Source organism: Schistocerca serialis, chromosome 4 (assembly GCF_023864345.2).
Source record: "Schistocerca serialis cubense isolate TAMUIC-IGC-003099 chromosome 4, iqSchSeri2.2, whole genome shotgun sequence".
NCBI classification, from domain to species: Eukaryota; Metazoa; Arthropoda; class Insecta; order Orthoptera; family Acrididae; genus Schistocerca; species Schistocerca serialis.
In genome coordinates this window covers 875,057,935-875,202,113 of record NC_064641.1, presented here as the reverse complement: position 1 = coordinate 875,202,113, position 144,179 = coordinate 875,057,935, and the positions used below count along the sequence as shown (strand labels likewise).

The window sequence follows — 144,179 nt, the reverse complement described above, 5'->3', positions numbered from 1 at the left end:
CGCTCCGCACTGGATTTCTTTCTCTGTGGTTTCATTAGAGATCGTGTGTATCTTCATCCCCTACTAGAGAATTTAGCCGACCAGAAAAATCGAATCTACGCTTCCATTGCACACGTCACGCGCGATTCGCTGCAACGAGTGTGAGGAGAAAGTGAATACCGATGGAATGTTTTGGCCGAGCGGTTGTAGGCGCTTCAGTCCGGAACCGCGCGACTGCTACGGTCGCAGGTTCGAATCCTGCCTCGGGCATGGATGTGTGTGATGTCCTTAGGTTAGTTAGGTTTAAGTAGTTCTAAGTTCTAGGGGACTGATGACCACAGCAGTTGAGTCCCATAGTGCTCAGAGCCATTTGAACCATTTTTTTTGACATACCTTGTTGATGCAGTGCGCCGTGTTTTCCTAACTATTCTGTAGCGAATTCAAATAATTCAAAGCAGTTTCAGTGAGAACCTTGGCCTTGTCCATAATCAAGACCGCTTCAGTCCATCCAGTAGACGAAACACAGAGTGAACGTCCAATACAAGATTTTTTTATCTGTTTCTCGTTCATCAACAACCGGCGCTCCTGAGTTCTACGGCTGTCGCCTGCTGTTATTCCTCGCGCAGACAGGAGCCGGGTTTATTTATTCGACAAAGAAATATGATGAAATATTCGTCAAATTTCTAAGACATAGATCTTTGACGTGGCATTGAAAAGGCATATTATACTTCCATCATATTTTTCGTCAAAGTTAAAGATGGCGGACTTCAACAACTTGCAGTTGCTTGAACCACAAATGCATTGTGTGTGCATTTGGAAGAGAAGCGGGGCAAAAAAAAGGAAACACACATGGATGAAGCCGTGGGTTTTACGTCGAGATAATAAAAGCATGCAGCGAAATTTAAGAGAGCTGCAGTGGAGGCAGTCAAATCTTATATAAATTACTTACTAATGGAAGAGAGTGCATTTCAGTATTTGCTCAGTGAAGCGGCCTCTCATATTACAAAGCAGGATACTCACATGAGAAATTCTGTTTGTGCAGAAGACAGGCGAACAGTGACACTGCAATTTCTTGTTACAGGAGAGAGCTACTCTATGTTGTAATAAAACAGCCGAATACCACAGTGCACATCAACCAAAAGAATTCCAGATACGTGTGAAGCGATTTATAAAGCACTGGAGGAGGAGTATATAAAGATAAATAACTGCTTCGTAGACTATACGAGCATTAAAAATTTTTATTTTTGAATAATTTAATTAATGAAAAGTACGAAACAGAGAACTTTTTAGCTTGTGGCTTCCAGAGTTCAAAAATAGACAAAGTAGAATCGAGAGCTAAAAATGGTTTTTATTTTAGATTGTGCCGCCCTCTACTCCAGCTTGCCAAAAAGCTGTCTGGATGTTTGTAGATGTAGAGGAGGATGGCCGTTGCTGTGATTATGGATTTGAAGTCACCTGCAGTACATGCCACATGCCAATCATCACATGACTAGTAGCATGTATTGTGACCCTTTCTCGACTCGTACTCCAGTCGAAGCAAGGCTGTTATAAAGAGCTGAAGGAACGAACCAATTAAACTTTGAAGCCATGTTTACGCACTACTGACATCAAATAGCTGTAGGGATGCCAGCGGTCCAGGCGGGTACATTTCACATTGCAGTCGATAGAAGACGAGCGACTTTTATGATCAAATCTACGGCGAGGCTCTAGATTCTATCATATTTCTTTGACGAAAGGCGAGTCTTGATAAAGTTCCGGAGTTCCCTATTAACTATCAAATTTCTTTGACACACAATTTTCGCATATCAACTTTCACAAAAAAATGTGGTAGTGTAACACTGGCTTTATGTAAGATGCAATCAAAAAGTTTGTTGTTAAAGGCGTCGCTGCAGATTATATTCACTGCAGTGCGACTCCGATGTAGATATACGAGGGGCCTTTCAAAAGTCCGTGCAAAGTCAGAGAGATGGCACCACCGGCGCGTATCGAGGTCGTTTAGTTAGTAGCATCTTCGGAAAGAACGCACACAAAGTTTCAGCCATATTGATCTACTTCTTTCTGTTTGGCATTCGTGTGAATCAAGGAAGTCGAGTGATTGTCAAAAATGGACGAAGAAGAATTTAGAATTTCGTGTGGTGATTAAACATTACTTTATGAAAGGCAGAACACCTCAGGAGACTAAAGAGAAGCTTGATAAATATTACAATGCCTCTGCATCTTCGATTAGAACAGTTTATAAGTGGTTTCAAAATTTTCGCAATGGCCATATGGGCACAAGTGATTCTGAACGTTCTAGACGCCCTGTGGAAGTAACTACTCCAAAAATCATTGATAAAATCCATGATATGGTGATGGTTGACAGAAGAGTTAAGGTGTGTGATTGCTAGTGCTGTGGGCATCTCGAATGAATGGGTGCATAACATTTTCTATAAACATTTGGACATGAGAAAGCTATCTGCAAGATGGGTTTTGCGATTGCTCACACTTGCCCTAAAATGGAATCGTGTGAAGTGTTGCAAGGATGGTTTGCAGCTGTTCAGGAAGAATCTGCAGGGCTTCAAGCGTCGTTTCGTCACTGTGAATGAAACATGGATACATTACTATACTCCTGAGACCAAACAGCAATCTAAACAATGGGTTACCAAGGGAAAAATCTGCACAAAAAAGGCGAATACCAACCCTTCGGCTGGAAAGGTTATGGCGACTGTCTTTTGGGATTCGCAAGGGATAATCCTCATCGACTGTCTGGTAAAGGGTAAAACTATTACAGGTGCATATTATTCATCGTTATTGGACGGTTTGAAAACAGAGCTGAAAAAAAAAAAAAAAAAAAAAAAAAAACGCCGTCGATTGGACCGCAAGAAAAGTCCTTTTCCATAATAATACACTAGCACACACCTCAGCAGTTTTGGCAGCAAAATTATTGGAAATAGGATTCCAACTCGTTTCACATCATCCCCCCCCCCCTATTCTCCAGACTTGGCTCCCTCGGACTATTATTTGTTCCCCAATTTGAAGAAATGGCTGGTGGGACCAAGATTTTATTCGAATGAGGTGGTGATTGCAGCAACTAATAGCTATTTTCCAGACCTGGACAATTCCTATTATTCGGAAGGGATCAACAAATTGGAACAGCGTTGGACGAAGTGTATAAGTCTAAAAGGGGACTATGTCAAAAAATAAAAAAGGTTGACCCCAAACATGTAAGTAGTTTGTTTTTGCACAGTCTTTTCAAATGCCCCTTGTACAAGCACTGACATCTAGTTGGATTAGTGTGGCAACCATGTTCTTTCAGTGTGCATGCGGTAAATACAGAAACGTGAACAATGGCGATGTTATTACCAAATGCATCCAAATAGGAAACAGGACCCATATGCTGCTGCTTTTTCTTCTTCTCCTCCTCCTCCTCCTCCTCCTCCTCCTCCTTTTCTTGGCTGATGATGGACAAACATGGGTAGACATTCATCGGAGGACAATTAATGTATATCGGCATGATGTCTGTCCGAAACCAGACTTGGGGAATGTTGCGCCAAGTTCCGTGCTGGTCGCGGTTCGACACAACATCTGAGAAAAACATCGATCTGAGAAACCAAGCTTCTGAAGTGGGAACACCCTCCCTATAGCCCTGATATCTCCCCATGCGATTACAACCCCTTTGGCGCCTTAAAAAGGAGTCGACGATTCCTGTTTCCTGTTGGACGAGGATGGACGTCTTCACTCAGAAGTGTATGGTGCTTCACTAAATGATTATCTTTAACCTGGTGCATCGGTGGGATGATTGCTTCAACGCTCACGGCGATTTTGTCTGATGGGCTTACCGATTCTGGACTGTACAGTATTCGAATGGAAACTTTTGATCTCCTCTTATATGATGGTGAGTCAAATGAAAACTTGAAGTATTTTTTAAAATATTTATTGTGCAGAAGTGGTACAAAGCTGCCGGCCGAAGTGGCCGCGCGGTTCTGGCGCTGCAGTCTGGAACCGCGAGACCGCTACGGTCGCAGGTTCGAATCCTGCCGCGGGCATGGATGTGTGTGATGTCCTTAGGTTTGTTAGGTTTAACTAGTCCTAAGTTCTAGGGGACTAATGACCTCAGCAGTTGAGTCCCATAGTGCTCAGAGCCATTTGACCCATTTTTTGGTACAAAGCTGTATCACTTTTCAACATCATCTCCCCCACGCTCAATGCAAGTCCTCCAGCACTAACAAAGTGCATAAATTCCTTTAGAAAAAAATTGTTTTAGTAGTCCGCACAACCACTCCTGCACCGCGTGGCATACCTCTTCATCAGAACGGAACTTCTTTCCTCCCATTGCGTCTTTGAGTGGTCCAAACATACGAAAATCACTTGGGACAAGGTCTGGTGAGTATGGTGGATGAGGCAGACACTCAAAATGCAGGTCTGTGATTGTTGTAACTGTTGTACGGGCAGTGTGGGGCCTTGCATAGTCATGTTGCAAATCGACACCTGCTGACGGCAAACCATGTGCCTTTGATTTGATTGCAGGCCGCAGACGATTTGTTGGATCTGTGTATGATACACTGGTGACAGTGGTCCCTCTGGGTATGTAATGCTCCAAAATGACGCCTTTTTCGTCCCAAGAGTCAGCATAACCTTCCATGCTGATAGTTCTGTTCGAAACTTCTTTGGTTTTGGTGATGAGGAATGGAGCCTATCCTTGCTCGCTCTCTTAGTTTCCGGTTGGTGGAAGTGAACCCAGGTTTCGTCCCCAGTAACGATTCTTGCAAGGAAACCATCACCTTCTCGTTCAAAGCGCCAAATAAGTTCTTCACAAGCATCAACATGTCGTTCTCTCATTTCAGGAGTCAGATGCCGTGGAATCCATCTTGCAGACACTGAGAAACTGGAGCACATCATGCACAATGTGGTGCGCTGACCCATGACTTATCTGTAAACATGCTGCAATGTCATTCAGTGTCACTCGGTTGTTTTCCTTCACTATGACTTCAACTGCTGCAATGTTCTTTGGAGTCACAACTCGTTGTGCCTGACCTGAACGAGGAGCACTTCCACTGAAGTCACACCATTTGCGAACTTCCTACTCCATCCGTAGACTTGCTGCTGTGACAAACATGCATCACCGTACTGAACCTTCATCCGTCGATGAATTTCAGTAGGTTTCACACCTTCACTACGCAGAAACCGAATAATAGAACGCTGTTCTTCCCTGCTGCAAGTTGCAAGTCGGGTGGCCATCTTTATATTGATACTGCGACGGTATGTGTGCATCTGCATTATACTGCCACCTACAAGCCATTCTGCACGCTTACCAACTTACAGGACAACGGGCCGAAATTTCGATTTGTTATTACAAATTTAAGGTTTTCATTGGACTCATCCTCGTAGTTTGCTTGTCCGCTCAGCAGTATTGTGTGATAACATCTCCTATCTTCATGACGTGTACGAGGATAGATAGATAAGTCATAACTAGCACATCTAAGAACTAGTTCCGCCAAACTGGGACTTGTGTTAATTTTAATATTCAGTTACAAAGCAGTCAACAGTATACTGTAGTTTCAAAAAACGAATATCAACAGAAAGTTGGAGGCAGCAGGGCGGCATAAGCATAAGTTGAGAACTGTATGTATGTTCCTTAATATAATAAAAGTATTTCTTTGTGAGGATCATGCTTCACCTTTGTCTACGTTAGTCATATCAAATAGTCTGTAACACTGAATATCGTTATTTTTTTTAAGGAATGGAAGACTTCTGCCGGCCGGTGTGGGCGAGCCGTTTCAGGCCCTTCAGTCTGGAGCAGCGCGACCGCTACGGTCGCAGGTTCGAATCCTGTCTCTGGTGTAGATGTGTGTGATGTCCTTAGTTAGGTTTAAATAGTTCCAAATTCTAGGGGACTGATGACCTCAGATGTTAAATCCTATAGTGCTCAGAGCCATTTAAACCATTTTTTGGAAGCCTTTTTAGAATATAAAGTTCCGGCTCACTAGTCACAGAACAATTGTAACGACATAGAAAAACATACCAGAAAGCTTTAGGATTTTGTGGGTATTCTGCAGTTTGTGCCTGTTTTGTAGCAGGTTTTCATAAAAAAGAAAAGTGATAAAGCTTTCGCGTTGAAAGGTGAGGGATCGTGGAAATTTTTCTGCTACTGTAGAAAAGAGCTCTGAGGTTCTGAACGTGATGCCAAGAAAATGTTTACTCTGTTTAACTTAAAATCTTCGATTTATCTGAAGTTGTTGTTGTGGTTTTCAGTCCTGGGACTGGTTTGATTCAGCTCTCCATGCTACTCTATCCTGTGAAAGTTTCATCATCTCCCAGTACCTACTGCAGCCTACATCCTTCTGAATCTGATCAGTGCATTCATCTCTTGGTCTCCCTCTACGATTTTTACCCTCGACGCTGCCCTCCAGTACCAAATTGGTGATCCCTTGATGCCTCAGAACATGTCCTGCCAACCGATCCCTTCTTCTAGTCAAGTTATGCCACAATCTCCTCTTCTCCCCAATTCTGTTCAATACTTCCTCATTAGTTATGTGATCTACCCATCTAATCTTCAGCATTCTTCTGTAGCACCACATTTCGAAAGCTTCTATTCTCTTCTTGTCTGAACTATTTATCGTCCATGCTTCACTTCCATACATGGCTACACTCCATACAAATACTTTCAGAAACGACTTCCTGACACTTAAATCAATACTCAATGTTAACAAATTTCTCTTCTTCAGAAACACTTTCCTTGCCATTGCCAGTCTACATTTTATATCCTCTCTACTTCGACCATCATCAGTTATTTTGCTCCCCAAATAGCAAAACTCCTTTACTATGTCTCATTTCCTAATCTAATTCCCTCAGCATCACCCGACTTAATTCGACCACATTCCATTATCCTCGTTTTGCTTTTGTTAATGTTCATCTTATACCCTCCTTTCAAGATACTGTCTATTCCGTTCAACTGCTCTTCCAAGTCCTTTGATGTCTGACAGAATTACAATGTCATCGACAAACCTCAAAGTTTTTATTTCTTCTCCATGGATTTTAATACCTACTCCGAATTTTTCTTTTGTTTCCTTTACTGCTTGCTCAATATACAGATTTAATAACATCGGGGAGAGGCTGCAACTCTCTCACTTCCTTCCTAATCACTGCTTCCCTTTCATGTCCCTCGACTCTTATAACTGCCATCTGGTTTCTGTACAAATTGTAAATAGCCTTTCGCTCCCTGTATTCTATCCCTGCCACCTTCAGAATTTGAAAGAGAGTATTCCAGCCAACATTATCAAACGCTTTCTCTAAGTCTACAAATGCTAGGAACGTAGGTTTGCCTTTCCTTAATCTAGCTTCTAAGATAAGTCGTAGGGTCAGTATTGCCTCACGTGTTCCAACATTTCTACGGAATCCAAACTGATCTTCCCGAGGCCAGCTTATACCAGTTTTTCTATTCGTCTGTAAAGAATTCGTGGTAGTATTTTGCAGCTGTGACTTATTAAACGGATAGTTCGGTAATTTTCACATCTGTCAACACCTGCTTTCATTGGGATTGGAATTATTACATTCTTCTTGAAATCTGAGGGAATTTCGCCTGTCTCATACATCTTACTCACCAGATGGTAGAGTTTTGTCAGGACTAGCTCTCCCAAGGCCGTCAGTAGTTCCAATGGAATGTTGTCTACTCCGGGGGCCTTGTTCCGACTAAGGTCTTTCAGTGCTCTGTCAAACTCTTCACGCAGTATCGTATCTCCCATTTCATCTTCATGTACATCCTCTTCCATTTCCATAATATTGTCCTCAAGCACATCGCCCTTGTATAGACCCTCTATATACTCCTCCCACCTTTCTGCTTTCCCTTCTTTGCTTAGAACTGGGTATCCATCTGAGCTCTTGATATTCATGCTAGGTGTTCTCTTTTCTCCAAAGGTCGCATTAATTTTCCTGTAGGCAGTATCTATCTTATCCCTCTTGAGATAAGCCTCTACATCCTTAAATTTGCCCTCTAGCCATTCGTGCTTAGCCATTTTGCACTTCCTGTCGATATCATTTTTGAGACGTTTGTATTCCTTTTTGCCTGCTTCACTTACTGCCTTTTTTCTATTTTCTCCTTTCATCAAGTAAATTCAGTATCTCTTATGTTACCCAAAGATTTCGACTAGCCCTCGTCTTTTTATCTACTTGATCCTCTGCTGCCTTCACTATTTCATTCCTCAAAGCTACCCATTCTTCTTCTACTGTATTTGTTTCCTTCATTCTTGTCAATCGTTCCCTAATGCTCTCCCTGATGCTCTCTACAACCTCTGGTTCTTTCAGTTTATCCATGTTCCATCTCCTCAAATTCCCACCTTTTTGCAGTTTCTTCAGTTTTAATCTACAGTTCATAACCAATAGATTGTGGTCAGAGACCACATCTGCCCCTGGAAATGTCTTACAATTTAAAATCTGGTTCCTAAATCTGTCTTACCATTATATAATCTATCTGAAACCTTTTAGAATCTCCAGGGTTCTTCCATGTATACAACCTTCTTTAATGATTCTTGAACCAAGTGTTAGCTATGATTAAGTTATGCTCTGTGCAAAATTCTACCAGGCGGCTTCCTCTTTCATTTCTTAGCCCCAATCCATATTCACCTGCTACGTTTCCTTCTCATCCTTTTCCTACTGTCGAATTCCAGTCACCCAAGACCATTAAATTTTCGTCTCCCGTCACTACCTGGATAATTTCTTTTATCTCATGATACATTTCCTCAATTTCTTCATCTGCAGAGCTACTTGGCATATAAACTTGTACTACTGTAGTTGGCGTAGGCTTCGTGTCTATCTTGGCCACAATAATGCTGTGATCTTAAAGTAGTAAGATGTCGGTTCTTTGTTTTACGGAAGTAATAGAAACGCTAAGCACTTTTTTCGAATCAGTTAAGCGACAGTTTCAACTCCAAGAGTCAGGAGTTGAACTTCTGCAGTATGAATCTTTCACTCCGCTGTTTTAAAGGGTGATGGATAAAAACTGAGTATCGCACTGGGATCCGAACGCAGCGGTTCTTCAGTGTACTTGATTCTGCGTCAGACAAGTGAGTCTTTGCTTTTCATCGATTACATAACTTGATACAATATTTTTCTTCGTTTTTGTTATAGCGAATTTGACAAACCTGTCTGGTAAAACTAGAGTGTAAAAGTTTTTCAGGCTTGCCTATACGAATAAAACTTTTGAGCTGGCAACCCCTGAGAAGTTAATATTAAATATTTCGCACAACTCTGGCGGATCGTTAAAGTTTCGTACTTCAAAGGACGATACGTAAAATATCGAGCATCCAGCTTCTACCTTCGAACTTATTTTTTATTTATCACTGTCAAGTGAGAGCGATAGAATACTTCAACGATACATTAAAGTCTTTCACAAAAGACCCTATGAACGTAAAAGAAAGGAAGAAAAATTTTGTCTTTGCGTAGTCGAACAATAAACGTAATTATGAGAACATTTGTATCCCAGCACAGGAAAACAGCGGGTGGAAGTGACAGGTGCGTTAAAGAGGTATAGAACGTGGTAATACCGAGGATATTGATCTGTAAGCGACACACTTATTTTGTTGTTACAGTGTGCATGCTGTAATTGTACTTCTTTTCATAGGCATCACCCTAAAAAACTAGCCGTTCTTCATTGCATATCTAGAAATATAGCAAGCTAATCACTTTTTCAGTAATCAATTAAATTTCTCAACGGAAGTTCTGGACACAATCGTTGAAACTTCGTGTGATTCTTTTTATAGTATCCAGAGCCTCAAGGTAAAGGATAAACTCGAACAATCGTCTCATCCTGTGCATTATAAACGGCAACAGTTTTCCTCTGTAGAGGTAACCTGTAGCTGTGTGAATTGAATGATTTGCAGTAGTGCAGGGAACCTTCCACCACGCGCCGTTCGGTGGCTTGCGGGGTATCTATGAAGATGTAGTTTCTAAAGTTGCTAAAAGAAATACGAAGACGTCTCGATTTCATTATCGTTCCTGCGAAGTTAAATCAACACACAATTCTCGGGATTTCAGCCGGATAAGTCCGCCGAAACGACACAGATACAAACCAGAGGGGTTCAGGACGTAAGTTAAACATGTCGTCCCACGCCAAGACCATTGCGCAACAAGAGTGGAGCATTTTCAGGAAAGAGCGCATATTCTGGATTTCCTGCAGACGGCTCTGATGCCGTACGCAAAACAGGTACATCACAAGGCGCGAGTGAAACTGCGCGGTAATTCGAAACGTGCTCCAAAGTACGCGGGACAGTAAGACTGTTGTGGGCAAAATGTCTAAAACTCACACAGATTCACCGTTTAATTATGACTAATATGTGGACCAAATGCAATGTCGCGTGCAGCCGCAGTGAAATGGTGGCAGCAATTTGACCAATAAGAACGCACAGGCGTCAGTGGTGGCGATCGGAAAGGAAGGACATCGATCACGACGACAATGTCTATGCAATCATTTCGGTAAAATGAAAAGAGGGCGGGGAAAGATTTTCCAGCGGTAAGGCTGGTATTACACTACGATATTTCTTTGTTAACGTTGACGTCAAATATTTGTCAAAGAAATTTCACAGTCCAGTAGGGGACTTGGTCAAATACTGCCTTTCGTCAAAGAAATATCAAATCTAGAGCCTCACCGTAGAATTGATCAAAAAAGTCGCTCGTCTTCTGTTCACTGCAATGCAAAATGTAACCATGTAACGGCCTGGAACGCTGGCATAGCTACAGCTATTTGATCTCTCTCTGTAGTGTGTTTGTTTCAGTTTAGTTGGTGTTTTCATTCGTCTCTCTACTAATCGTGTGCTGATGGGCAAGTAGAATATGCTGCAGGCGACTTCATATTCGCGGGTATAGCTACAGCCGTCCAACACTACATCAGGCAACATCCAGGCAGCTTTTCAGCAATCCGTGATAGAGGAGGTGATCACATTCTAAAATTTAAAAAAATTCTTAGCTTTCGAATTATTTTGTCTATTTTTTAACTCTGGATGCCTCAAGTTAAAAAGTGCTTCATCTGTTTCGTACTTTTTATTAACTTTGTTGTTGGAGCACCAAATCTATTAATTCAATTATTCGAAAAAGAAAATAGTGCACTAAGCATTTATTTACCTTCAGATATTCTTCCTTGAGTGTTTCATAAGTCGTGTCACTGGAATTGTGTTGGTTAATGTGCACTGTGGTATTTGACTGCTTTACTCGTAGAGTAGGTCTTTTCTGTATCAAGAAAGCGCAGTATTTTAGTGTGCCCGTCTTGTGCAAATATACCATTTTGCAAGCGAGTATTCTATTTTGTAAAATTAGAAGCCACTTTACAAGGCAAATACGGAACTGCACTCTCATCCATTCGTAAGTAATTTATATGTCAGACTTGACGTCGTCCCATTGGAGCTATCGTAACAAATTTTGCTGAATGCCTTTATTATCTCGACGCAAAACTCACGGTTTCACCTAATTATGTTTAAATAAAAGTTACTTGCTTGCGGAAATAACGTGTAACTTAATTTTTGAAGTCCCCAAAGAAATGTTACATTGTTTTTCTTACAATTAGTCGATGGCACATTTTTGACGTGGGTCAGAGTTACCGGAATAGTTTTCCAAACGCGCACATAGCAAGATACAAGCTACCGAATCCCGGCAGTAAGAACGTCTTGTGTGCCTTAGCGCTGTTTCCACGTGTGCACATGGCTTCTCAATATTCGCTGTAAACAATTCACCACCATTACGCAACGTTATGTTTACACGCTGATAATTCTGAAATATTTACCATTCACGGTCCGACTGGGTTATCTTTGACTAGGGGAACAATATGTTCAAAAGCGGCGACACGTATATCTGGATTTTTTAACTACGTGCTTTTCGTTTCCATCAAATTCTGTCCTATATTAACTCACAAATTATCTCCCTATAAACATCTGAGCAAACTTGTTCGCGAATTGCCCCACCCAATTGTGTATAGACGTACTCTTTCAGTACTGGAAAAACCTCCTGGTTTGTATTCTGTCTGATAGCCGACCCAACCTTGACACTGAGCGCAACTTCCTCAGCCGCAGCTTAACTGCTGAGAGCGTAATACATTGGACGAAATGTCATTAACTTCACAGTCTACACAGTGTTTTACAGAAAAGTGTCCCATATTGTTACAGGAGACAGCACTGGCAAAAATTAAAAAAAAATTTCTCTCTATAACAGTATGACCGGGAACAAACAGACGCCGTCCAACATTAACGTACACACTTTTTGAAGCTGAATACCTCTTTCATTACAGCAGATAGAAGTGAAGATTTTTTGTTGTAGGCTACATTAAGGTTTAACTGAGTGTGATATATGCACAAATGACCATATTCCTGCGCAATCCACCGTCAACGACGACGTAGTTGTTTCATAACTGATGAAAGTGTTTCCGGGGTCACGTTCAGAATTTTTTGCGCAATGCGTGCCTTCAATGCAGCTCAGTTTGCAATCGCAACACTGAACACATTTTTCAGATAGCCCCACAGCCAGAAGTCACACGGATTAAGATCACGTGATCGGGATGGACAGGCTGTAGGGAATTGTCGGCTGATAATTCTAGCATTTCTGAAATGGCGCTTCAGTAGCTGCTTAACTGGATTTTGATGTGCGGAGGTGCACCATCTTGATTAAAAATGATCCCACACATCCGCGCTGTTGGAGAGCTGGAATGTGGTTGCGCAAAAGACACTCATAGCGCTTTCCAGTGACGGTACAGGTAACAGGACCGGAAGCACCTGTCTCTTCGAATAAATATGGCCCTGTAATAAATGATGCCGTAAACCCGCACCTCACAGTGAACTTTTCACGATGAAGTGGTACTGGTTGATTTACGTTTGGATTTTGCGTTGCCCATACTAGACAATTGTGTATCGACATCTCCTGTCAGATGGAAGTGGGCTTCCGCTGTCCACAAAATCTTCCACGGCCAATCATTGTCCTCTGCCATGCGAGCAACAAATTCTAAAGCTAAAGTCTCTCTCGCTGGCAGGTCAGCAGGAAGCAACTCGTGCACATGGCTAATTTTGGACGGATGGCAAAGAAAGATGTTTTGTAGGATTTTGCGAACCGTGCTCGCAGGTATGTCCAATGTCTGGGCGATTCTCCGTGCAGTATACATTTGCACACCACCACTCGTCTCCTCCTGCATTGCTGTGGCCACTGCTTCCATTGACGTCGAATCAATTTGTTTCCTCCCTCTACCTGGTTGCACACCAAGAGAACACGTCTTTTCGAATTTCCGAATCATTTTCTCCAGAGCCACGGCAGTAATCGGACCAACGCCTTTTTTCGAACCCTTAAGTGACCGGAACTTATGCAGAGCGACGTCTGCACAGCCATCATTCTTTAATGCAGCTTTACAAACAGAGCGCGATTCTACATTGAGAGAGTCATGGCGAACGTCGCAGACGCGAAAGGAGGAAAAGCCGTGTACCCGGCGTGTTTATACCAACTTCAGTGGGTCGTGCGCATGACAGCTGTTTTCATTTACATACTCTGAAACATACAGCGCCATCTATTGATCAATTTTCACACTATTTTTTCTTCTGCCATAAGTTTTCCCCATTCTACGGTAATATTCCGTTGCAATTTGACGTCATTCTGGTCAGTGGTGTTACTTCCACAGCGTTTTGAAACTTTAATTATAATCACCCAGTATATAGGCGACTAAACCATTTTTAGTTAAATAGTTCACAAAGAATAAAAGAAATGCAGTTGTTCCTATTTTCAGTCGAAGACTGTTTTCATGCAGCACTCCATGCTACTCTATCCCGTACAAGCCTCTTATCTCATCACAACTATTGGAACACAAATCTATATGAACCTGCTTACCATAGTCATCTTTTGGTCTGGCACTACAGTTGTTACCCTCTACATCTCTCTCCTTCAGCAAATTAACTATTCCTGGATGTTTTGGGATTCCTCCTTTTATTCCATTTGTGCCACAAACTTGTCCCCACAAATTCATCCAGTAGGGGTGTGTGCTGTACCTAGTAACACACAATGTTTTTGATCCCTATTTCAGTGTAGTGACTGATTTTAGCATCTCACGAAAGAACGCGCACCACAGACCGTCATAAGCAGTTTCCTGCATTTTCTGTAGTCTTCTTTGTCGTTATTAGACATGAGGTTGTTTTTTGTGAAGCATTTGCAAATATTTTAAGTTACAGGCACCTCAGTGCTGTGTGATACATTAATACCATTTGAAAAATCGGTACGCATGCAACAGCGTGCGCTACCAATATGTTCCAAGGCGCCGCCCATAAAATAGAGACTTTTGCGGTGCTTATAACTCTGGTTCTGTTGGTGTTAGAAATGTAGGTTCAAAGTTACCGTACTTGTACACATCAAATACGCTCGTAAAATAAAGTTTGAGACGAAATCTAAATAATAAATAATCGCAGCAGATTGCTCAAATTTCTTCCCGTCTTCAAAAATATTTATCCATAATCGAGCAACACCCAAAAAACATGGTTTTTGGGCACCAAAACAGAGCCACGGATTCCAAGACGGCTGTATACAGAAAAGGGCTGTAATTTTTATGGTATATTCCTAAGAACCAGATCCCGAACAACTTGAAAATTTTCGTGGTATTTGTATCCCTTTCCGAGATACAATGTTACCCTATTTGTACACGTAAAATACGCACCTAAAATCCGGTGAGGCTAAAACGTAGTTTATAAAGTGACGTATCATGGAGAAATACGCTGTAAAGTGTGTCTGTTATCACCAGGTTTCTGGGAACCTCATATTGTAGTACTGAAGTGCCTGCAAAATTTTTGTGCACATAAATTCCGGTCTGAGGTGTAAAATTAATTTTGTGTTATTTCTATGAGTGACAGGATAAGAAAGGCGAATATGCTACTGTTTAAATGACTGACTAAAAAGCGAGGTACCAGCTGATCATTCTACCTTCCTCAGCACCTTTAAAAAATTTCTTAAGAAAGTTTCGCATGCGAACATATTCGTGCTTTTTTTACGCTGAGTGAGGAGGCAGTGGTGGTGGGAAAGAGACCTGACAGAAAGAGAGGGGCACAAAAGCAGTGTGACATCGTTGACAGTGAGAGAATAGTGTTGGGAAAAGAGTGAAGCAAACAGTGTCAGTGGGAGAGGAATAAAGAGAATGAGAATGTGGAAGTGGGTGCGACCGAGCGATAATGAAAGATGTTACGACAGTGACGGTGATAAGAGACAGCAGCAGTGGAATGAAATGAATAAGAGTAAGTGTAAGAGAGAGCAAGAGGCAGTATTAGGAAGAGACATAGAACGAAGGAGACTGTGGTTGTGAGACACAGAGATAATGACAGAGTTAGTAAGAATGAGTGAGATGGTTTAGTGAGAGGATGGGTTGAGAAGTGAACTGCTTGTTAAAAACAGCGCCAAAACTTTTCGGGAAAATTCTAACGATGCTGAGAAAAATAGAATGAGGCAGCTGGTACCCCACTATTCAGTCTTTTAAACAGGAGCATATGCGTCTTTTGCTGCTTAGATAAGAGCATTTTTCTGTTAGTAGACTTAATTCTTCAGTTATACCATTTTATGGTGAATAAAATGCTATATATTTTAGAACTATTTACGTAACATTTGGACAGATAATCCTTACTTAGTCGGTCGTGGTCCATCGTGCATCTTCAAACACAAGGTCATTCTCAATGGAGAGAAGTCTTCCGAAGTAAGAGTGATTTCAGGTGTGCTGCAGGGGAGTGTGGTAGGAGCGTTGCTATTCACTAATATATATATATATATAATGTGCAGATCCTCCTGCATTTCAGTACAATTTTCCATCTTTACAACCTCTCGATATACTACAGCATCATCCGCAAAAAGCCTCAGTGAACTTCCGATGTTATCCACAACATCGGAAGTTCACTGAGGCTTTTTGCGGATGATGCTGTGCTATATCGAGAGGTTGTAAAGATGGAAAATTGTACTGAAATGCAGGAGAATCTGCAACGAATTGACGCATGGTGCGGGGAATGCCAATTGAATCTCAATGTAGACAAGTGTAATGTGCTGCGAATACATAGAAAGAAAGATAATTTATCATTTAGCTACAATATAGCAGGTCAGCAACTGGAAACAGTTAATTCCATAAATCATCTGGGAATAGGCATTAGGAGTCATTTAAAATGGAATGATCATATAAATTTGGTCGTCGGTAAAGCAGATGCCAGACAGAGACCATTGGAAGAATCCTAAGGAAATGCAATCCGAAAACAAAGGAAGTAGGTTACAGTGCACTTGTTCGCCCAATTGCTTGAATACTGCTCACCGGTGTGGAATCCGTACCAGATAGGGTTGATAGAAGAGATAGAGAAGATCCAACGGAGAGCAGCGCGCTTCGTTACAGGATCATTTAGTAATCGCGAAAGCGTTACGGAGATGATAAACTCCAGTGGAAGACTCTGCAAGAGAGACACTCAGTAGCTCGGTATGGGCTTTTGTTGATGTTTCGAGAGCATACCTTCACCGAGGTGTCAACCAGTATATTGATCCCTCCTACGTATATCTCGCGAAGAGACCATGAGGATAAAATCAGAGAGATTAGAGCCCACACAGAGGCATACCGACAATCTTTCTTTCCACGAACAATACGAGACTGGAATAGAAGGAAGAACCGATAGAGGTACTCAAGGTACCCTCCGCCACACACCGTGAGGTGGCTTGTGGAGAATGGATGTAGATGTAGATGGTGATGGTGGTCTTTTACCATGGAACATATGACACTTAGAAATGAACTGAGTTTTTCTTAATGTCCTGATAACTTTATCAGTCTCGAAAATGGAAATTTGTATCAGTTCCGAATAGCTTGTTTCAAAATGTATTTAACTTGAATTTGTTTAATTACACTTCTGCTTAATTTGATTACATTTACTGATTCCTGGTATGTAGTAAAGTAACAATATAACAGACGATTACACAAAATAGTGACAAGATTTTCTCGATTGTTATGCTTTTAATTTTTAGAACAATATTTGTTCCTGATTACGTGACGTTGGTGTACCTTGGAACATGTTTTGACATTGGGAAAACTGGCGTCTTTTTTGTTATTTCAGAAAAAGACTACAGCGTACAAAAATTGAAAAAAACTGAATGCGCTCATTCTGTTACAGGGGTGGATTGAGGCAGAAGTCTGAGAAGTGTACCAACGTCCAGCACTCTCCCCTTCCTTCTCATTAGTTATCCAGCGACCCAGCTAATCTTCAGCGTTATTCTGTAATACCACATTTCAAAAGCTTACATTCTCTTCTTATCTGAACTACTTATGACCCATGTTTCACTTCTATACGAGGTTACACTCCAAGCAAATACCCTGAGAAAATACTTTATATCAATTAAGTTTATATTCAATGTTAACAAATGTCTCTTTAGAAATTCTTTTTTATTATTGCCATTCTGCATTTCATATTTTCTCTATTTCGGCTATCATCAGCTATTTTACTGCCCAGTAGTGATGTTTATCCACTAAATTTAATGCCTGCTTACATAATCTAATTTCCTCAGCGTCGTCATCTTTAATTCGACCATTACACTAGGTTTACATAGGTCAATGTTCATCTGATAACCTCTTTCCAAGATGCTGTTCAATCTGTTCACTGGTCTTCAAATTTCTTTGCTGTCTCTGACAAAACGTTCACAAACTAACCACAAAGTTTGTTCCCCCTGAACTTCAGTATTGTTTCCTAATTTCTCCTTGCTTTCCTTCACAGCTCCCTCAATGTACATATTAGTAACCTATGGGATAGGCCGTACAACCCTGCCTGACTCTGCGCTGCCTCAACTACTGGTTTCCTTTCATGGCCTTCGACCCTTAAACTGCAGTCTCTTTCGGTACAATTTACTCATGATACCTTTAGATTTTCGAAGCGAGTATTCCAGTCAACATTATCAAAAGTTCTTGCTGTCTGTACAGATTCATAAACGCAGATTTTCTCCTCTTACGTCGATCTTCTAGGCTAAGTCGTAGGGTTAATATTGCCTCGTGCGTTCCCTGGGACCCAAACTGATCTTCGCTGAGGTCACCTGCACCCAGTTTTTCGTGCTTCTGTAAATAATAGTGTCAGTATTTGCAGTCATGGCTTATTGAACTGATGGGTAGTACCTATCCTCTTTGGAATTTCAACTAGTTCACTCTATCTGGAGTCTAGGCGTATTTCGTCTTCCTCGTGTATCTTGCACACAACGTGGAAAAGTTTCGTCATGGTATGTTCTCCAAGGAGCTCAGTAATTCAGAGGGAATGTCGCCAGCCCCATGTGTCTTCTTTCGACCTAGATTTTCAATATTCTGTCAAATTCCTCTTACTGTACCGTATGTCCCCTTTTTTCTTCGCCTGCTTCCTTTTCCCATTTCCATAACATCGCCTTCAAGCAAGTTTCTCGTGGCACCAAAGAACGTCAAAATTATACTGTTAAACAATACTTTTGTGTTTTACTGTAACTTTACTCCAAGCAGGTCTTCTCCCACATGTGGTTACGGCCGAGCTTTTTGCTCTCCATCAGGCCGTTCAGTATGCCCGCCGCCACCGCCACTCATCGTATGTACTCTGCTCTGATTCACTCAGTGCTCTTCAGAGCCTTGGAGCTCCTTATCCGGTCCATCCCTTGGTGCAACGGATCCAGCAGTCCCTCCATTCTTCTGCTGCTGATGGCTCTCCTGTCAGCTTTCTGTGGGTTCCCGGCCATGTAGGAGTGCCTGGGAATGAGGCTGCTGATGATGCTCCAGCCAAGGCTGCAGTCCTCCTGCCTCGGCCAGCCTTCCATTGTGTCCCGTCATCTGACATTAGTGGGGTTGTTTGTAGGAGGCTTGTGCCTTGGTGGTGGGATACTTGGTCATCACTTCAAGGAAACAAGCTCTGGGCAGTAAAACCGTTCCCAACTGCTTGGACAACCTACTCCCGACCATCTCGGCGAGAAGAGGTCCTTCTGACCAGGTTGCGGATTGGGCATTGCCGGTTTAGCCACCGCTACCTCCTCTCCGGTGACCCAGCCCCGCAGTGCCCTTGTGGTCAGGCATTAACAGTGCGCCATGTTTTATTGTCGTGTCCCCGTTTTAGTCAATCTCGTGTTGTCCTGTCTCTGCCATCTACTTTACAGGATATTTAAGCTGATGACGCTCGAGCAACTGCTCGTGTTCTTCGTTTCCTTACTTTGACTGGCTTGTCCAAAGACATCTAACTCCTTCACTTATTTTATCTGCATCTTTGTAAGAACTTTCTGGTGTCCCTCCCTCCCCCCCCCCCCCTTGAGTTTTACTAGATTCTATGTGCTCTAACAATTGTGACTGGGCGCTAATGACCTCAGTAGTTGAGCGCCCTTAAACCCCAAACAAACCCACATGTGGTGCAGAATTACATTGGAAGGTAGAATTGTCAACTAAGTCTGTGAAGTTTTGTTTAACAGACTTCATCCTGCCTAAATGTTACACACGCTGTAAGGGTCGTGAGTGTGTTACCTTTGAGATTAGACGTGGTGAGTTTGTTAGTCAAGGATGCCTTTATGGCCACAAAGACGCCATTACCGACATCTCACTGAAATTGAACGAGGTCGTGTAATAAATGTACGAGAAGCTGGATGTCCCTTCTGCGATATTGCAGAGAGACTTGGCAGGAATGTAACCGCTGTGGTCACGAGAACGTACGGCCGCAAGCAGATCGGTCTCTTAAGGCCTCGTGACACTACCGAGAGGGAGGACATCGTGTTCGGCGTATGGCTCTGGGGGCAGCACAAGAAGTCGTATCACCACACTGACGCACAAATTTATTGTCATGGTGCTTGGGGCAACCACGAGTGTGTTGCAGCTGTCATACGAAATCGTACCCCCAGACCATAACTTCAGGTGTAGGCCCAGTGCGTCTAACACGCAGACAGGTTGGTTGCAGGCTCTCAAATGACCTCCTCCCAACCACCACACGACCATCACTGGCACCGAGGGAGAACCAGGTTTCGTCAGAAAACACAAGATCTCCACCTGGCCTTCCAATGAGCTCTCACTTGACAGCACTGATATCTCAAATGGCGATGGTTTGGGGTTAGCTTCTGGCTAGGGTCTGTCCTTGAAGCAACCAATTTGAAGCAGTTCTTAGTCACTGTGGTGCCAAACGCAGCACCATTGCTGCTGCAGATGCAGTACGATGTGCCAGAGCCATACGCCGAACACGATGGTGTTCGCTCTCTGCAGTCTGGACCCCAGTATTCCTGCGGCCGTACATTCTTCTGGCCACCGCTGCCAGCAGTCACGCACAGTGGCTACATTCCTGTCAAGTGTTTCTGCAGTATCGCAGAAGGAACATCCAACTTCTTGTAGCTTTTACACGACCTCCTTCAAGCTCAGTGAGGAACTGATAATGGCGTTTTTGGCGCGTTTAACGTATTCCTGACTATATTAGAACAAATAGGCCCTCGGTCACAAATATTGATTCGACGCTACTATGAGCGTCGTCTTCAGAATTAAACTAACTGTTCTAAAACATAATAGGTATATGAGACTTCAATAAACTAAAGTGTGTCCTGACTGGAAAGAGATGCAGTACTTACAAGTCACATTCTAAAAAAAATCTAAGCCGGAAAGGCGACGTCATGAAAAGTTTTGTTGCAACCCTTGTTCACTCAGGGACGAGCAGCCCTTAGCGGCTCGCCCTCTTATCTTATTTACAACTTTTCATGACGTCGCCTTTCCGGCTTAGATTTTTTAGAATGTGACTTGTAAGTACTGCATCTCTTTCCAGTCAGGACACACTTTAGTTTATTAATGTCTTATGTACCTATTATGTTTTAGAACAGTTAGATTAATTCCCAGGAGGATTTCCGGGAAACTCGGCTAACTACCTGTCACGGCATTGCTGCATCAGGGATGTCTCCTCACGGCGCCGAGAGACATTGCCCAGACACTGGCCATGCATTTTGCGGAATCTACCGCCACTATTAACTGTGATCCAGATTTCTGCCGCTACCGCACTACCATCGAGAGGGGTCACTTGGATTTCCGGTCTCCAAATTCTGAACCCTACAACTGCCCCTTCACAATGTGGGAACTGGATTCGGCGCTGTCTGTGGCTCATGATACTGCGTCTGGTCATGATCAAATCCGGTACAGCATGCTGCAGCACTTGTTGCTGCCATCCAAGGAAGTTCTCCTGAATTGTTTTAATATGGTATGGTTATCCGGCACATAACCTGACTCGTGGAGGAAGGCGATTTTGATTCCTCTCCTCAAACTGGGGAAGGACCGAACTCATCCCAGTAGTTATCGAGGTATTTCTTTGACGAGCTGTGTCGGGAAGACGTTGGAACGTATGGTCAACCGTCGCCTGGTTTGGCTGCTCGAGACCAGGTAGCTCCTTAGCCCTTCTCAGCGTGGCTTTCGGAGATGTCGTTCAACTATAGACAACTTGACCCTGCTTGAGGCGGCCATCCAGCAGGCCTTCCTGCGTAACCAGCATTGTCTAGGTGTATTCTTTGACATTCATAAGGCGTATGACAGTACTTGGCGCCGCCATATCCTCAATCATTGAGTTGATTGGCTTTCGTGGCCGTCTCCCCATCTTCATTCGGTCCTTTCTTTCCCCACCGCCTCTTTCGATATAGAGTTGGTAATATGCTATCTGATTTGTATGTGCAGGAGAATGGTGTTCGTCAGGGAAGCGTTTTAAGTGTCACCCTCTTTGCCGTCGCCATTAACAGTATCACGTCCACTATCCGGAGTCCTGCCCAATGCTCCTTGTTTGTGGACGATTTTGCTGTTTTCTGTTCTTCCTCCAGTCTTGCCACTGCTAGTCGGCAGTTGCAGCTTACGATACAGTGATTAGAGGCATGGACTGCGAAGACGGGTTTTACCTTTTCTGCAGACAAATGTGTGTGTGTTCATTTTAATCGTTCTCGACGTCTTTTTACCTCCCCTGAATTGCGTCTGAGGGACACTGTGCGGTTCCTGGGCCTCACTTTTGATTCCAAGTTGTCGTGGTTGCCTCACCTTAAAGACCTCAAGATGCGGGCCCTGAAGGCACTGAATATTTTGAAGTGTCTGAGCCAACGGTCCTGGGGAGCAAATCGGGTGCGTCTGCTGCAGTTTTATAGGGCTTTCGTCCGATCGCGTCTTGACTATGGTTGCACCGTGTATGGGTCAGCAAGGCCTTCGTATCTGAAGATTCTTGACGCAGTACACCATGAGGGTATCAGGCTGGCCACTGGTGTCTTCCGTACCAGTCCCATCCCCAGCCTGTGTGCTGAGGCAGGGGAACCGCCGCTCGCCATCCGGCGGAAACTCCTCATGGTGCGACGGGTGTGTCAATTCCTTGCCTGTCCTACCTCCCCTGCGTACCCTACCGTTGCCCGACCGCCTATCGAACGTCTCTTTTCCAGTGGTCCCAGGGTAACGAGACCATTTGGGATTCGTGCCAAGCATTTGCTTGAGTCCCTTGGTGTGGAGCGTGTTGCCCCCCAACGACAAGGTTTTACCCGCCGCCTCCCTGGTTGCTCCAGAGGCCCAGCGTCCTTTTAGACTTGTCGGAGTACCGGAGGAGCTGCACTCCTGCGTTTGTTTTTACCTCCTTATTTTATGATATTTGAAACCAGCATCCCGACCATGTACCAATATTTACGGATGGCTCTAAACAGGGGGACTCTGTTGGTTGTGCTGTTGTTTTCCCTGATCGAGTCGTCAAGTTACGGCTTCCTGCGGCGTTTACCATCTTTGATGCCGAATTGTTTGCGATCTTGCGGGCCTTGGAGCGGATGAGATGTGTGCCCAGTCTTAAGTTCCTCATCTGTTCTGACTCCCTGAGTGCCCTTCAGACCATGCAACACTTGTACCCAGCGGATACGGTCGTCCAGAACATCCATGATGCCCTACTCCACCTGCAACGGCAGGGGAAGGAGGTTTCCTTCTGATGGGTGCCGGGGAATGTGGGTATTAGGGGAAACGAACCGGCGGATGTGGTTGCCAAAGATGCATGTTCCCTCCCTCACGTTGTTGCATGTGCCGTCCCCCTCCATGCTGTTACCTCCCTCCTGCGTTTTAGCGTTATGCGTCAGTGGGAAGAGGAGTGGCTGGCAGTCGGTGAATATAAGCTGCGTCTGGTCAAGGCCACCACGCGGCCATGGCGTACGTCCTACCAGTCATGCAGGCGGGATGAGGTTCTCCTCACTCGCCTCCGCATCGGGCACAGTCCCTTAACGCATGGTTTTTTACTCCGGCGGGAGGACCCCCCAATCTGCAGTGCTTGTGTCGTCCAGATTACTGTCCGCCACATTTTACTTGACTTTCTTTTATTCTCTGACCAGAGGGCGGTGGTTTCTTTGCCTCCGGATTTGCCCTCTATTTTGCAAGACGACGCAACGACTGTAGTTAAGGTCTTACGGTTTTGTGTCCTGTTCAATTTGCTGCCTCGGATTTTAGGGAGAGGGTTTTAATGTGCTGCTGGGTGACTGGCTCACCCAGGTTTTAGGTAAGAGGTCAGCCAGTCACGATTACCTCCTTGTTTCCCTTCGGTTTCTGTTCTCTTTCCTTGTTTCCCTTCCTTTTTAGTGTGTTCCTTCTCCACTTGTTTTGCCTCTGTATGTGAGGATTTGGAACTGCGTCAGGTCTGTGTCTTTTGGCCGTTCTCCTTGTTCGCTGTTCGTCTTAGTCCCTTCACTGCATGTGTTCCTGTTTTTATGCTGATGACCATGCTGTTTAGCGCCCGTAAACCTCAAACACACACACAGTTCAATTCTGAAGACGACGCTCATAGTAGCGTCGAAACCTGGTCAATTTTGACTTAATACTTGTGACCGAGGGCTCATTTGTTCTAATATAATTCTGACACGGTCACGGTTAGCAGCTATGTTCAAAGTTTTAAGTATTCTGGACACTTATCAACGCACCACGTCCATTCTCAAAGGTAACCAACGCTCACGACCTTTACAGCGTGTGTTTAGAGCAAACCTGATTTACATCCTCGTTGTAGTGCTACCAGCCCCCCTCTTATAAGACAGGCGCGAAGTTTGAATAGACATCATCATTAAAGTATAGAAACGCTCCTAACCAACTTTCGATTATGTCGCACAACTCCTCCTCGGTGTTGCGACTTTTTTAGGCAGTGGATATAACGCTCGTCCAAAATATTGCGAGACTGATTTTATTCCTCGCACATAAGCGACGCCAGCACAGTAACTATCTGGGCAGCTCGAACTAACGATGGTAAACAACAGATGTCCATTCCACCACTCAGTTGTGAGCAGGCGGTGTTAAGTAGTGGTTGCGTGGCTGTAGTGTGCCAAAGATGTTGTTGCCACAGGACGCAATGGGGCTACAACTCCAAATAATCAACTCTAAATCAAATGAAACTTCCTGGCAGATTTAAACTGTATGCCGGACCGAGACTCGAACTCGGCACCTTTGCCTTTCGCGGGCAAATGCTCTACCAACTGAGCTACCCATGCATGACTCAGCTTTAATTCCGCCGGTACCTCGTCTCTTACCTTCCAAAAACTTCACAGAAGCTCTCCTGCGAACCTTGCAGAACTAGCACTCCTGGGAGTTGTTTCTAGGAGTGCTAGTTCTGCAAGGTTCGCAGGAGAGCTTCTGTGAAGTTTGGAAGGTAGGAGACGAGGTACTGGCGGAATTAAAGCTGTGAGGACGGGGCGTGAGTAGTGCTTGGGTAGCTCAGTTGGTAGAGGACTTGTCCCGAGAGGCAAAGGTGCCGAGTTCGAGTCTCGGTCCGGCATACAGTTTTAATCTGTCGGGAAGTTTCATATTAGCGCACACTCCGCTGTAGAGTGAAAATTTCATTCTAAATCAAATGTTCAGGACGTTCGCCAGAATGTTTTGAAGAAGAGTATACAAAGTCTGGCCCGCAGACCGTCACTCCGGAACAAAAACGACGCGTGGACGCTTACCGCGACGTCCCCCCTGCGGGTCTGGGGGTTAGAATAGGCCCGGGGTCTTCCTGCCTGTCGTAAGAGGCGACTAAAAGGAGTCCATCCCCCTCAAGGGGGTAGTTAGCGCCTGTGTCCGGAGACGGACGGTCCCACGACCTATATTAGTGGTCTTCTTGGTTTTTCACTTCTCATTTCTTCCTTCTTTGGTTGGTTCCTTTTTGTTCTTCTCCATCTCACTGTCTTCCTTACTCTTTCCCTTGCCTTCTTCTCCTTGCCTTCTTCTCCTTGCCTTCTTCTCCTTGCCTTCTTCTCCTTGCCTTCTTCTCCTTGCCTTCTTCTCCTTGCCTTCTTCTCCTTGCCTTCTTCTCCTTGCCTTCTTCTCCTTGCCTTCTTCTCCTTGCCTTCTTCTCCTTGCCTTCTTCTCCTTGCCTTCTTCTCCTTGCCTTCTTCTCCTTGCCTTCTTCTCCTTGCCTTCTTCTCCTTGCCTTCTTCTCCTTGCCTTCTTCTCCTTGCCTTCTTCTCCTTGCCTTCTTCTCCTTGCCTTCTTCTCCTTGCCTTCTTCTCCTTGCCTTCTTCTCCTTGCCTTCTTCTCCTTGCCTTCTTCTCCTTGCCTTCTTCTCCTTGCCTTCTTCTCCTTGCCTTCTTCTCCTTGCCTTCTTCTCCTTGCCTTCTTCTCCTTGCCTTCTTCTCCTTGCCTTCTTCTCCTTGCCTTCTTCTCCTTGCCTTCTTCTCCTTGCCTTCTTCTCCTTGCCTTCTTCTCCTTGCCTTCTTCTCCTTGCCTTCTTCTCCTTGCCTTCTTCTCCTTGCCTTCTTCTCCTTGCCTTCTTCTCCTTGCCTTCTTCTCCTTGCCTTCTTCTCCTTGCCTTCTTCTCCTTGCCTTCTTCTCCTTGCCTTCTTCTCCTTGCCTTCTTCTCCTTGCCTTCTTCTCCTTGCCTTCTTCTCCTTGCCTTCTTCTCCTTGCCTTCTTCTCCTTGCCTTCTTCTCCTTGCCTTCTTCTCCTTGCCTTCTTCTCCTTGCCTTCTTCTCCTTGCCTTCTTCTCCTTGCCTTCTTCTCCTTGCCTTCTTCTCCTTGCCTTCTTCTCCTTGCCTTCTTCTCCTTGCCTTCTCTGGTCTCTGCCTCGGCGATTGAGACAGTCTGTCCTCTCTCTCTCTTCTTTTTCTTCTTCTTCCTACCTCCCTGTGCGCGCCTGAAGGCCGACCCACGCGTTCGCACGCGTAGCCGGTGACGGGGTAACGCGTAATTCCCTGCCCTGGGTAGACAAGTAAGGCACGCACATACCCCCTGGTAAAGGCCAGGCCCAGGGAGGGGTGATTGCCTGAGCTGATACCTTCTGACCATGCCGATTGGTCCCTCCGTCTGTTTCTCGGAAGGTGTGACCTGAGGTGTAAATATTCACCTAAGGCGGGAGTGCCATCTGAGAGGGTCCCCATAAGGAAGGAGCGCGCCATCGGAGACGCTGGCAATCATGGGGGGATTCCTCCGCAATGGATTTCACTCCATCTCTCTCGACTTCTGCCCAAAAACGGAAACTTGACCAGCCACCAGTGACAAAAGTACTACCGCCTGCCCCACAGTTCCTCGTCGTTTCTCGATCTGAGGACAGAAAGGATTTTTCCTCTGTCAACCCTTCCGTTATCCAGAAGGGCGTAGATGCCATAGCCGGTACTGTTAAGTCTTGTACGAGGTTGCGTAATGGTACCTTGTTACTAGAAACTGAGAGCGCCTTTCAGGCACAGAAACTGCTTTGAGCCACACTCCTGTACACGTTCCCTGTGCGGGTGGAGGCTCACCGAACTCTGAATTCGTCTCGTGGTGTGGTCTATACTAGATCCCTCGACGGATTGACTGACGAGGAGATTCAATCTTTCCTCGCTGAGCAGGGCGTGACGGCTGTCCATAGGATCATGAAAAAGGTCAACAATGACCTTGTACCGACCCGGACACTTCTCTTGACCTTTGATAGTGTTAAGCTGCCATCGCGCATCAAAGCGGGCTACGAGGTTATTTCTGTTCGCCCCTATGTTCCGACACCTACGCGCTGCTACCAGTGTCAGCGTTTCAATCACACTCGACAGTCTTGTTCCAATGCGGCTAAATGTGTCGCTTGTGGCAGGGATGCCCATGAGGGTGACTGTCCACCTCCGTCTCCTCGTTGTGTGAACTGTCAGGGTGACCATGCAGCATCCTCCCGCGACTGTCCCGTCTATAAGGAAGAACGCTGTATCCAAGAAATTCGGGTCAAAGAGAAAGTGTCCACATCGGCTGCACGCAAGCTATTGGCTAGTAGGAAGCCCACGCTGCTCCCAGCAGGGAAATACAGTACTGTCCTCGCCTCTCCTCGGACTACCAGGGAGGTGGCAACCCAGACATGCGATCTGACCTTCAGCACCACGGTCGTCCGTTCAGCCAGTGCTAAGATCGCGCGGTCGACGTCTCCTCTTCCTCCCATCACCCCACAGACACCAGCCTCTTCATCAGCTTCTGCTAAGACGAAGACCCAGAAGTCAGATGCACGGGCCTTCAAGAAGGAACCGTCCCGTGCAGACTTCCTACGTACCTAGACCCCCCAGCTATCGACCGGTACTTCCACCAAACGACCTTCCAAGAAGGCTCATAGGAAGCACAGTTCTCCTTCTCCGCCACGGCGCATTTCTTCTGCGCCACCCAGCGGTTGCCGCCCCAGGCCGTCATCCGTTTCGCCTGGCCCCACCGCTGGTAGCCGAACATCTGGCCGTTCACCGGCGGAGGAAGCTCCCCCTCCCGGCCATCTTACCAAGATGGCCGATGAACCTATAGAACCAATGGACGATGACTGTCCGCCTACTGATAGCGGCGGCAGTGCTCGCTCGAAGCCAGGCCCTCAGCGGCGTTCGAGGTGACCCCTTCTTTCATCTTCCTTTTCTTCTTACGATGGCACTTATTCACTGGAATATTCGCAGCATTCGCTCCAACCAAGAGGACTTGAAGTTGCTGCTCCGCTTGCACCGTCCGCTCGTCGTAGCCCTCCAGGAAACGAAGCTACGCCCATGCGATCAAATTGCCTTGGCACACTACACCTCTGTGCGTTTTGACCTACCACCTGTGGTAGGTATCCCGGCTCATGGAGGGGTTATGTTACTGGTCCAGGATGATATTTACTACGATCCCATCACGTTGCACACCGGCCTGCAGGCAGTTGCCATCCGCATTACTCTCCCCACTTTTACGTTTTCCTTTTGTACCGTTTACACTCCATGCAGACATGATGCAACTTATTGCTCAGCTACCTGCACCATTTTTGTTAACTGGTGACTTCAATGCCCACCATCCCCTTTGGGGCTCTCCAGCATCCTGCCCGAGGGGCTCCCTGTTAGCAGACCTTTTCAACCAGCTCAATCTTGTCTGCCTCAATACTGGCCACCCTACTTTTCTTTCGGACACATCTCACACCTATTCCCATTTAGACCTCTCTATATGCACTCCCCAACTTGCACGCCGGTTTGAGTGGTATGCACTTTCTGATACATATTCGAGCGACCACTTCCCGTGTGTTATCCATCTCCTGCAGCATACCCCCTCTCTGTGCTCATCTACTTGGACCATCTCCAAAGCAGACTGGGGGCTCTTCTCTTCCAGGGCGACCTTTCAGGATCAAACCTTCACAAGCTGCGATCGTCAGGTCGCACACCTCACGGAAGTCATTCTCACTGCTGCTGAATATTCCATCCCTCACCCTACTTCTTCTCCACGTCGCGTACCGGTCCCCTGGTGGACCGCAGCATGTAGAGACGCTTTACGTGCTCGTCGACGTGCTTTACGCACCTCTAAACGCCACCCTACAGTGGCGAATTGTATCAATTATAAACGATTACGAGCGCAGTGCCGTCGTATTATTAAAGAAAGCAAGAAAGCCAGCTGGGCTGCTTTCACAAGCACCTTCAACAGTTTTACTCCTTCTGTTACCTGGGGTAGCCTGCGCCGTCTATCTGGCACTAAGGTCCACTCACCAGTTTCTGGCTTGACGGTCGCGAATGACGTCCTTGTGGCCCCTGAGGCTGTCTCCAATGCCTTCGGCCGCTTTTTCGCAGAGGTTTCGAGCTCCGCTCATTACCACCCTGCCTTCCTCCCCCGCAAACAGGCAGAGGAGGCTAGGCCACCTAACTTCCGCTCCTCGAATCGTGAAAGTTATAATGCCCCATTCACCATGAGGGAACTCGAAAACGCACTTGGCCGATCACGGTCCTCCGCTCCAGGGCCTGATTCTATTCATATTCAGATGCTGAAGAACCTTTCTCCTGCGGGTAAAGGTTTTCTTCTTCGTACTTACAATCGCATCTGGATTGAGGGACATGTTCCCGCATGCTGGCGCGAGTCTATTGTTGTCCCGATCCCTAAGCCGGGAAAGGACAAGCACTTGCCTTCCAGTTATCGACCCATCTCGCTTACCAGCTGTGTCTGTAAGGTGATGGAGCGAATGGTTAACTCTCGTTTGGTTTGGCTGCTCGAGTCTCGACGCCTACTTACCAATGTACAATGTGGATTTCGTAGGCGCTGCTCTGCTGTTGACAATCTGGTTACCTTGTCGACCTTCATTATGAATAACTTCTTGCGGAAGCGCCCGACCGCGGCTGTGTTCTTTGATTTGGAGAAGGCTTACGACACCTGTTGGAGGGCGGGCATTCTCCGCACCATGCATACATGGGGCCTTCGCGGTCGCCTCCCTCTTTTTATTCGTTCCTTTTTAATGGATCGACAGCTCAGGGTACGTGTGGGTTCTGTCCTGTCAGACACCTTTCGCCAGGAGAATGGGGTGCCACAGGGCTCAGTTCTGAGCGTCGCTCTCTTCGCCATAGCGATCAATCCAATAATGGATTGCCTCCCAGCTGATGTATCAGGCTCCCTTTTCGTGGACGATTTTACCATCTATTGCAGCGCGCAGCGTACGTGTTTCCTGGAGCGCTGTCTTCAGCGTTCTCTTGACCGTCTTTATTCCAGGAGTGTCGCCAAATGCTTCCGTTTTTCTGCCGAGAAGACGGTCTGTATTAACTTCTGGCGCTACAAAGTGTTTCTCCCACCGTCCTTACGACTCGGTCCCGTTGCTCTCCCATTCGTGGAGACAACAAAATTTTTAGGTCTTACATTTGACAGGAAACATAGCTGGTCTCCACATGTCTTATTTGGCTGCCCGTTGTACCCGTTCTCTAAATGTCCTCCGTGTTCTCAGTGGTATGTCGTGGGGAGCGGATCGAACCGTCCTACTTCGCCTGTATCGGTCGATCGTCCGCTCCAAGCTGGATTATGGGAGCTTCGTATACTCCTCTGCACGGCCATCCATCTTACGCCGCCTCAACTCCATACAACATCGGGGTTTACGCCTTGCGATCGGAGCGTTTTATACTAGTCCCGTCGAGAGTCTTCATGCTGACGCTGGTGAATTGCCACTCACCTACCGGCGCGATATACTGCTTTGTCGGTATGCCTGTCGGCTACTGGCAATGCCAGATCACCCGTCTTATCGTTCCTCTTTTGACGACTCTCTCGACCGTCAATACGGGTTGTATGTCTCTGCCCTGCTACCCTCTGGAGTTCGCTTTCGTCGCCTCCTTCAACACCTTAATTTTTCACTCCCTGCAACCTTTAGAGTGGGCGAGAGCCACACGCCACCTTGGATGCTGGCTCAGGTTCGCGTTCACCTTGCCCTCAGCTCGCTCCCAAAGGTTACCCCCGTTTCAGTCTACCACTCCCGTTTTGTCGAACTTCGTTCGAAGTTCATTAATATGACCTTCATTTATACAGATGGCTCTACGACCAATGACGGGGTCGGGTGTTCTTTTATTGTCGGGGCACAAAGTTTCAAATACCGGCTCCATGGCCATTGTTCGGTCTTCACAGCTGAGCTCTTTGCCCTCTACCAGGCTGTTCTTTACATCTGCCGCCACCGACATTCTGCATATGTCATCTGCTCCGATTCCCTGAGCGCCATCCAGAGCCTCAGTGATCCGTACCCGGTTCACCCTTTCGTGCACCGGATCAAACGCTCTCTTCAGCAGCTGGTTGACGTCGGTTCTCCGGTTAGCTTTATGTGGGTTCCTGGCCATGTCGGCATCCCTGGGAACGAAGCTGCAGATGCCGCGGCCAAGGCTGCGGTCCTCCAGCCTCGGACAGCTTCCTGTTGTGTCCCTTCATCAGATTGTAGCAGGGTCATTTGTCGGCGCATTTTATCGCAGTGGCATGCCGATTGGGCTGCACTTACAGACAACAAGCTTCGGGCCTTGAAACCTCTTCCCGCGGCGTGGACGTCCTCCTCACGCCCTTCTCGGCGGGAGGAGGTAGTTTTGGCCCGGTTACGAATTGGACACTGCCGGTTCAGCCATCGCCATCTGCTGACGGCTGCGCCGGGGCCGTTCTGCCCATGTGGGCAATTGCTGACGGTGCGCCACATTTTAACGTCCTGTCCGGATTTTAACACACTGCGTCTTGATCTTGGCCTGCCATGTACTCTAGATGCCATTTTAGCGGATGACCCACGAGCAGCTGCTCGCGTTCTTCATTTTATCAACTTGACAACCCTCTCTAAGGACATTTGATTATGCTGTTTTTTTTTTTAATCCTATGCCTGTCAGTCTGTCTTTTATCGTGTTTTCCGTTTCGTTGCTGTTTTAAACTTGTGACTCGCGGTGCATTCCTAACGTAGTCTGGGCGCTAATGACCGTTGAAGTTGTGCGCCCTAGAACCACAAAAGAAAAAATACCGTGACGTGATTGAAATCTAGTATATGAACAGCTCTTCTGGAAAAAAAAATCATCACGGGTGACTACACTTAGTGTTACCAATAAGATCGCCCGCATCTCGTGGTCGTGCGGTAGCGTTCTCGCTTCCCACGCCCGGGTTCCCGGGTTCGATTCCCGGCGGGGTCAGGGATTTTCTCTGCCTCGTGATGGCTGGGTGTTGTGTGCTGTCCTTAGGTTAGTTAGGTTTAAGTAGTTCTAAGTTCTAGGGGACTGATGACCATAGCTGTTAAGTCCCATAGTGCTCAGAGCCATTTGAACCATTTGAACCAATAAGATCCTACTAGCAAATGACGAAAGTTCAGAAATTCACATCAGGGACCACCGCTTCGACGCCATTAAGACATTCTAGCCATCGTGACCCGTGGGTTGAAGAACATCCCACAGAAGGGCTTTGCTGACAGTGCTACGTGGTTGTATGAATGTTCTCTGCGTCGTACTCAAGTGGAAGGAAACTAAGTACAACACATTATGCATTAAAACCAACATCTTAACTTTTCTGTTATTTATGAACCCAGCCTCTAAACTTTTTGGACTGACAAGGTATTTGCCTTGGGTGATGACAGAGGACAGTAAAGGACGTGATTCGAAGCAAGTTGTTGTGGACGCACCTGGAACCATGTGAGGCCGTTTAGGTCGTGGCAAGTGTGTCTGGAACAGAGCTGCGACAGTGGCGCAGACACATCCTACGCTCAGGCCCCAAAGTCACGCTAAATCCCTGCCGAGTAATCGTTATCCCCACCTGGACTGGGAATGCATAAGTGAGAGGCCTGCAAGCACATCCATTCTACCAGAATTGAACAGACCACAGTAGAAAACGCTACGGACTTGCTTGGCACATCTTTCACTATATTCACAGCGCCTCAAACCGACTAATCTCCTCTTATGCCGCCGGTATGGCCGAGCGGTTCTAGGAGCTTCAGTCTGGAACTGCGCTACTGCTACGTTCGCAGGTTCGAATCCTGGCTCGGGCATAGATGTGTGCGTGATGTCCTTAGGTTAGTTAGGTTTAAGTACTAAGTGCTAGGGGACTGATAACCTCAGATGTTAAGTCCCATAGTGCTCAGACCAATTTCCACTACACCAAAATTATACCACCCCCACCGAATCCTCAAAAGTTATGCACTCCTCGCCTTCCACATTTATCTTCCCCCATCAGGATCCTGTGTGATCACATTAATCTCCCACTCTTCTCCCCCACACTTAACACCTTCGAATTTCTTATCCTTATGACAAACTTGACACCAACCAACACACGTTTCATTCCTCAATATTAATTCCTGGACTCACCACCGCGCTTGTACTAACATGTCCCCTCCCCCTACCCCCCCCCCCTCTAACCTTACACACACGCACACACACACACACACACACACACACACACACACTCACACACGTGTACTACTTGGCTGCACGCTGCACCCGGTCCCTCGATGTCCTTCGTGTATTGAGTGGTACCATTTGGAGACAAGGCTGAACTCTGTGGAAAGCCACTGAGTGTGGGATCTGTTACTGGCATATTGTGCATTAATCGGGAATAATCTATTACCCCACATTCTCCCATTCAATTGCAGCCAATGAATCGGACTGTTTCTTTCTTTGCTGTTATTGACCAGTGTGGTAATCTACTTCTTACATTATAGTTTCACAATACCAGACTGAACAATCCACATTCATGACCACAGCATGTCTCGAATCTGTTAGTGGCGATTCGCCTTGTGATCATGTCTTTCGGAGCCGGCGTGAACGCCATTCACTGCCCCATACCAGTTAAGCGAAGCTGTCTTCCACTTTTAGATATAGTGCTGAATAACAGATTCAAAAGAGACTAAATAAAAAATGTAGTTTTCTAAATATTTTGATAAAATAAATCTCATCGCTCGATTCTGAATTGTGTAATGTTGCTTCATTCGGAGGGCAATGAGAGCATGAAACCTACGCCATGTTAGGCAACACAAAAGAGATTCAGCCATAAAATTATCGCTTAACAAGTGATAATTTTCACCATCAGTACAACCAACCAAGGAAGGAAGGACCGAAGGACAATCTCAGCAGAAAAAAAGTTTATCTGCCGAACTATTTGATTAGTAGGCAATAAGAACATAAACACTGTAGCTTCTTCTCATAGCCGGGCGATAGCGCCTCCTATATCAGAGCCAGGAATGCGCAATATCTACGGCGTAGACATAGGGATCCGTAAATTCCGAAATACATAAGCGATAATATGAAAATGAGAGATGATTTTGTGATTGTTACGTAGAAGAAATATACTTGTCCCACAAGCGAAGATCGCTTAAGGCTGAAAGAGACTGCTTCACTCACATCGGAAATTAGTCCGCAGCTTGTACGCAGTTTACATTGCCTTACAAAATCAACTAGCATCGCGCCCGCTGCTTGGTTCGCGTAGTCTATATGGTATGCACAAATTTGTTTTTTTCTTCAATAAAATTTTTACATAATTAACAAACTGCAACACCTTCTAAAGTTTTCACACTAATGTCCCAGGAGCTTAGTCTTTTCCGAACGTACTTCTGACCAAAAAGAGATTGTGGTAGCTAGAAACATGTATTTCTTTATACCTAACCGAGAAGTGAAATACCAATTTCCATAGCTTTAATTTAAGATATTTAAAAATAAGGAAATATGTTATGAAAAATTTTTATTCTACATTTCACACCCTTAGGCTTTGAATTGCCAAAAACAGTGAAACACGAAATTTTTAATTTCTAATCGAAAAGTCAAATACTAATTTTCATGGACATAGCTTCAAAAATGCTTTATTAATTCTTTAACAAGGAGTTATTTCCAAAAAAAGGTATCACCCATTGTTTTGCCCCCCTATAGATCGACTTCCCAAAAACAATGAAACACATATTTTTTCGTTTCTAACAGATTGATTTTCAAAGATTTAGTTTTCAAAATGCTTTCATAATGAAATGTTTCATAAAACCCTTCATGCACTATTTCACCCCTTAGAGGGTTGAATTACCAAAAACACTGAAATACCTGCTTTTTAATTTCCAACAGAGAACTCAAATACCAATTTTCATAGATGTAGCTTTAAAAATAGTTTAGTAGTACTTTAATAACGATTAATTTTCAAATACTCCCGTATTTCATTCCCAAAGAGATTAAATTTCCAAAAATGGTGAAACACACATTTCTTTATTTCTGACCGAGAAGCCAAATACTGATTTTTCGTAGGTCTAACTTCAAAACTGCCTTAATAGCGACATATTCTCAAAAAATCTTTAATTCCCTATTTCACCCATTTAGGGGTTGAACTTCGAAAATTTTCTTCTTAAACACCAGCTACAATATAAGATCAACACCCTCTGCAAATTTGGGCTGGGCGATGATGAGCCAGTGCGTGAGTCAGTCAGGGCGTTGCCTGTGGTAAGTAGTCTGTTTGTATGTTGGCAGCGCTATAGACTGTGTTAATATCGCTAATATCGCTGACAGCGCTGCGGCGCCCTCGGCAAGAGATTCTTTGCTTGGACGGGCTAGCAGTTAGCGAGTGGTTAGAGAAGCGTATGAACATGTTTTTCTTAGTGGAGACTCTGTGTTAGTAGGGCACGCAATGTGAGATGAAATTGCTTAGAAGATGCAAGGAAAGGTATGATAATGGATGTATGGTTAATAACGTTTGGGTAGCAAAATTATTGACAATTATATAGTTCTTGGAACTGGATCTCACATGAATTAGATAAAATTTTCTAAATACATTGTTTGCTCTTCAACAAACTTTCTTTTGATACCACATGCCCCCTAGTAGTTAGTCTATAGTAGGTAGTCCTCTTAGTTAGTTAGCTGGCTGTTGTTGCTACTTGCTGTAATTGCTGTAGTTCTTGTTATGAATTTTTTCTGTGGGGTAAGTGACTTATGAAAAAGAATAGGGATTCCACTATCGGGATTCGTAAATGAAATGAGTTTAGGCAATTAACAGAGCTGGAGGTAGTTTCATATTTCCTTAATTTCATATTTTTTGGATTTGTATTATTGTTAAGATTTCTTGCAATTCAGGGCTATTCTTTTGTGTTAATTATTGGATGTCATGTTGTCGACGTATAGCAGTCCGATTGCATTGGGCTTGTATATGTGGGTAATAAATGAATATGTTAAGCTTGAGTTGTCTTTGTCAGGGAGAATTCTGTAGGACAGTGTTTAATAAAAAAATATTAAAGACTTAGTTTCACCTGTCTGTAGAGATTAAACAAAGCAAAGAGAATCTATTCCAGTTGTTGTTGTCGTCTTCAGTCTGAAGACTGGTTTGATGCAGCTCTCCATGCTAGTCTGCCCTGTGCAAGCATCTTCATCTCCACTGCAATCTACATCCTTCTTAATCTGCTTACTGTACTCAACCCTTGGTCTCCCTCTACAGCAGTTACCCCCCAAACTTTCCACCATTGCCAAATTAATATCTTGATGATGCATCAGAATATGTCCTGTTGGTTAGCCCTGCTTTTAGTCTAATTGTGCCATAAATTTCTTTTCATCCTGTTTCGCTTCGGTATCTTCTCATCAGTAATCCCTCTGTCCCACTAATCTTGTGCAGTCTTAGCACCACATTTCCAAAACTTCTAATCTCTTTTTTCCTGAACTTTTAATCGTACATGCTTCGCTTCCGTACAGGGTTTTACTGAAGACAAGTGACTTCACGGAGGACATCCTAACGCTTAAATTTATTTTAAAAATCACTATTTTTTCTTTTTTGAGGAAATATTTCTTGCTGCTGTTCTTGTTAAGCTATATTTTATATCCTGTTTACTACTGCCAAGGTCAATTATTTTCCTGTCCATTTATTAAAACTCGGCCTACACATTTCATGTTCTAATGTCCCAAGAAGTACCTCACTTTAATGCGACTACAGTTCATTACCGCCTGTTTACTTTTTGGTGTTCATGTTACAACCTATTTTCAAGACAGTATCCATTCCGTTAAACAATCTTCGAAATCTTTTGTCAATTGTGAAAAAACATTATTATTTCATCGGTAAATTAAAAAATGTGGTTTCATTTCCCAGAAGTTTTAATCCGTTTTCCAACATTCGCCTTGGTTTCCTATATTGCTTGCTCTCTACACAGATGTACTAACGACGGGGAAATGGTGCAGTCCTATATCACTCACTCCCCAACTACAGTACCAGCTCTGTTTCATGTCCCTCTGCCCATCTAACTGCAGTCTGGTTTCGTACAAGTTTTAGATGAGCTTTGGTTTCCTAGATTTTATGCCTGATAACTTCAAAATTTAACAGAATATATACCATTAAACATCGTTGAAAGCTTTAAACATTATTTCTTAACGTTGTCCACTGCTGTCAGTGTTGCATCTGTGACTGTATTACTCTAGTAAAAAAGAAAACAAAAGGTCTTCAGTCAGAAATCGTGATTTTTTATTTCAATATAAGATGCATTTCGAGCCTTGGGGGTCAGCTGCAGATGCTTGACAAGTTTGTCATCTTTGTATTGGAGTTCTTACGCGTCCTGTTAAGAAGTACATAGGTAAATTACAGTATGTTATCAGTGCCGGTTGCAAATATAGTGGGCGTTGCTGATAAAGTAAGAACATCCAGTTCTGGTTACACTCTTGGACGAGTTATATTCAAAGCCACTCCCACTCTCTGTTCCCCCACGGAATCGCTGGGAATTGAGCAAGGTTACCCAGGTAGTTGTACTCCACTGGACGAGGGTGAGTTACCCCAATTTTTTTATCACGTGACGACTATACATTTACGTCATGGCCTTGAATATAAGTCGCACAATCGCCTGGGTGCTTCCCCTAGGTGACACTGATCAATTCCTCGTAATTTCACAGGGTTGAGAGGGTGGGGGTGACCTTGAATTGCCCAAGTGTGTAACCTGACACTGGATGTCCTTCTCTTACTAGCAATGCCCATTATATTTGGAACTGACACTGATAACCTACTTCTAGAAGGTGGCACACTGCGACTACAATTTTTATAAAAATTAAGATGAACCTGAAAAAGTACTTACTGTTTCCACTAGTAGTTACATAGTTTTTGAGCACAGTATGAGTAGACGTATTTATCTGCTCATACACACTTTCTCACACAATAAGTGTAAATACAAAGGAGTCAAAAAAAACCCAAATCCAAAGCTGTTACATTTTCACACATACAAAGGCGTTGCTATTTCTAAGATGATATAAGGATCTTATTGTTTCTACACAGATGTCGTCTGGAAAAAAGATTATTTGTGCATATATCAGATGTGACCTTTTGCTATGGAACAGTTGCAATCATTAAATAATTGTTTCTTTAACTAAAAATAAACTTTTGAAATTGCTGAACAAATTGTGGCGGTTAAACTCGGTTTGTTTGTTTAACATGTTTCAGAAAATTTTTCGCTGTGTAAGAGCATATCTAATAGTTACAGCAGATCAAGTTTCCTACCATTACTTTCTGTGTGAAGTAGAGTTATGCCTTTGTGGAAGTCATTTAATGTACATGCTAAACACACACACACACACACACACACACACACACACACACACACACACACACACACACACACACACACACACACACCTGTACTCTACACAGAAAATAAGCGTAGAAAAGTTGATCTACTACGACAATTGTAAATACTGTCACACAGAGATAAATTTTCTAAAAACGGATTTTAATAGACAGATTTTTCAAAAATTTCAAAATATTTACATAATAAAGAAACAAGTATTAATAGCTGCAACCACTTCATAACGTAAGATCACATCTCATGTTTGCACAAATAATTGTTTTCCAAATTACACTCATGTATAAATAGTAATGTAACCATCTTGTATCATCTTAGAAATAGCAACACTTCTGTGAATGCGAAACATGGAGTATCCTCACATTTGGATATTCGTTGCCTTGTTGAATTTCGTTCACATACGTGCTGTGAGACGAAAAGTGTGCATATCTAGATAAATGTATCTACTCATACTGTACTTGAAAACTATGTAACCGCTGCTGGAAAAAGCAACTAATTTGTCTTTGTTTCATAAAAATTGTAATTACAATATGCCACCGTGTAATATACGTATATACCTCAAAAGGCAATGTAGACTAGTGAAGCACCTGAAGATGAGCCCTCAGGGCTCGAAAGACATCGTGTATTGAAATAAATATCACGATTTGTAACCGAAGGCAGTTTTTTATTTTACGTTATCATTTATTTATTAAACATAATGCTTTTTTCCCATGGAGTCCTGTGGTATGGAGCTGGAATAATGCTGGCTTGTTCCAGATTTTGTTGCCTTCGATAAGGTAATTTTAAGGCTATATCGATTCTGTAGCATCGTGATTAACCTAACCACTATGGTATTGCTAAAAATGTCTTTGAGTTTCTTGTGGGTTTCAACACATTTACTCTGAAATAAGTTAGAATGTGTGTGCAGAACTCAAGGAATACAACGTCTTAGTGTAACAGTGCGGACACCGCACGCTAGACACAGACAAGAGTTGTCGGACGACACAGAGTAATCAAGGACCTGCCGTCCACAGCAGATTCGGCGACGCCTCCAGACAACAGACGGCATGTCGACGCCGACGCCCGCACTGTCCCGTTCCTAAGTACTAGTGCCGCAGGAGTGTGAAGACGAGGCCTCCTGCTGCTCAAGTGCTTATCAATGGGAAGGCCCTCACACACAAACACGCACACAGTCTGTACTAGACTGGAAACTGAAGAAACTCTGGTACCACGCTAAGTACCCTCTGCATCGTACTTCACAGTGGTTTGCAGAGTAGGTATGTAGATATAGATGTATAGAAGCCGAAACAAAGTTTTTGTTTTCGCCACACACAAAAAGTAAAGAAATCACGTTCAGTGAGAGATCAACCTGATACAAAAGCGAATAATGAAATCATCGCTTTCATAGTCAGAGGATCTGCACAATACCTACGTGTGTAACATTTAAATTTTGCTTTTTCTCGCTTGTTGGTTGATCTACAGTAATATTATGTCAATTGTTAATACACTCTAAGACAAGAAAACGACGCACCACGAAGGAGTAGGGAAAACAGCTCAAAACTTGATATTCCTACAGGTATCGAAGGAAAAAGCAAAATTCTTAACTTCGGTCGCCGATGGATGTTCGGTGGTTGGTTGATTCGGGGGAGGTAACCAAACAGCTAGGTCGTCTGTCTCATCGGATTAGGAAAGTATGGGGAAGGAAGTCGGGCGTGCCCTCTCAAAAGGAATCTTCTCGGCATTTGCCCGAAGCGATTTAGAGAAGTCACGGAAAACCTAAATCAGGATGGCCGGGCGCGGGTTTGAACCGTCGTCCTCCCGAATGAGAGTGCAGTGTGCTAACCACTGCGCCACCTGGCAAGCATAGCAAACAGGGAACATGTCGATACCATGGAATAAAATCTTTAAGAAGTTAATTGCACGTACTCAGTTGAACAGTAACTATACCTCGCAGACAGGTGCGTGTACAATATACGCAGGTGTCGGCAGTTGAGAGACGATGCGTAGCTGGTCTCAAAGAAGCCGGTTGGAGTAACGGGCGAATCGTTCGACATTTGAATACGAGCGATGCCATTGTTCGACGATGTTGGAAGGATTGGGTGAACCGTGGTCGATCACAGCGTCAAGATGGAAACGGTCGACCTAGAGCGACGACAGAACGTGAGGCCGAGCAATTGTAAGACAGGCGTTCACAGCCCCGGATTCATCATTATCATTGATCCGACGTGCAAATGGTGTTTCCCTGGACACAAGTGCCATTAATAGGCGGCTCATAGAAAGGAGGCAGAGCTCACGGCGCATCTTGCGTCGACTACCGTTGACCTATGTACGTCAACAAGCCCTTCTGTAGTGGTGTGGGGAATCTTATTAACTGGAGTAGAATTCTCTTCAGTGATGAGCCCCGCTTCGAACTGAACTCTGTTGACAAGCGAAGATGTGCCTGGAGACACCAGCAAAAGCGGTGGGATACCATCCTGACTGTCATCCGCCATATGGCCCGACAACCAGTAGTGATGGCGTGGCGTGCCATTTCTTTTCGTAGCAGGACACTTTCGTTGTCATTCGCTGCAACCGTACACCATGGAGTCACGTCGACGATATTCGCGTCCCGTTTTGTTGCCCTTCATGGTAAACCATTCTCTGATTACATTTTAGCAGGGTAATGGCGATCTACACACGACGATAGTTCTTGCTGTGTGTCGTCGGCCTTATGGAACCCTACTTTGGCCAGAAAGGTCGCCGGATCGCTACCCAGTTGAGGAGGAGATTGGTGTTTAACGTCCAATCGACAACGAGGTTGTTACGAGACGGTCCTCGGTTGAGAACGTTCGGAAAGTTATGGGCAGGGTCCTCCGACCACTTCGTGATTTTGACGATCTGACGCGCCAGTTGGACAGAATTTGGGACGATATCCTTCAGGAAGACATCCAACAGCTCTCTAAATCAATGCCAGTCTCGCAAATCTTGGATAATGGCCAGAGTAGGATCAACGTGTCATACCCCTCCTCGGTTTGTGAATCTTTTTCTGTCGAAAAAATCATCCAATATTTCTGATACTGTAATCATTTGTTTGTCTGTACATGTCTCCCGATTTCCGTCCCGTTAGAATAATTCCTTCGTGGTTTGTCTTTTTTTTTTTTTTGTCTTAAAGTGTAATTACCAGGCAATTAATGTGTATCAATCTGGCTTAGGATCAGAAAAGTTATTTTTCAAATTATTTGTAATTAAAAATATTGTACGAGTGCATAACCATGGTGTGAAAATTTGAACTTAAAGGTTTTGTAGGAAGAACTAGATTAATATTATGAAGAGAGACATGTCATTGTATGAAATTCAACTGAATTCTGTATAAAAATTTTTTTTGTTTTTTGTTTTTTCTTTGTTTTTTGCTTTTTGTTGTTTTTTTAATCAGTCTACTGACTGGTCTGATGCGGCCCGCCACGAATTCCTTTCCTGTGCTAACCTCTTCATCTCAGAGTAGCACTTGCAACCTACATCCTCAATTATTTGCTCGACGTATTCCAATCTCTGTCTTCCTCTACAGTCTCTGCCCTCTACAGCTCCCTCTAGTACCATGGAAGTCATTCCCTCATGTCTTAGATGTCCTATCATCCTGTCCCTTCTCCTTTTCAGTGTTTTCCACATATTCCTTTCCTCTCCGATTCTGCGTAGAACCTCCTCATTCCTTACCTTATCAGTCCACCTAATTTTCAACATTCATCTATAGCACCACATCTCAAATGCTTCGATTCTCTTCTGTTCAGTTTTTCCCACAGTCCATGTTTCACTACCATACAATGCTGTACTCCAGACGTACATCCTCAGAAATTTCTTCCTCAAATTAAGGCCGGTATTTGATATTAGTAGACTTCTCTTGGCCAGAAATGCCTTTTTTGCCATAGCCAGTCTGCTTTTGATGTCGTCCTTGCTCCGTCCGTCATTGGTTATTTTACTGCCTAGGTATCAGAATTCCTTAACTTCATTGACTTCGTGACCATCAATTCTGATGTTAAGCTTCTCACTGTTCTCATTTCTACTACTTCTCATTACCTTCGTCTTTCTCCGATTTACTCTCAAACCATACTGTGTACTCATTACTGTTCATTCTGTTCAGCAGATCATTTAATTCTTCTTCACTTTCACTCAGGATAGCAATGTCATCAGCGAATCGTATCATTGATATCCTTTCACCTTGTATTTTAATTCCACTCCCGAACCTTTCTTTTATTTCCATCATTGCTTCCCCGATGTACAGATTGAAGAGTAGGGGCGAAAGGCTACAGCCTTGTCATACACCCTTCTTAATACTAGCACTTCGTTCTTGATCGTCCACTCTTATTATTCCCTCTTGGTTGTTGTACATATTGTATATGACCCGTCTCTCCCTATAGATTACCCCTACTTTTTTCAGAATCTCGAACAGCTTGCACCATTTTATATTGTCGAACGCTTTTTCCAGGTCGACAAATCCTATGAAAGTGTCTTGATTTTTCTTTAGCCTTGCTTCCATTATTAGCCGTAACGTCAGAATTGCCTCTCTCGTCCTTTTACTTTTCCTGAAGCCAAACTGATCGTCACCTAGCGCATTCTCAATTTTCTTTTCCATTCTTCTGTATATTATTCTTTTAAGCAGCTTCGATGCATGAGCTGTTAAGCTGATTGTGCGATAATTCTCGCACTTGTCAGCTCTTGCCGTCTTCGGAATTGTGTGGATGATGCTTTTCCGAAAGTCAGATGGTATATCGCCAGACTCATATATTCTACACACAAACGTGAATAGTCGTTTTGGTGCCACTTCCCCCAATGAGTTTAGAAACTCTGATGGAATGTTATCTATCCCTTCTGCCTTATTTGACCGTAAGTCCCCCAAAGCTCTTTTAAATTCCGATTCTAATACTGGATTCCCTATCTCTTCTAAATCGACTCCTGTTTCTCCTTGTATCGCATCAGACAAATCTTCACCCTCATAAAGGCTTTCAATGTATACTTTCCACCTATCTGCTCTCTCCTCAGCATTTAACAGTGGAATTGCCGTTGCACTCTTAATGTTACCACCGTTGCTTTTAATGTCACCAAAGGTTGTTTTGACTTTCCTGTATGCTGAGTCTGTCCTTCCGACAATCATATCTTTTTCGATGTCTTCACATTTTCCTGCAGCCATTTCGTCTTAGCTTCCCTGCACTTCCTATTTATTTCATTCCTCAGCGACTTGTATTTCTGTATTCCTGATTTTCCCGGAGCATGTTTGTACTTCCTCCTTTCATCAATCAGCTGAAGTATTTCTTCTGTTATCCATGGTTTCTTCGCAGCTACCTTCTTTGTACATATGTTTTCCTTCCCAACTTCTGTGATGGCCCTTTTAAGCGATGTCCATTCCTCTTCAACTGTACTGCCTACTGCGCTATTCCTTACTGCTGTATCTATAGCGTTAGAGAACTTCAAACGTATCTCGTCATTCCTTAGTACTTCCGTATCCCACTTCTTTGCGTATTGATTCTTCCTGGCTAATGTCTTGAACTTCAGCCTACTCTTCATCACTACTATATTGTGATCCGAGTCTATATCTGCTCCTGGGTACGCCTTACAATCCAGTATCCGATTTCGGAATCTCTGTCTGACCATGATGTAATCTAATTGAAATCTTCCCGTATCTCCCGGCCTTTTCCAAGTATACCTCCTCCTCTTGTGATTCTTGAACAGGGTATTCGCTATTACTAGCTGAAACTTGTTGCAGAACTCAATTAGTCTTTCTCCTCTTTCATTCCTCGTCCCAAGCCCATATTCTCCTGTAACCTTTTCTTCTACTCCTTCCCCTAGAACTGCATTCTAGTCGCCCATGGCTATTTGACTTTCGTCCCCCTTTACATACTGCATTGCCCTTTCAATATCCTCATACACTTTCTCTATCTGTTCATCTTCAGCTTGCGACGTCTGCGTGTATACCTGAACTATCGTTGTCGGTGTTGGTCTGTATAAACATTAGCAAATGTGAAAGACCAATGCCAACAAAAATATGAATTAACAAATTCCAGTAGCTGTGTAATAACTCATTTTATAAGATTAAATATGCAAATTTTTGAATCATTGTGATGTCAATGAAGATGAAAAGCAGAATGGAATGTACTCTAACATGAAAATATTTTAAATTTGTGGAGCTCTATTTGAGCTACAATAATGCAAATACTGATCTACGTGTTAAAATGCTATACAATAATAAATATCAGAAACTATTAAAGACTGTTTTCATTGTTAGTTTGTGAACATTGGAATGGTATTTCTTGCTGTCTTGGCATTAAACTTTGTCATTTTATTTATGAAGTATCTGTTTTGTTAACCCATGGACCGTGGAGGTAGATAAATTTCATAAGTATCCATAATATCTCTTGTTTTGATCAAAATTTTGCAGGAATGAGGAATCACGCATGTATAACTTTGTAATACGTGGTGTTAAGTAATACACAGCAAACGCAGTTATAAATGCTTAATACAATATTTTGGTTGCCTCTTTTGAATATTGAAGTATCCATTATCGATAGGGAGGTACAAAGCAAATTGTGTGAAGTGCGCTCCAATGGTCAGGCCACTGTAGTCCAGGGAGTTCGTCTGATGTCCTTTATTTTCATCTAGAATCTACTGCTATGCCTCAACTACTACTTCAGAGCAACTTATAGGAGAAATAAGGAAGAGATGTTTTTATTTTTTTATCTCACACGAGCACGGATGACATTACAGAGAAAGCAATGACATACATTGGTAACAATCACAGCAGTTCCACTGACAATACGACGTAAGGCCCAGAAGTGACAATTATCGAATAATGCATTTTGTATTTCGTAAAACATTTACAAAGCTAGATCGCCTTTACAATAATGTCAGTTGCAGCTAATGCACTTGTTTCTGCATTCCACGCACTGATGGAAACAGTTTTTGAAGTTATCAGGTGTTGTGACATGTAATATATTCAGCAATTTTTGTTTCTCTTCTTCCATACTCTGAAACTGTCCATTTTATTGTAAAGGACTGTAAAAAAACACGCAGGGCGCCAGAACCGATGTAAATGTAGATGAACACAGGTGGCATGTTGTTTTTGTTCAGAAACTCCCGGCACTCAATCCCTGGTGGAGAGGTGAGTTGTTGTTGTGGAAAATCCACTCTTGATCCCCACACAGTAGGTTTCTCTCTCTCTCTCTCTCTCTCTCTCTCTCTCTCTCTCTCTCTCTGTTTCAACACTTGAAGATATGATGCTGGTTAACTGTAGTATCTTGAGGTACAAACATATTATGATGGGTCCTCATCATGTCGAGAAAACTAACCAACATATCTTCACATTGCTTCGCACTTTTTTGCATTCATTGGTAGTGATAATGAAACAGTCTTCGACTGGCTTGATTATCGCTTGGCTTCTGGACAAAGCGAGGATTATGATGGTTGTTTCTAACAGGGAACAAGTTGAAGGTAGCGTCGGCCATGTTTGCAAAGGCAAAATCGCCAAACATGTGAACACCGTTTACGAAAATAACCATTTTGATCCAACTGAAGCTTCCTCATGCATGTCGGTTGATCCCCTAATAAAATGTGCGTCGTAGACACACACAGCGGGAAAATCCGTCACTAGAGCCACTCTGTCCACAGGAAATAAATTTTTGATTCTTTTGGGACAAACCGACACACTGACTGGTGAGGAGTTACAGAACAGACCAGATAGATAGTGATGTCATAAAACGTATCACAGATGCAACGTTCAATGAATACAAGAGAATTAAATAAGAAATTATACTACAAGTGACTGGGAAATCGAAAGACTCGCCTTTACAGTAAAACTAAAAATACTGCTTGTTATCACGAATTGGTTGGATAGACATACCAGAACTGAAGGAATTAAAGTAAGAAGGATAATGCATAAAAGTAAAGAGTTGTACTGAAAAGTAGCATGTTTGTATTAGGAAGACGTATCAGAATCACACCATCAAAAATTAAGTACAGGCAGAATAAGCAAAAGAATAATTTGATACAGACGAACAATGGTGTAATACAATGCCACCAATGAAATCAAGATGGTATGAAGAAGGAAACTTTGTCAATAACATATTAAGAACTTATTGACTTGGGTTAGTGTGCGAGTTGTCGCTTGCTAGCAGACTAAATTTTCTGGGTAATTTTTATCGATTAAAGGAGGAGAATGATTCACGAACAATAAGAAATGCTTTTTCGACTTATTCGATTCTTGTCGGCTTTACATACAACAGATGACACATGAATATATAAATTACGGTGTACGTCTAGCGCCCAGACCCATTTGTCATTCAGGGGCTGCTGATCTGGCACTAGTTCTCAGGAATCAGAATAATGAATAGGAAATGTAGGACACCTTGATACGTGAAGAACGGACTGGATGTGCGGTAACAACTAGCATATTAGCTATTCAGTACTTCTTTGGCTCTTGCTCACGTTGAGGTACATTTTTCAGATTATATGACGTTCATCATTCATTATTTACCTGGCGGTAAAGACGAACCTTATTTCAATCTTCAGTTGTTGCTGCAAAAAGTCTCAGAATTGCATGGAAGTATACAGCAATCCAGAGTCTCCCATAAGACAGAGGGAATGTATATATGAAGGAAATGTAGATTAATATGAAACAGAAATAGAAGACGATTGCTAACACCTAATATTAATAGTAATTTTTCTTACAGAAGATATTTGCGGTTTCTCTGTAATTTTAATGAAATACGAACTGCAGCTTATTAGAAAATAAATAGCAACTGAACATAATGTAATCAAAAAAGTGAGTTCCCACCCCCAAAATGTACCATAATTTCACATCTTCCTGAACTGACCATAAACAAAAATAAAACGTGACATAGTTCTCATGTAACAAGTTTATGTAAGTTGTAGTAAGTAGATGTAACTAAACAAAAGTAAGACATGAAAGTTTGATTGTGCCTTACATACATTTTCAGGGCTTTCCTGTCTTGTTATTTTCTTATGAAACGTGAAAATATAATGAAATATCGAAGAAGGTGAATATACTCGATACTCGTATATCGGCGGTGAAATATTGTTTTCTGTGAAGGTTTGTCGCCTGTGGAGTTGCCTGAAACTAGAGTACGTTAAAAAAAGAAATTCAAGAGAAAAATCAGTTACGAATCGTCTAAAAATCAGTGTCTATTAACTCTAAACTATTATCAAATTCTAAGCATTTGCAGACAAATAGTGCACAGCCCACTTAAGATGATACTATGAGTCAAAAGTATTACGGTATACAAAAAGTGCTAGAAGTTTTTTGGTAACATTTATGTCGTTTTATATTTACTAGTATTTGTCGTTCTGTAAAGTACCGGCTGCTCGACGGCATATACACGACTATCAAAGAGCGCAAACATGGTGAGCCTGGTGAAGCGTAGATTTACAGTTGCAATATTATCTAAGGCTTACTTAGTATGAAGTAAGACAAATGCCCATGATTTATCGCACTCTGTGTAATTATCCTGTTGTATTTGTAACTAACCACAATTCTGCGCCTGAGAAGTATAAAGTAAGAACCTGACGAGCACTTCCCCGTAGTTGACTGCAGTGCATTACAAAACTAGAATCATCCACCACCTGATGGATATAAATAGCCTCAATTCATTAGACAGTGTCCTTCCTTTCACAGAAGTTCGGTGGAACTGTAGGACTCACGTAGTAGGGCCAGATCCAAACTACACGTCTAATTCAATGACGTTAAATATATTTCAGTCCCATACCAACTGGATTTACGTTTCCGTGTTCTTGTACTAATATATCTACATCTGTACAGTGTGGTGGGATGAGCTCTAATTTCTATTATTTCCCGGTCATCGTTATTTCGCGAAGAGAGAGAGTGTGTGTGTGTGTGTGTGTGTGTGTGTGTGTGTGTGTGTGTGTGTGTGTGTGTGTGTGTGTGTGTGTGTGTGTGTGAGAGAGAGAGAGAGAGAGAGAGAGAGAGAGAGAGAGAGAGAGAGAGAGAGAGAGAGAGAGAGAGAGAGAGAGGAAGTAATATGTAGCGCGAATCCTCATGGAACACACTCTCTAGGAATTTTTACAGTAATCTTTGTTATGCACATCGCCTCCACTGAAGCGACTGCCACTGGAATTTGATGAACATCTCAGCACCGATCACATGCCTCACAAACGATCCCGTGACGAAATTTGTCGCTTTCGTTCCGATATGCTGTACATAGTACATTAATACAACCCGGCTAAGGTTCCACGTAGGGGCCCTATTCTGTATCGTTCATACCGATCTGTGTAGTAGGTTAGTCTCGGTAGTGACGTCATTTTCAGTTCATCGAAATAGCCTATTCAGTAAGCTTCTGAGACCGAACGGTCCTCCCACCGATTTTACGACAATTGTACCGAGAGGTTTTGGATTTCAGTCTGGCTCTGTCGATCGGTGAGCTTTGGTTTATGTCCACCTATAATTTATTTTAAACATGTTTAGGGGTTTTAGCATTGGGTTTAGTGATTGTGTTACTAAAGAATCACCAGAGGACGCATCCAGTTGGAAAATGAGTTCGTAGTAGACTATTTTCCTTTGTTAGAATTATGGTTAGGTTGTTACTGTGAATGATTACATAAAAAGTTTTCGGTCTATATTCTCTCAACCTACGTGTTATTTTTATGCAAATAAGAGTTTAAAGATCATTAAATATCGAGACATCGGCTCTGCTTGCATATATTACATGAGTGTGAACTGACGTTACTACTGCCTTTGTGTACTTTTTTCCCACAAATAGGTTAGTTAGTAATTATCGAAACGTTTTAACAACTTTCAAGTAACAATGGAAAGCAATTATGTGAAGCCTGATATTGGAAACCTCCCAAATTATCACGCAATTATGACTTACGCAGCACTGTTTGGCAACGAAGTACAATGTGTTCCTCTACACAGTACAACAACAAATGAGCACTGCATGTCAGTTGTGTGGAGTGGCCAAAAGTGGTTAGCGCGCGGGAATACGAACCAAAGGTCACGGGTTCGCGCGTAGATGGATGCAACTTTTTTTTTTTTCTCTTCATATATGCAACACGTTCTGAGAATTGTTATTCGTGTAAGTTAAGATTTTTCTGCAATATTCGTTATTACTTACATGTAAGAGCGCACTTCCTCAGTGATGATTTCGTGATTTCTGTGTGTTTAAAATACGAAATATGAAATTGTTGGAGATGAAATTGCTATGAGTGGAACAGCTGACAGTGACCTTTGTATTTTTTCTTGTCAGAAATAATTTACCATTTTTTCTGAATATGTAGCGATTTCCGAGTATGTGGGTAGACAGGAATCTAAGAGCACAACTTAAATTACTGGGAATTTAACTAGTAGCAGTCATCTTCATAATCTTGCTTGTCACAAGTATTCATCTACGATCGAATCCTCGACCACAGTAGACAGAGATGAAAGGTCTCTGCCGTAATATCTTTAGACTGTAGCACCATATACGAAACATTTTCATTCATGAGATGCATGTTATAAACTTGCATGAACTGCACGAGCTCTCGAAAATGCTTTTTTTTTTCAATTTTTGTTTAAGACCCAAATCGTTGACGGATCGTATAGGGAAGTGGGCTACTTAATAATTTGGATCTCTAGGAACGTGTTATAACAACATTCTGTTTATCTTTTTCTTTGAAACTATCAGAATCAATTTTTCGGGTGTTTTTATAAATGTATTAGTACAATGTGGTACTACACATTATTCCTAACTCATTTTCCGAAACGTAAAATCCAAAACATGCCAGTGTGAATGAGAATAAGATGACATAATGCGGTATGTACGATAATCTGCACAGTAGTCAAATACGCTATTATTATGCATGCATGGAAACATGCGGTCAGAGAAACTGTAAAATTCTTTATGCATTTCAGCTGAGAATCATGGAAATGGATATACTGCGCCTGATACTGTTAAGAAGGCAAGGGCGATGAAGGCGGGGACGTCAGCTCGATGGAATGCGGCGTCATGCGTTGTGGCAACGTAAACGCAATTGACTTGCTCTAATGTAGTGCGATTCTGTGCCTTTAAATTGTTTGACAAAATCCATGAGTTAATCTGTTTTCTTTTAATAAATGACAGCCTTCCTTTAACCAACTCGAATTACAACAGGGAATAGAGATCCTCCTTTCTTAAATATTATAAAACATCTTCAGCTCCTTGTTTTGTAATACGAAAGACCTCGGTGAATACCTGACTACATACTTCTGTTTGCTGCCACAGTTTGAACAAAGCATGGGTTACTCTTTTAATGGACCTTGGTCCGTTCCCAGGTCTGTTTCTTTGGATCTCTTAAGAGCTGTTGAACAAAACTTGAGAAGGAAGGCATGTTGCTGGTTTTGGATTTAACGGATTAAAATGCTGTATGAAACCTGTTTATATCTTGCATCTTTAACAAGCTGCAACGTTTATTTCCTCTGTGGCAATATGCAAGTTCAGGTACTGCATTTGCTGCATACCTGAAAATGAACAATGACGTTAAAACAAAAACTAGGTTACGTTTAATACTAACTCAGTGCCGGCTTCGACGGTTATCTGGCGCGCCTAGTTTCTCCCCGGTCTCTGGGCTCTGTCGCGCATGACACATTAGTGGACCCCGTCGCAATTTCTAACTCATTGGGTCAACACTTTGTTGGGATTTCGAGCTCTTCAAATTACCCGCCAGCGTTTCTCCCGAAGAAACGTGCAGCGGAAGTGCGACCTCTTGCTTCCTCCTCCTCAAAATCGCGAAAGCTACAATACTGTTTTCTCCATACGGGAGCTCCAACATGCACTCTTCTTCTCGCTCCTCCGCCCCAGGACCGGATGGTATCCACGTCCAAATGTTGCTGCATTTATCAACCCATAGTCTGCGTTACCTCCTTCGACTTTATAATCGAATTTGGACCGACAGTACTTTTCCCAGACGATGGCGGGAAGCTATCGTCGTTCCTGTTCCGAAACCTGGAAAGGACAAACATCTCCCCTCTAGCTATCGCCCCATTTCTCTCACGAGTAATGTCTGTAAGGTTCAAAAATGGCTCTGAGCACTATGCGACTCAGCTGCTGAGGTCATCAGTCGCCTAGAACTTAGAACTAATTAAACCTAACTAACCTAAGGACAGCACACAACACCCAGCCATCACGAGGCAGAGAAAATCCCTGACCCCGCCGGGAATCGAACCCGGGAACCCGGGTGTGGGAAGCGAGAACGCTACCGCACGACCACGAGATGCGGGCTGTCTGTAAGGTTTTGGAGCGTATGGTGAATTACCGTTTAGCGTGGTGGCTGGAATCCCGCAGTCTTTTAACACCTGCCCAATGCGGATTCCGAAAGCATCGTTCTGCAGTTGACCATCTTGTTGCCCTCTCTACTTATATCATGAACAATTTTCTCCGGAAACGCCTAACAGTAGCAATATTTTTTGATCTGGAGAGAGCATACGATACCTGTTGGAAGACAGGCATCCTCCGCACACTGTTCTCTTGGGGCTTTCGAGGTCGGCTGCCCCTTTTTCTTCGCGAATTTATGGCAGGGCGCACATTTAGGGTGCGGGTGAACACTACTCTCTCCCGTACTTTCTCCCAAGAAAACGGGGTACCCCAGGGCTCCGTGCTGAGTGTTGTACTGTTTGCCATTGCCATCAATCCAATTATGGATTGTCTCCTTCCTGATGTCTCGGGCTCCCTCTTTGTGGACGATTTTGCGACCTACTACAGCTCTCAACGGACCAGCCTTCTTGAACGACGTCTTCAAGGATGTCTCGATCGCCTCCACTCTTGGAGCATCGAAACCGGCTTTCGTTTTTCTCCCAGTAAGACCGTTTGTGTTAATTTTTGGCGACGTAAGGAGATTCTTCCGCCCTCCTTACATCTAGGTCTTGTCAACCTTCCGTTTTCAAACGTCGCTAAATTCTTGGGTCTTATGTTTGACAGAAAACTGTGCTGGTCCTCCCACGTTTCCTATCTTTCGGCTCGCTGTCTGCGATCCCTTAACACCCTCCGTGTCCTTAATGGTACCTCTTGGGGAGCGGACCGAGTGGTCCTTCTCCGCCTCTATCGCGCCTTAGTGCGCTCGAAATTGGACTATGGAAGCATAGTCTACTCCTGCTCGGCCGTCTATTCTTCGGCGTCTCGACTCTATCCACCACCGTGGATTACGTTTAGTGTCTGAAGCTTTTTACACCAGCCCTGTGGAAAGCCTTTATGCTGAGACTGCTGAACCTCCGCTGTCCAATCGGCGAGCAGTCCTTCTGAGTCGTTATGCTAGCCATCTGTCTTCCATGCCTGCTAATCCAGCCCATGACTTTTTTCGACGCCTCCTTTGATGTAGGGCATGCAGGCCGCCCCTCCTCCCTACTACCACCGGGAGTCCGCTTCCGTCAACTGCTCCATTCTCTTTCCTTCCGCTTTCCTAAAACCTTCTTGACAACTTGAGGTACAGCACCGCCTTGGCTCCGTCCCCGGATCTGCCTGCTCCGTGACCTTTGTCGATTTCCCAAGGATGGTACCCCTTCACTGGTTTATCGTCGGGCATTTGCTGCTCTATGTGCACAAATGACGGACGCCACATTTATTTACACCGACGGCTCGAAAGCATCGTTAGGTGTAGGGAGTGCCTATATTGTTGGCGACACCCCAAATCACTTTCGGCTTCCCGACCAGTGTTCGGTTTATACTGCGGAGCTTTACGCTGTTCTCCAGGCTGTCCACTACATCCGCCGCCATCAGCGGATACAGTATGGTATTTGCTCAGATTCTCTCAGCTCTCACCTCAGTCTCCAAGCTCTTTACCCTGTCCACCCTCTGGTCCACCGGATTCAGGACTGTCTGCGCTTGCTCCACATGGGGGGCGTTTCGGTGGCGTTCCTTTGGTTCCCGGGACACGCTGGTATCTGTGGGAATGAGGCGGCCGATACAGCGGCCAGGGCTGCAGTCTCTTCTTCGGCCAGCTATTCAGTCGATTCCCTTCACCTATGTACGGAGCGTTTTATGTCGAGTTGTTTTTTTATGGTACGCACATTGGTCGACACTTCCCCATAATAAATTGCGGGACGTGAAAGCTCTTCCTTGTGCTTGGACCTCTTCCTCCCGAACGCTTCGTCGGGAGGGGGTAATTTTAACTAGACTCCGGATAGGGCACTGTCTTTTTAGCCATCGACATCTTTTAAGCGGCGATCCTCCCCCACTCTGTCCCCACTGCTCTCAGCTGTGGACGGTAAGACACCTTTTAATTGAGTGCCCCTATTTTAATCCGTTACGCTCCCGTCTACAGCTATCGTCTGATATATCGTCGATTTTAGCAGATGACACGCGCTCAGCCGACCGCGTTCTCAAGTTTATTAGTGCCAGTGAAATGACGTCAGTCATTTGAAGCTTTTTTTGGGGACAACCAACCCCTTTCTGTAGTGGATTTTTAAGCCTTCCTTCTGCTTTTAGTTTCTCCAATTTTATGACTTTCGTTCTCATTACTGCTGGTTTTCAATTTCGGTTTTTTACTGTTTCCTAAGTCGCGGACTGGGCGCTAATGACCATAGCAGTTTTGCGCCCTAAAACCAAAACAAACAAAAAAATAACTCAGTGCCTTCTGTTTTTATTTTTTATTAAATACATTTTAACCATCAGCTGTTTATTGGCCCATTAGTCATTTACTGACTTTGATTATTAACCAGAATCTAGGATATAGGGTACAACATATTAGCTAAAAACATCCTATATTCTTTCTAAGCACAAACATATCGAAACTATCCATAATTGTATTACGAATTTGTCTTAGAATACTAAGTCATGTTTTATATCAAACATATAGACATCACAGGAGAAACGAGATGAACAATTACTGGAAAGCTCCCTCAACTGTCAAGTTATATCCAAGAAAGTGTATTTGTACTTCTGTTTCTGCTTTTGTCTTCTCCAATTTAATAGATTTGGAACTTTAATTCTTCCTTTATACATGGGAGGTTCTTTTGCAACTCCTTCGATATTTCTATTGCTATCGTTGAACAAAGTGTTATTTAATAATGGTTCGTTAATAAACTCTGCAGTAACAAGCAATAATAGGTGCAAAACGCACTGCTCGTCAATACAACTCTAGTAAACGTCATGTGCTTGCGTGGTCACGCGACAGAGTAAAACTTTATGAATGTTACTTAGAGGAAGTGACAGTTTTTGTCACCACCTCAATATAGGGCTGGCCGATTTTGTAACCAGGACAGACTTTTAGGTACAATTTTAACATGCTTCTGGACGTTTTTGCTGCTATAGAATATCACTACTGGATTCCCTAGTCTCTTTGCTCTTCAAATCTCAACCTGTAAAAAAAACTGGAGTTGGCCATCTTTATAACAAGGCTACAGAATTGGGCGATAGATCGCTGATAGCTCGCGATTCCCAAAGAATCTGATGAATATGGCGCGACGAACCGGGCATGTGTGGCAATATGGCTGCCTGGCTGCTACTAGGGTAATTATTATGCATAGTTGTATAGTTTTGTTTTGGTTCGTCAGCGAGATATCACGTGTATGGTGCCCTTTAGATAAAAGTTAGCTATGTTAAAGCTTAGTACAGTCTGGGAGCCGCTTTTGTAGAATATTGGTCCAAAGGAATTTGAAACCGAATTTATCGCTAGTGGTACGATCTGTTTAAAAATTCATCAACTGATTTTGTACGCCTGTTTGTTGCTGTAGTTGAAACAGGCCATTCCACGTGAGGAACAAAATCAGCACTGAAAAGTGTGTTGAAACAAATGTTTTCTACGATATAAGTGGGATATTCTTACTGGATACCTTGAAAGAGTAAAACAAAAACTCGAAATCCCCTGACAATATCTCGGAGGTCGTACGGGTATATTTTCTGCGTATTTTGGAGCAACGTACCCATTGGTCTCCGGTGGTGCGTTACAGAGCAGTTTCATTTCGTCTGGTTTCCTACCCTATTTACCTTTGTATCTGTAGTGCTCTGGACATACCGGCACGGTAGTCCAAATTTCGACGGTATGTGTCTTGTTCCATTCACAGTTACTGTTTGTAACAGTAATGCCGTCATTACTCTTCGCCCTCAAGCTTGCATTTATCGCCGCTCGGTTCTGTTTTGGGTTTCTTTTCCTGAACGTGTTAGTTGTACGTTAACATTAGGGATTGGTTGACTGATGAGCACTTCTGTATGGGTGCACGTGTATGGTTGTCAACAGATTTGGAACACGCCTTGGATTTTTGAACGTGTACGGTCATGGATGAGGAGAGGTGCTGAAACCTGCCTTCACATGAACGGTCGCCATGTTAATGATTTGGTATAACGTCTTTGTTCACAACTATTGCATGTGGACGCCGGGATGGTTCCTGTGAAAGGGCATGGCCGACTTCCTTCCCCACCCTTCCCCAATCCGATGGGACCAATGACCTCGCTGATTGGTCCCCCCCCCCCCCCCCTCCGAATCAATCAACCAACCATCCTCAACTACATATCTGCAGTTTGGGTCCTCTGAGACATGAGGTCTACATGTAGTCATTCGTAATACGTCGTACTGGAGAAACAATTGGTTTCCGGATATGTCCTTATTAAGGTTCTTTGCTTGTTTCATTGTCCTCTAGTTGGTCCTGTACATGTAATAAACTGTCTGGCATATCCACCCCATGATGCGTAGTATTTTTCTCCACATTCCGAAAGCATCTTGCCAGGCAGACACTCAAAACTGCGTATAACTTTAATGGGACAGAAGTACAGCATCAACCAAGAAGGTATGAAGAGGGTGACTAAAGTTTTGCACGACGAGCGCATTCAGGGTGTCCCACCGATTTGACAAGAACGATCCTTCGAAGCAAAAACATCTGGTAAAGATGAGCTCTGAAACGAATGCTTTAAGACATATGAGCACGTATTCGTCTCCGCTACTGTGAAACACACATCTTCGACTGTATAGGCGCTCATCGGTCTTAAGGTAGGCATTTTCGAGCTCATCTTTATTAGACTCTTTTGCTTGTCATATCCTTAAATATTGACGATTCGTCCTAGGACGTCTAGTATAGGCTAATTCAAAAGAATTCTTGCAGACTTTTGGTCCGTTGCATCTGGCAGGGTACCGCTATTCCATTACGGTACTGCGCGGTTAGGGATGGCGGCTATAGCTGAAACAACCAGTTTTCGGTTGTATCGGTTTTCTTTCCACGCCATTTTAGACTGACTGCTAAAGCCGCTCAAAGTAACTGGTTTCTGAAATAACTGATTTTCGGGTTTTTATTTCCATTATTTCCTGTTATAAATTCAGACATCGAACAAAGATTGACCACCTAATAAAAGAAAACTTGGTCGATTCACCATTCGCTGCTTTCTTCGAAAAGTGATAATTGGCTGAATAATACCACCAGTATTCTTATATTGATTCTAATTTTTTGAAGCTCTGATCAAAAATCGTGTAATTGGGGATCATACCACTATTTCGGCATTGGAATAGTCAGTGCTAGAGGGAGTAAACTGAGGCTGAAGAACTCTTTTTTCGTGTTAATTCCTCAGTTTTCAAGGGCTACAAGCATATAAAGGCATATTGTGTAGACACAGACAGCAGAACAGCTACTTTCTATTTTTATTGTATACTATGGGTGAATTAAGTTTTCATATTATTACAGTTACCATAATCCCCTTCCTGTTTTAGTATTTCGTAGAAATGTCAGATGAATCTTTAATCTTTTAAAGCAATTGGATTGCTGTATTTAACTGATACGCCATTTCGTAAACACATTTCCAGACTAGGTTTGGTGCCATTCTGCAACACAACGGATGTCCAGCATCGACAACGAGGAACTGCCATATAGACCAGGTGGGGGAAAGGGCAAGTCTTGCGCACTGCAACTACACGCTTACCTTAAGAGGACTTGTACGCGAAAAAGTCAAATCGATTTTTTAATTTTTGTCTTAAATTCTGTTTTCTGAACGAGAAACAGTTTACTTCAGAGAAAATGAACCACAGAAAGTAGCAAAATTAGAGGACTTTAAAAGTGGCTGCACGCACCGTGTCACCCTCATGGCACACAGTCAGCTCTGTTAAAAATAAAGTTTTGCTCTCACCTGTTTCGATTTTATGACTTGCGAAAGCTTTACCGTTGCTTACATTTCGTTTATACAGTGTGTTAAGTCATTGTTTGCTGTGGTTTCAACAGGTACAAAAAATGTTCTAGTAGGACTAAATATTTTGAAAATAGGTGTGCTAGATGCTGTTCTGTTTTTCAAGGATGGTGCGGTGTCAAGGCTTACTGTTATTAAACTGATGGGAGTGCCTGGTGGACTAAATATGCATAGAGCTCTAATAGCCATTGACCGAAGGAGACTCTCCGAAGCAGAAAAATCGGTATTGGCAGGCACCAAAGAAGCAAGAATAAGTGAAAAAAGTGTGAAAAAAAGATGGGAACAAGAACAACACAGGAAACAAGATGAATATGTACCTGGGATGCATTACTACCATGCAAGTTTAATAGAAAAAGCAAGTTTTAACTTTGATTTTTCCCAAAAATTAAATTATTTCATGTTCTGGTACTTTGGCTAAAGATTATTAAAGATGGAGAGCTGAAAATTTGTATACTGTCTTAAAACACGCTTAACTAAAAAGTAGACTACTCTTGTGACTTAAATTTGAAAATAAAATGCTTTTTGAAGAAAAACTCTTAATTCATTTCCATAATTTTTGATAATCACACTTTAAATTTTTTTTACCACAATTTATGACCGCACTGTCTTATCAATAGTCTGCTTTAAAGATGATAGTGTAAAGAGCTCACAGGAAAAACATAAACCTTCTAGTTTGTTTGTATTTTGAGTAATGTGTACTTACGATGTACATAAATACTTAGCAATGTTTATTTCATTTGCGACAAAAAATACAATTAAAAAAAGTGAGGATGCTAAAGCTGTGGTTCATACAGAAAAATGTTCGCAAAAGATGTCATGAAAGGTGGTAAGCATTATATAAGCTTACAAATCTTATTCTTTGAGTCACACTGTTCAGAAAACTGATAATTTTCAGGAGTTCCCCTGGTATTCACTGACCAGTTCCCTTAAGCCACGATATACGGCAACAGGGACAGTATTTTTTCTGCAATGCTGTACCATTTCTCATCTCACATGTTTGTTGCTCGTTTCTGTAGGCACTGATGTTAACATGGCATTGGTCGCTTTTCCCATTTTCTATATTATCACAATATTTCAAATCGAACTAAAGGTTGCGAATTGAAATTACTACTTTTTTTAAAAAAATAAGGTACTTAAAAACGAAAAAGTTAAGCAATGTTGCTATGGATCGCTATTTCCATTTTCCTACTCGGTTATTACTAATTAATTAGAAATTACTGGTATAGCCGAGACCAAACAAACACCGGAATAATACCGGTTATTCATAACTAAGATACCGGTTATAGTTTTTAACCGGTCGGTTTTCGCCATCCCCTGACTGCGCCGCTCCTTGACGTTTCCCGAGCGGCCGCAGGATTTCGCGAGGGTCGCCAGGCGGCAGAAGGCAGCGCTGGCGGCGGCGGCGGCGGCGGCGGCGGCGGCAACAGCCGGGGCCGGCAGCGCAGCGCAGCGCCAGATGAGGAAATGAGGCTGAACTGGCAGGAATTAGTGTTAAGTGCCGACATCCTCGGGCCGTACGTGGCGCGGCTGCCAATGGCCCGGCCCGACCCACGCCACGACACGCCAGCCTCTAGTACCCGCTGACACCGTGCTACCCGACACTCTCTCTCTGACTCGACACGTACAGCACTAATATCTATGGAGTGAGCATTCAGACGCAAAGGGCACTATCTGTAGCCAGCACTTCCACCATAGATACTAGTAGACTGGCGTTGCTGTGCAGAAGCTATAGGGCTGGTGTGGCTCCAACATAAACCACGTGACTGTTGGCAAAACGTGGCGGGATATCAAATCAGCGGTCTGCCATCCTATGTTTATAATGTATTTTCCCCACATTTATCAATTGACTGCCAAACGCTTCCCACAAAATTTACTTTATTTTCGAAAAATTATGCCAGAACTACATTTGGCCTGGATTTGTTCACAGTACCATTTATAAAATCTAACAAATACATCGAACGCCACTCTGGTGGGCAGCGGGACGAAATTACTATAAACTATCAATTAAAGTAAAATGTCGTTAGAATTCTTTTAAACAGTACGAGTGGGCTCGTGTCAAAACTTTAAACATTGGATTCGCCGCGTTTTGAGCTCTAGTCACTTACAACAGAAAATGGGGTATGGGAATTACGTTAACTATAGGCGCCAAAATTGTCGACTTTAGGAGGAAGTCCATTTTAGAGTATCAATTTTAGGTGCACTTCAAAGGTTCAGTTCCCACAATTTTTACAAAAGTTTAAACTATCAGTTAAAAAAAAATATTTTAGATGAAAGGTGTGACTTTGAAGTTTCAGAAAATAATTTTGGAGCCTAGGTTTAAAAATTACAGACACTGTAAATATAAATTATAAATATACATTCTAAATAATAACTAACCTATGAAAACACTTCTCCGCGAAATGTTTTGAGCAAAGGCGCGTATGTGCAGATGGCTTAAAGTTTTTCTGTTTCAGGGCCTGTATCCAAAGCTGCCTTCGGTTTTCATCCTTAGGGAACCTATGAGTAGGAACGAGAAACAATTATACTTACTTCTGTAACCGAATTATCACAGATACTTTCCAAAATGTAATGTGAGTCTGACTTTACAGACATCGCTTTCAACACTTTAATTTACGTGATACTCTATTTCAAGTGTAAAAAACATATAAAAGTCACTTCAGCAGATTTCAATAAACGCATCTGCACTATCATAGAAACATTTACATGTGAAATGTAATGCCATTTCCCCCGACAAAACGCTGAGTACATCCATAAGCGCAACACAAAACAACCATGTTTTGCCAACATTCACGTGACATCAGCCCAGAGATATTGGAGCCACGAAAATGACGTCAGGGCCAGTCTATTATATTTATGGTCGAAGAGCCAGCATACCTTATGTCCAAAAGGTCACGTGACCCCGTCCGGTGTGAGGGGACCTACACACGAACCGACCGACCGACCGACAGACCAACCAACCAATTTCTTGTGCAGCCTACACTGACAAGGGGAGGCCACAACGTTTGGAACACGGATTTACTGCAAACTTCGTAGACTCGTAGTACTCCATGAGGACAACAAAATGTGTAAGCAGTAGCGCGTACTTCTCAAGTGTTACTGAGAAAATCGCAAGGTAATTTCGGTCGTCAAATATATATATCTGTGCGTGGCCATTTTAACCATGAAGCGGCTGCAGCCGAGTGGTGCCGGCACGGTAGCTCAGCGTGTTTGGTCAGAGAGCCGGTTGGCCTCTGTAATAAACAAACTGAGTGGAAGGATCAACAAACGAACTTGAACGGATGTCATGTGACGTCCGCAACGACCAAAACACAACGATCAACAACGAACAAAATGAAAAAAAAATTATAAAAAAAGCGTGTTCGGTCAGAGCGTTAGCTACCCTTTCTAATAAAGAAACTGAGCGAACGGATCAACGAATAAACTGAACGGGTGTCATCGGACGTCCGCCCTCAACAAACTCAACAAACGGTATAGAACAAAGTGTGTGTGTGTGTTTTTTTTTTAAAAAAGTGGTTGGCGTTAAAGCCCATGGATCGCTGGATCGAGTTCCGTTAGTCAGTTTTTTTTTAATTTTCAAGTCATTTTCTTTACTATTTATATTACAATTGATATAATGGGAAAAATGCGTGTAAATGTATGAACTTTTATTAAATTTACAATGTTATTTAGCAGTCTGCTAATTTTTATTATCACAGATAATGTAATATTCATAACTATCGACTAGTAAAGGACCACACACATAAAAAATACTGAAAATGTTCTACCAATGAATCGCAGTCTTTGGTATAGGCCTGTAATTAAGTGGATTACTCCTACTTCCCTTTTTGGGTATTGGTGTGACTTGCGCAGTCTTCCAGTCTTTAGGCACGGATCTTTCTGTGAGCAAGTGGTTGTATATAATTGCAAAATATGGAGCTATTTTATCAGCACACTCTGAGAGGAACCTGACTGGTATACAATCTGGACCGGAGGCCATCCCTTTATTAAGTGATTTAAGCTGCTTTGTTACACCGAGGATATCCACTTCCATGTATCTCATCTTGGCAGTTCTTCTTGACTGGAATTCAGGAATATTTACTTAGTCTTCTTTGGTGAAGGAGTATCGGAAAACCGTGTTTAATAACTCTGCTTTAGTGGCACTGTCATCAGTGACTTCACCGTTGTTATCGCGCAGTGATTGTGTCTTGCCGCTGGTGTGCTTTAAGTATGACCAGAATCTCTTTGGGTTTTCTGCCAGATTTCGAGACAGGATTTCGTTGTGGAAATTATTAAAAGCATCTCGCATTGACGTACGCGCTATATTTCGTACTTCTGTAAGACTTTGCCAATGTTAGGGATTTTGCGTTCTTTTAAATTTGGCATGCTTTTTTCGTTGCTTCTGCAACAACGATCTGACACATTTTGTGTACCATGGCGCATCAGTACCATCACTTATTAATTTATGTGGTATATATCTCTCAATTGCTGTTGATGCTATCTCTTTGAAAACATTCCAAAACTTTTCTACACTTTCATGATCATTTCGGAAGGAGTGAAGACTGTCTCTTAAAAAGGCGTTAAGAGCATTTTTATCAGCTTTTTTAAATAGATATACTTTGCGTTTCTTTTTGATGGTTGTAGGTGTTACGGTATTCAGCCTAGCAGCAACTGCCTTGTGGTCGCTAACGCCTGTATTCGTCACAACACTCACTATTTGTCCAGGATTATTTGTTGCTAAAAGGTCAAGTATGCTTTCGCAACCATTTACGCTTCGAGTGGGCTCATGAACTAATTGTTCAAAATAATGTTCGGCGATTTGGAGACAGTTCGTAGCGATTCATGAACTTAATATTTGAAAACAGGGATGGAATTTTTATGGATGACAATGTCACCGGGCCACAATTGTTCGAGATTTGTTTGAAGAACATTCTGAATAATTCTAGGTATTGATCATGTTCGCTAATAACGATGTAATATCACTAGACCATAATTCATCGCGATTGGTTTGAAGAACGTTCTGGACAAATCGAGCGAACGATTTGGCTACCCAGGTCGCTCGACATGAATCCCACGAAACATTTATAGGACATAATCGCGAGGTCAGCTCGTGCACAAAATTCTGCACCAGCCACCCTCTCACAGTTACGGGCAGCTATAGAGGCAGCACGGCTCAATACTTCTGCAGGGGAATTCCAGAGACATGTTGAGTCCTTGCCGCGCCGAGTTCCTGCACTACACCGAGCTAAAGAAGGTCCGATGCGATCGATATTAGGAGGTATCCCGTCAGTTTTTTCACCTCGGTGTACACATGCTGTGACCGACCGACCGACTGACATCACTCAGCAGTTACAGCACAGCTCTTTTCCTATAGCTGGTTACGAATTATTGGCAGTAAGTTCTTGAAAGGAGGCTATAACATGAACATCAACAAAAGCAAAACGAGGATAATGGAATGTAGTCCAAATAAGTCGGGTGATGCTGAGGGAATTAGATTAGGAAATGAGACCCTTAAAGTACTAAAGGAGTTTCGCTATTTGGGGAGCAAAATAACTGAAGATTGTCGAAGTAGAGAAGATATAAAATGTAGATTGGCAATGGCAAGGAAAGCGTTTCTGAAGAAGAGAAATTTGCTAACATCGAGTATAGATTTGTCAGGAAGTAGTTTCTGAAAGTATTGGTATAGAGTGCAGCTATGTATGGAAGTGAAACATGGACGATAAATATTTTGGACAAGAAAAGAACAGAAGCTTTCGAAATGTGGTGCTACAGAAGAATGCTGAAGATTAGATGGGTAGATCAGATAACTAATGATGAAGTATTGAATAGAATTGGGGAGAAGAGGAGTTTGTGGCACAACTTGACAAAAAGAAGGGACTGGTTGGTAGGACATGTTCTGAGGCATCAAGGGATCACAAATTTAGCCTTGGGGGGGGGGGGGGGGGAGCAGCATGGAGGGTAAAAAAAAAAAAGAGACCAAGAGATGAATACACTAAGCAGATTCACAAGGATGTAGGTTGCAATAAGTACTGGGAGATGAAGCAACTTGCACAGGATAGGGTAGCATGGAGAGCTACATCAAACCAGTCTCAGGACTGAAGAAAAATGGCTCTGAGCACTATGGGACTTAACATCTGAGGTCATCGGTCGCCTAGAACTTAGAACTACTTAAACCTAAGGACATCACACACATCCATGCCGGAGGCAGGATTCGAACCTGCGACCGTAGCAGTCGCGCGGTTCTGTACTGAAGCGCCTAGAACCGCTTGGCCACCGCGGCCGGCTCAGGACTTATAAAATAAATAAAATAAATAAATAAAAATATATTGTTATTTAGATATTGATTATTCTATCTGTATGATGGTGATTGTGATTGCAATTGTATTTGCTTATCTGGAACGTGGACGTTTAATTATTCGGTATCAGACGCTTGACAATGGCTTTTTCGTAAAGGCAATGTTACTCGTAGTTGACCGTGAAATAAAACTGAATAATCGGACTTCGTAATTAAATCGTTTCCAAAGACTGCTGCGGTAGGTGCGGACTCATAATCTAAATCTCAATATTACAATAATTTGCCAGCCATGCCAATACGTCGTACAGAGGTGATTGTCTACTAAACATAAAAAAGTTACACAGTTAGTTAAATCAGATATATTCAATGAATAAGCCTACAGTTCATAATCCTACTTACTTTTATAAATATAAATTCTTTACAGAATAGAGTGCCTAGTGTGGTTGCAACTCGCAGTATTCTTCTATAACATGAAATATGGCGGTGTGCCAGACAATAAAATAAAATACGTGCTTCTCGCACCACTTCAACCAGAGCTCTCCTTTTCTCTTAATCAAACATAAGAGTAACGTAATTGTGCTTTTGTTTTATCAGCGACACAGCGCTGCAGTTGTGTGCCATAGGCTTTATTTATTTGTCACTGATTATTTATTTAATTAATATTTCGCGTTTCCGAGGAAACTCACGCTCGGCATGCAAATGTGCCTTTATATTGCCCCCTGAATTGCGAGGCGAAAGGACACACCTGCAGGCGAGCAATTCACCTAAAGGCACAAGAAAATCTAAGTTATCTACAACTATTTACATGACTTACATTACACATTATACACATTATATACAAAATTTGAATGACGCGGGAGCGCCGTAAAAGTTCTTATGTTGGCAGATAGAGTGCGCGCATGCGCAGAAGCGTCTGTGTAACTGCAGCACTGCCGATATATCGTACAGTTAGATCACGCGGCACAGTATTGCAGATCATATTGTTCGTGTGCGCGCGTTTTTCAGTCGTTGCACAAAGAAAATATTCAACCAGGATTACACATGAAGACTACATTCTATGACAGGTAACTGAGTTTTAAATTTACAATATTTGTTATAACACAATACAACTTAGATTGTTGAATGTTCTTAGTTACATAGTATTGTTTTGAAATACTTCAAAGAAAAATGTCCGTATTTTTCAGGTGCGTTGACCTATACACATCGTGTCGTTATTACAGTTCATATTCATCCGCTGCACAATAATTTTTTACAGGTTAGTATCGTCGTGGTAAAGTTTTTTGATCACAGTAACATCGTTGTATAACAACGTGATTAATACATAAGCGTGTCCATTTCTCATTTCCATTATAGTCGTAGTGATGCAGTTCGTTGTGACTAAAAGCATTGCTTATTACAGATCAGACGTGACCCGTCGAGTAATTGGTCCACGTGCAGTTCGTTTTTTACATTCCGTGGAAGCTTGGTTGCAGAACCTCGGACAGCACATAGCTGGCGTCGATCCTTGGACAGTCCTGGTAAGAGTGTCCGTCACATTTCGAGAACATTTCATTCCCTGACGTTCCAACCAAAATTCTTCCACCCGTCGTGTTGTTTTCTGGACAGGCACTTTGTGTCCATTTAATCCAGTTAACATCTTGAAGTTGGGTACTGTAGTAATATCACTAGACGATGCACGAATCATGCACTTCACATTTTCAGTTTTTTGCTGAATATAGCTTACCTAAATGTTCGTAGTTATTAATCAAGGAAATCGTTCATCGCGTTTACATAGATACGCTGCATAATGAATGGCATTAACAGTTTCTTTCACATAGGTTTCCGCGTAGTTGCAGAGTTAGTAATGTTCGTTAATGTCCGTGAACAGTGGTTCACTATGCCATGTCTTTTTGGCACTCGTTTTGTTCAAATTTTTACATAGTAACAGTTGCACTATACATCAGTTAAAAAAATAAGTAATTATACATACACACGTCACATATTTTCTTAGCATAAACATAATATAGTTGCACATAAACATGTTTACATCATCATTACATCGCTATAGGTTATTACATTGTGTCACATTTGATTACATGAATTGCAGATATTTACATCCTCCTTAGCGGTTTTGCTGGGATATTATCGATGTTTTTTGTGATGTCATCTGAAATTAAGATAGGTTAGACACAACATTCATTACATCAGTAGGCAAGACCAGGCGTTTTCACTACTCAATAAATATTCAAAATAGTAGGAGAGAGAAAATGTTCGATTCCTCGCGTTTTGTGCGTGTGTGTAGAGTGTCTGTGTGGCCTTGACTACTGATAGATGCTTTTCGTGTTGAGAGATGTGCGTCTAATCTATTTCTCAAAGTAAAAGATCGCTTCACAGATGACGTCTGTCAGTTCGTCAGGTGTCACACCAAGTCAGTGGTACCTTCAGTAACAAATGTTCCGTGAAAAATTAATATGTCATCCACTGCTACGTAATCATAAATTTTACTTTAATATTCCGTCTTTCAGGTGGAGGCGCGCGCTGAAAGAAGAGTTCTTCTGTCTTAAACTGCGTCACTGGAACCGCTGAAATGAAAATTTCTATACTACTTATTATCTGTGTTGTAACAACAGAGTTTTTCGAGTTGCTTAGCAATATTTTGATGGGTATGACTTTGACATTATTCAGCATGAAATGCTCTAAGATCTCGGTGTGCGTATAGCCCAATAATTTTTGTTAGTTCTAGGGTGTTGTAACAGATACGCACCAGGATGCGGTATGTTAAGAATTATATAAGGTCCTTCATATAGCAGACGCCACTTAGCGTTGCGTCGTTTGAGTGCTACAGATTTATGATGAGTACGAAGTAGTACAAGCATTCCTACCTCGAATTTTTGTTTTCTTTTTATTATGTTTCTGTGATGTTTGTTTCGTATTTGTGCGTGATGTGTCAATGTAGTCAATACTTCTTTTATTTTCTGTTCAGGTGTGATTTCCTTGTCTGACAACTTAGGTAATGGTTCTATCCACTGATCGTTCTGTTTGCAATTGAACATGATCTCGTTAGGTGTGTAATTCGTATCGTAAATATTTAAGTTATTGTGTACGTCTTCGAAAATACTTAGGTAGGACACCCAATTAGTATGTTTTGATGAAATATAGGTCCTCATGAATCGGTTTAGTTCTCGGAAAAGTCTTTCAGTCGCGTTACATTGTGGACTAAACTTTGAAATAAATATACTTTTAATGTTATTGTCCTTCAAGAAATTTCTCCATTTGTACCCAGAGTAGTATGCTGCATTATCTGATAGAATTACTTTAGGTTTTCCCACGTGCGTCAGGTAATCACTTGAGAATCTTCGTATTATAGCATTTGCAGTGGCGGATTTTAAAGCATAAAGTTTTACATGTTTAGAAAATATATCGTAAAAAGCTAAGATATATTTGACGCCTCCAGAGCTTGCTGGATGCGGCCCACTGATGCCAGTACACAGAATTTCCAGGGGTTTACTAGGTAAAATAGAATGTAAATCTGTTTTTGTGGATAAATTCTGAGGTTTTGATTTTTGACATATGACACATGTTTTTAGTTCCCTGTAAATTTTTCTTCTCATATTGCTAAAATAACAGTATGTACTGAGCTTTGCCAAACACTTTTTCGTCCCATAATGACCCCAAACTAAGTGTGTGTGCCAAATTAGATTACGTTCAGACTCTTTGGGAATGCATACACACCAGTTAGTAGCATTTGGATGTCGGCGGTAAAATAACACATCATTGTGTAACTTGTAATACTTAGTCAAAGGATGATTGTGTTTTTCTACCAGTAATGTTATTATCTTATACCAGTGAGGATCAGATTTTTGTAATTCAGCCATGTTTCTGCACATATCAATATAATATTGGTGATACTGCTTGTCTTGCATTAAGAGAATCCTGTAGTCATTTATATTTTCTAAGTCACTGTTGGTATCATTCATACCTTGTGGAAGTCTAGACAAAGTGTCTGCAATGGTGTTGTCCTTACCTCCTATGTACTTAATTTCAAAAGAGTAGTTCTGAAGTGTAACTGCCCATCGTGATAGTCTAGGATGTACAAGTTTACAAGTTAACAAAAATGTCAGGGCCTGGTGATCGGTGTAAATTACCGTATGTTTTCCAAATAAATAATAATTGAATTTCTTGAATGCCCATACTATGGAAAGTGTTTCTAACTCAGTAGTGGAGTATGTACGCTCACATTCAGTTAGAGTGCGACTCGCAAACCCAATAATTCTTATCTGTTCCTCCTCTTTATTCTTTACAACTTGAAATAAGCAACAGCCCAAGCCAGTACGTGAAGCGTCACAAGTCATACAAAAATCTAAATTGAAATCTGGATGGCTCAATATGTTAGCATTCACTAAAGCATGTTTAATTGTATTAAAGTCATTCTGGCACTGTTCCGACCAGATCCAAACTTGATTCTTTCTGAGTAGATTTAGCAGATGTTTACTGTTCAAAAGTGGTTGTGGCAAAAAACGTCTGAAAAATGAACATAGCCCAAGGAATGATTTTAACTGCTTTTTAGTTCGAGGGCTAGGAAAGTTTCTGATAGCATCTAATTTACTGGGATCCGGACGTATGCCCTGTGAATTAATGATACGTCCTAAATACTTTATCTCACTGCAACCAAATTTTGATTTTCTTAGGTTGGCTGTGACTCCAGCTTGTGCAAATTTTTCTAAAATTCTTTGAAGAGTGTCAACGTGTTCATTCCAAGATTGTGTAGCTATCAGTATATCATCTACATAGTGTGTGACTGTCTCAACTAAATCGTCGCCAAGCACGGTATCCAGGGCTGTAATGAATACCCCAGAGCTGACATTCAGTCCGAAGGGTAGAACACAAAACTGATAGGTTCGCCCCCCGAACATAAATGCAGTATATTTCCGAGAATCAGGAGTGATACCCACCTGCCAAAACGAATTAGCGAGATCTGTTGTGGAAAAATATTTTGCATCTAGAAATTTCTGTAATTGCTCTTCTAAATTTTCAGGTTTTGTGTGAACTGGTAAAATTATTTCATTAATAGCTCGTGCGTCTAACACTAACCTAATGCTTCCATTTGATTTTTTTTTTGACGACAAGTAGAGGACTACAATAAGGTGAGGTGGATGGTTCAATGACCTTCCAGTCTAACATTTGTTTTAATTCTTGCCACACAGCAGGTCGTTGAGATAACGGTACGTTATATGTCTTATGGTAGAAGATCTCGTGAGGCTTAACTTCAATCTTGTACACATACGTGTTGAAAACACCTAATCGTTTGGTAAAAACTTGTAAATATTTGGATAACACTTCCTGTAGTTTTATACGTTCATGTACACTGAGAGCTGTAGCTTCACTTACCTTATGATCAAGCAATGTTTTCAAGTCCATTAGCTCTGTGTCAGATGAGTGTGTTTGCATGTCTTGAATGTCATTGTCAAGTACTAACTGAACCTTGTACCCTGTACAGTGTTTGTCATGCTTTAGAGTTCTCCTGTCCAAATCAATAATAATTACACTGCCTTTATCATTTAAAATACACTTACCTTTGGAGAAGTCTATAATGCAGTCCTTCTCGGTCATAATATCTATTCCTAATATGCAATTTGTCACAAGGTTTTGTACAACCAGGAATGGCCATTGTACGGTTCCATTACCTATTTTAACGTTTACAAAAACTTGCTTCGTAACCCTACATGACTTATTACCTAGTGCAGTAGTTATTTTACAGTTTTGGGCAGGAAACTCAGGCACAGGTTCCAATTCACACATCCTTTTATAGAAATTAAAAGACAAATCGCTCACAGCTGCACCTGTATCTAGGATAATAGTAGTTGGAATCCCACCTACTACACCAGTAGTAGATGCTAAAACAATTTCATTTGTGTTTAAACGACATTGTGTACTGTCTTGTAAAAATTCATCTGATATATTGTTATTGTGGTTGTATCTTATAAACAAAACAGGTAGTTTTTGTTTAGAATTACTCGGCATATCATTATTCTGTTGTTCAAGTGTGGTGTCAAATAACTGATTAACATTGAAGTCGCCCCCCAAGAATTCTTCAGCCACGACCTGGGGCAAAGTAGTGACTGTTTCTAGTTTGTTGGATTAGCATTTGTACTAGGTACTGACACAGATTGAGGTTGTGCATCAGGTGTCATTTCTATTATATTCACATTCGGATATTGCCTATTATGATCTCCAAACTTTTGCGGTTGTTGTTGCTGTTGCACATTATAACTTACCTGTCGGTCGTAAGGTATGCTCCAATTTTGTCCTGGTGGCTGCTGTGGTAAAGCAGAGTTTGAATGAAAGTACTGATGGTTACGAGTCCAACCTTGATGCTGTCTTGGCTCGTAGTTATTATTATTTCTATTTCTGTTTGTGTTTTTGTTATTACCTTTGTATCCGTTGTTACCGTTGTAGTTATTACCGCGGTGCCTTTTGTATGGATTGCCGCATGAAATGTTATTACTGTTGTAACTATTGTTTGTATTGGAATACGCGTGTTGATTTTGATTTCCGTACTGAGACGGCATGTGAGTTTGCTGTTTTTGTTGTACCGCGTATCCAACTGTGGGCGCGCCAGAATTGAGTTGGCAAGCCTGCATGTTTTGCATACCACTAGTGTAAACATTGTGGCTGCTGTTTTGCCGCGCGAAGCGCTGATCTTCAAGTAACATGTCAACCGAATCTAAAGCTGTTAAAAAATAATCTGAATCGTCATCCGGGATATGTAGGAGTTTTTCTTTAATGTTGAAAGGCAATTTGGCCTTCAACGCTCGGAGTATATCACGCGTTGCGACTGGTTCGTCTAAAAAGTGTCCCATGTTCAAGTATTTTTCAAAATATCTGCGTAAGTTACCATTTTTACTGTTAAAAGTTTCAGGTTCTAAAATTTGTCTTCTGAGTCGCTCCTGGACGGATTGCGACCAGAATTTGTTCAGAAAAGCACGCTCAAACTCACTGTACGTGGTACATACGTCAGCTTGACTGTATGCCCAGACAGCTGCATCGCCTTGGATGTAACCGACAATATATGAAATCTTTTTCCGGTCACTCCAAGTGCGTGGAAATGCGTTACTAAAAGATTTAAGAAAAATCACCGAATGAATGGTTCGTTTTTCTGGGATAAAAATCTGAAATTGCCTGTGTTTTATTAAGCTTTCGTCTTCCTTTGCATTATGATATGGATTTGTTCCACTGTAATTACTGCAATGCTCAGCTGGCGAGTAATTACGATAATGTTGCTGTGGTTTACCATGATAATAGCTTGTGTTTGTGGTTGCACGTCGTGGTATATGTTGTAGTCGTGGTGTGTTTTGTTCTTGTGTATTTGTCGTGTGCGGAATGTGTGTATCATACTCGAATGTATATTGGTTTCTCAACTGTACATTTTGACTGATATTTTCGTTACATTCAGACTGTAGTTGATCGGTGAATTGTCTCATGGGTGCAGTGACGGATTGTACTGCGTCACTGATCAGATGTTTGTTATTAGTAATGTATTGCGCTACGGAGTCGTGCACAATTGTTGGTAAATTTTCACGTAAGCATCTATCAAAATGTTTGTCTTTGTTCTCAACCCAATCATGAAATTCTTTATTAATATTTTGAAAATGAGCTGTGGCATCTGATTGTAAGATGTCAGTCAGGTGTTGTTCAACATTGTCCAATTTATTCTGTACGTCAGTAATTCGTTTTTCAAGGTTGTCATGTACTGAAGGATATGTTTGAATTTGTTCAGTAAGAACTTCACACGTGACATTAAGGTTTTTTACTTGTGTCTGTAAAAGTGCTACGTCAGTTGTAGTCTTTTCTTGTCTCGTATTGAGCTGGGAAAATTTAGTACTGAGTTCGGTCATCTGTTTGGTCAGTGTGGCGTCTATAAGTTCCACACGCTTACATAAAGTGTCATTACCTATCTTGATTGCTATGAGATCAGATTTGATTTCGTCATTTTGTGTTTTTAACTGTTCATTTTGTGTCTCTAATTGTGCCTTTAAGGTTGCCATATTTTCTGCGTTTTGTTTCATTAGCATTTGTAACATGTCGGCAATGTTTACCGTTTGCAAGGTCTCTGCCCCCGCCGCGTCATTAGACCTGACGTCATGCATTAACATGGGCTCTGATTGAGATTTTGAAATTTTTGTAGTGGACGGCCTATTGTCAAAATTTTCGTCAACACTTGCGTCAATGTTTGATGAATCGTCACTACCGGTTGCTGTCGTAAAGTCATTTTCTAACACTTGTCTCACGTCCGAGTCGGATTGCGTCTGAATAGTACGTCCTTGCTGTTCCATTTTTGCGTATTGTTTTCTAGTTATTACCATGCCACACGTGATATATGTTTCAAGAAAATTTTTGACACTGATTTTAAAATAAAATGTAGTTGAGCATGAATCGCTCGTAGCAACAATGGCTGTCTGTTAATTTAAAAATATAAACTGAATTTGAGATTATTGGTAATGGCTGCTAGCCATGTTACATGATATCGTACAGAAGTCGGCCATATTGTACACTCGTGTATTGGTATTGTTGCATACGTTATTGTTTAGGGAAAAGTACTGAGAATGAAATTTATCACTGAAACTGTTATGCAGAAAAGAAACACTACAGAATTTACTGAAAAGCTAATACACTGAATTATACGTCTGGTCAAGCCTGCCAATGCAAAGATGCTGCGTCTTACCTTATTTTGCTGGAAGTTTCATTGCGTCTTCCCGCAAAATTTCAGAATTGGAAAATATCTTCAGATTTTGTTATCTCTCATACATTGACGTCCAGGTCCAGAAAGTTGATTTTTTACATGAAACAAAGAGAACAATGTAACAAATGACAAAATAACAAGTCCGACACGCAGTCGCCAATATAAAATAAATAAAATAAATAAATAAAAATATATTGTTATTTAGATATTGATTATTCTATCTGTATGATGGTGATTGTGATTGCAATTGTATTTGCTTATCTGGAACGTGGGCGTTTAATTATTCGGTATCAGACGCTTGACAATGGCTTTTTCGTAAAGGCAATGTTACTCGTAGTTGACCGTGAAATAAAACTGAATAATCGGACTTCGTAATTAAATCGTTTCCAAAGACTGCTGCGGTAGGTGCGGACTCATAATCTAAATCTCAATATTACAATAATTTGCCAGCCATGCCAATACGTCGTACAGAGGTGATTGTCTACTAAACATAAAAAAGTTACACAGTTAGTTAAATCAGATATATTCAATGAATAAGCCTACAGTTCATAATCCTACTTACTTTTATAAATATAAATTCTTTACAGAATCGAGTGCCTAGTGTGGTTGCAACTCGCAGTATTCTTCTATAACATGAAATATGGCGGTGTGCCAGACAATAAAATAAAATATGTGCTTCTCGCACCACTTCAACCAGAGCTCTCCTTTTCTCTTAATCCAACATAAGAGTAACGTAATTGTGCTTTTGTTTTATCAGCGACACAGCGCTGCAGTTGTGTGCCATAGGCTTTATTTATTTGTCACTGATTATTTATTTAATTAATATTTCGCGTTTCTGAGGAAACTCACGCTCGGCATGCAAATGTGCCTTTATAGACTGAAGACCATAACAAGAAGTTCATTCAGCTTATGCTCGGCGAGAAGCCGTTTTCTTTCACACAGAATAAACTGGGATTTAGCTTGTTTCTTTTAGAGGTAGCAAGGCCAAGGAAAGCCGATATCGTACTGTGGACAAAGAAATGGCTAATGCAAAGGAAGAAAATCAGACACGCTCTGTTGCTTAAGGAGATGGGAGCCGACGATTTTCTGAATTGTTTAAAAACGGACGAAAAAAATACTTTTCGGGGCTGCTAAATGTCGACGAGAAACAATGCACTCATGAGCTGCGAAGGCGAGGCTGTAAGTTACTGTATGGTTTCGAGGCACTTGCAGAAGTTACGAGAACCTTAAATTGCGCGAAGTTGTATCCTCATAATTATTATCTAAAATGAATCCTGAAGCCTGCAACGTGATGTACAGTTCTCTAAACAGCTACATCAAGGTTAAGCAAAGTCAATAAAACAAATTATATTCATGTAAGCTTTATTGTTGTATTTGTGTATGCGTAAAAGATGTCCTCTGTAAGTTTAAGAAACTCATTTCAAATTAGAAGTAAAAAGACAGCAGCTGATGGTGGCGCACATAATCTAACAAATACAGCAACAGATGTAGAGAAAACGAAGCATTTAGGAAGCATTAGAACTGTAAAAAAAAAGAAAAAAAAATACTCTTTGCTCTTCATAGTAGATGTCGTGGCGGTAGGTTGTTTTATTTTTTAACGTGCCTAATAATGAAGCAAGCATATTTTATGAATAAAAGTCGTCGGTTGTCTGTATTTAAGTTTTATTTCTGATACGTATCGGAAATGAAATCTAAGATCCAATCTGTCTCTCTTCGGCATTTGGATTTAATTTTCTGTAAGTATTGGAAATAAAACCTAAAAACTGAAATACAGATGGTCGACAGACTTTCATTCGCATCGCATGAAACTAATATGTATTCGTTAAAAAATGAAAGAAGTTCTCCATTTCTTGCCTCCCTATTGCTATACTCCACGCAAAACGTGTCACAAAACATCTGCATCCTTTAAATTTGTACAGAAACTCTGCCACAAAAGTTTCGTCCGCTTCGCATTCTGTCCTGTTAGCCATGGTTGAACAGTGTTCGGTGATACATAAGACTTCTCGACTAGAAAAATTGGTCGGTCGGTCGGCCAAACCGCCTAAACACCGCTCTTAAGCGCCCCACACACGATCGCTGGGGATGTTGTCAGCGACATCGCCTGCACTAAGTGGGTCACCCCGGCTGCACCACAAACCAGCGATTTACCAAGCAACTGCAACTACCCTCGTGCTGCTCTAGAAAATGAAATATGTATAGGACAAAAGTTAGAAAGTGTGGTTTTTCTTAATTTCTATTAGCGAATTAAGCTGTATGGTCCACTTATATACCGAATCAACATCATTAACAATATTTCAGATCATTTAACAGAAAGTTATAATTAGTTAGAAAACCTGATGTTGTCATTTAGTATACTGTCTTAAATTTCAGCAAAATTTATAATTTCATTCTCGTGAATGCATTATTACACTCCCCTGAAGATGTTGGGAGAAATATCAATGTTGTAATTAAACCAATAATTAATTAGAAAAATTCGTAAATTTCAACTTACCCAAAAAACACTTCTGGAACATTTTTCAGTCATCTGATGCATTTAACGTGACCTGTGCATTTTATTATGTATCATGTCAGTAACGAAAATTCAATTATCAGTTGTAATTAATTTTTTCATTAACGGTTCTCGAACATTCTGATGGAAACATTATTGATTTTCAGTTAATTTGATACTACGAAAATATCGTATAGAACTTTAATCTGAAATTCCGTTTTGGCATTTTGTACTGTACCTCAGTTAACGTTAGGATTAAAATCCAACGTGAAATCAAGCTGTAATTAATTATTTTATGATAGGTATTGTTATTGTAGCTTCATAACCGAATTTCCACCCAAAAATCAAAATAATATTATGTATTCAGAATGAATCATCTTCTATTCTTTAAATCCGTGCTAAGCGTTTGTTGTAAATCATTAACTTTTTATTATAAATAAGTAAATGTAATTGTTTTTGACAATAAGCCAAAGAACATACTTTAAGATATGATTGTATATTGAGCGGTGCAAAGCACTTTAAGTCAATAGCCGTTTGGCCAATGTAATGACACAGTTGTAACAGTTGCTTTGGAAATGCTTACAGAAAATGCATCTACTGTTAAAAGGATTCGTCACTGTGTTGGAAAATATTATTTTAACATGCAAGTTTTCGTCATGTCCGAATTCCCGGCAAGTCTGCAATATACATCTCCTAATGGGCTTTGTTGGTGGAGGAGATTCGACGGTTCAAAGCTAAGTATTCCGCTGCAAAAACTACCTCACTCTCATACTACGATGAATCCCTCGTAATGAGAAGCATTTTAGCCAGAACTGCAGTTGGAGTAACGTTAGAAACTCTACGAATGCTCGGGGAAAAAAATCGGGAACTTAAAATTACTAACCTTGTATTGAAACACTTCTCTTGGACGCTATAGGTTATACAGAACACGTAACGGCTTCCATTGGCGCCAAGTGGATTCTATACGTCTACACTACCGGTCAAAAGTTTTCGGTCGCTCATGATAAAAACTACTGGGTTGGTGCATAGCTTCGTTGCATTTTTGCATAAATTTAATAAACAAAAGAGATACACATAAGACATTAGTCGTGAAAATTATATTCTCCTTCACTATTTACAACAGCTGCCTAACCCGGGGTAACTTTTCGATAACGCGACTGTAGAAATGACGTGGTTTTGAGGTGAACTCGCCAAGCCATACTCGGAGCGCATTTTCATCCGGAAAGGAAGTTCCTTGAAGGTAGTTCGATAGAGACTGGTAAAGGTGAAAATCTGAGGGTGCAAGATCAGATGAATAAGAAGGGTGCGGTATAACTTCCCCAAGTCAAATCCTGTACAGTGTTTCTTGTCAGTTTAGTAGAATGCGGGCGAACGTTATGGTGGAGTACCATCACTTCACTTAGTCTTCGTAGTCGTTACTCTTGGTCTGCATCTACAAGATGTCTCTGTTGTTGACTGTAAATGTCAGCAGTGAAGGTTGCACGTCAGGGACGCATTTCGTAGGACACTCACTGTCGCTGTCACGCCAGATGCATAACACTATCTTTTGTAGATGCGCGCAGGTCTTTGTACGGGAAGATGCTGCTTTGTTTGATCCCAAACATTTCTTTCTTTTCCTTCTGTTAGCATAAAGACTCTACTTCTCATCACCAGTAACGATACAGGCTAGGAATTGACGGTGTTGTTCACGAGCCAATTGATGACGAGCAAGCAGAAATGCACACAGGGCCAGTCGCCGAGTTTTGTGATTTTGGTTTAGAGCATGCGATACCCATACACCCAATTCTTGAACGTTTCCCATTGCGTGCAAATGTCGCACGATGGAATTATCACAGTTTATTACATTTGGCATTTCCTGAGTATACTGAAGCGTATCATTGTGGATTAATGCTTTGAAACAATCTTCCTCGAACGCCGAAGGTTTCCCAGAACGCCGGGACTCACTAATGTCAAAAAGATCTTCCTCAAAACGAGAAAACCATTTTCTTACCGTGCACCGTCCAATGGCATTATCCCCATTCACGGCACAAGTGTTTCTGGCTGCTGTTAACCCTGACTGAACTCTCACACGGGAATATATCGGAAGTCGGAAATGTTCGGATTTCTCCACTTGGCACGACATTTTCTAGCGTCCACAGCTCAACTCACTAATTCCAAATGACAAAATAACAACCTGTAAACTCAAATAGCAGAAGCAAACAAAAAGTGATCACCTATACCAACCGAAATGCCAACATGAAAAGCAAACGCAACGAACTAATGCACCAAATAATAATAAGTTATACTTTAATAAGTTATACTTTATTTCAATATACAAACACATCGAACAAACTACACTACTGGCCATTAAAATTGCTACACCACGAAGACGACGTGCTACAGACGCGGAATTTAACCGACAGGAAGACACTGCTCTGATTTGCAAATGATTAGCTTTTCACAGCATTCACACAAGGTTGGCGCCGGTGGCGACGCCGACAACGTCCTGACATGAGGAAAGTTTCCAACCCATTTTTCATACACAAACAGCAGTTGACCAGCGTTGCCTGGTGAAACGTGGTTGTGATGCCTCGTGTAAGGAGGAGAAATGCGTACCATCACGTTTGAGACTTTAATAAAGGTCGGATTGCAGCCTATCGCGATTGCGGTTTATCGTATCGCAACATTGCTCCTCACGATGGTCGAAATCCAATGAGTGTTAGTAGAATATGGAATCGGTGGGTTCAGGAGGGTAATACGGAACGCCGTGCTGGATCCCAACGGCCTCGTATCACCGGCAGTCGAGATGACAGGCATCCGCACGGCTGTAACGGAACGTCCAGCCACGCCTCGATCCCAGAGGCAACAGATGGGGACGTTTGCAAGACAACAACCATCTGCACGAACAGTTCGACGACGTTTCCAGCAGCATGGACTATCAGCTAGGAGACCATGGCTGCGGTTACCCCTGACGCTGCATCAGACAGGAGCGCTTGCGAAGGTGTACTCAACGAAGGACCTAGATGCACGAATGGCAAAACATTTTTTCGGATGAATTCAGGTTCTGTTTACAGCATCATGATGGTCGCATCCGTGTTTGGCGACATCGCGGTGAACGCACATTAGAAGTGTGTATTCGTCATCGCAATACCGGCGTATCACCCTACGTGATGGTATGGAGTGCCATTGGTTACACGTCTCGGTCACCTCTTGTTCACATTGACGACACTTTGAACAGTGGACGCTACATTTCAGATGTGTTACGACCCGTGGCTGTACCCATCATTCAATCCCTGTGAAACCCTACATTTCAACAGGATAATGCACGATCACATATTGCAGGTCCTGTACGGGCCTTTCTGGATACAGAAAATGTTAGACTGCTGCCCTGGCCAGCACATTCTCCAAATCTCTCATCAATTGAAAACGTCTGGTCAATGGTGTCCGAGCAACTAGCTCGTCACAATACGCCAGTCAACACTCTTGATTAACTGTGGTATCGTGTTGAAGCTGCATGGGCAGCTGTACCTGCACACGCCATCCAAGCTCTGTTTGACTCATTGTCCAGGCGTATCAAGGCCGTTATTACGGCCAAAGGTAATTGTTCTGGGTACTGATTTCTCAGGATCTATGCACCCAAATTGCGTGAAAATGTAATCACATGTCAGTTCTATTATAATATTTTGCCCAATGTATACCCGTTTATCATCTGCATTTCTTCTTGGTGTAGCAATTTTAATGGCCAGTAGCGTAATTATACCAACAAAATAAATATTTTCTCTGTATGTCATTCAGGTGTAGTATGAGATGGTTTAGATTGTAGCTCTTCACTCTCTGACCTCAGAACAGCTGCACAAAGTCTTGGCATTCTGCAGACAAGATTTTGCAGTATTTTTGCGGCTATTGTGGTCGAACACCTCTGTAAATCATTCCACAGTTCTTCAGCGTCAAAGGACCTCAATTTTCTGACCTGCCTGTCAAATTTATCCCATAAGAGTTCACCGGGATGTAAGTCAGGTGAATGAGTTGACCAGATCTTGTTTCTCAATTACCCACATTTCTCTTTACTTTTGACACACCCTCTGCACAATTTAGAACCATGTTTGGGATTATTGTCCTGCTGCAGAACAAGCCCACAGCTAATAAGCCTCTTGCCAGTTGGAAACACATTGTTGAACTGTGTTCTGTGATGCTCTTCATTCTTTAATTTTCCATTAATTCTCACTAGATCACCGATTTTATCACCCGCAACACACACCCACATGTTCCACCGCTAGGATCACACACTGACTATTCATACGTTCCCCACGAAGTCGACAAACGAACATTCTACGACTTTTTTTCAAATACTTCGAAGTTAGATTCGTCCATGAAGAACATTTTTTACCATTAGCCGCACGCTCCAGTTTCTATGTTGCTGTGGCAATTGCAATCGCAATCGTATCGTTCGTGTGATAAGGATTTCTTGGCGTTACAGAGAGAGAGAGAGAGAGAGAGAGAGAGAGAGAGAGAGAGAGAGAGAGAGAGATATTGGAGCTGCTTACTCACTATTTACTTCCTCACGAATTTTAGGTGCAGTAAGTGTTGTGACTTGGCAAGACAGCCAAGCCACTACGAGGTGAAGCCGAAAGGCACGCGTTTAAGCTCACGCAGGCTGGCGTGAGGTCTGGAACAGGTAAAGTAATTATACTATCAAGAAAAGTACATAGCTGCTGGAATACTTAACTTTAATCCATAATTGGTGAACATCGGTCTGATGGTACATGCATCACAAGATAAATAGCAAATGATAAAGGCGCCTTGCTAGGTCGTAGCAAATGGCGTAGCTGAAGGCTACGCTAACTATAGTCTCGGCAAATGAGAGCGTAATTTGTCAGTGACCCATCGCTAGCAAAGTCGGCTGTACAACTGGGGCGAGTGCTAGGAAGTCTCTTTAGACCTGCCGTGTGGCGGCGCTCGGTCTGCAATCACTGATAGTGGCGACACGCGGGTCCGACGTATACTAGCGGACCGCGGCCGATTTAAAGGCTACCACCTGGCAAGTGTGGTGTCTGGCGGTGACACCACAGTAAGAGTCCTCTGAGGTTTACTCTGTACACACACGAACTGATGTTTCCTGTATGAGGTTAGTCGGGGTCTTCGATATCGCGAAACACTTGCGCTGTCACCAGCTTGCTTGAGCCGCTGCAACGTATACAACACTGTAGATTGGGCTACGCCGGCTTCTGTTGCAGAGCTACAATTACAGTATGTTTTTCAATTCCAGCCTCGAGCTTCCGTCCCATTACGAGGTATTATGGCATGAACTTCATAAGGCACGCAAACACACTACTATATGCACACAATGTGCCGTAAACTAATGCGAAGGACTACTACACCCGCATCAGACCTACTCGGATGGAGCTAACTCTGGTGAAGGCAAGTCAGTGTGTGGAAACTCATCAGTGCCCTTCTAGGCGAACGACAACACAGCAGAGGTGCTTAGTCTTTACAGGTTTATATTTGTTTGGGAATATGATAGAGCATTGAAAATGAAATCCCTATTTCAACCACAAATCGATGGTTGTGATAGATGATCGAAAACTTTTTGACAGGTAGCGTACGTCCATATCTACATACATACTCCGCGAGCCACGTATGATGATTTCCTTCGCTGCTCCTTTCGAAAATGGAGGGAGAGAGAGAAAACTATTAAACTAAAAACCCGCCTCGATTGCGAAAAAAGCACCTAGTGTTAAGTGTTAACCCAGGTTTCGGCGTAGATAACTACACCTTCTTCAGAACATCAATAAAACCCACAACTGCCTAAGAAGACCTTTGTCAATGATTAAAAGAACACCATAGCTATACATTTATAAACGAAAAAGAAAAGGAAAACACAAACAGTACATATGTACAAAGTCAAAACCACTACTTAAATTAATGTATGGCGGGCCATGGCCCGTCGAACATACGCCGGTGTGAGGTGGAGCGTACACCATTAAGTTAAGTAGGGGTTTTGACTTTGTACATATGTACTGTTTGTGTTTCCCTTTTCTTTTTCGTTTATAAATGTATATCTATGGTATTCTTTTAATCCTTGACAAAGGTCTTCTTAGGCAGTTGTGGGTTTCATTGTTGTTCCGAAGAAGGTGTAGTTATCTACGCTGAAATCTGGGTTAACACTAGGTGCTTTTTTCGCAATCGAGGCGGGTTTTTAGTTTTTTAATATATTAACCAACGATTGCTGACTCGCTGCGATGTTGTACGTTCTTACATTCGTACCAGCAGCGAGAAAACTGTCCATATGGCTCCGCACCAGCTGTAATTTCTCTTATCTTGCCTTCGCAGTCCTCACGCGAAATGCACGTTGGCGGCAACTGAATCGTTCTGCAGTCACTAAATGCTTGTTCTCTTAAGTATCTCAACACCGTTTCGCGAGAAAAAAAAAAACCATCTTCCCTTCAGGAATTCCCATTGGAGTTCACGAAGCGTCTTCGTAACACTTGCGTCTTGATAGAACGTAAACTAAGCTCCGTCCAAACGGGCTTGAAGACTCAGCGATACCGACCGAGCCGCAGTGTCATCCTCGGCCCACAGGCGTCACTGAATGCGGATATGGAGGGGCATGTGGTCAGCACACCGCTCTCCGGGCCTTATGTCCGTTTGTGAGGCCGGAGCCGCTACTCCTCAATCAAATAGCTCCTCAATTGGCCTCTCAACGGCTGGGTGCACCCCGCTTGCCAACAGCCCCTGGCAGACCCGCAAGGTGACCCATCCAAGTGCTAGCCAAGCCCGATTAGCCCTTAACTTTGGTGATATGACGGGAACCGGTGTTGCCACTGCGGCAAGGCCTTGATAGAACCTACCGGTACAAATCTAGCTGATAGTTCCTGAATTGCTTCAACGTCTTCCTTTAATCCGGCCTCGTGGGGATCCCAAACACTTGGGCAGTACTCAAACATGAGTCGCACAAGTGTTCAATGCGTGATCTCCTTTATAAGCGAGCTGTATTTTCCCAAAAACTTTCGAAATAAACCGATGTCTACCATTTGTCTCTCCTACTATAGTCATTGCGTGCTCGTTTCTTTTCATATTGCTTTGCAAAGTTACGCCAAGGTTTTTAAACGACGTGCTGTGTCAAGCAGTATTCTACTAATGCTGTCGTGAGGTTGACGCTCTTATGTCCGTGTTTGCTTGTAAATAGATTTGTTTTTGGATGGGGTCAACCTTGAGCAATACACAATTTTATCTTTTATTCTATTTCCCAGATATGCCTCGCAGAAGTTTCGGAATCATCAGTTTGCTTTTATTTTCTTTCTTGTTAGCACATGCTATTGTTTTCCTGTTTTTTTATGTTTTTATTGCGCTTGTTTTCCTTCACAGTGTGATATTCTTTTCTGGTTTTCCCAGTGTCTTCATTGTAAATACCTGCAGTACACAGCTTTCACAGTCACTGTTTCCAAACTACCGAAGTTTGTAAACAGTGACAGTGAAGGTTATATAGTCCAGGTTTCCACAGCGAAGACAATGGGGAAACCAGAAAAAAAAAATTAAACTGTAAAAGAAAAAATATGCAATAAAAACATAAAAAGCAGGAAAACCATAGCGTGTGATAACAAGTAAGGAAATAAAAGCCCACTGACGATGCTGAAACTTTATCAAAACATGTCTGGGTAATAAAAAGAAAAGGTACAATTGTGTTTTGCTCAAGGTGAACCCCCTCCTAAAACAAATCTAGTAATACTGTATTCGAATATTTCGGGATTTTTTTCCTACTCATCTGCATTAACTCGCAGTATTCTACATTCAGAGCAAGCTGCTCTTCATCGTATCAAATACAAATTATGCTAATACAATTCCTTTTCATTTATTGGTCCTCATTTTCTTTTTCATTCATTTGTCTTGTAATTTGATTGCAAGTGTTTACATAGTGGTTTTGCAGTCTCTATGTCTCGATAGAAATGTGATCAATAGCAACACCGCTGCCCCCATAACTCATATTATAAACTGTACGAGATAGAATCGGGTTATGCTAAATAACTAACTTGGAAAGAAAGGAAGATTACCACTTAACGTCCCATCGACAACGTGGTTATCAGGGACGGAGCGTAAGCTCGGATTAGAGAAGGATGGCGAAAGAAATCGACCGTCCTTTTTCAAGGGAACCATCCTGACACTTTTATTGAGTGATTTAGAGAAATCACGGGAAACCTAAATCTGTCTGACCGAATGGGGATTTGAACCTTCATCCTCCTGAATGCGAGGCCAGTGTGCTAACTACTGCGCCACCCCGCTATGTATTCAACTTAAGTATCGTTCTAGAATAGTGTTACCATGAACATTTAAATTAAAATATCCACTTAATGTTAAGGCATGTCGTTATTCTGTTTAGAATTTGAAGAAGTTAATAATGCCTGTAGCTGTTCCGTAAACAACTCAAATTCTTCAGGTGGAGTTCAGTATATCGCTACTATTACTACTATGGACTTCCCCTGTACTTCGTAATACAAGTAGAGGCTCTGGCCTCAATCTCACTTATATATGAAGGTGGTACCTGTTCTTTCGGACATGTCCGTCTCCGCACTACGAGATGGCGCTACCATAAAGACGGACCAAATTCTACTTCGGCCGATCCGCGTATTAATATGTAATGCAGCCAATGAGATTGCTGCTAACGTAGAACCTTTTCTCCTCGCGGATCACACTCGCGCAGTGATACCTGAACGCGCAAGGTATTACGAGTGTACAGACCTCCGATTAGCCAGTCTGCGCCAGTCTCGAGTAATATCAACAGCAGCATAAAATGGTATAACAGGTGTAGGATTCGTTATGAATAGGAAGGTAGGGCAGAGGGTGTGTTACTGTGAACAGTTCAGTGACCGGATTGTTCTAATCAGAATCGAGAGCAGACCAACACCTACAACGATAGTTCAGCTATACATGCCGACGTCGCAAGCTGAAGATGAACAGATAGAGAAAGTGTATTAGGATATTGAAAGGGTAATGCAGTATGTAAAGGGGGACGAAAATCTAATAGTCATGGGCGACTGGAATGCAGTTGTAGGGGAAGGAGAAGAAGAAAAGGTTACAGGAGAATATGGGCTTGGGACAAGGAATGAAAGAGCAGAAAGACTAATTGAGTTCTGTAACAAGTTTCAGCTAGTAATAGCGAATACCCTGTTCAAGAATCACAAGCGGAGGAGGTATACTTGGAAAAGGCCGGGAGATACGCGAAGATTTCAATTAGATTACATCATGGTCAGACAGATTCCGAAATCAGATACTGGATTGTAAAGCGTACCCAGGAGCAGATATAGACTCAGATCACAATATAGTAGTGATGAAGAGTAGGCTGAAGTTCAAGACATTAGTCAGGAAGAATCAATACGCAAAGAAGTGGGATACGGAAGTACTAAGGAATGACGAGGTACGTTTGAAGTTCTCTAACGCTATGGATACAGCAATAAGGAATAGCGCAGTAGGCAGTACAGTTGAAGATGAATGGACATCTCTAAAAAGGGCCATCACAGAAGTTGGGAAGGAAAACATAGGCACAAAGAAGGTAGCTGCGAAGAAACCATGGATAACAGAAGATATACTTCAGTTGATTGATGAAAGGAGGAAGTACAAACATGTTCCGGGAAAATCAGGAATACAGAAATACAAGTCGCTGAGGAATGAAATAAATAGGAAGTGCAGGGAAGCTAAGACGAAATGGCTGCAGGAAAAATGTGAAGACATCGAAAAAGATATGATTGTCGGAAGGACAGACTCAGCATACAGGAAAGTCAAAACAACCTTTGGTGACATTAAAAGCAACGGTGGTAACATTAAGAGTGCAACGGGAATTCCACTGTTAAATGCAGAGGAGAGAGCAGATATGTGGAAAGAATACATTGAAAACCCCTCTGAGGGTAAAGATTTGTCTGATGCGATAGAAGGAGAAACAGGAGTCGATTTAGAAGAGATAAGGCATCCAGTATTAGAATCGGAATTTAAAAGAGCTTTGGAGGACTTACGGTCAAATAAGGCAGAAGGGATAGGTAACATTCCATCAGAATTTCTGAACTCATTGGGGAAAGTGGCAACAAAACGACCACGTTGGTGTGTAGAATATATGAGTCTGGCGACATACCATCTGACTTTCGGAAAAGCATCATCCACACAATTCCGAAGACGGCAAGAGCTGACAAGTGCGAGATTTACCGCACAATCAGCTTAACAGCTCATGCATCGAAGCTGCTTACAAGAATAATATACAGAAGAATGGAAAAGAAAATTGAGAATGCGCTAGGTGACGATCAGTTTGGCTTTAGGAAAAGTAAAGGGACGAGAGGCAATTTTGACGTTACGGCTAATAATGGAAGCAAGGCTAAAGAAAAATCAAGACACTTTCTTAGGATTTGTCGACCTGGAAAAAGCGTTCGACAATATAAAATGGTGCAAGCTGTTCGAGATTCTGAAAAAAGTAGGGATAAGCTATAGGGAGAGACGGGTCATATACAATATGTACAACAACCAAGAGGGAATAATAAGAGTGGACGATCAAGAACGAAGTGCTCGTATTAAGAAGGGTGTAGGACAAGGCTGTAGCCTTTCGCCCCTACTCTTCAATCTGTACATCGAGGAAGCAATGATGGAAATAAAAGAAAGGTTCAGGAGTGGAATTACAATACATGGTGAAAGGATATCAATGATACGATTCGCTGATGACATTGCTATCCTGAGTGAAAGTGAAGAAGAATTAAATGATCTGCTGAACGGAATGAACAGTCTAATGAGTACACAGTATGGTTTGAGAGTAAATCGGAGAAAGACGAAGGTAATGAGAAGTAGTAGAAATGAGAACAGTGAGAAGCTTAACATCAGGATTGATGGTCACGAAGTCAATGAAGTTAAGGAATTCTGCTACCTAGGCAGTAAAATAACCAATGACGGACGGAGCAAGGAGGACATCAAAAGCAGACTCGCTATGGCAAAAAAGGCATTTCTGGCCAAGAGAAGTCTGCTAATATCAAATACCGGCCTTAAATTGAGGAAGAAATTTCTGAGGATGTACGTCTGGAGTACAGCACTGATGGTAGTGAAACATGGACTGTGGGAAAACCGGAACAGAAGAGAATCGAAGCATTTGAGATGTGGTGCTATAGACGAATGTTGAAAATTAGGTAGACTGATAAGGTAAGGAATGAGGAGGCTCTACGCAGAATCGGAGAGGAAAGGAATATGTGGAAAACACTGATAAGGAGAAGGGACAGGATGATAGGACATCTGCTAAGATATGAGAGAATGACTTCCATGATACTAGAGGGAGCTGTAGAGGGCAAAAACTGTAGAGGAAGACAGAGATTGGAATACGTCAAGCAAATAATTGAGGACGTAGGTTGCAAGTGCTACTCTGAGATGAAGAGGTTAGCACAGGAAAGGAATTCGTTGCGTGCTGCATCAAACCAGTCAGTAGACTGATGACCAAAAAAAAAAACACTCTGTACCAGTCTGTAGCCAAGTTTCAGTCTGCGCCTAATAAGATTATCATATTCCTGTACACAGCCATGAAGATAAATGTACAGACACTTTGTCAAGTATCAGAGATATGTGAGAATAAGATTAACGTACCAAGACCAAAGGAACTTAACGTTGTCAATCGTTAATAGCATCCAGAATCAAGTAATTTTATGCTTTTATTATTTTAATAAATGTGTGTGAAAATTAATAAAGTTCTGTTTAACGTTGGTCACCGTCAATCTGCTACTCTAAGCGTGCAAGTGGCATTTCTATCGTCTGACCTAACGGCAGAAGATAAACACGCCACGATAAGACCACGAGACATATTGCTGACACTCGCCTACTTCGTTAGAGCGACAAGTCAAATAATCTGATGGTGTGTGTTCCGAAGGTCTTACAGTACGCACACCACAGACAGACACCGTCTTCATATAGTTAGTTAAGGCTCACCGGCCATTTGACCATATTCTTCTGTGCGGATGCACAAACAGTGCCCGAACTTTTACAGGAATTGGCAACAAGCCGCGAGTAAAGAGTATAATGAGCAGGGGCACTATGAATATAGTGCGGGACGATAAGTTGGGAATGTGGGTCTTACGGGAGGCGTTCCATAGATAAGTCCCTGCAGTCGCACTACCCTCTGTGTCCCCGGTGGCCTAGATGGATAGAGCGTCTGCCACGTAAGCAGGAGATCCCGGCTTCGAGTTCCGGTCGGGGCACACATTCTCAACTGTCCCAGTTGACTTATATCAACGCCTGTATGCAGCTAGGGGTATTTATTTCATTGTAATTTCAGTTTCACTTTTCAGTTATAGCAATTGTACCTTTTAAGTCACAGGTGGTCTTGCCTATGCTGCTTCAGCATAGTGTTGGGTTCGTTCTCTTGCCGGCTTCCCTCATTTTGTTTTTTACCAATGACAACATGACTGCCTTTTTACGTTTTTTCCCTTTTTCCGTTTTATTGTTCTGACTTTACAGAGTTGTCCCATTAGCGGAATGGCGCATATTTGAAACAAGGGACTGATGAACTTGCTGTTTGGTCCCTTACACCTCAACCAACCAACCAATCACTTTTCAGACTGAATAAGTATAAATTCTAATGTGAAGTTCTTACTAAAATTGGGCAACGTGAAGCGAAACGAAACGAAACAAAACTATACAAGCATGATTAATAAATACCCAACGTAGCCACAGCCAGGCATTCACATTGTAATACTTCGCATGGGAATTCTCAGCTAAAGGTGACTGATCGCTGCGGTCTGCAATTTCCCCCCCCCCCCCCCCCCCAGGTGCTATCTGCAGACAGATCGCACCACCTGGCGACGCATCGCTACGATCCATCGCCCGTCTGTGGGGCCCTCATGGTTTGCCCATAGGCCTCCACAACGAGTGTGCGTGTGGGCGGGGGGGGGGGGGGGGGAGGGGGCAGGGGAATGGGGAAGAGGAGGCACTTGCTTCCCCCTTCCGTCATCTAGCATTTGGAGTACAGAGTCTTTATTCATTACAGTTTTCTCACACACTTCTAGAAGTGAACTGATAACTATCAGTTCTCTGGGATATAACAAGCTTCTTGGGTAGCCTATAAAATTTAGTTCTTGTGGCATGACACGTCGCGGAACTCAACAAGTCATTTAATAAAAAAAATGGCAATTTTAGTGTCTTGCCTACCTCTCCGCTAAATAAATTTCTGCTAGCGCAAAGGGGTTTCCTCACAAGTGTTCTGCAGATTTTGAACCTCGTTTTAAGTTCAAAATGGTTCAAATGGCTCTGAGCACTATGGGACTTAACTTCTGAGGTCATCAGTCGCGTAGAACTTAGAACTACTTAAACCTAACTAACCTAAGGACATCACACACATCCATGCACGAGGAAGGATTCGAACCCGCGACCGTGGCGGTCGCACGGTTCCAAACTGTAGCGCCTAGAATCGCTCGGCCACTCGTTTTAAGTGCCCCACACGGATTGCAGCCAGGTGGTGCGATATGTCCACAGGCAACAGGTGTGAAGTAAAAGTGGATAGTTTCTGTGAATTATTATGGATGGAGGTTACACTCAACAACCGAGCTAGGTTAATAGTTGGCTCCTCTTACCGACCTCCCGACTCAGTAGCATTAGTGGCAGAACAACTGAGAGAAAATTTGGAATACATTTCACATAAATTTTCTCAGCATGTTATAGTCTTAGGTGGAGATTCCAATTTATCAGATATAGACTGGGACATTCAGATGTTTAGGACGGGTGGTAGGGACAGAGCATCGAGTGACATTATACTAAGTGCACTATCCGAAAATTACCTCGAGCAATTAAACAGAGAACCGACTCGTGGAGATAACATCTTCGACCTACTGATAACAAACAGACCCGAACTTTTCGACTCTGTAAGTGCAGAACAGGGAATCAGTGATCATAAGGCGGTTGCAGCATCCCTGAATATGGAAGTTAATAGGAATATAAAAAAAGGGAGGAAGGTTTATCTGTTTAGCAGAGTAATAGAAGGCAGATTTCAGACTACCTAACAGATCAAAACGAATGTTTCTGTTCCGACATTGACAAAGTTGAGTGTTTATGGAAAAAGTTCAAGCCAATCGTAAAATGCGTTTTAGACAGATACGTGCCCAGTAAAACTGTGAGGGACGGGAAAAACCCACCGTGGTTCAACAACAAAGTTAGGAAACTACTGCGAAAGCAAAGAGAGTTTCACTCCAAGTGTAAACGCAGCCAAGACCTCTCAGACAAACGGAAGCTAAACGATGTCAAAGTTAGCGTAAGGAGGGCTATGCGTGAAGCGTTCAGTGAATTCGAAAGTAAAATTCTATGTACCGACTTGACAGAAAATCCTAGGAAGATCTGGTCTTACGTTAAATCAGTAAGTGGCTAGAAACAGCATATCCGGACACTCCGGGATGATGATGGCATTGAAACAGAGGATGACACGCGTAAAGCTGAAATACTAAACACCTTTTTCCAAAGCTGTTTCACAGAGGAAGACCGCACTGCAGTTCCTTCTCTAAATACTCGCACAATCGAAAAAATGGCTGACATCCCAATAAGTGTCCAAGGAATAGAAAAGCAACTGGAATCACTCAATAGAGGAAAGTCCACTGGACCTGACGGGATACCAATTCGATTCTACACAGAGTATGCGAAAGAACTTGCCTCCCCCCCCCCCCCCCTTCTAACAGCCGTGTACCGCAAGTCTCTAGACGAACGGAAGGTTCCAAATGATTGGAAAAGAGCAGAGGTAGTCCCAGTCTTCAAGAAGAGTCGTCGAGCAAATGCGCAAAACTATAGACCTACATCTCTGACGTCGATCTGTTGTAGAATTTTAGAACATGCTTTTTGCTCGCGTATCATGTCGTTTCTGGAAACCCAGAATCTACTCTGTAGGAATCAACATGGAGTCCGAAAACAGCCGTCGTGTGAGACCCAACTCGCTTTATTTGTTCATGAGACCCAGAAAATATTAGATACAGGCTCCCAGGTAGATGCTATTGTCCTTGACTTCCGGAAGGCGTTCGATACAGTTCCGCACTGTCGCCTGATAAACAAAGTAAGAGCCTACGGAATATCAGACCAGCTGTGTGGCTGGATTGAAGGGTTTTTAGCAAACAGAACACAGCATGTTGTGGAGAAACGTCAACAGACGTTAAAGTAACCTCTGGCGTGCCACAGGGGAGTGTTATGGGACCATTGCTTTTCACAATATATACACTCCTCGAAATGGAAAAAAGAACACATTGACACCGGCGTGTCAGACCCAACATACTTGCTCCGGACACTGCGAGAGGGCTGTACAAGCAATGATCACACGCACGGCACAGCGGACACACCAGGAACCCCGGTGTTGGCCGTCGAATGGCGCTAGCTGCGCAGCATTTGTGCACCGCCGCCGTCAGTGTCAGCCAGTTTGCCGTGGCATACGGAGCTCCATCGCAGTCTTTAACACTGGTAGCATGCCGCGACAGCGTGGACGTGAACCGTATGTGCAGTTGACGGACTTTGAGCGAGGGCGTATAGTGGGCATGCGGGAGGCCGGGTGGGCGTACCGCCGAATTGCTCAACACATGGGGCGTGAGGTCTCCACAGTACATCGATGTTGTCGCCAGTGGTCGGCGGAAGGTGCACGTGCCCGTCGACCTGGGACTGGACCGCAGCGACGCACGGATGCACGCCAAGACCGTAGGATCCTACGCAGTGCCGTAGGGGACCGCACCGCCACTTCCCAGCAAATTAGGGACACTGTTGCTCCTGGGGTATCGGCGAGGACCATTCGCAACCGTCTCCATGAAGCTGGGCTACGGTCCCGCACACCGTTAGGCCGTCTTCCGCTCACACCCCAACATCGTGCAGCCTGCCTCCAGTGGTGTTGCGACAGGCGTGAATGGAGGGACAAATGGAGACGTGTCGTCTTCAGCGATGAGAGTCGCTTCTGCCTTGGTGCCAATGATGGTCGTATGCGTGTTTGGCGCCATGCAGGTGAGCGCCACAATCAGGACTGCATACGACCGAGGCACACAGGGCCAACTCCCGGCATCATGGTGTGGGGAGCGATCTCCTACACTGGCCGTACACCACTGGTGATCGTCGAGAGGACACTGAATAGTGCACGGTACATCCAAACCGTCATCGAACCCATCGTTCCACCATTCCTAGACCGGCAAGGGAACTTGCTGTTCCAACAGGACAATGCACGTCCGCATGTATCCCGTGCCACCCGACGTGCTCTAGAAGGTGTAAGTCAACTACCCTAGCCAGCAAGATCTCCGGATCTGTCCCCCATTGAGCATGTTTGGGACTGGATGAAGCGTCGTCTCACGCGGTCTGCACGTCCAGCACGAACGCTGGTCCAACTGAGGCGCCAGGTGGAAATGGCATGGCAAGCCGTTCCACAGGACTACATCCAGCATCTCTACGATCGTCTCCATGGGAGAATAGCAGCCTGCAGTCCTGCGAAAGGTGGATATACACTGTACTAGTGCCGCCATTGTGCATGCTCTGTTGCCTGTGTCTATGTGCCTGTGGTTCTGTCAGTGTGATCATGTTATGTATCTGACCCCAGGAATGTGTCAATAAAGTTTCCCCTTCCTGGGACAATGAATTCACGGTGTTCTTATTTCAATTTCCAGGAGTGTATAAATGACCTAGTAGATAGTGTCGGAAGTTCCATGCGGCTTTTCGCGGATGATGCTGTAGTATACAGAGAAGTTGCAGCTTTAGAAAATTGTAGCGAAATGCAGGAAGATCTGCAGCGGATAGGCACTTGGTGCAGGGAGTGGCAACTGACCCTTAACATAGATAAATGTAATGTATTGCGAATACATAGAAAGAAGGATCCTTTATTGTATGATTATATGATAGCGTAATAAACACTGGTAGCAGTTACTTCTGCAAAATATCTGGGAGTATGCGTGCGGAACGATTTGAAGTGGAATGATCATATAAAATTAATTGCTGGTAAGGCGGGTACCAGGTTGAGATTCATTGGGAGAGTGCTTAGAAAATGTAGTCCATCAGCCAAGGAGGTGGCTTACAAAACACTCGTTCGACCTATACTTGAGTATTGGTTGACGGAGGAGATAGAGAAGATCCAAAGAAGAGCGGCGCGTTTCGTCACAGGTTTATTTGGTAACCGTGATAGCGTTACGGAGATGTTTAGCAAACTCAAGTGGCAGACTCTGCAAGAGAGGCGCTCTGCATCGCGGTGTAGCTTGCTCGCCAGGTTTCGAGAGGGTGCGTTTCTGGATGAGGTATCGAATACATTGCTTCCCCCTACTTATACCTCCCGAGGAGATCACGAATGTAAAATTAGAGAGATTCGAGCGCGCACTGAGGCTTTCAGACAGTCGTTCTTCCCGCGAACCATACGCGACTGGAACAGAAAAGGGAGGTAATGACGGTGGCACGTAAAGTGCCCTCCGCCACACACCCTTGGGTGGCTTGCGGAGTATAGATGTAGATGTAGATGTAGATGTGTGTAGGAAAATCGCAGATCGCAACTATCGATCGCTAATCGCCCGGAATTCCCTTGTAGGCTGACGAATCAGACGCGAAGAATTCGCCACGTTTGATAAAATGGCTATCTAGTTACGACTCGCTTGTCTCTGCCTTTTCTTTCGTATCGCTATGCCTACTTGAAGTGACAACAATGCATTAGAGTTTACAGTTAACTAGGAGCACGAACCACTCTGAAAAGTGAAGGTGAAGTTGTAATTACCACTTATATTAAAAACAGTGACTGCCTTAGATTAGGCATTGACTAGCAGTTTGAAGCTTTTTCTGTAGAAGAAGAAATTCACTTGAAGCGCGTAGCTGTAGTCACGATATAGAAGGCTCCGTCTGATGACTTTATTTCTGAAACTTTTGTTCAGGAGCAAATACTGACATTGTAAGTCGACACCTTGGGGCACATATATACCGATCTTATTATTAATTGGTAACCTACATATATTAGTGTGTTATGAGCACCAAAATATGAGTTGACCGCCAACCTCCAAGTACTGATCGTTAAAAGTCGGCACCATTCGCAATACTTGTAACGTTATCGAAATGGTATAAGTAGATTGAGTAAAATTTTCTAGTTCATCTTTAGAATGTATTCAAACTGTTCCCACAATATTCCGACAGAATAATACTTTTAGACACCCTATAAATTCTATAGAGAAGAAATATTATACAGATTTTACAGCTTATCGAAAATTATCTTCAATGTAGACTTAAAACCAAGTTTACAACCACGACATTATCAATAAAACACACATTTTTGAAACAGGCAAAATGCTTATCACATGTAAACAAACCTCTGACCAATGATATAATAGAAAAAACCATGTTAATTGCAATAACAAACCAGAAGACGAAAATTACAAATTGGGCAACATTTTTAAATTATTAAGTAAATCATATTTTGGAATTTTCTCCCATCCTAAAACTTATGAGACAAAGACATTGAAATGCTTCTTAATTTTGTCAGCTCTGGCCCAAACAAAAACAGTCAAATTTAAAATATGAAAATTGCGTCACAATTTTGAATTCAAAAACATAATTGATTCTTAAAACCATTCACACCAAAACTACTTTTATTATTTATCCTTTCTCTTAGGGAACATAAAACAGATGTAATCTATTCGTAGAAAACACAAAACTGCAAAACACCTGTTTGACAGATTGGAAAACACACCGAAGTCAGATTAAGTATACCACTGTCAACACAATATAAGCATCATATTCTCTTAAATAATTGCCAATAGTTACTGTAAGCATTATTCTCGACCTGTAGGTTTCAATTTTTTCTAGTTTTTATAGTAGTATTGGCCTGTTTCAAAATGTTGCAAGCAAAACCCAGACTAACAACCTCAGCCTGTACCTGGAGATTTTACGATGTCTGTGATGTCTCGAGGCAGATGACTTACTTGATCGTCAGGGATGGTACGAAGTGGACGTGTTTCCGTGGTCGCTCTAAACACTGTCATCACTAATACATGTGAATATTGTAACCGCCGGCCGGAGTGGCTGAGCGGTTCTAGGCCCTACAGTCTGGAACTGTGCGACCGCTACGGTCGCAGTTTCGAATCCTGCCTCGGGCATGGATGTGTGTGATGTCCTTAGGTTAGTTAGGTTTAAGTAGTTCTAAGTTCTAGGGGACTGATGACCTGGGATGTTAAGTCCCATAGTGCTCAGAGCCATTTGAACCATTTGAATATTGTAACCAGTAGTAAAAGTGTAATCATAACTTGGAAGTAATCAAAATGGTTCAAATGGCTCTGAGCACTATGGGACTTAACTTCTGTGGTCATCAGTCCGCTAGAACTTAGAACTAATTAAACCTAACTAACCTAAGGACATCACACACATCCATGCCCGAGGCAGGATTCGAACCTGCGACCGTAGTGGAAGTAATCCATGTGGTGCAAAATGATATCATGGACAAGACTTTTTATTTAAAGACAAACGTCCAACCTCTTACTAGAACTTTTTTTTTATAAACTTGCAGAAGAAGCAGTAGCAACAGCTGTCTGGACGATGTAGCCTAAAGTTTGCGCCGCTATCCCCGTCGGAGGCTAGAGTCCTCCTTTCGGGCATGGGTGTGTATGTATGTCGCCCTTCACGTTAGTTAGTTAAAGTTAGATTAAGTAGTGTGTGAGATTAGGGACTGATGACCTCAGCAGTTTCGTCCCATAAGATCATACCACAAATTTCCAAAATTTCCAAATGTTGCTTAAAACTTAAACTACACCAAAAGGCTAAGTACAAATTAATACAGCTACGCCTTCTTCACTTCGACCAAATCTAAATACTCTACGGTAGAAGAGGAGTAATGGAATCTGGTCACATCCAAAAGGTATTAGGATAGGTGGATTAAGTCACGTTAGATACTTCATGTCGACTATTCATTTTTTCAAAGTACTGCTACCTTCAACGAAACCGAAATCGTGACATTGTAATTGCCTGACAAAGTGTTGTTGTGTTGTCTGTGTGAGCGGATGATTAACTGATTAATAACAGTAATAATTGTACTTACGTTTAAATGTATTATACAGTATGACACACGATCTCACAGAGTTCCTAAATATTTTCAGTGCCGGTTTTCTTCTACCCATTGAATTGTATTACAACAGTCTAACTTCATGTTCTTTGCTACAAATGTGTACCTCATTTGATGATGACCCTCTTTATAACGCGCATCCAAAAACCCACGTTATTTCCGTATGAAATTTACACCGCAGCAGCTGAACGCTAAGAGTCGCGTATGCTCCTCAGTTGTCATAAGACAAAAAATACAAGTCTCCCCCTCACTTCTATTAATCCCGCAGCGGCCATGCTACTTACCCTTCTGTCCCTGAGGTAACTTTTCTAAGCTCACGACTGAATTCACCAACGTCACATAAAATAAAGCATATCTTCAAATATTGCTGTCTCTGTATATCTGTTGTTGGACTACACTCTTGAGAAACTCTCAGCGTTAGTTGACGTTTCTTGATTCCGCTGTTAGTTGTCACATAGATATTATTATAAAATAGGACTGATAACCACAAGCCGTACAAATACTTTCTTCTGTCTGCATGCCCCCCCCCCTCCCCTGTCACAGTTTGGCGTCCATGAACTAGGCGCACAATTAAAGCGTTTTACTTATAAACACCCCCCCATGAACCATAGACCTAGCCGTTGGTGGGGAGGCTTCCGTGCCTCAGCGATACAGATGGCCGTACCGTAGGTGCAACCACAACGGAGGGGTATCTGTTGAGAGGCCAGACAAACGTGTGGTTCCTGAAGAGGGGCAGCAGCCTTTTCGGTAGTTGCAGGGGCAACAGTCTGGATGATTCACTGATCTGGCCTTTAACCAAAACGGCCTTGCTGTGCTGGTACTGCGAACGGCTGAAAGCAAGGGGTAACTACGGCCGTAATTTTTCCCGAGGGCATGCAGCTTTACTGTATGGATAAATGATGATGGCGTCCTCTTGGGTAAAATATTCCGGAGGTAAAATAGTCCCCCATTCGGATCTCCGGGTGGCGACTACTCAGGGGGACGTCGTTATCAGGAGAAATAAAACTGGCGCTCTACGGATCGGATCGTCGAATGTCAGATCCCTTAATCGGGCACATAGGTTAGAAAATTTAAAGAGGGAAATGGATAGGTTAAAGTTGGATATGGTGGGAATTAGTGAAGTTCGGTGGCAGGAGGAACAAAACTTTTGGTCAGGTGAATACAGGGTCATAAATACAAAATCAAATAGGGGTATTGCAGGAGTAGGTTTAATAATGAATAAAACAATAGGAATGCGGGTAAGCTACTACAAACAGCACAGCGAACGCATTGTTGTGGCCAAGATAGACACGAAGCCCACGCCTACGACAGTAGTACAAGTCTATATGCCAACTAACTCTGCAGATGACGAAGAAATTGAAGAAATGTATGATGAAATGAAAGAAATTATTCAGATAAGGGAGACGAAAATTTAATAGTCATGGGTGACTGGAATTCGGTAGTAGGAAAAGGGAGAGAAGGAAACGTAGTAGGTGAATATGGATTGGGGGTAAGAAATGAAAGAGGAAGCCGCCTGGTAGAATTTTGCACAGAGCATAACTTAATCATAGCTAACACTTGGTTCAAGAATCATCAAAGAAGGTTGTATACAAGGAAGAACCCTGGAGGTACTAAAACGTATCAGATACATTATATAATGGTAAGACAGAGATTTAGGAACCAGGTTTTAAATTGTAAGACATTTCCAGGGGGCGGAAGTGGACTCTGACCACAATCTATTGGTTATGAACTGTAGATGAAAACTGAAGAAACTGCAAAAAGGTGGGAATTTAAGGAGATGGGACCTGGATAAACTGACTAAACCAGAGGTTGTACAGATTTTCAGGGAGAGCATAAGGGAACAGTTGACTAGAATGGGGGAAAGAAATACAGTAGAAGAAGAATGGGTAGATTTGAGGGATGAAGTAGTGAAGGCAGCAGAGGATCAAGTAGGTAAAAAGACGAGGGCTAGTAGAAATCCTTGGGTGACAGAAGAAACATTGAATTTATTTGATGAAAGGAGAAAATATAAAAATGCAGTAAATGAAGCAGGCAAAAAGGAATACAAACGTCTCAAAAATGAGATCGACAGGAAGTGCAAAATGGCTAAGCAGGGATGGCTAGAGGATAAATGTAAAGATATAGAGGCTTATCTCACTAGAGGTAAGATAGATACTGCCTACAGGAAAATTAGAGACACCTTTGGAGAAAAGACAACGACTTGTATGAATATCAAGAGCTCAGATGGAAACCCAGTTCTAAGCAAAGAAGGGAAAGCAGAAAGGTGGAAGGAGTATATAAAAGGTCTATTAAAGGGCGATGTACTTGAGGACAATATTATGGAAATGGAAGAGGACGTAGATGAAGTGAACATGGGAGATACGATAATGCGTGAAGAGTTTGACAGAGCACTGAAAGACCTGAGTCGAAACAAGGCCCCGGGAGTAGACAACATTCCATTAGAACTACTGACAGCCTTGGGAGAGCCAGTCCTGACAAAACTCTACCATCTGGTGAGCAAAATGTATGAGACAGGAGAAATACCGTCAGACTTCAAGAAGAATATAATAATACAAATCTCAAAGAAAGCAGGTGCTGACAGATGTGAAAATTACCAAACTATCAGTTTGATAAATCACAGCTACGAAATACTAACACAAATTCTTTACAGACGAATGGAAAAACTAGTAGAAGCCAACCTCGGGGAAGATCAGTTTGGATTCCATAGAAATGTTGGAACACGTGAGGCAATATTGACCCTATAACTTAGCTTAGAAAATAGATTAAGGAAGGGCAAACCTACATTTCTAGCCTTTGTAGACTTAGAGAAAGCTTTTGACAATATTGACTGGAATACTCTCTTTCAAATTCTGAAGGTGGCAGGGGTAAAATACAGGGAGCGAAAGGTTATTTACGATCTGTACAGAAACCAGATGACAGTTACAAGAGACATGAAAGGGAAGCAGTGGTTGGGAAGGGAGTGAGACAGGGTTGTAGCCTCTCCCCGATGTTATTCAATCTGTATATTGAGCAAGCAGTAAAGCAGTAAAGGAAACAAAAGAAAAATTCGGAGTAGGTATTAAAATCCACGGAGAAGAAATAAAAACTTTGAGGTTCGCCGATGACATTGTCATTCTGTCAGAGACAGCAAAGGACTTGGAAGAGCAGTTGAACGGAATGGACAGTGTCTTGAAAGGAGGATATAAGATGAACATCAACAAATGCAAAACGAGGATAATGGAAAGTAAACAAAGTAAGTCAGGTGATGCTGAGGGAATTAGATTAGGAAATGAGACACACAAAGCAGTAAAGGAGTTTTGCTATTTGGGGAGCAAAATAACTGATGATGGTCGAAGTAGAGGGGATATAAAAAGTAGACTGGCAATGGCAAGGAAAGCGTTTCTGAAGAAGAGAAATTTGTTAACATCGGGTATAGATCTAAGTGTCAAGAAGTCGTTTCTGAAAGTATATGTATGGAGTGTAGCCATGTATGGAGTGTAGCCATGTATGGAGTGTAGCCATGTATGGAGTGTAGCCATGTATGGAGTGTAGCCATGTATGGAGTGTAGCCATGTATGGAGTGTAGCCATGTATGGAGTGTAGCCATGTATGGAGTGTAGCCATGTATGGAGTGTAGCCATGTATGGAGTGTAGCCATGTATGGAGTGTAGCCATGTATGGAGTGTAGCCATGTATGGAGTGTAGCCATGTATGGAGTGTAGCCATGTATGGAGTGTAGCCATGTATGGAGTGTAGCCATGTATGGAGTGTAGCCATGTATGGAGTGTAGCCATGTATGGAGTGTAGCCATGTATGGAGTGTAGCCATGTATGGAGTGTAGCCATGTATGGAGTGTAGCCATGTATGGAGTGTAGCCATGTATGGAGTGTAGCCATGTATGGAGTGTAGCCATGTATGGAAGTGAAACATGGACGATAACTAGTTTGGTGTACCGTAAGGTGTGGAAGTTGAATGACTGTAGGAAGATTCAAGACGACTTAGATTAAGTTTCCAGTTGGTGTGATGTACGCCCGCTAGCACCAAATGTGGAAAAAATAAGTTGATGCGGATGAGTAGGAAGATCAAACCTGTAATGTCCGAGTACAATATTAGTAGTGCCCTGCTTGAGACGGTCAAGTCGTTTAAATAACAGGGCGTAACGGTGCAAAGATGGAACGAGCATGTGAGAACATTGGTGGGGAAGCCGAATGGTCGACTTCAGTTTACTAGGGGAATTTTAGGAAAGAGTGGTTCAGCTGTAAAGGAGACCGCATATAGGACGCTGGTGCGACCTATTCTTGAATACTGCTTAAGTGTTTGGGATCCGTATCAGCTCCGATTAAAGGCAGACATCGCAGCAATTAAGAGACGGACTGCCAGATTTATTACCGGTAGTTTCGAACAACACGTAAGTGCTATGGAGATGCTTAGGGAACTCAAATGAGAATCCCTGTAAGGAAGGCGACGTTCTTTTCGAGAAACAGTATTGAGTAATTTCAGATAACTGGCATCTGAAGCTGACTGCCGAACTATTCTACTACCGCCAACATACATTGCGCGTAAGTACCCCTAAGATAAGATACGAGAAATTAGGGTTCATACGGAGGCATATAGTGTGTCGATTTTCCCTAGCTCTATTTGCGAGTGGAGCAAAAAGGAAATGACTAGTAGTGGCATAGGGTACCCTCCGCCATGCACCGTACGGTGGCTTGCGGAGTATCTATGTAGATGTAAGACTTATAGAAACCAGCAGCGGTGATATTGTTGATAAACTACTGGCCATTAAAATTTCTCACCACGAAGATGACGTGCTACAGACGCGAAATTTAACCGACAGGAAGAAGATGCTGTGATATGCAAATGATCAGCATTTTAGAGCATTCACACAAGTTTGGCGCCGGTGGCAACACCTGCAACGTGCTGACATGAGGAAAGTTTCCAACCGATTTCTCATACGCAAACAGCAGTTGACCGGCGATGCCGGGTGAAACGTTGTTGTGATGAATCAGATTTTCACTCTGCAGCGGAGTGTTCCCTGATATGAAACTTCCTGGCAGATTAAAACTGTGTGCCCGACCGAGACTCGAACTCGGGAACTTGCCCGCGAAAGGCAAAGGTCCCGAGTTCGAGTCTCGGTCGGGCACACAGTTTCAATCTGCCAGGAAGTTTCATGTTGTTGTGATGCCTCGTGTAAGGAGGAGAAATACGTGCCATCACGTTCCCGACTTTGATAAAGGTCGGATTGTAGCCTATCGCGATTGCAGTTTATCGTATCGCGACATTGCTGCTCGCGTTGGTCGAGATCCAATGACTGTTAGCAGAATATGGAATCGGTGGGTTCAGGAGGGTAATACGGATCACAACGGCCTCATAACACTAGCAGTCGAGGTGTCAGGCATCTTATCCGCATGGCTGTAACGGATCGTGCAGCCACGTCTCGATCCCTGAGTCAACAGATGGGGACGTTTGCAAGACAACAACCATCTGCACGAACAGTTCGACGAAGTTTGAAGCAGCTCGGAGACCTTGGCTGCGGTTACCGTTGACGCTGCATCACAGGCAGGAGCGCTTGCGATGGTGTACTCAACGACGAACCTGGGTGCACGAATGGCAAAACGTCATTTTTTTCTGAGGTATCCAGGTTCTGCTTACAGCATCACGATGGTCGCATCCTTTTTTGGCGACATCGCGGTGAACGCACATTGGAAGCGTGTATTCGTCATCGCCATACTGGTGTATCACCTGGCGTGATGGTATGGCGTGCCATTGGTTACACGTCTCGGTCACCTCTTGTTCGCATTGAGGGAACTTTGAACAGTGGACTTTACAGTTCAGATGTGTTACGACCCGTGGCTCTACCCTTCATTCGATCCCTGCGAAACCCTACATTTCAGCAGGATAATGCACGACCGCATGTTGCAGGTCCTGTAAGGGCCTTTCTGGATACAGAAAATGTTCGACTGCTGCCCTGGCCAGCACATTCTCCAAATCTCTCACCAATTGAAAACGTCTGGTCAATGGTGGCCGAGCAACTGGCTCGTCACAATACGCCAGTCAACACTCTTCATGAACTGTGGTATCGTGTTGAAGCTGCATGGGCAGCTGTACCTGTACACGCCATCCAAGCTCTCTCTGACTCAATGACCAGGCGTATCAAGGCTGTTATTATGGCCAGAGGTGGTTGTTCTGGGTACTGATTTCTCAGGATCTATGCACCCAAATTGCGTGCAAATGTAATCATATGTCAGTTCTAGTATAATATATATGTGCAATGAATATCCGTTTATCATCTGCATTTCTTCTTGCTGTAGCAATTTTAATGGCCAGTAGTGTACATGAAAAAAGAATTGAGGATTTTTGTGATATATTTGTGAAACACGGACTGGAACCATCTACACAACACACTTAACGTCATTGAAAACTGTAACATATTATCTAAATTAACCATCAGTTCACAATAAGCAGATTTAGAAACAAGTTTAATACATTTAAAATATCGTTTGTTTTTAATTTATTTTTTGCAAGTAATAGTGAACGCCTGTCGGGCTGGGCTAGCACTTTGGTGGATGACCATCCGGGCCATGTGAGGCAAACTGAGGAGCTACTTGATTGAGAAGTAGCTGCCCCGGTCTCGCAAACTGACATACGCCGGGAGAGCGGTGTGCTGACCACATGCCCCTCCATATCCGCATCCGGTGCCTCCTGTGGGTTGAGGGTGAGACGGCGACTGGTCGGTACCGTTGGGCATTCATAGCCTGTTCGGACGGAGTTTAGTTTTTTAATAATGAACGTATGGAGATCAGTTTCATTGAGCAGAACTTCACGACACAATGGCTTTCGAAATACTGACATTGCATCGGAAACCACTAGTGTGTGGCAGTGCCGAAGAAAGCAACCGATGCAAGCGGTCGTGTGAAGCCCTTTACATCACTATTACACACAGATGTCGTTCAATACGGGGTGTTCAAAAAGTCTCTTCGCAGTGCCGTATGATTGTTAGCCGCGCGTGCCGTATGATTTTTCGCCTGCATGGGTTACTTCCCTTCAAGTGGACTCTCCCAACATTCCACTGTTTCGTTTTTCTCAGCCAGCGTCAGTAGTATCGTTGGTGTGTGTCATTACGTGTTGACGTGAACGATTAGTGCCTTTGTTCGTTTGTTTCGTTTTTGTCACTGTTAAAATGCTAGCCATTGAAGAACGTGTGTTTTTAGTCGAACAAGTGTTGAAAGCTGGCGGTAAATACAGTTTCAGTTCGTCAAACATTTAATTCAGTTTTCTCAGAGACAACACTCCCACATCGCGATACTGTGCGAGATTAGATTAACAAATTTCGAAGTACGGGTTCAGTGACAGATGCACCGAGAAGTGGTCGTCGTAGCGTTTTGTCTGAGTAAAAACTACTCGATATTTCCGATAAAATGTCCATGAGTCCGAACAAGTCAGAAAACTCGCCCAGGAAATCGATGTTAGTGTCGGAACGGCCCACACAGCTATAAGAAAAAAAGTAGAACTTTTCCCATACAAAGTGACAGTCGTGCAAGAACTGAAAAATACTGATCATGGCAGGAGACTGCATTATTGTCAAATGGGGATATTCTTAATGAAACGTTTTTCACTGATGAGGCGTGGTTTCATTTATCCGGGTACAAGAGCTCGCAAAATTTTCGTATTTGGAGTACTGCAAATCCATTGTGTAATAATGAGGAACCACTTCATTCTCTGAAAATAGGAGTTTGGATTGTAACTTCTAGACGTCGAATTGTGGGTCCCATATTTGTCAACGAAACAATAAACGCACAACGGTACTGCAGTGATATTCTGTAGCCATTTATAGGAGAATTTGTGTTGAGTGAAATACTGAACGGATATTTTTCACAAGATGGTGCAACCGCGCATACAGCTCGCGTTTCAATGTCACTGCTTGCTGATGATTTTGGTGATCGCATAATTTTACAGGGACTTTGGTCTCCACGATCGCCTGACCTAACACCACCTGATTTTTTTCTTCTCGGGTGCATCGAAAGCAACTGTCTATAAAAACCGCCAGAAATCCATCGATGAATTGAAAATTGCAATATCCACTTTCACTGCTTCTGTTACAGGAGAAATGTTACAGCTTGTGTTCGGAAACATGATTAGACGAATTGAATTGTGTATTCAACAACAGGAGAAGACTTTCAACATTTAATGTGAAAATTTGTAAGTAAGAATGAATATTCAATAAATTAATAACTTGTATTTCACTGAGTTTCATTTCGGTATATTCACTGCGGCATACGGCACTGCGGAGAGACTATTTGAACACCCCGTACTTTATTTCATTTCATTCTTCGTCTGCAAAAAATCAAGTTTTTTTTTCTACCGTCTCTCAACAGTGACTGTTTGCCGCTACGTCGGGTACACTACGTCCCTCTGCTAAATCTATACAAATCTGATTCACCGCTTCTTGGACTGCCAACTGAGAAAGCTGTTCATCTTTGGCTATAGTCTAAGAAGTAAATTGCTCATCTGATGATTTCCTACTGGATTCTATGCGCTCATTCCGTAGCCTATCTTGTTCAGCAGCTAAATTGTCTACTCTTTTCGACAACTAGTGAACTATTTCCCATAGGTCAAATTGATTTTGTATGACTTTGCCCGCTTTTGTCTGATAATTTCTGTACGCTTTTAGGTATACGTGCTCGCACTAAATTTAGCGCAGCTACTTCATCAGCTAGTTCTTTAGCCAATGGGTCATATTTTGCTGACAATTCTGAAAGCTCAGCCTGAATCGCATCATGGTTTTTCGACAGTTCGGATGCCATTGCCTCCTGAGTAGTGGCCATGCCACCCTGCCTTAAGTGTAAAATCATGTACTCGTTCTAACATTATTAACATGATACATGATACCATTTCCTTCTTATTAGGTAGAGAGGTACAAATTGACACACATGCTTGGAATGACATAGGGTTTTATTAAAACCAAAAAAATACAAAAGTTCAAAAAGTGTCCCAGAGATTGCGCTTCATCTGATCAGAATAGCAATAATTAGCATAACAAAGTAAGACAAAGCAAAGATGATGTTCTTTAGAGGAAATGCTCAATATATCCACCATCATTCCCCAACAATAGCTGTAGTCGAGGAATAATGTTGTGAACAGCACTGTAAAGCATGTCCGGAGTTATGGTGAGGCATTGGCGTCGGATGTTGGCTTTCAGCATCCCTAGAGATGTCGGTCGATCACGATACACTTGCGACTTCAGGCAACCCCAAAACCAATAATCGCACGGACTCAGGTCTGGGGACCGAGGCCAAGCATGACGAAAGTGGCGGCCGAGCGCACGATCACCACCAAACGACGCACGCAAGAGATCTTTCATGCGTCTAGCAATATGGGGTGGAGCGCCATCCTGCATAAACATCGTACGTTCCAGCAGGTGTTTTATCAGCCAGGCTGGGGATGATGCGATTCTGTAACATATCGGCGTACCTCTCACCCGTCACGGTAGCAGTTACAAAACCAGAATCACGCATTTCCTCGAAGAAAAAAGGCCCGATAACGGTAGATGTGGTAAATCCAGCCCATACCGTGACTTTCTCGTCGTGCAATGGAGTTTCCACGACAGTTCTAGGATTTTCGGTAGCCCAAATTCTGCAGTTGCGGGCGTTCACAGACCCTCGGACGCGTGATATGAGCTTCGTCGGTCCACAACACGTTACTCAACCAATCGTCATCTTCCGCCTTCTCTTGAAACGATCACACCGCATATGCCCTCCGCTTCACTAAATCGCCAGGTAACAGCTCATGATGCCGATGGATTTTGTACGGAGGGTATGCCTAAGTGCCAACCAAACAGTAGTGTATGGAATGCCGGTGCGACGTGCGACTGCACGAGCGCTGACTTCCCCGTGCATAGACGAACCCGCTACAGTCTCCATTTCTTCCTGAACTGTCTTAGCAGCATTACGCCTTGTGCTCGGTCGGCCACTACGGGGTCTATCGTCTAAGCAACCCGTAGCTTCGAACTTCGAAATCATTCTCGCCACAGCTGCATTTGTCAGCGGATCCTTACCCGTTCGAATCCCCTTCCTATGGCGATTGGATCGTAACGCTGAACTATCGCATTCCCCATTCCGATAATACAGCTTCACTAAAAGCGCCTTTTCAGGTAACGTCAACATGCTGCTACTGCTGGCGCATCTGATTCTCTCTCTCATTACAGCTCCTTTTATACTCGATTGTCATGCGCAGTCACTGACGTTTTGCTGTGCAGCGCCATCTGTCGGCCATTCTGTGAACTTTGTGTTTTTTTTTTTGTTCTAATAAAACCCCATGTCATTCCAAGTATGTACGTCAATTTTTACCCCTCTATCTAAATTATTCCGTGGTTTATTAAGTTTTCAAATTTATACTGACTTTTTGATCACCCGGTATATTATCCGTGCTTGCCTAAATACTGATCATCTGAGCACATGTCTTAATCATTAGACAATTTAACACTTTTCAAAATCTGAGTCGTCACTTTCACTCTTCAAAAACTCAATTTTACTTCTTATCAATTTAACTACTAGTGTACAATAATAAGAATTATGCTAGAAATCAATGTTTAACAAGAAACAATATGGTGGCGTCTATCTTGATTGTTGGAATCGTACATCATCTAGATTCATTGCAAAAATTGTGAAATTCCCGTATCAACCAAGTAGTTAGAAAAGCTCACGATAAAACAAAATAATTTTCAATTATTTAGTAAGTTATTTTTGGCTATAGTATGCAGTATAGCTCACAATGTAACAAAAAAGTTTCAATTATTTCGTAAGAAATTTTTGGCTACAGTATGCACTGTAGCCAAAACTTGCTTACTAAATAATTGAAAATTATTTTGTTACATCGTGCGCTATTCCAATTACATAGTTGATACGTGAATTCTAGTATAAGAAAAGTATAACCGTTACCTTGCAGGAGTAGCTGCTCCACCAATGGTCTCATTTATTCAGTGCAGTAAAACTGAAAATATGGTTCAAATGGCTCTGAGCACTGTGGGACTTAACATCTGAGGTCATCAGTCCCCTAGAGGTTAGAACTACTTAAACCTAACTAACCTAAGGATATCACACACATTCCTCCCCGAAGCAGGGTTCGAACCTGCGACGTAGCGGTCGCGCGGTTCCAGACTGAAGCGCCTAGAACCGTTCGGCCACTCCGGTCGTCAGTAAAACTGAAGTCTCTGTCGTTTGGGTCTTTCTCTCCACTCAAGCCTCAGTTACATTGGTAACAAAAAAAAGTTTCACAAATTGATTCCAAAAGGCAGAACTAGGAAGCGAGTCGGCATGCCCCAAGTGAGTCAGGCTCTCGACTTCTTACGACACCATCTGCCGAGCGAGAATACGCATTCAGCAGAAATAATGCTGTGACAGAAAACCAAAGGAAGGGAGACAAGCCGTTAGCTTGTAAGACACGGTGCAAGAAACTCTATCTCTTATACAAAAGCACATAGCGAGGAACTAATACAGCAGTTAACAGCCTGTTAAGTGAACATAGCAGAATAAGGACACATGCAGTCATTACAAACAGAGATTTGCATCAAAGCCTCGTGCTAGATCCCTTCAAGTACTCCAGTGTTCCAGTTCCCGTCATGAGCTGACACTTGGTATCGATGGAAGTCGAGGCCATGACTGTGATACTATAGTGAATCTATGTCGCAGACGCACCAGCACAGAGCACAGTCTATGGGCTAGTTGAAGATATACTCAGGCTGGTGGTCTTCATCTGATGAACTTGTGTGCTGCCACCTCTGAACTTAAATGCGAAGTCAAGCAACAGGACCTCTTGGGGTCCACATTCCCGTTCAACATCAAGATGTCTCCAAGTGCTGAAGCGCATCAGGCTGATGAGAAGGAGATCAACCGGCCACATGACCACAGGCACCAGGTACATCGCGGATAGGTCGTTAAGGGTCATCATACATTTGGAGTGGGACCCAGATGTGTGACACTCAGGCAGCCAGCACGAGACCACTTGACGCTGGGCAACGACCTCGCCTACTCCTTGGTAATCTGCAGCAGAATTGGGATCGCTAGCACCTCGCCTGGCCATCAAGATGCTGAGATAACTCAACAGACATAATCTAGAATCCAAAACGCAACTGGATGAAGGTTCAGTGGATGATGGTGCAAAGTGACAATGACTTGTAAACATCGTTTTTAAATTACTGAACTCTAGTAATGTAGGAATGAAGTCTTTTGTGACGGCACTTATATGTAAAACATTCTCGGATTTCTTGCCACGTCAGTTAGGGATAAAATCTCAAGCTTTTGATTATCACCTCCAACGTCATCCCCCACCGGGGGTCCACAACTTTTTTTGTGGATACGTGCGTGGCGAGCACGGGGCCCCGAGCTATTGGAGCCTTCCTTCTTTCCAGGGCTGCATTTCCTTCCCCTACCCCTCCTTTCCCCTCCTTGCTCCTTTCCCGAAGCCTTCTGCTCTCCCTCTCTTGGTGTCCTTACTTATGTTGGCCCCACTATCCTCCTGGTTCTGTTGGTTTTACAATTCGGCTTTGTTGCATAATCATCTCCTCCTTTTGCCATTCCCTGGTCCCCCTCTGGGGTTTGACCTCCATTACAAAATTTCTCCCCCGTAGTGTGAGCCATTTGGGGAAGAGCACCTTACCTAGTGTCTCCGACGTGTGCCCTCCTTGTACATTAAACCTTTTCTTTCACATCGTTGTCTGATGCTAGGGTGCATAGCCAGCACAGTAGCCAGCCCATGTGGTGGGGTCACTATGTACCCTTTTGGTTGAGCCCCTTGAACACACAGAGATCACACTTCTGATACCTGAGCTGTGACCACCTCATGGATCCCTCGGAGTGGTTGCTCGTCCTCCTGGAGCATCGGAACTCCCAGCAATGGCCGCCGTGCCAGACAGCCCATGCTGTGGCTGGGTGCCGCCCGTGAGAAGAGCCCCTGATCAGAGTGGGTGGTATCAGGGCGGACGCTATGTAAATGAAATGCATACGGGTCCAGAACTCTGGCCATTCTTCTGCGGCCGTCTCTCGGCGTGGAACTGATTCTTTGAGTGCTGCTTCTCTTGCCCCTTCGGCCTTCCCTTCCATGGCTACCCCCTGGGAAGAGGGTCAGGCCCATTGGCTAGGGGCGAAACCTTTCCCCCGTTATCTAGTTTGCACCAGGACTGATGGAGATACTTTCACCAATACCAAACCTTTATTCTTTGTGGAACACATTGAAGACAAGAAGTGGACTCCCTGAGCAAGGTGTGGTCGGGTTTGTTGCTGATCAAAACTGCTTCAGCTGCCCAATCTGCGGCCCTACGTGCCTGTACCCATCTTGGCACCATTCCTGTGTCCATTACCCCCCACCAGTCTCTAAATATGGTACAAGGTGTGATTTTTCACAGGGACCTCATCCTTCAAACTGATGAGGAACTTCAGGACAATCTCGGACGGCGGGTTGTTCACTTTGTTCAGCGTGTTCAGAAGCGTCCTAAAGACAATCGCATTGATACTGGTGCCTTTATCCTGGCCTTTGAAGGTGATACCCTCCCTGAGAAAGTTAAGATTATGGTTTATCAATGTGATGTGAAGCTGTACATCCCGCCTCCTATGCGGTGTTTTGAGTGCTTGCATTTTGGACACATGTCTTCCTGCTGTTCACAGGCCCCTCTCTGTGGTGACTGTGGACGTCCACTCCATGAGTGGAGTCCCTGTGTTCCCCCTCCTGTGTGTGTAAATTGTCATGGTAGTCATTCTCCAAGTTCACCAGATTGCCCAGTATATAAGAAGGAAAAGAAGATACAGGAGTATAAGTCCGTTGATCGTTTAACCTACACAGAGGCCCGAAAGAAGTATACACGTCCTCACCCTATGTCCATGACATCTAGTTACGCCTTGGTTACATCGTCACCCCTTCCTCCCCCTTCCTTACCCCCATCCCAGACCCCTCTCCTTCCCCCCTCCCCTGTGGCTCCCACATCTTCTCCTCTGGGCACTGCTCCCCCTCCCCAGCCGAAGAAGTGTCCCACTCCTTTGGCGTCTGCCAGTCAAGGACGCCTCTCCCGGGATGCCCCTTCCCGGCACCTTCCAGCCCAAAGGTCTGCTGCCGCGCAACGACGGCGAGAGCCGCGGTCTGTCGGCCCCCAGGTCGCCCGGTCTCTTTCTGTTCCTGATGTTGCTGCAGCTGGCTCCTTTATGCCACACAGCCCTCCTCGATCTCAGCCTGAAAAGAAGAAGAAATATAAGTCCCGGGACAAAGAGCCTCTGGTGTCACCGGAGGTCCCAGCCCCGACTTCACAACCGGATTCTGACCTGTCGTTCATGGATGTCGCCCCCTCCTTGTCTGTGACGGGTGGGGACCCGGCGGTATGACTGGCTTTAGCGTGTTCAGCCCCCATTTAAACCATCATTCTGTGGTTCTCCAATTGGAACTGTAATGGATACTATCGTCACCTTCCGGAATTGAAATCCCTTCTTTCGTCTTACTCTGTAGCTTGTGTGGTTCTCCAGGAATCTCATTTTACTGATGCTCACTCACTGGCCCTCCGTGGGTTCCGTGTTTTCTGTCTAAATCGGGTGAGACCCCTGTGGGCTTCTGGCGGCGTTTGCACGTTGGTCCGTACAGACATTGCTAGCACGTGGATTCCTCTTCAAACCACATCGGAAGCGGTTGCTGTTAGGGTCCACCTAGACTCTGTGGTCACGGTTTGCAATCTTTATCTCCCTCCTGACAGGACTCTTACACCTGCTGCTTTAACTGCCCTTCTTCAGCAACTTCCTCCTCCATTCCTCCTCCTTGGGGATTTTAATGCTCATCATCTCTTGTGGGGCAGTGCCTTTCCGTCCAGACGAGGTCTTCTCATAGACCAGTTTATTGCAGACCACGACTTGTGCCTTCTTAATGATGGCTCCCCTACTCATTTCAGAGCCAGTCGTGGTACCTTTTCTGCCATTAATCTTTATCTTTCTTCTCCCTCACTCCTCCCTTCATTACACTGGTCGCCACACGACGACCTTTGTGATAGTGACCATTTCCCGTTGATTATCTCGCTCCCTTCCCGCTACCCGATGGACAGGTTACCTCGTTGGTCTTTCCAACGCGCCGATTGGCCTCTATACACTGCACAGGTCGTGTTTTCTCCCTCTTTGTCGGGTTGTATTGATAACGTCCTACGTGACGTGTCTGACGCGATTGTTCGCGCTGCTAGCCTTTCTGTCCCGCGCTCATCTGGACCATTTCGTCGCCGGCAAGTCCCATGGTGGAGTACGGCCATTGCCATTGCCATCCGTGATTGCCGTCGAGCTTTGCAACACTTTAAGAGGCACCCATCCATAGCCAGCCTCACTACCTTTAAACGCCTCCGCGCTAAAGCCCATTATTTAATCAAACAGAGCAAGCGGATATGTTGCGAACGATTCGTTTCTTCCCTTGGTTCTACTGTCCCTCTGTCACGGGTATGGGCTAGACTTCACTTTCTCCAAGGTTGCCATCAGCAGTCCACTCTCCCAGGCCTTCACCTCCCAGATGGCCTTTCTACAGACCCATTAGTTCTTGCAGAACATCTTGCGAACCATTTTGCAGTGGCATCAGCATCAGCCTCCTATCCAACTGCTTTCCTTCACCAGAAACAGCAGGCTGAAGCTTCCACCTTATGTTTTACCCCTTGTGAGTCAGAATCTTACAACGAACCTTTTACTGAATGGGTATTTCTTTCTGCTCTATCTTCTTCTTATGATACGGCCCCTGGCCCAGATTCCATTCATAACCAACTGCTTCAACATCTCAGTGCTCCACAACGGAAACATCTTCTTTGGGTGTTTAACCGTATCTGGCTCCAGGGTGACTTCTCAGTGGAGGGATAGCCTTGTGGTTCCTGTCCTTAAGCCTGGTAAGAACCCCCTATCTGTTGACAGCTATCGGCCAATTAGTTTGACTAATGCTGTTTGTAAGTTACTTGAATGGATGGTAGCTCGTCAGCTCAATTGGGTCCTCGAAGCTCGGGATCTATTGTTCCCTCACCAGTGTGGCTTTCGAGAGGGACGGTCTCCAATCGATCATTTACTTTGCTTGGAATCCGCAGATCGGCAGGCTTTTTCCCAGCGCCGCCATTTGGTTGCAGTGTTTTTTGACTTTCGCAAGGCCTATGACATGGCCTGGTGCCATCACATTTTACATACCCTTCATCAGTGGGGTCTTCGGGGCCCACACCCGATTTTTATCCGCCAGTTCCTGTTCCATCGGTCATTCAGAGTTCGAGTTGGTACTGTTTTTAGTTCTCCACGGACCCAGGAGACAGGCATCCCACAGGGTTCTGTCTTTAGTGTCCTTCTTTTCCTCATTGCTATCGATGGACTTGTGGCCTCTGTCGGTCCTTTGGTCGTCCCTGCCCTGTATGTGGATGATTTCTGCATTTGGGTTAGTTCCTCCTCGATGGCATCTGCAGAACGGCAGCTCCAGGGAGCTATACGGCGTGCCTCCGCATGGACCCTCTCACACAGGTTTCAATTCTCTCCTCCAAAATCGCGGGTGGTCCACTTCAGACGCCGTACTACGATCCACCCTGATCCAGAGCTCTATCTCGATGCACAACGATTGCCTGTGGTCCCACAGTTTCATGGGTCTTCTTTTCGACAACAAGCTCACTTGGCTGCCCCATCTCAGACTTCTGAAGGTAGGATGTTTCTGTAAACTCAATGTCCTTCGCTTCCTTGCCCACTCCTCTTGGGGTGCGGACCGTTCCCTCCTTCTCCATCTTTATCGTGCTTTAGTTCCGTCTCGCTTGGACTATGGTTGTCAAGTTTATGGTTCAGCTGCTCCTTCCACACTGCACGTGCTGGATCCAGTCCACCATCATGGTATCCGTTTGGCCATCGGTGCCTTCCCTACTAGCCCTGTTGATAGTCTGGTTGAGGCTGGGATCCCCCCCTTTCTGTTCGGCGGTCCCAGCTTCTGGTGTCTTATGCACTCGCTATCCGTTCCTCTCCCACTCATCCTTCCTATTCTATCTTGTTTCCAGACCATGGACGTCACCCACCCGACTCCCGCTCTGTTGGTTGGGCTCTGCTTTGCGTCTCTTTGCCGTGATTTTCAGCTTCCTTCTTTGTCCTGTCTTCCTCGCTCCCTCCCCTCCACCCCCCCCCCCCGCCCTTGGTTAGTTCCTCGACCTCGAATTCGAATGGATCTCCGCCGAGGTCCGAAATATTCCATCCCCCCGATGGTGTTCCATTCCTTTTTCCGCCAAATTTTATGGGAGTTCCGGGATGCTGTTGTTTTTTACACTGATGGCTCTAAATCTGCTGATCATGTGGGGTATGCCTTCACGTCCTCTGTTGGAACGGAAAATCATCTGCTGCCACCTACATGTGGGGTGTTTACTGCGGAATTGATGGCAATTTGCCAGGCTCTTACCTTTATTAAACAGTCCCAACACAACCGCGTTTTGTTATGTACGGACTCGATGAGTGGCCTTTTTGCTATTGACCGGTGTTTTTCGCGCCATCCCTTGGTCTCTGCCATCCATGACCATCTCGCTGGTATTTACCATGCTGCTTGTTCCATTGACTTCCTTTGCGTCCCTGGCCATGTGGGTATCCCGGGTAATGAGGTCGCTGATCATTTGGCTGGGGGAGCAGTCACTTAACCCCCACTTTCCGTAACCCCTCCTGCAGCGGATTTACGGCTTCACATTAAATCCCACTTCGCACAGTCATGGGCCAATTCTTGCGAGGCTACTCCCCTGTCTAATAAACTTTGTGCGATTAAGATGACACTAGGCCTGTGGCGTTCTTCCTTTCGCCTCTCCTGAAAGGACTCGACCACACAGTGTCGTCTCCGCCTTGGACATACCAGGCTGACCCATGGTTTCTTTTGCGTGATGAGCCACCCCCACTTTGTGTTTGTGGAGCCTTCCAGTCAGTAGCCCACATTTTGGTTGACTGCCCCCCTTCTTTTGGCTCTGCGTGCTAAGTGCAGACTCCCCCACACTTTACCTTTGATGTTGGCTGACGATTCCCGGATGGTCTTTCTGGTTCTCGGTTTCCTCCAGGAAAGTGGTTTGTATTCTCAGTTTTAAGGTTTTTAATCTCTCTGGTGTTGGGGCAGGGCGGTGAGTGTTTCGGTGTTTCCCACTATAAGCTGTGTTTGGAGATTCCCGACTCACCTCCCTGACAGAGATCCTCTTTTCTTCCCCTTTTACTCTGTTTTTACCCTCTTTTTAAAGGATTGGTTAGTGACCTTTTCCCCTACGTACTTCTACATTCTAGCGGTTGCACCTTTTAAGTCACAGGTGTTCTTGCCTATACTACTTCAGCGTAGCGTTGGGTTCGTTCTCTTGCCGACTTCCCTCATTTTGTTTTTACCATTGACAACATGACTGCCCTTTTACGTTTTTAGCCTTTTCCCTTTTATTGTTCTGACTTTCCTGAGATTTCACATTAGTGGAATGGGCCACATTTGAAACAAGGGACTGATGACCTTGCTGTTTTGTCCCTTAAACCCCAAACAACCAATCAACCAACCAGTCCATCGTCATCGTCAGCTGCTGCTCTCATCTTGTACTTTCCCCTCTTTGGGGAAGTGTGAGGGGGAGTTTGTAGCCTTTCGGCTTTTACTCCCCTGTGTACGTGTATGTGTGATTTATCTGTAGTTTTTTTGGTGTCTGTGATATGTGATGATTGTTCTGTTTGTGTCTGGTACTTGCCTGAGGTAGGCGAGATGATTGGTGTTGTATAGGAAGGAATAGGATTAGGGGATTGGGTGTTGGGATTTTCTCTTCGACTAAATCGTCGAAGATCGTCATGGAGAGCTTGTGTTTGTCGCGGGACATGTCATACCGACCTAGGGAGTGGATGAGGGCGTTTCCTGATCTGGAAGAACCTTCATAGAAAGCCCTTGCCAGATCTTGGAAACGCTCTCTCAGTAGTGGGATTTCAGCTGCGGCGTGCAGATCATCTATGGGGAATTCAAGGGGTAAATGCAATGCCCTCCTGAGGGCGCTGTTCTGCAGCCTCTGGAGTTTGTCCAGATGCTACTTTGCCACGTATCCCCAGACAGGGCACGCTTATACCATGACTGGCCGGATCAGGGCCTGGTACACGTTTACTGCTACTTGGCAGCGAAGGGAGCTGGTTGAGTTCAGGATAGGGTATAGGATGGACATTCTGGCGCAGATCTTCCTGTGGACCGCGTCTATGTGCGGTTTCCACGTAAGACGAGAGTCCAAGGTTACGCCAAGGTACTTGCCGGTTCTGCGCCAGGGGAGTTGGGTTCCATTTAGGTGAAGATGGAGGGGGGGGGGGGGGGACGTTGAGGAGGTTCGCGCCTTCGGAGCCTGCGGGTAATCAGCATAGCCTGTGTCTTTTCAGAGTTTATGGTGAAACGCCAGCGACGGGCCCAAGTCTCTGTGTCATCTAAAACCCTTATCGTCATCGTCAGGAGCAACTGTCTGTCTTCACTGCTGTGGTAGCCTCTTTATAGCCCGTGGATGGCTTCTGATTGGTCGGCTTATGATTAGCCGGCAATTACGTACTGCTGTCGCAGACGGTGTCAGTGTGTGCGCCGGTGGCGCCACCGCTTCCGTTGGAACGTAAACCTTGGAAGGAACGTCTGCTGCTTCTCTGCATCAAGCGCTCGTTTCCATGCACAGCTCAGATGGTATCCGCTATCTTTTGGCTCATTCTTATTTCAACAGCCTCCTTAATAACAGAACCCCGCCGGCCTGTGTGGCCGTGCTGTTCTAGGCGCTTCAGTGTGGAACCGCGTGACCGCTACGGTCGCGGGTTCGAAGCCTGCCTCGGGCATGGATGTGTGTGACATCGTTAGGTTAGTTAGGTTTAAGTAGTTCTAAGTTCTAGGGGACTGATGACCACAGATGTTAAGTCTCATAGTGCTCAGAGCCATTTGAACCATTGTTTGAACAGAACCCCGGTACGTGGAGGCATGGGACAGAATTTTTGTTTCATCGAACAATATTTTGTGTTTGTTCGTGAGGCTGTGCTCCGCAATTGCCGATTTCTCAGGTTCTCTCTTTTTAATATGGCGTTGGTGTTCTGTACAGCGGTCGGAAACGGTACGAATGGTCTGATCTACATAATTGCTTCCACACTCACAGGGGATATTATAAACTCAAGGGACCCAGAGGCCGAGATTGTCCTTAACATTGCGCATCATCTCCTTAATGTTCTTAGGAGGTCGAAATATCGGTCTTATACCCCGTCTACGCAGGACTCTTCCTGTTTTGCTGGAAATAGCGCCACAAAAAAGGAAGAACCGCAATCGGTGTTTCATGCTGTGAGTGTGCAGCATTTTCACGTTTCCTTTTTTTGGAGAACGCTGCCTTTATATCGCGTGCACTATAGCCATTCTTTCGGAACACGTACTTCAGATGGTTAATCTCGGACCTTAAGTGGTCCTCGTCGGAAACAGTTTTTGCTCTATATACCAACGTGTTCAAAACGGCTCGCTTCTGAACAGGATGATGGAAACTGTGCATTCAGGCATAAATCTGTATGCGTCGGCTTACGGTGTACAGAGGGGCTAAGACGCCCGTCCGCCTGTCGTTTTACTAAAACGTCTAAGAAAGGCAGTCTCCCTTCCTTCTCCATCTCGACAGTGAACTGGATGTTCGAATGTATGCTGTTCATGTGCTCCATGAATTGTTGGAGAGCTTCTGCGCCGTAATGTTTTACTAGTGTCGAAAAGGCTTCATAGGTTCTTAACAGCTAACCTGAGTTCATGCAGAGGTGTCGCTTGTCGGTCCCTCTGCAAATCATTTAACGTTTTTTCGGCATCAGCAGCGAGTATCTGAGTGAGTACAGCAAATTACTCATATTTTAACAGTACATTCTCTATGGATTTATATAGAAGTGCTATCTTCCCATATAAAAAAAAATATGTATCCAATATCAAGAAACACCCTAAGAAAGTGGATTTTGGGTACCAAAACCGAGCCGCGGATTTCAAGATGGTTATGCACAGCAATTGGTTGAAATATTTACGACGTGTTCCTAAGATTCCGATTTAAAACAACCTTGCAAGTTGTCTTGATATCTGCACCCTATTCCAAGGTACAGATGTTCAAAATTGCCATAATTGTACAGGTAAAATCCGGAGTGAGGCGAAAACGTAGTTTATAACAACACATAGCACGGAGATAAATGCTAACAAGCAGTAAAGTGTCTCCGTTATCGTCAGAATGGTTCTTAGAACCCCCAAGCACATGCAAAATTTCTGTGCACTGTAAAAGCCAGTCTGAGGTTCTACGTTATTTCAGTTTCACATAAGTAAGCAACCAAAATTTTACTGACCCATGAAGTTCTTTTCGTATGAGCGACATGCCCCGCTGTAGCAGGGGAAACAATGGAACCGACGGAACAAAAAAGGCGAATATGCTCCTATTTCAAAGATCCTGACTGAAAAGTGGCGTACCAGCTGCCTCATTCTGCCTCCCTCAGCACCGTCAAAAATTTTCCCAAAAATGTTGGAATGTGAACGTTTACGCTTTTTTATGCTGAGAGAGGAGACAGTGTCAGTGGGGAAGTGACGGAAACATAATAAATCCTGGAAGATAGTAGACACCGCTTGTGTTGTAGAAAGAGCGAAAGAGAAAATGGTAGTGTGAGACAAAGAGAGGGACACAGTGGTAGTGGAACATCGTTGACAAGGACACAACACAACAGTGCTAGGAAAAGGTTGAAGGATGCAGGGCCAGTGGGACAAGAATAACGAGAAGGAGAAGGTGAAAGTGGATGATAATGACAGACAGAATCTATTACAATTGGTATGCGAGAGATAGGGACAATAACAGACAGCAGTAGAGACGCATTTATGAAGTAGGGTACCCAGTGTTGTTGTTATCGCTACTTGAACTATCTGGTGGTAATATCTTGAATAGATATTGCTTAATACAGATATTGTTCAGACATTTGATCTTTGAAAATTAGATTTCATCTCCAAAGTGTTTTTTCAGTGTCATAAGAGAGATTAATAATTGGAAGTTTTTCTGAAAATTGATTCTACCAGATAGTGTGGAATGCGTAGCTCATCATAAAATATACCATTAAACTTTTTAATCATATATCAATCAATGCCCAGTTAAATGTGATCTGCAGGGTGATTGTAATTAAACTTTCATACCGCCGTAGAAATAACACAACTGGTCAGAATAACGTCAAATTGCGACGGAATAGCCGGCCGCGGTGACCGAGCAGTTCTAGCCGCTTCAGTCCCGAACCGCGCTACTGCTACGGTCACAGGTTCGAATCCTGCCTCGGGCATGGATGTGTGTGATGTCCTTAGGTTAGTTAGGTTTAAGTAATTCTAAATTCTAGGGGACTGATGACCTCAGATGTTAAGTTCCACAGTGCTCAGAGCCATTTGAACCATTTGCAACGGAATATTGTCAGAGAAGGGGGTCCTGGTTCGATTCCCGGCGGGGTAAGGGATTTTCACCTGCCTCGAGATAACTGGGTGTTGTTGTGTCGTCTTCTTCTTCATCATGATCATCATCATCATCATCATCATCATCATCATCATCATCATCATCATCATCATCGTCGTCATCATTCATCCCCATTACGGTCGCGTGAAGGCAATGGCAAACCACCTCCACTAGGACCTTGCCTAGTACGGCGGTGCGGGTCTCCCGCATCGTCCCCTACACTCTGTTATGGAGTATGGGACTTCATCAAGGGGGAAAATGTATCGCAGAAGATGATGGCTCCATTGATTTCCAGATTCATCACATTTTTATTATTACAATAAAAAATATATTCCATTCATTCACTAACTATATAATTTACGCCAAAGAGCCAAAGAAATTGGTACATCTGCCTAATATCGTGTAGGCCCACCACGAGCACGCAGAAGTGCCACAACACGACGTGGCATGGACGCAACTAATGTCCAAAGTAGTGCTGGAGGGAACTGACATCATGAATCCTACAGGGCTGTCTATAAATCCGTAAGAGTACGAGGGGGTGGAGATCTCTTCTGAAGAGCACGTTGCAAGGTATCCCAGATATGCGCAATAATTGCCATATATGGGGAAATTTGGTGGCCAGCGGAAGTGTTTAAACACAGAGGAGTGTTCCTGGAGCCTGTCTCTAACAATTCTGGACGTGTGGGGTGTCGCATTGTCCTGCTGGAACTACCCAAGCCCGTCGGCGCGCGCAATGGACATGAATGGATGCAGGCGATGAGATAAGATGCTTACGTACGTGTCACCTGTCAGTGTCGTATCTAGACGCATCAGGGGTCCCATGTCAATCCAACTGCATAGGCCCCACACCATTACAGATCCTCAGCTTGAATAGTCCCCTGCTGACATGCGGTTTCCATGGATTCATGAGGTTGTCTCCATACCCATACACGTCCATCCGCTCGATACAATTTGAAACGAGACTCGTCCGACCAGGCAACATAGTTCCAGTCATCAACAGTCGAAGTCAGTGTTCATGGGCCCAGACGAGGCGTAAAAGTTTGTGTCGTGCAGTCATCAAGGGTACACCAATGGGGCTTCGGCTCCGAAACCCCAAATCGATGATGTTTTGTTGAATGGTTCGTACGCTGATCCTTGTTGATAGCTCAGCACTGAAATCTGCAGCAGTTTGCTGAAGGGTTGCACTTCTGTCACTTTGAACGATTCTCTTCAGTCGACGTTGGTCCCATTCTTGCTGGATCTTTTTCCAGTCGCAGCGATGTCTAGGATTTGATGTTTTACTGGATTTCTGATATTCACGGTACGCTCTTGAAATGGTCTTACGGGAAAATCCCCACTTCATCGCTACCTCGGAGATGCTGTGTACCATCGCTCGTGCGCCGACTGTAACAGCACGTTCAAACTCATTTCAATCTTGATAAGCTACCATTGTAGCAGTAGTAACCGATCTAACTGTGCCTGACACTTACAAAGGCGTTGCCGACGGCAACGCCGTATTCTGCCTGTTTACATATCTCTGTATTTGAATACGCATGTCTATGTTTCTTTGGCGCTTCAGTGTAACTTCTTTGTCAAGCAGTTACATCCACAATCACACTTTAGTAAACCGATTCATTCGTTACTTAACACCAAGTGGACAATTAGAAACTCTTCTCATTCAAACAGATGGAGATTTCAAATATGGGACAAGATTGATACATAGACATCAGGAAAAAGAAATACATATTTTTGAACCTTGATTATTGTAACGAAAGTACCAAACACGTACAGACAAAGCTAGGCCCAAAGGCCCTCAAAATTCATACAGCAATACTTACCATTAAACAGTAAACAGTCTTACATTTTTATTGAAAACTGTAGAGAATATTTTGATATAGCAACAGAATTTGTGTGTTGTTTTTTGAATACAATAACACATCTCCACTTTTTGATCTCAATGATCTTTATTTGTGTAACTGAAAATCTGTATGTTATTGCGGAGGGAGACAATGAAAAAAGAAAAACAAAGTATTCCTACGTGTATCACTGGGAAAAATGTGTAAGTTCAGAGGGCTATACAGGTGAATAAATGTAAATCTTCATTAAACACGTTGCAAGTATCACACAGGACATTTAAAAGCACATACAAGATAAATACGTAGATATACTCATAAGTCATAGTTTTACAATTACTCCTTACATCGTTCAGTGAAAGAGAAGAGAGACACATGCCTGACACATCCTACCGTCAAATGTACCCACTGAATATTGTCTACATTATTTAACAGAGATTTGACACTCGTTATAGTTCACAAGCACAGGCCCACGAAAACAACAAATTCTAGGAGACCTTCACATCTTTCATGAAGTCCTTCAATAAAATATCCACTTGGCACCAAAACTGCCACAAATAAACATCTCGTACATCGCCTGCTCTCCTTCACTTCTCTCGACCTATGACTTGCTTACCAGTTTTACCGCACAACAAATCTTCAATCTCTTCTAGTATCTGATTGAATCGCTCCTCTGGTTCATTTATTCGTTTCTTTATGCTCTCAACACGGCTCCCTTGCTCCCCTTGCCTATGTTCTACACTATCTGTTGCGGCATTATTGGGATTTGCTTCAATTGGGACTCAGTTTCGATAAAAAGCATGTGCTGCCTACTCAATACCTCTTTTGTTTCTTTGCTTACTCAACATCTCTTTCATATCATCGCTCAGTTTTGCCATAAACTCGAGTAATACGTCGATCTTATCCTTTTCTCCAAAGGGCGTTGCCTATGATGTGCTCGGTTCGCTGAAATGAGTATCTGCTAAGTGCGCAAAATTTAAGCTAGTGTTATCTCTTACTTCGGAAATGTCAAAAGTTGTGATGACATCTACATTTTGTGGCATTACTTCGTTCTCATTAGTAGTATAGCAGAGCAGTTTTTGGGCCACATAAACATCTAGTCACAAGTTTACCCACGTCTATCAGGCAACTGCACGTGGGATATTAAATTTCATGTGCATTCTAATACCTATCACGTGTCAAGATAAGCTTCTCCTAGGTCATCAATCCACTGTGCCAGTTCTGGTCCCAAAATCAAGGTCACCCTCCCCACAATGATCTAGACCAATTCGATGAGTTAAACAAAGAGAGGAAAAAGGTCCCACTCCTCCCCTTCCCCTTTTATCTCTAAAACAGTTCTGTGAGCCTCATCATCGTTGATCTGTTTACCAGTGTGGAAGAATCACCAGAGTGATCAGCTGCAGCTGAATTTGCAGTGTGGTTCGGTTTGGAGCGATTAGGGTGTAAGGTTTCTTTTCTGAATAATAACAGTGATATAAATGATAACAAATTAATTTCAAGTCCACTTACAGTGTTTAAATCAAATATCTTTTCTCTGTTAACGAAGTCTGTTTTATTAACAATATATGCATATAATATTTGTGTTTGCTAATATAGTTTTGCAATACGTTGCATTTTTGCTAACAATTTTTTTCGTACAATGATACACTTTAATAATTAATAGAAAACTTAAACATATGTAGGAAGAAACTTTTTTTTTGCACTAACGCTAGCAATTTTTTTGCACAGCGATACTTTAATAATGACTACAAATTTATACATGTATATGCACGTAGATACTATTATTTACACTAATACTAATAAAAAATAAAGAATGTATATACTACATTTTCTATAGCAGTCATAAAAAAAATTTACAGTAATCATTATTTTTCTGACACTGTTGTTAAATAATACAATTTTGTGATAGTTTCATCCTTCTCTTATATCATTGTTTCAGTAGAGAAGCTTTTATTACTTTTAAATGGGAAACGAAACATATATTTAATAACAACATTAACTTGTAAAACTAGAATCAGGTGAAAAAAACGTAATACCTACCCACTCACAAGCACGCGCGCGCACACACACACACACACACACACACACACACACACACACACACACACACACACACACACACACACACACAGTAAACTCAGATGGATGGCATACCAGACCAACTTTCAATTGCGATACAGTGTGTACCACATGCTCTTGCAGTTGAATGGTTACTTGGTTTACCATATGTAATGGTTGAAGTTGAGCACCATGAAATCCATCAAGCTGGTTGTCCTTGTAATCATCAGTTGTAAGAGTCGTTGAGGCTGCATGATGTACACACTTAGCCCACCTTCAGATGGCACCTGTGTTTGTATGATACATGTATATTTTAGGCCCACAAACTCAACAATCTCTGACACATTCGCCTCGTTTTTTTTATTATGTCAACTTTTTTTTTTTAGGACTTATACCATAAGGATTAGCAGCCGCTTATCTAGACATGCCGAATTTGTTGGGATAGCACATTATTACTTCATATGGGTTATAGCCTTTTACCCAATACATGAACTGTCTGTATCCAAACTCATAGTGAAAGTGGTACATGTGGAGTTTGGGTAGGTCCAATATATACATACCAACGTAGAAAGGCTTCATGAAGTCTATCAAAACCTTAACTATCTCTACTGTGACTAATTATTCTTTGAAGATAGTTATACACCTAAAATTTGTCCTGGCGATAAAATCCCTTGCGCCATAATGTCAATCCCATCTCTGTACTAAGTGAATTTTGCGCTATTTTCTCGAATTCTCCATTGTTTTGTCGAATACTGAATTGTTTATCAATTCAAAGAAATCTTTTTCAAAATCACAAGCCACATGTGCCCGCTTTTCGGTGTTAACATCAAAACACTCCTACAAAAAGCGTGAGTGGAGGAGATAGCACAGGTGACTATAATAAGTTCCATTCCCAAACTCAGATACTGGTAGAGGTTTCTGTAGTGTATCACACATCTCTGTTTATTCCCTAGTGGCATCATCAGGTTGGGCAGGGAACCACAGCGCAGAACTAGTCGCTCCGGACATAGCAGTAAATTTCTGTGTGCATCATGCAAACTGTTACGATACGCCGGTTCTGCCTCCGATGTATCTTACACCAGAATCAGTACCTACGTCTTCCAAATTAGCCAGTCTGACGATTTCTTCATTGAACAGTCATCAAAACTTTTCAAGTCAGCGTAGACTGTTGCATGGTGTGCCTGTATAAGTCATTTACATCCAAGTGTAAGTTGTAACTCAAATTGTCACATGCTGTGTACTTCATCTGATTCGATCGAGGGTTATTTGCCTTGGCGTAGCTGTGGACACATTGGGAAAATCCCTTCGAATTATGCATTCGAGAAAGAGCAGCATATCAACATGGGTCACTGGTTGAATGTTGACACAAGTTTTTGTAACAAAGCGTCCCTTGAAAGCGTTGGTGTCGTGGAATAGAAGGCAGGATTCAGGATGTATTTGTGTATGCACACACTTCGAAAGTTCTCAGAAATATCCACATGTACGCTTGCCTCTGTTTTCATGTGGAGTCTAGCATACTCTCCTAAATTAGGGATGTTGAATTCCTGCCAGTCAGTCACTGCTCGCCCATACTCCACGTCCGTTATGGCACTGCCTGTAACACCACCACTGAATGCAGTTATGTCGAGAAGTGTGGTTTGGTTGAATCTCTCCATCGAACCCAGATATTCGTATGTCACGAGCTGAAACTTTCCATCGCCGGTATGTCCACCTTGAGTGATGTGCATGTCCTGCTGCCGCGTTATTTCAGCAAGTTTCTGGTGCATGCATAAATCGAAGGGATTCTGTGAAGCGGCATGATTCACTTGAAAAGTGAAATGTATTTTTCAGCGCTCTTATCATTGCTCATGCTCAAATCACTCACGTTCACAATAAGGAAGTGAACATCATAACCGCAAAAATTGTGAAAAAATGGGTATGTGAGTTGCTAGCTGGTATTTCAAGTTGCATCCGTTGTGTGCTGCACTGTGGAATTTCAGCCTCAGATGACAATGGTATCTACGTGGAGTTTTCACTTTCCTATTCAATGGCGGCCCACAGACATGACAGTCAACTGTTTTCCTGTGTAACTCATCATCCTCCCGCGATTAATTCATGGGAATGTTGGTGCGGTGAATCCGATCAACATTACTTGCAAATTGTTAAAGTTCAGAGAGTAACCGTCTCACAGGATTATCCTCGATTTGTGCCGGACGCGGTGGCCGAGCGGTTCTAGGCGCTACAGCCTGGAACCGCGCGACCGCTACAGTCGCAGGTTCGAATCCTGCCTCGGGCATGGGTGTGTGTGATGTCCTTAGGTTAGATAGGTTTAAGTAGTTCTAAGTTCTAGGGGACTGGTGATGACCTCAGAAGTTAAGTCCCATAGTGCTCAGAGCCATTTGAACCATTTATCCTCGATGTGTGAATCAAAATGAGTGAGACCAGAATCATATGATTGTACAACTTCATACAGCACCACATAAGGTATCTGCCGGTCTGTGAAGGTACTATGGGTTCACCATCACAATGCACCACCGGAGGTAGGAAGCACTCAAAATCTGCATACAATTTAAAGGGGGCAATGCACCTGGTGGTGAGTGTTTTTAAGCTTTGAGAACTTCTTTGCCTTATAGGCATTTCCACACATACCGGTTACTGTGAAGAGCAATCAATTAGGTACTTTTCGAATTACTGACTTGTAAAAGATGGATTGAGACATTTAGGACAAAAATATCGTGCATGATGCATTTTACTCGACTGGGAGGAAAGTAAGCAGGACATGTTTGTGATACATACACAGTGTTGTTTCTCCCCCTTAGAGAATAACAAAACATCTAAATGTTTGGGGCAATGACCGACTACTTTAGAATAATAGAGAGTCTGATGACTTTATCCTTAAATTTATTAGCCTGCTCATTGTACTCTTCTTCTGGCTTTGTCTCATCCTCCAAAAATGGCTCTGAGCACTATGCGACTCAACTTCTGAGGTCATCAGTCGCCTAGAACTTAGAACTAATTAAACCTAACTAACCTAAGGAGATCACACACATTCATGCCCGAGGCAGGATTCGAACCTGCGACCGTAGCGGCCGCTCGGTTTCAGACTGTAGTGCCTAGAACCGCACGGCCACTCTGGCCGACCTGTCTCATCCTCCTTTAGGTCATAAACATAAATTCATAGATCCAGAGTCTGCCTCTTAAATTTAGGTATGACGTGAAGTTCAAGGGAAAACGAGATACCACTGAAGTTACAATGCTCACAAACATTAGATGTTTGGTATGTAGTCATATGATACCATGTTTCTTGTAATTTCTCTTGCAGGCCAGAAGCAACCATACCAAACAAAATTCGTCGCCCACATAAAGATTTTGAACTTAAATACAGGCCTTTTTAGCAGCAATATCACGCATAAGATGTATGGAACTGGACCTCCAATTTAGTGGTCCATAAACATGCAAGTGCACGTCGAGGTGGTACATGGGGCTGAGTGCCGTTTACAAGAACCCCTTTTCTTGCATTTTCGAAAAATGGCTCGGTATTACACTCGACGTAAAAGTTCTGAACCACTCTGCATGTGAGCCACCCTGCGATATCACATTATTCCCCCCTCCAAATAATAGACAATAGTCGTTTTCCCTACATCATCATCATCATCATTTAGTTTAAAGAAAGGGGGTGGGGGTGAGCTTGCAGCACAGAGCCGCACTACGCTTGATGGCGGATACAACACATCATTAACAGTTTTAGGGAGCCCCCTTTCCAAAGCGGGTAGAAACGTGTTTAGGAAAGTCCTAGGGTGCTGCAAGTTGCGCTGAACCGCCGATCCTGTCGCAGCAACTCAGCAACGATGTCTGCAGCAGGGGAAAGAAAGGCAATCTGCAAACCAACAGGCTTCACAACAGCCCAACCGTTTACCCAATATCGACGGTCCGCCGCAGATCAAATTATAAGTTCTTTTCTCAGTTACTTGAAAAATCCATAAAGAAAACATTAAGCTTAGCGGATTCAACCTAGAAGATAAGGATGGACCCAGCAAAGTTCACCAGTCCCTGTTGTAGAAAAGTTCTATCGTAAAAAAATTTTTTTTGACAGTTCAACAAAGCCACAGAGTTTTTATATGTTCGTTGTGCGGTCTGACACTCCTTGATATCTTTGCCAGAATAAATTGAAATTCTCCTAATTTTTCCTTAAATAATTAATTAATGTCACTAAAGAATCAATCTTGTTCTCATTTAACGAAATATTCCACTTAGAAACCGATCTTCTTGACCACAATCGCCGATAAGGTTTTAAAACAGAACTTTAATACACTTCACAGTATCGATTATTTTCAAATGTTAATACGTGTCGACTTCATTAATAAAACTTTAAACTAGTTAATTATTGAAGATCGTCCACACTCCTGATAAAATTCTGCCAGAATCTGTTCAAGAAGTCTGAATTTTAATAAAATTTGCAAATTTCACACACAAGTAAAATTTACGATGTATGTCGTAACAACAGAGTCAACTGACTGTTTTAACTTCCAACTCGAAGTTTATTTAACAGTTGATAACCAATTGACATCCAATTACAAACTTTATCATTCCACATTCAACATTGAACTCCTTTTCATTTTATAAAAAAAAAACATGAAACATATTTTAATAATGGTCAACGGTTTTTCCAGCCGCCGGCCGTCGACTACGATGCAATAGTGGTTAGCTCTCGTCGTCCGCCGCGTCTGGAGTCCCCACTGTATCATCTTGCTGTCACGCTCGACATGAAAGAAAAGAAACAAAATCTTTTTAAATAACAAGTCTCCACTTAACATACTACAAATAAATAAATATATACACTCCTGGAAATGGAAAAAAGAACACATTGACACCGGTGTGTCAGACCCACCATACTTGCTCCGGACACTGCGAGAGAGCTGTACAAGCAATGATCACACGCACGGCACAGCGGACACACCAGGAACCGCGGTGTTGGCCGTCGAATGGCGCTAGCTGCGCAGCATTTGTGCACCGCCGCCGTCAGTGTCAGCCAGTTTGCCGTGGCATACGGAGCTCCATCGCAGTCTTTAACACTGGTAGCATGCCGCGACAGCGTGGATGTGAACCGTATGTGCAGTTGACGGACTTTGAGCGAGGGCGTATAGTGGGCATGCGGGAGGCCGGGTGGACGTACAGCCGAATTGCTCAACACGTGGGGCGTGAGGTGTCCACAGTACATCGATGTTGTCGCCAGTGGTCGGCGGAAGGTGCACGTGCCCGTCGACCAGGGACCGGACCGCAGCGACGCACGGATGCACGCCAAGACCGTAGGATCCTACGCAGTGCCGTAGGGGACCGCACCGCCACTTCCCAGCAAATTAGGGACACTGTTGCTCCTGGAGTATCGACGAGGACCATTCGCAACCGTCTCCATGAAGCTGGGCTACGGTCCCGCACACCGTTAGGCCGTCTTCCGCTCACGCCCCAACATCGTGCAGCCCGCCTCCAGTGGTGTCGCGACAGGCGTGAATGGAGGGACGAATGGAGACGTGTCGTCTTCAGCGATGAGAGTCGCTTCTGCCTTGGTGCCAATGATGGTCGTGTGCGTGTTTGGCGCCGTGCAGGTGAGCGCCACAATCAGGACTGCATACGACCGAGGCACACAGGGCCAACACCCGGCATCATGTTGTGGGGAGCGATCTCCTACACTGGCCGTACACCACTGGTGATCGTCGAGGGGACACTGAATAGTGCACGGTACATCCAAACCGTCATCGAACCCATCGTTCTACCATTCCTAGACCGGCAAGGGAACTTGCTGTTCCAACAGGACAATGCACGTCCGCATGTATCCCGTGCCACCCAACGTGCTCTAGAAGGTGTAAGTCAACTACCCTGGCCAGCAAGATCTCCGGATCTGTCCCCCATTGAGCATGTTTGGGACTGGATGAAGCGTCGTCTCACGCGGTCTGCACGTCTAGCACGAACGCTGGTCCAACTGAGGCGCCAGGTGGAAATGGCATGGCAAGCCGTTCCACAGGACTACATCCAGCATCTCTACGATCGTCTCCATGGGAGAATAGCAGCCTGCATTGCTGCGAAAGGTGGATATACACTGTACTAGTGCCGACATTGTGCATGCTCTGTTGCCTGTGTCTATGTGCCTGTGGTTCTGTCAGTGTGATCATGTGATGTATCTGACCCCAGGAATGTGTCAATAAAGTTTCCCCTTCCTGGGACAATGAATTCACGGTGTTCTTATTTCAATTTCCAGGAGTGTATATATTAATATTTCTTACCTGGCGTCGCTCAAGCGGTAAAGAAACGCGATGTTTCCTGATTAAACTTTTGAAACACCACAAAGTCCACTTTAGAGTTGTGTCCTCAGAGTCTTTTGTAGTGGATTGCTTCAATAAAATCTTCTCGGTCCATAAACCATGTCATTTCGAGTAAAACACTTGAGCTTTCAGTAGCTGCCTCCACCATCGTCATAAGGAGTTGAAAGCACTGACTGCTGAGTCTGGCACTATCTTCTGCTTGTACAGATGTAATGCCTGTGTCTGGAACCTTCCACAGAGGACCGGAGTGGCACATGCACGGAAGGCAAGCCGGGCAGCTCCTAGCGGATCCATCCTCCCGCGGGACTGAGTGACGTCATCTGGCACAAAATGGGGCCCACGAGAAATACGGACCCTCCAACTACCTTGTGACATCACACTAGTCGGCTTGTCCGCCACTCTTCACGAATGCTCGGCTCTGTGCAGGGCGCATGGAAATTCAATATGTTGTTGAAAAGGTGCTCACTAAAGGTCTTAACTTCGTTGTGTGATGTCGAGACTTGCATGCATTTAAACGTGCACTCAAGAATTGGAGACTGATGCTGGAACTCCTGAGACCTGCAGTGCCACGTACTTTGATGTACCCGACACGGCCAGTCGTCCTCATGGGGCTCAGCACGAGCAGTCAGCACCACGGTTGAAACTGCCACTCCCGTGTCCCTGTAATGGTCAAGCATACATCTTTTCTTCCGCTAAGTGTCCAAATCCTGCTCCATGCCCTCCTAGATGTGTAGTCTTGGTCTCTGTTAAAACTGTTGCCGTTTATTCTAATTGTCTGAGTCAGAACTCTCGTTTCTTAAAATTGTATTTTATGTCCATTTTCTGGGCAATGTTCAGCCATGGCCACCTTCTAAAGTTCCCATTGTCTGATATTTCATGAATTCTCTGCACAACACTCAGCAACAGTACAAATGATTTGGCCCATTTAAATATTACCACATTCACTGGGACACCATGCACGCCAGGTACTCGAAGGACTATGTTGTCTTTAATGGGACATAGCATATCTCTTACCTGGAAGGTGGAGAAGAACACTGGATTCAATCCATGTCTCTTCAGCACGCACCACATCTTGCTACCAGTTGCTCCACAATACGGATGGAAAGTAGCTGGCATGGGCTCTTCTGCCAACTGATTTGGCATCGTCGTGGAAACTCACTGCAGCAGTTCGTCGATCACGTGAACAGTGACCATCCCAACTTTAATTTTACTGCTGAGTTGGAGAGGGATGGGAACCTTCCATTATTGGATGTTTTAGCTGAATGGAAGGCAGTAGGGTAGCTCTGTCATTTAGTGTACAGGAAATCAACGCACACTGGCCGGTACTTAAACACCAACAGCTTTCCCCGCCCTGTAAACAACAAAGCGGTACTTAACATGTTAGTACACAGGGCAAAGATTATTTCAGCATTTTAAGCATGCGTTCAGAGAAAATGGCTACAGCAAGGGAGCAATTGCTAAAGCCTTTAAGTGCCACCAACAAAAGACACCCCGGGAATCTGTGGAATAGACCAAGCCAGCTGCATTCCTTTCATACTGTGGAGCAACTAATAGCAAGATAGGGCACGTTGGAAGAGAATTGGGCAAAGAGCAGTGTCCTAGCTTGCCTTGATGATAATTGTTATATTACGCCCTGTTAAAGACAATGTAGGACTTTGTGTTCCTGGGTGTATGGTGTCCCCTGTGAGTGGGAGTATTGGGACAACTTCATTCAAGATGGCGACCATGACGTCATTCAAGATGGCGGGAAGTTTGAACCTTGGCGGGAAATTGCCACGCCCCCCTCCCCCAGAAACATGGTGTGAAGTTCAAATTCCAACACGATAGTGCACCACACATCTATTATCTGTACCAACCAAACAAAATGGCGGGAAGATAGCTCACTTGTACTACCTCCGCTAACATAAGTCACCCGTCCACCACTTCCTCCTACGAACTGGTGCCAAGTTTGAATTTTGGTGGGAAGATAGGTCACTTGGGGTTCGCTGCTGCCACGAAAGAAAGGACACTTTTACTAACCTCAGTCGACTACTCCACCTAAGGATTCGTCGGAAAAAAGAACTTGTCTTTATTATTTAACCAATTTCAAGCAGGTGTGTTCACCACTGGGTCTGGACTCCAACTGGCTTAGTTCAGTTCGTCGCCACCAGAGGACGCTACCGTGACGTCGGGTGATGACGCAAGTACCGTTATTCAAGATGGCTGCGTACATTTTCTTCACCATGTGCTCTGGAGACACACGGCCACTGCATGGTCCTAAGATCGTCTGCTCTCTCTCTCTCTCTATCTATCTATCTATCTATCTCTTTTTCGTGTTGATAACGGCATACGCTACGCGTCAGCGGCCCGCGACCGCGCGACCCCTGACGCCACAGCCTCGAGCCTCCACCTTCATACTTGCGCTGGAGACAGTCGTCTGTAAATATCATTACTAAAGTAACATTCATATCGTTCATCTAATGTAACAATTACCTAATTACTTAATTCCATTCCAATTTTAACGTACCACTTCGATATTCAATGAACAAATGAGAAATTTCACATTTTCCCACTAGGGGCGCAGTATTCCTTCATGACGTAGCACCCCCCACCCTTAGACTGCTGCTCTCCTTTTGACTACTCCATTGGTCACGTGACTCTACGTCACAGAACCTATATAAACCAAACCACAACCCAACTCACTCTCACTCACTCTGCTCCTACACTTGGTTCAGTACGTGTGTGTGTGTGTGTGTGTGTGTGTGTGTGTGTGTGTGTCGTTGTCAGTCAACTTTTGTTCAATATGAAGCGTACAGGCAGCAACGCCAGTGCCAGTGGCAGCAGCAGCAAACGACGTCGTGTAGAGGTAGTTCAGTTACCTGATAAGTACATTTTCACTGTTCTGATATCTGCATCCTTTAACTCAGTGTATGCGTGTTATATCTGTTTTGGACCACATTCTATACAGAATGCTTCGTCCTTTAACAGATTGTGTGAGTGAGTGAGCGAGTGAGTGTGTGTGTGTGTGTGTGTGTGTGTGTGTGTGTGTGTGTGTTCTGTGTCTCTATGTTATATCTGTTTTGAACTGCACTCTATACAGATTGTTCGTGTGTCTGTGTGTTCGTGTGTGTTGGTGTGTCTGTGTGTTATGTGTCTCTGTTATATCTGTTTTGGACCACTCTCTATGCAGATTGCGCGGTCCTTTAACGGATTGTATATGTTTGTGTGTCTATGTGTTCTATGTCTCTATGTTATATCTGGGGATGTTAGTTTTTATTATTATTATTAACAGTGTTTAAAGAAGACTGTCTCCAGTGCGAGTACGAAGGTGGAGGCAGTAGACTGTGGTGTCAGGGGTCGCGCACTCGTGGGCCGCTGATGTGACGCGTATGCCATTATGAATGCGTGTGCGCGTGAGGGGGGGGGGGGGGAGAGACAGAGAGAGAGAGAGAGAGAGAGAGAGAGAGAGAGAGAGACAGAGAGAGAGAGCGCAGACGATCTTGGGACCATGCAGTGACCGTGTGGCTCCTAGAGCACATGATGAAGAAAACGTATACAGCCATCTTAAATAACGCTACTTCCGACATCACGATAGCACCCTCTGGTGGCGATGAACTGAACTAAGCCAGTTGGGGTCCAGACCCAGTGGTGAACACACCTGCTTGAAAATGGTTAAATAATAAAGTTCTGTTTTCCGAAGAATCCTTAGGTGGAGGAGTCGACTGAGGTTAGTGCAAGTGTCCTTTCTTTCGCGCCAGCAGCGAAACCCCAAGTGACCTATCTCCCACCAAAATTCGGACTTGGCGCCAGTTCGTAGGAGGAATTGGCGGTCAGTTGACTTAGGTTAGTGGAGGTAGCCCAAGTGAGATATCTTCCAGGGAATCTCATTGTTTAGTAGAGGTAACAGGGGTGTGGTGCATTATCCTGTTGGAATCAAACTTGGCGCCGGTTTGTAGGAGGAAGTGGCGGTTGGGTGACTTATGTTAGTGAAGGTAGCACAAGTGAGATATCTTCCAGCTATTTTCTTTGCTTAGTAGACATAATAGATGTGTGGTGCATTATTGTATTGGAATTTGAACTTCGCGCCACTTTTCTGGGGGGGGGGGGGCGGGGGAGGGGGCGGCTGGCACTTTCCCGCCAAAATTCAAACTTCCTGCCATCTTGAATGACGTCATCGCCACCATCTTGAATGACGGCATCGCCACCATCTTGAATGACGTCATGCGCTGTTGCCAAATCAACACAATGCCATCTTGGATGACGTCATCGCCGCCATCTTGGATACATGTAGCAATTATGCAGAGTTGACTCGTATCAGCTTTGTCCCAATACTAGTGGGTGGTATTTACATAGGTCAAACCATTGACACTGTTGCTGGACGTTGTGCAGAGCTTTCACGACATATCAGAGGGAACCTGAGAGGCAGGCCGTGAACTGAACTTTACCGAGAAACTGGGAATAAAATATCATTTGAAATTTTGGTTCAGACATCACACTGGCAATCTGTTATCAAATAATCGAACATAATTAGAATAAACAGCAACAACTTTAACAGAGGCCAGGGCACATATTTAATGGGGCATGGAGGCAAGCTTTGTACCCTGAGTGAAAGCAAAGACGAAGGCTTGATGCTTGTAGGAACGCAAGCACGGCAGTTTCAAATGTAGTGAATGCCTCTCGCACCACGTGACATCACTCAGTCCTGCGCGGGGCAGAGCCACTAGGAGGTGCCCAACTTGCCTTCCACACATCTGCCACTTCAGCCCTTTCTGGAAGGTTCCAGACGTTGGCATTACATCTGATACAAGCAGTATACCGTGCCATTCACAGCAGTCAGTGATTAAAACTCCTGAAGACAATGGCGAAGGCACTTATCAAAAGCTTGAGTTATTCAAAATGACGTGGCTTCTAAACCGAGATTTTATTGACGCTGTAGAACTATCTGTGTGTGCATACAAGACCTGCTTCCAAAAAACTACCAAAACCACAGAGTAGTCTAAAGCTGGTATACAAACTGCTGCTGGCCATAGGATTACTGTAACTAAGACCAGGGCATGACATGCTTACATTGTAGCTTAGGTGGTTTTGTAAGTCCGTATGAGGTAGTTTCCCAACCTGATAGACCACAAGTGTCTGGCATCAAATTATTCGTCTCAGTTTCCTCTACACCACTGTGGTACATGTAAACAGCTATCTGCGTATAAAAATGGCTACTATTCGGGCAATAATGATCAATTTACAAGGTGATTGCCCTTACCTGTATGAAAGCTACTGTGTGGGGCAACGACGCTCAGTTTACAGCCTCCTCGATCAGAGTGTCTACCATTACCCTGAACATATGGTTTTAAACAATAGTTTAAAGATATAATGCACTTAAAATCCTCAACAAACAGCTATGTGATACAAAGCAGGGAAAACCTGCAATCGTCATCTTGCATTTTCATACGCAGTGATTTACTGTTTCATTTTTAATGGGAACGAAAAAATTTCCCACCAGTGGCATCTTACATTTTTAAGTGCTGTGACTGTCTGTTTCATTTTTAGTGGCTGCTAGAACTTCTTTTAAAATTTCCCCTAGCGCTATCTTGCAATTTTTAAATTTCTCGCCATCAGCATCTTGCAATTTTAAATTTCCCACTTCCATCAATGACGTCTTGATGATGTCATGCACTCAAGGTCTTGCACGCACTTGAGGCTAGACGCAAACTGAGAAGCGTATAGCACGTGTGACGTGACACGACACTACAGCGCGACACGCACGTGCCGCACGAGTCGCGCGGGTCCAACGCATATTGTGACGCGTACACCATACTTCGCACGCGCCGACTGGCGACGAAATCAAATGGCTCTAACAAGGGAACCTCCCCATCGCGCCCCCCTCAGATTTAGTTATAAGTTGGCACAGTGAATAGGCCTTGAAAAACTGAACACACATCAATCGAGAAAACAGGAAGAAGTTGTGTGGAACTATGAAAAAAAAAATAAGCAAAATATACAAACTGAGTAGTCCATGCACAAAATAGGCAACATCAAGGATAGTGTGAGTTCAGGAGCACCGTGGCTTGCGTGAGCAGCTGCGAAATGAGACGTCCTTGGTTCAAGTCTTCCCTCAAGTGAAAAGTTTACTTTCTTCATTTTCGCAAAGTTATGATCTGTCCGTTCGTTCATTGACGTCTCTGTTCACTGTAATAAGTTTAGTGTCTGTGTTTTGCGACCGCACCGCAAAACCTTGCGATTAGTAGACGAAAGGACGTGCCACTCCAATGAGAACCGAAAACATTTCATCGCAAGGTCATAGGTCAACCGATTCCTCCACAGGAAAACACGTCTGACATATTTTATACGACACTGGTGACGGCATGTGCGTCACATGACAGGAATATGTTGTCGACCCTCGTAACTTTTACACTTGGCAAATGGGTACAAAGATTCTTCTACCTTGCCCCATTTAGGTTTTCTTGTGGATGTGATAATCACTCCCAAAAAAGTGATGTTTCACAGTAGCACAGTTTTCCCTGTGCTGTGTCAAAACATATGTTTTTAACGTTTTCAAATTTTTCCGTGTGTACACCGTCAAATCCTGCACCGGACGGACGGACGGACAGATAATAATTGTCTGAAAATAAAAAATTAAACTTTTCACTCGACGGAAGACTTGAACCAAGGACCTCTCGTTCCCCAGCTGCTCACGCTAACCACGGGACCTTTTTTTTTTCATTTTGTTCGTTGTTGATCGTTGTGTTTGGTCGTTGCGGACGTCACGTAACATCTGTTCAAGTTCGTTGTTGATCCTTTCACTCAGTTTTTTATTACAGAGGCCAACCAGCTCTCTGACTGAACACGCTGAGCTACCGTGCCGGCTAAATGTGTGCTCCGACCGGGACACGGACCTCGGTGCTCCTGAGCTCACACTATCCTTGATGTTGCCTATCTTGCGCATCGACTACTCAGTTTGTATATTTTCCTTATTTTTTTCAAAGTTTCACGCAACTTCTTCCTGTTTTCTCGATTGATCTGTATTCAGTTTTTCAAGGCCTATTCACTGTGCCAACATAACTAAATTTGAGGGGGGTGCGATGGGGAGGTTCCCTTGTAAGCACTATGGGACTTAACATCTGAGGTCATCAGTCCCCTAGAACTTAGAACTACTTAAACCTAACTAACCTAAGGACATCACACACGTCCAAGCCCGAGGCAGGATTCGAACTTGCGACCGCAGCAACCGCGTGGTTCCGGACAAGGGTCTAGAACCGCTCGGCCACCACAGCCGGCCGACTGGCGACGATCTGCGCTGACAGAACCGAAGCGCGCGTAACCTGTTACCTTTCCAAACGATTTTACAGAAACTATTCACTGAAAATATATGATTTTTGCCTTACTTGTAGCGTTATATGTCAGCTTCATGGCAAAGTGCTCATCACCTCGCTAATGACCGTTTTTATTGTGATGTACACATTTTAGTAAGACACTACGCAAAACTCAAAAAGATTGCAACGAAAATTAGGGGTCGCTATGATTTTGCGTTTGGTGCGTATTACACCATATGTTGCTCCATATGAAATTTAGCTAACATGCTTAATTTTTGTTTCGACTTGGTCTCTATCTGCCTCGGATCTCGAGAAAATGGACCCCATGTAGCGCGCTCACTTCCGATCTCAGACAACGAGAATAAAATATTCGCAACTTCTCTCATATCTCGTAAACCGCTCGAGAGATCGAAACGAAAGTTTGGCGAATGATAGCACACAAGGAGCAGAGTGTTTTGCCAATTCTTAAACACACGGAACTTTCTTATCTATGGCGATATATCAGTACTTACACTTCCCTTTTTATTTATTTCATTCCAGTGACTGTAATTTTTTAAGAGTTATCGACAGCTAGCGACACAAGAGCTTCCTAGTATGAAAATAAATATGAAATTTCTTCTCTTGTGTTACTGCAAACCGACACTATGCGATTTTTCGTAAGCTATTGAGCTCTGTGACTGCCAATTACTTGTTTAATGAGGCACTCCGTTTAAGAATTCTGTCTCAATAGCTGCTGTGAAATGAGTTTCGCAAATTACACTGTTACAAAGGAAGTGCAATTAAACCAGTCACCAAGAGAAATGTGGCCGTTACTCACAAACGGTGATGCTTCTTGGAATGAGAAAAGGTTAACAACTCACACAAAAATAGATTGCCAATTCTGTTGGAATTTTGGTGGAATCCCCGTAACCCATCGTATTTTTAACACTGAGCGACTGGAATGGAAACTTACCAAAGGATTTTATTCCTTCTCTTGATCTGAGCAGTATTAAAATAATGACGAGCGTTCCTTCAGGCAGAATGATAGGCAAATGCCAGATACTGGTCACTGATCTGCGGCTTGCCAAACTGACAATGTGTGATCGCGAATAAAATAGTTGTTACTGAGAAAAATAAATAATTGATCTGTCGCACTACACAATGGTCAGTGTATTGTCAGCAGAGGAGGACAATGTGCGCGACAGGAATGCACAAGCTAGCCATTTGTGCCTTGTGAGTTGCAGTTCGAAAAACATTGTCATGAAAGTAGATTTGCCTTTGTCAGCAGTACATTTCAACAAACTAAATATATCCAATCATAACACTCTTTTAGGATATTCCTACTTTCGTAATAATACCGACCATTTTCTTCATTTGTGTACCCTGTGGTATAATTAGTTTATTAATACTGATAATGTGCATGCAACAATTGAAATGCTTTTTCTCATCACGGCGAACCAATTAAAACATTGTTATTTGTGACTGCTTTTCGACTGTTTCTAGCTTGCAGTGGAAATGTGATGTTCACATGCATGTCGTACAGTGTGTCGTATTACATTATTACATCCGTATCAGAGTAATCACCGTGAGACTTCTACGCTTCAGGTCTTGGACGCTTTCTACCAGGAGCACTTTAGGGATCACACCTGTGGAGATTATCTCTTTCTAAATTTTTGTATCAGATCGTACGGATACGCCAGCATACTAGGCAACGAGAAGATAACCTTGTCTTACTTTTCTGCGTTGCTTCTTAATCACATGATTTTATAATATACCTTGCTTCCTTATTCACTACCCCTCTGTCCCTTCTTGCGATCTGAATACATCGCGGAGGCATATGATACAATTCCAGCTGCCAATGGCTCATCAGTTACTGAAGTATGAATTTTTCTAGACAGAAGAAAAACAAAACAAAACTATACAGAGATAAATAACTCAAAAGTATAATGTACTAACGAAGAAAGCTGGAGCGTTTAAATGGCGAAAAACGAAACACTGCCCAAAGGCAATAAAATTTAGTACACAGTAAGGCAAAATTTATCGTATGGGCAATACTACCACTGCTCCTATGCGCGGTTCCGATGTGAGCATATGGCCGGGCTACTTTTCCGCTCCCCGCTTCAAATTTCCCACGGTGCTAGCGAGGCACGCGCGACGCGCGGCGCGAGAAACTGTGCCTCAACCACAACGCCGCGTGACCTGGCGCAGGCGTGTGTCGCGTCCCAGTCGCGTCGCGTCGCAATTTGCGCGGTCCCATTTGGAACATGTGAAGTTACAAAAACGCACGCTGCGCTGCGTCGCGCTATACCCCCCCCCCCCCCCCCCCCCCCTACCCGAACGCGCGCGCGCTCTCGATTGTGTGTGTGTGTGTGTGTGTGTGTGTGTGTGACTGCTAGCTAGGACATGCTTTCCCTGGCACTATTCCGAGTGTTCATCCCGATAAAAGGGTGTACTTGTAGAATCGCATTCTGTATACCCTTTGTTGGGGTTCTGTTGCCTAATGTAATAACTGTTCTATTTTGGTGTGCCATTTAGAAAGACTCTGATGTCTTGTAGAGCTCCATCTTAAATTTTATGTGGGTAGCTTCCACGTTTACCTGCAAGCAAAAGCATCTGAGTTTACATTTTGGTTGCTTATACAAACAATTTTGATTCTTATTACAGAATCTCAACAGAATTCTACTTTATGCAAATGAGTAACTTACAGGAACTTATAGTGACTTACAGTACCGCACAGTAACTTATAGCACAAACCTCACCCACCTAGTTTTGGGAACTGTGAAATCCGTCTTTATTTGCTGTTGTAAATTCATCATCCTTCTCCCGTGTTTCTGGAAGCCATGAACCCTTAGGAAAGCTTCCTTGCAAATCATGTCTTCCATTCCATATACTCTCACATTATATGAAAACTTAAAAGGCCTAGATGATGTTTTCTTGTTAGCCTTTTTTGGATAGCTCTGGAAGAAAGTAAGATAAAATAGAACAAAATAAAATGAACATATGAGGTTCCAGTCCATTCGTGCTCAAAACATGGAAAAAAAACCTCTGCTTTCTTGGTACCATTTTTATGTCTCTCTTCAGGTAAGTATTCTGGGAATTAAAGTTCCCTACGCCCTAAAAAGAATGGAAAATGTTTTCTTCTTCGATGACTATTCGAAGAAAAATCTCGTGAGATGGCCTTGTGCATTACTCAGTTCAGATAGCTTGCGAGTTCATAGCTTACCGAGCAGGACCAATCGCAGTCCAGCGGTATACGACTCCTTTGCTGCGTCCCGTTTAGCTTTCCTGAGTCGTTTCAGAGAGCCTGCTTCCAGTTTCCGGTGTCCGCTAATTGCATGTGCAGCTGCACATGTAGACTAAATGCCTTTTATTTTGTACCGTTTTGTGCCAGTGCCGAGCATCCATGTGGACCGTCCTGTTCAATTATCACACAGTTTTGGATCTTCCTTCATGCACAATGGCGCGCAGGCATTGTGTCTCATTTACTTTTGTTTGTCATTTCCCGCGGCCTCTGCCAGGGTCAAACTTTTAGTATTTACATTTATCTTGCGTAAATTTTTGTGAAGGCTCCCAACTACGAGCTAAACGCGTGTTTTTTTCTGTAGTGGAACTGATGAACTAAGAACCTCTGCTATGTTTATCGACCTCGGTTGTGTATAGATCATATCTTTCCCTTTATGTTTTTGTTAAATAACATGTAGTAGTTGGTCTATCTGAATAAATAGCCCGTGCTGCCGAAAATTCATTCCCTCACCTTTTTGTTGCTTCCTTCCGTTCCCTCTAAACTGCTCTTGCTCGATAGCTATGATATGCATTGTGCAGTGAAACACTTATGGCAGGTCCCGAGTTCGAGTCTCGGTCGGGCACACAGTTTTAATCTGCCAGGAAGTTTCATATCAGCGCACACTACGCTGCAGAGTGAAAATCTCATTCTGGAAACATCCCCCAGGCTGTGGCTAAGCCATGTCTCCGCAGTATCCATTCTTTCAGGAGTGCTAGTTCTGCAAGGTTCGCAGGAGAGCTTCTGTAAAGTTTGGAAGGTAGGAGACGAGATACTGGCAGAAGTAAAGCTGTGAGTACCGGGCGTGAGTCGTGCTTCGGTAGCTCAGATGGTAGAGCACTTGCCCGCGAAAGGCAAAGGTCCCGAGTTCGAGTCTCGGTCGAGCACACAGTTTTAATCTGTCAGGAAGTTTCAAACACTTACGGCGCTGACAGCGTTACCATACTGATGACCAAGACTACAAGCACCACCCTTCTACTGCCCCCATTCCTCACATGCTCCACAAGGTGCGCCTTCCCCTTGAGGCTACCCTTCGTGCACATCTGTGTTGCACCACAAGCTCCATACAGTATTTACTTACTGTTTCCACCCCACACCTGCAATCTCATGCACGCCAAGTGCACTTTTTTTTTTCCTCCTCTTCCTGGTTGAATTCATCCTGCACTTGTGCATGAGGTGCAGCCTACTTTGGGAAATAGTCCCACTGAGCCTAAACCTGAATTGTCATTTGTGGCAGAGAGAGTATCGTTCAGTCATATGCCTGCACTTAACCTGTCTGAACTGCTGCCACAGGCGGCTGGCTTGAATCAGTTCCTCACCCAGTTTCCAAACTCTTGAGCGCTGCTACACCTAAGGCAAAGATCCTGTCGCCAATCCATCAGCTGAACAGAGCTTCTGCTCACCTTACCGCATTCGACATCAGCGACCCTTGCCTACGGTTTTCTCCACTGAGGCGATCTTCACTGAATTTAGAATCACAAGTTGGTAAATTCCAGCCCACTGTTACAGCAGAGGCTCACGACATCAGCATCAGCCCTCTGCAATCTGACAGCTACCGTAAATTAAAAGAGCACCTAATCACACAACTAGCATTGTTCCCAATATGAGGCCCATCCAACTCCCACATTTCTTAGCCAAATCCCATGTCTTGTTGGACAAGCTTTCATTCCACAACTGGAATTCTCACTTGCCTGCACTATCGTACAGCATTCTCCACACATGCCCATACAGACATCGACACAACCGCCATTCTACCAGACCAGGTGCTCAAGTCCTTCGACCCCTCACTGGCCACATTGCTGCCTGATCCCATTAGACCCATTACCTGCTTCAGCTTCCTCCCATCATCACACCGACAAGTCCCCAAAGTACCTTGAGGCGCAAGTGGCAGTGGTATCTCCACAGCCTGCACTGCAGACTGCACATTCAGACCTAGCACAAATGATGGCATGTTTGAGCAGTTAGATGGCAAACTAAACCAGTGCCCTCACTCATTCGCACCCAGCTTCTTCTGCACCCCCCCCCCTAATCCTATCCCAGCCCTACAAGGTACAAGGTGGCTCAGGCGACCATGACCCCCCCCCCCCCCCCTCCACAGCAACTACTAATGCACACACCCATGCAAGCACTTCATCTCCCACCCATTGGGTGATCTGGAGGACCCTAGTGGTCCTGAGTTCAGCTGCTGGTATCGTAAGTGCTTCAGCTGTGACGCTGTCAATTGCTGGCGCTGTGCTTGTGGCTCTCAAATGCAGTTGGCAACCAACAGTAGACACATCCAGTTGCTCAGCAATTTCCCAGTGCCTGTTCGTGCTTGACTGCCATAACCCCACCTTCCCAATTACCCATCTCATTGACACTAGCTCAGACTTGTCCATCTACCCATTCAAACTCCTACCCTTGCCTGACCCCACCTCCCCCTTCCTCCTCAATGTCACAATGCGCTCCATCACCACTACCTATAGACCCCACGCCAATCACACTGGCCTTGGCCACGGAGAAGAGTTTCTTTGGACTTTCACTGTGTCCAGTTCACCAGCCTGATACTCAGTGCAGATTTTATCTATCATTTTACTCTTTTCCTCGACCTCACAGTCTCGCCTAGTTCACGATGCATCAGATCGCTCGACCTCCTGCACTTCCTGCCCTGCCACCTACTTACCATTAAACGACATTCTTACTCCGGACATTTTGCTGATCTCCTTTCCAACTTCATCTCCTCACTCGCTCATGCCCCCTCAGCACCCCTGATAGGTGCATTACATCGCACCCAGTTTGGATCTACCAGTTCATTGCCTTTCCCATGCTCTTTTGCCATACAAATGCAGACTTGCATAGGCAGAAATAAAGGCCTCCATTGTTGCCAGAATCATCCACAGATACAAAAGCCCTTGGTCCTCTGCACTTCATTTAGACCCAAGAAGGACAGGACCTGGTGCCGTTTCAGTGATTTTTGGCGACTTAATATGAGAACCATTCCCAACTGTTATGCCGTCCCACTCTTATGCAGCTATAGTGACGACATTTCCAGGTCCAACATCTTTAATAAGAAAGATTGTACAAAAGCTTTACACAGACCCCAGTTGTACTGGAGGACATTGATGGCCATTATCACGCCTTTTGACCTCTTTAAAAGGCCCTTCATGACCTTCAACTCCATAAGCCATGCATGCAGACCTAGCAACATTTCCCAGACATGTCCTCCACGGCGCACAAGGCTGTTTTGCATACATGGACGATATTCTCATCTACTCCTGGGACATGGCTGATCCCTGTTCGCTGGTTAGGGAGATTTTCGCTGCCTGGAAAGAGCAAGGGTCATTCTCATCCTAGATAAAAGTAATTTTAGGGCAGCCCACATTGAATTCTTGGGGGACACCATTTCCACTTGTGGCTTGTGGCTCCTGCCTGAGAAAGTCCATGCAATCTCGCTATTTTTGTGATAAGTTCCTTTAGGATCAAACTGCTGAGGTCATTGGTCTGTCTCTGTATTTACACATCCCATGACATATAAGGAACTTCGGAAATTCCTAGGCATGGCTATTTTTACTCATCGCTTGCATTTAAATGTTGCCTCAGTGCAGCAACCTCTCACTGCCACATTTTTAGGCAACCAAAGGAAGGGTAACAAAACCCATACCATCAACCCCACATGTGGTGGCCAGTTCTGAGAACACTAACCACACCTCACCAATGTGGCGCTTTTGGGGTGCCCTCACCCCTCTGCTCCCTCTCAACCATAGCCAATGTAAGTCGGTACATGATCAGCATGGGCCTTCAATAGCGCACAGGGGGAGACTTGGCAGCCTCTAGCCTTCTTTCTGCTAAGCTATGCAAGCCCCAGTGCAAGTTTGCCACGAATGATCAGAAACTATTCGTCGTTTAGGAGGCTGTGAAGTACTTCAGCTCTTCCAGTGGGACGCCCATTTACCATCTTCACTGACCATTACCTCTTATGACAGGGATTTGTCAGAATTCCACCGTGACAGTTTCACCAGCATGAGTACATAGCTCACTTTTCTCCTGATACACACAACATAGCGGGTGTTGCTAACGTCGTCACTGACTTTTTCAGCAGCTCCTATGCCATCAGCCTTCCATTAGATTACAATGCTGTCAAAAAATTCCAGTCCATCAATCCCGACTACCTCAATTACATCAGGACCCGAATCCTGACCTTGTCCTCCGGCTCCAGCAGGTCCCTGGCACAGATTTACACATTTGGTGTGATATCCTTTCTGATCATGAGCCAATCAATGGCTCCAAAGACCACATCCATCTCTACCTTCTGCCCACCTTCCGCAAATCTGCTTTTAGCGACCTGCACAGCATGTCACACCCCAACATCCATGCACCCACTGCTCCAGGAACGTTTTTTCTGGTCTGGTGTGCAACAACACTGCTGCACATTGGGCCTGTGCCCGTGTCCTGTGCCAGCGTGCTAAAGTGGGCAGCCATGTTCATGTGCATGTTGCCCGATTTCCTCCTGTTCAGTACTGGTTCTCCCACGTCCACATCCATACCGTCGGCCTCTTGAAATCCTCAGGTAGATCCTACTATCTTTTCACAATGATATACCAGTTTATATGCTGACTGTAATGTGTCCCATCACAAAAATTTCAGCGAAAACAGTTTCCATGGCATTCATAAGTGACTAAGTTTCGCATTTCAGTTCCCCTGTCACATAATGTCAGAATGCAGGTTCCAATCCACTTTATGTTTATTCAGAACCCTATATGAGACTTTCAGCACCCTTGTTAATTTTAGTACCACCATGCACCCAGTAGCCTGATGGAATGTTTCCACCCTTACCTGCTATAACACAAAATGGTGCTTTATCTTGCCATGCTAGGTTTGTGGGTGACCCAGCTATGACTTGGGGGCATCCACCACTGACCTACTTTACGTGCAGCCCAAGCTCTACTAGACAACGTTATCATACCGCAGTCTCTCCCCAGTAATAATTATGTCCCACTTACATTGACCAGTTTCAAGATTATATGGCCCAGCTATGACTGATGCCTCCATGGCACCATGCCAAGTGCAAAACTTTGGCAGTTGAGGTGTCCCTGCTCACCACTGGTGTCACTGATGACACCACTGATTCTGGAACCACCCCTGGTGCCACCCTGCTGCTCCTGATTCTGCCTAGGCCAATACTGCTGAACCACCACCTGGTGCTTGGGACACAAACACAGCCACCACACTATCCTTCACTTTCTGTCTCACTCCCATTTCTCAGCACACTGACCCAAGACTAAGCACACAGTGCCCAACAACCAAGCCCAATGCCTCACCTCCACCACCTGATGGAGTCACAGGCACCACTTATCCAGCTGCCCCATGCCCCCCCCCCCCCTCCCCACAACTGCAAATGCAGCCCCCAAGCCTCCAACACAACAGGGTCAATGCCATACACTGCCACCATGCCAGCATCTCACTAGGATGCCTGGCAGATGGCAGCAACAGCAGCACTCAAACCTTTGGCTTTGCAGAAGAGCTTCTGTGTAATTTGAAAGGTAGGAGACGAGGTACTGGAGGAATTAAAGGTGTGAGGATGGGTCGTGAGTTGTGCTTGGGTAGCTCAGTTGGTAGAGCACTTGCCCGCAAAAGGCAAAGGTCCTGAGTTTGAGTCTCAGTCCGGCAAACAGTTTTAATCTGCCAGGAAGTTTCAAATGCACTGTTATCGTGTTCCTCCTCCTTGTCAATGTTTTCCATATGTCCCTCCCATTACTGATTCTGTGGACAACCTCCTCATTTCTTATCAGTTCACTTAATTTTCAACATCCTTCTATAATACAATATCTCAAGTGCTTCCATTTTTATGTTTTCCAGTTTTCCTACCATATATGATCCACTTCCATACATTGCTCTGCTCCAAAAGTAAATTATCAGAAATTTCTTCCTCAAATTAAGACATATGTTTCATAACAAGAAGTAAACTTCTTTTGACCAGGATTGTGCTCTTTGCATGTACTGGTCTGCTTTTCATGTCCTCATTTATTTGTCCTTCGTGTGCCATTTTGCTTCCAGCTTAGCAGAATTCCTTCACCTCATCTGCTTCATCTAGTTCATGATCCCCAATTTTAATATTAAGTTTATAGGTATTCACAGTTCTCCTACTCCTCATTATTTTCATATTTATGCAGTTTATTCACAGTCTATATTCTGTACTCATTAGACTGTTCATTCCAGCCTACATATGTTATAAGTCTTCCTCAGTTTCACACTGACTATAAGGTCATCAGCAGATCATTGTTCATTTCCTTTTACCTTGAATTTTAAATCCATACCTAACCCTTTCCATCATTGCTTCTTTGATGTATACACTGAACAGCAGGGATGAAAGAATCGTTCTGTCTTCCACCCTTTT

General features: G+C 43.6%; 1 protein-coding gene across 1 annotated transcript; it reads right to left on the bottom strand.

The window, feature by feature from the left end:
• Positions 1–25,073: 25,073 nt before the first annotated feature.
• LOC126474823 (uncharacterized) lies at positions 25,074–139,757 on the bottom strand. The gene is made up of 2 exons (XM_050102297.1): positions 139,632–139,757; positions 25,074–25,904 (listed from the first exon to the last, which is right to left on the bottom strand). The coding sequence occupies exons 1-2, from the start codon at positions 139,755–139,757 to the stop codon at positions 25,074–25,076; spliced, it is 957 nt and encodes a 318-aa protein (XP_049958254.1).
• Positions 139,758–144,179: the final 4,422 nt, after the last annotated feature.

Bases quoted from the DNA above. Each gene is read 5' to 3' on its own strand.
- LOC126474823 (XM_050102297.1), bottom strand. From the start codon at position 139,757: ATGCCATCATTTGTGCTAGGTCTGAATGTGCAGTCTGCAGTGCAGGCT. The intron at 25,905-139,631 runs GTAATGGGTCTA...GGCAAGGAGAAG, and splicing joins ATGGGAGGAAGCTGAAGCAG to AAGGCAAGGAGAAGAAGGCA.